The 144,179-nt window shown below is 40.5% G+C and overlaps 2 long non-coding RNA genes across 2 annotated transcripts; one reads left to right on the forward strand and one right to left on the reverse strand.

Annotated features, from left to right (window-relative positions):
• Window positions 1-366: 366 nt before the first annotated feature.
• LOC142830788 (uncharacterized) lies at window positions 367-31,732 on the reverse strand. The gene is made up of 3 exons (XR_012906275.1): window positions 31,591-31,732; window positions 4,916-5,060; window positions 367-2,652 (listed from the first exon to the last, which is right to left on the reverse strand). It is a non-coding gene; the product is annotated as an uncharacterized LOC142830788 (long non-coding RNA).
• Window positions 31,733-39,892: 8,160 nt separating this feature from the next.
• LOC142830866 (uncharacterized) lies at window positions 39,893-78,864 on the forward strand. Its single transcript, XR_012906397.1, has 3 exons — window positions 39,893-40,271; window positions 51,437-51,588; window positions 78,109-78,864. It is a non-coding gene; the product is annotated as an uncharacterized LOC142830866 (long non-coding RNA).
• Window positions 78,865-144,179: the final 65,315 nt, after the last annotated feature.

Genomic DNA, 144,179 nt, shown 5'->3' on the forward strand with positions numbered 1-144,179 from the left:
GAAATACATTGTGTGTGTGTGTGTGTGTGTGTGTGTGTGTGTGTGTGTGTGTGTGTGAGAGAGAGAGTGAAAATTATGACTAATATGCTAGTTAGTGCTTTACACAATACTAAGCTTAAAAAAGAAAACCTGAGTTTTTGGAGCCAATTATCTTGTATGGCAGTAGTAATCGCTTTTTTATGGCAAAGAAATGCCTTGGAGGAATAGTGCTTAAAGAAAGGAATTGTAAAAGACATCAATGTATTGTCTGTGACTACCTAAGATATAACTTAACTGCAAGGTAATTAAGAATGTCCAAAAACTAAGTATTTTCAGAATAGATTTTTATCTTTGTCTTTTTTTAAATTGTAGTACAGAGGGAGGAAATATAGTATTACTGATTTTGGGACTCTTCATATTGTAAATGAACTAATTGTTGACCAAAATGCCAACATTTTAGGCATTTAATGTAAGCCAACCTAATTTAGCAATACTAATATTATCTTCTTTTATTTAATATATATTTGAACAGATTTCAACAGTTAACTTTAAAAGTAGTTTAATGAGTTACTATTGGCAAATTGAATTATACATTATAGAAAATACTTGCTTACAGAGAGCACTTAGATCATTCTCCTAGCCTTTCTAGCGTACACAAAATTATTATTGATTGGCACTTTTTTTCTCTGCAAAGCTCTCTTCATGTTTTCTCCATTCAGGCAGAACTTTCAACATACTTCCAAAAGAATGGGTAAGGAAAACAGAACCAGACCTGTTATTACTTGACTATGGAGATGCAAACTGTAGGGGAAGGTTAAAGATTAAGAAGAAAATGATAGGATTAGCAAAAGAAATAGTAAAGAAAATTGATTCACAGACAAAATATTCTGAACATAGATAGTCTGGGCTTCAGGGATAGTATATGTTGGTAACTTAGGATTCATATAATATGAGCTACAATTTATATAACATGCAAACCAAGCTGACACTGTTTTTGTCAGCATTACAAGAGTCTGCTATACCATTGTTTATGAATGTCTACACTGTATGAAGCAAATGCTTTATTTGCAACAAAAATAGGGTGTGAGACATTGAAAAAAATAATTATTATTGGGAGCAAAAAATCCTTCTAATTTACACTGAATTCTCCCCAGTCTCTCTTGAGGTTTTTCAGGGTACTGTATAAATACTAAATATTATTCCAAGCTCACATTTGGGTTATGTTGCTAGCAAGAGTAAGTCTCAGGTCCGACACTGGGTTCTCAAAGTACAAAAACATGCTGCACGGGTATCTGTCAAACACAAGCAGTTTATTTTCTGACAGCTATAAGCTGCACCCCTTAACTAAAGAACAACATGATAGGAAAAGCAACGTTTTACATCCCTTCTGCAAGCTGGGAACCCCCTTTCGGCTGCAGATGAAGCGAGAGAACATCTAGGCACTGGTACCAAAGCCCATTGGTGAGGTCCAAATTGCTGTGCTCTGGTGCAGCTTTAAATACAGTGTCTCTACCTTGTTTGGCAGTTTGGAAGTTTCCAGGGGTTACTCATCACTTGTCACATTATGGTTCAGCTGTACTGCTTGTCCTTTGACTTTGTTTACGTGATCAGTACATTTGGGTAAGCAGGATTGTTATGTTCCCGCCCTTATCTATAATTCATTCTTGCTACAATGGCGTAAGTTCCTAGAGGCTTGCTTCTGGCTCATCAGATATAAGGGAAGAGGGGTGGGAGAATGCAGGCCTCACTACCCCTATACTTCAAACGTACAGAGCTCTTCTGCGATTAACCGCTACATTCCACCCCGGGTGGTGGGGCACTGTACCTCACCCCAGTAGACCCCTTAATTAGGGTGTGAGACATTTGAGGATGACCTGGTGTTTTATTTGTTGAGCCAATAGTGTTGTGCGGTGGGCCAGATGACATACATAACATGTTAGCATACTAATTTTAATAAAAACTATTATAAAACCTAATAATACAATAACCATAGGATGGAGGATCGGGTTAAAAACACCAGTCCAGAAAGGGTTATCTCCCCCAGAAAAATATCATACCAGTGATGCCCCTACACTGATTCTAGCTCTGCTGTTAGTTTAAGTAGTTTCCCCTTCTGATGTATTATGTGGAGACTAGATGCTCTCTCATTAGCAAGGGCTCCCTCATAATGCCGTATCATTTTGTTAAGGGTATGGAACTGATGCCACACTGTTTGCCATTTTGGCCTGAGGGAAAGAGCAATTTAGGGGAAACATTTTAGCCAAAACCTCAGACTGCTGATACACTGGCTTGACATAAATGTGGCTGCCAGCTTCTAGGGCAGAGGCATCGTACCTGCATTCATGGATGGAGGGGTAAACTAGGAGGCTAGTCACTCCAGGTAACATGTAGTAGATACCACACATGAGCACCACAGTGGTCTGATTGAATGTAACACACTCCCTCACTGTATCAATTTCTATTCTATAAGCATTCAGAATATGGTGTTTAAAGGGACACGTCCATTCATTCTGGGGTGTTTACACAAGCGTGCCTCTCTTTGGATGTCAGTCTCCAGCTTCTGATTAGCTCACAAGCTTGGATCCCGGACGAACCCCCATATTCTGATTGGGTGCGTAGGAGTGGTAACGGTGTCTTCCCAATAGGTGATAGGTGTGGTCCATAGGTGCTTGTCTGGTGGTATAAAGCAAAAACAAAACAAAGATATGCAGCAGTGTTTATAATATGTCTTTGGTAAATTAGCAAATTGGGCTTGAGAAGGGGGGGCCCTATTTCTAGTTCCTTAGCAACAATTCGTGATTGGCCTTAAGAGGTCAACTGGGTGTCTCTTTCCCATGCAAACTGTGGGGCACCTCGCAGGGCCATAAACTTGAGTGTGCATGTGAAATTCATGATAGTGGTATCCAATTATGGCTGTCTGTTTGGTGTTGTGCTGCTTAGTTGATAAACAGACAGGGCTGATTTTCTGTGTCCGTCCTGTTTTCTCCAAGCTTCCTGTTATCTGTTTTGACTTCAGCTAGGCCTGCTAGGCCTTGTCTCTTTGCTCCAACTGAACATCAGGCTTCTGGGGGGACAGCTTAGCCACAGATCATAGTTTAAGGTTTTACCTATATATCAAAGGGCTATTGGCTACAGTGGGTTAAAAACCTGTTCCTAGAGTCCCTCCTCTTACCCTAAGGTTCTTTAACCCACCAGGTTAAATACAGCAATGTTTTTAGCTTACTTTGGAACCATTGGTATAGCACTAGTACCAGTAGGAATGTTATAATTGATGCACCCTACATAATTTGGCAAACTAACACCCAAATTCGGCCCCAGCGTATTCCGCCCCCCAAGATGGCACTATCCATGATCATAGCTTTAACCTCCACTTCCTGGTTTAGAGCCTTGGAATACTTGGTATTAGCTTGGTCCATGGTTTCCCCATCTGAGTGTACCTCAGTCAGCCTTCCTGAATGCGTCTCTGGGCCTCGGCCACCAACTCCTCAATCTTCGCCTGCAGGGCCTCCTCTAGGTACTTACTGCCATAGTGCAATTCCGGATCCCATGTTAGGTTACCTGTCATTGGTGGAATACGGTAGAGCCGCATCCTGTTAACGGTCAGGGTTGCTTATCGAGGGACCATCATGCACATGGATAAGTGTGTTGTGGGCAGGGCTTTCCATTTAACTTGATGGAGTGGTTCTGGGTAGTCACACACCAGTAGGTACCATTCATTTGGACCAACTCTGCATGCGTTAGTTTCTTGGTAACAGCCACATTGAACTTAGACAGATTCATTAAAGCATTATATGGACATGTACATCGATTTCTTTGTCAGAGTGGGTACAACATTCACTGGGGTACAGTGCCTTCCCAGGAACTTTGTAGTATGCCACACCTTTTATTCTGGTAAAGTGACCTCGCCTTAACATTATTAGGGAGGTCACCATTCTCACTAGTTGAGTGTGAGGGATGCCCATGGATGCTTGCCCACATTGTGCACCAGGTGCAAGAAGGGTAAAGATCATGCGATGGCCGGTCCATATCATCCTTTGTATTCTCATGGATTCTCTGTTTCCCCATTCCCACAGAGGGATATTGGGGAGATGGGGGTCTCACCACTTCCATAAGAGTTGGGTGGACTCAGTCATCTATATGGTCTGTTACAATTCCTTGTGTGCTGATAGCTAGAGTTTGCCCCATTCTTATCTTGCTTCTGAGAACTCGGTTAATTGTTCTCAGCAGCGGGCGCTTCAACATGGGCCATTGCTTCACAAAGATTTGCCATGCTTCCAGGGTGACATCTGTCTATGCTTTAAGTGGGAGGCCCCATCAGGAGTGGGCAGGCCTGATTTCCAAGCACACTATGCCAGTGTAATTAACGCATGACTTGATTTCAGTGTTTGGTTTGTTACCTATGAGATCTCACTCAAGTTCTAATACAGAGGATTGTGTTGTTCTTTCAATGCCAGTGTTGTTACAGTATGCAAAGTAGTTGTGTTTAAATGAAGGATAGCTCAGCACCTTGCATTTTCCTTGGCTATCAATACGCAGCTGTCCTCCTTTAAAGGTGATTTAGACGCTGGTTGTATTAATTGCAAATACTGTCCCCCAAGAGGACCACAGCATGGTTTAAGAATGTCTTTCATTATTAATGGGGAACCCATGCAATTCTATGATTCTCTCCAGGGAGTCTCGAGGTCTTTTAAGGCGCCAGGTACCTGACACCAGCAGGTAACTGGGCAATCGGCTGTTATTACAATGCTGAGGTTACTAGTTTCCCTACTGTTGTGAGCATTGGTCTATGATTTTATCCAAATTTTCTGATGTTCCACTTGCCCATGTCCTAGTTGCAGATTTATTGTTACCTCTGGCTAAGCCCCTTTCCTGGTTAGTGTGTGAGTTTTGCAAAAGCTAAATATTTCATTAGAGTGGCAATTCAAACAAAGCATACCTGATGGAGGGGGGTTGGTACCCCACTCCCAGTCCTCCTTTTTACATGGCACACTCCTTGCTTCCTCTTTCAGGCTCCATAGGGGTAGCAGGAGCTGTGGCAAGAACGGCCTCATGGTTACCTGTTAGTTCCTTTTCTTGTTCACCTGTGGAGACATTGTTAGCATTCAACTAACTTAAACAATTACCAAACTCTTATCCTTCCACTAAGTTTTTTAAAGTCGCCGTTTGATTGGGCCCAATCTTTTCTTTCCTTTTCTCTTGCTGAATAGTTTTTTCCCTAGCTCACACTTTTACTTTACTTAGAATGTCCTTTCATTTAAAAAACAATACACAACATTTCCAATTCATGTGCCAGAAGACAAAACAAAACAAGACAAACGTAGACAGAGCACAAAACACAACTTGTTATGTCATGACAGTAGAACCATGGGTTTTTTCCCCCTTCATCTGCTCTTCAGCTGGTACCAGCTCTTTCTGATGTTCTGAAAGACAAAAGAACATTTTCCTACCCTCATGGGGGTGGCACATTATATTTTGTAATACTCCTTTACTTTACAAGTATTCTTGCTGACTTCTTGATCAGCCTGCTGTTACCCAATAATTACTTATGCTCTTATTTTGTAAACCAGCTTTTGAGGGTTTGAGTAAAGTACTTCACTGCTCAATTATTAAGTTAAAGATGGTATGCCTCAATTTCCCTTTTATATCGCAGACCAGGTTTTTAATCTGTCTGTTATGAAGCTCCAAATTTATTCACAGGTAGTAACTGAAAAGCTTTACTGCTATAGCAATTTTCCTTAGCACAAGGTATTTGCTAGTTACCATTCCAGCAAGCCTAAAAGGCTTTCTCTTTGAAGTATATGAGGTGTTTTACAGGTTGTATGTTGCTTATTAGCATAACAGGTTTTTTTCTTAGAAAAATTGTTCTCTTTAGCTTATGAGTTTAGGACAAGAAGCAATGGGCTTAAAATGCAGCAAGGGAGGTTTAGGTTGGACATTAGGAAAAAACTTCCTAACTGTCAGGGTGGTTAAACACTGGAATAAGTTGCCTAGAGAGGTTATGGAATCTCCATCTCTGGAGATATTTAAGAGCAGGTTAGATAGATGTCTATCAGGGACAGTCTTTAGACAGTACTGAGTCTTGCCATTAGGGCAAGGGACTAGATATGATGACCTCTTGAGGCCCATTCCAGCTCAAGTGTTCTATGATTCTATGAACTTGCTATAGATGATCCTATACTTGAATCAAGTAGTTAGTAGATGTTTCATATCCCCCTTATAACACCCTTTTAGATATCTGAAAACCACTATCATGTCTCCTCTCAGTCTTCTTTCCAAACTAATTAAGCCCAATTCTTTCAGTCTTCCTTCATAGGTCATATTCTCTAGATCTATTCTAAACTCTATTGTACTAAACTCTGTTGAAGGTTCTGCTTCAATAGTTCTGCTTCAATAATTAATAAAAGGCCCACATATAGAAATACCATTTTAATTGGGATTTTGGTTGAGTGCTGAAGTATAATTGTCTATTTACTGCTAGATTAATCAATTTCTTCCTCTAATGTACTGCCTATAGGTGTTTATCAAGCACATTATTTTACTTATATCACTCCTGGTTTGGACAAATGTTCTGTACAGGAACAATGGTGAGGCTGTTATGGGAAATGCCATGGGTCAGTGCAACCTCAAGTCACCTTAGCTACCTGCTTCATTGGACTGGAACTGCCCACTTTGGAAGTCTCACTGACTTTACACCCTTGAAGTTATAGGCACATTCGGATGCCTCATTTTCTATACAGGCAGTCCCCGACTTACGCGGATCCGACTTATGTCGGATCCGTAGTTACGAACGGGGCTCGCCTCGGAGGACACGGACTGCGGGACCTCGCGGTCCTGCCGCCCGTGTACTCCGGGGCTTTCTCCGCGTCTCCCTGGTCTGCAGACCAGGAAGACGCGGAGCAAAGCCACGGAGGGGCTCGGGCAGCAGGGCAGCCCAGGCGCTCCTGGGCTGCCCCGCTGCCCGAGCCCCGCCGTGGCTTTGCAAAGCCTCGGGGAAGCCGGCAGCGGGACAGCCCAGACGCCCCACGGCTGTCCCGCTGCTGGCATCCTCAGAGACTTTGCTCCCCGTCTCCCTGGTCTGCTGGTCTCCAGCAGACCAGGGAGACGGGGAGCAAAGCCACGGAGGACCCAGGCGGCGGGACCGCGGTGCGTCTCGGTCTGCCGCCCGCGTCTTCCTGGTCTGCTGGGGTGGGGGGGCGCAGCTAGTACGCCCTCCCCCAGCAGACTAGGCTTTTCTCCGGATGCCTGTGGCAGAGCAGCTGGGGTGCTGACGGTTGGTCCCGTAGCGCCGCTCTGGGCTCTACGGGACCAACCCGGCAGCACCCCAGCTGCTCTGCCCCAGGCGTCCTGATTCAGCCACTGCTGGTCAGTTTCAGCAGTGGCTGAATCAAGACGCCTGGGGCAGAGCAGATGGGGTGCTGCTAGGTTGGTCCAGTAGCGCCGAGGAGCGGCGCTACTGGAGCAACCCAGCAGCACCCCAGCTGCTCTGCCCCAGGCGTCCCCAAGTCAGCTGCTGCTGAAACAGACCAGCGCTGACTACAGGAAGCCTGAGGCAGAGTTGCTCTGCCCCGGGCTTCCTGGAATCAGCTGCTGATCAGTTTCAGCAGCAGCTGACTTGGGAACGCTTGGGGTTCTTAAGTTGATTCTGTATGTAAGTCGGAACTGGCGGTCAGTTTCAGCAGCGGCTGAATCTGGACACCAGTTCCCACTTACATACAGATTCAACTTAAGAACAAACCTACAGTCCCTATCTTGTACGTAACCCGGGGACTGCCTGTATCTTTGCAGACATTTCATATCCATCCATGTCAATTCTATTATCTACTGGAGATATCCTTACATTATTTTGATGCCAGAACCTGTAGTACTTAAAAAGAAAATGATATTACATGGTATTTTCATGATAAAGTATGAAAGTAGATTTATGTTCCAGTAAATCTACGTTCAACTTCATGGACTACATAGCTACCGAAAAAAACAAAGATGTATATCAAGAAAGACTTACCTGTTATCTTATATGAGGCCACTCTATCATATATATCATCACACTTTTCTTTATATATTATTAAGCAAAACAATCTCCTAATTTAGTCATCTAAATCACCAATATTGCATGAAGGAGATTGCAATTTAAAAAAAGTTATGAAACAATTAAATGGCTTTTGAAATTGTAACTTGTTGGTATGAATTTTATTAAAAATATTAAACTGTGGAGAGCCTTGCTAAGGTTGATATATTAGAGGGAAAAGCAAGTCCACAATAACTGACATTTTAGGGAACATGCTAATTCTGGAAGTGGCTGATTATTGTTTGAAACATCGTAATATTTCTAGAAATGAATATTCCAGCAAATGATTTGTACCCAATACACCAATTGGAGTCAATCAACACTTATTGATATAGCTAATCAGCATATTCTATGCAGTTTTTTCTTTAATCATAACCAACTTTTCTACTAGAAAACAGGAATTCTTGTGAAAAATTAGAAGTGTGAGAAATCAGAAAAAAATCTCCTCTCTCCCACTGTCTGATGGTTTTCAATTATCAAAGGTAGAGAAGTAGAATTCATTATGCATGATGGAGACTGCATATACTTGCATGTGAAGGACTGAAACAATGACATTTTTCATCAGTAATTATATAGTTAAAATTTGTCTTTTTGTAACTACATACTGTCATCTTTCAAAAGAGGGGAGGGATAGCTCAGTGGTGTGAGCATTAGCCTACTAAACCTTGGGTTGTGAGTTTAATCCTTGAGGGGGCCACGTCAGGATCTGAGGCAAATCTATCAGGGATGGTATTTGGCCTTGCTGTGAGGGCAGGGGACTGGACTCAAGGTTCCTTCCAGTTCTATATCTCCTTATATTACTAATAGAACTGCAGACTTCCACAACCCCCCCCCCCCACCAAAAAAAAAACCCTGAATATCTGCAAGATGCATTTGAACAATTATTATTGTTCAATTGGTGCTGTTATCTCTTAGACTACCAGTTTAAGACTCAAGACACCATTATGCTAAGCAGCGAACAAATAACAAAAATATGAGCCCCTGACCTGAATATCTTATATGATTTTCTCAAAACATTATTCAGGGCATAATTTTCACATCATTAGATACTAAAGCTGCCAATTTTAAAAAAAATAGCACATACATAGGGGATTGCAAGTAGCTAGTTTTTGTTGTTGTTGTTGTTTCTGTAGAATTTGCTTACATATGGATTGATAAATGCCTAGATTGTGCTCAGAACTAAATACCATATTTCCAGCTGGTATAAACCAACTTAGCTGAATTGACTCATTGAGTGAAATCCTGAGCCCATGTCAATCCTGTGTTCATGTCAAAACTCTCATTGGCTTCAATGATCAGGATTCACCCACAGATTACAATGGACCTTTCTGAATAAAAACATAACTCATATACAATTATCTATTCTATATTGCTACATGCAACATTTAGGAACTTTTACATGTTTTTAAATTGAGCCTTAATGTTAAATATCAAACAAGCCATATCCGGACATTTTTGTGAAATCACATTTTCAAAGAGGAGTTACCTGCATTTTCATGCATGTCCGATTCAAGTATGCAAACCCTGATATCTGTACATATATGTCATGGCTGGCATGCAAGACAGACATGTGGGAAAGGGGGTCATGCACATCCTTGAAAATGTAGTTCTGATCAAACACTAAAATTAAATGAAATACCTGAATTTTACTGAACTTCAAACCTAAGTTTGAAGCTATTGACAAAAAATTATCATAGCTCTTTTTAAGACTGGTATTCATATTAATAGAGATGGTTTATTTCAAAATAATTGACTAATCCTGGAAATAATCCATTTAATGTTGATTGTTGCACTGATCTGAAAGCAAACTTAGAGTCACACAAATTGTAGGGACAAACAATTAAAAAGAAATAGATGAGTAATGTGTTTACTTATACAACAAAGACTTCCAGGATAAGAATATGTTAAGTAAGAATGCTATGTGAGAGATGCTGTGAATGAAGATTTCATTATCTCAGAACAAATATTTTGTTTCTGAATATTACTATTAAGGGACAATTTCCAAAGTTCTTTCAATACCAATAAGTCTGGGCCCCAAATTTTCACAGTGTTATGTTTTTTTTCAATGTACTATATAAATCCCAGTTTAGTATTCATGGTACAACATCAACAACATTTAAAGCAATTTGTTTAATTTTATGTAATACATAAGCAGCTATGTAATTGCATAAAATGGAAATGATTATTTGGTGACTCAAAATAGGTACAAAGTTCTGCAAAGGATGCAAATTAGTCATTTACATATAAGTCACTAGTTCTATTAATACCGTTACATGGCCAACAGGCCCCCAAAGTAGTTTTCTAGTCAGCTTGGACTTGTGCTGTAATGAAGCATTCTTAAACTTAAATTCTTTCCCTGTGGTAGCATGCTCCCGGAGAGAGAAGGCTAGCCAAGTGGTATTAATCTGTGGGCTAATAGAAACATTTCCCAGGAGAGACATGAAAGGTGGGTTATAGATTTGCAGAGGTGAGACTACAGTAGCTACCGAGTCAATTCAAGCAGCTTTAATATAACCTTCTCGTTGATTAGTTGAAATAAGCCCTAATTTAGGGAGAATGAAAAGGTGATATATTGGTGATTCATATTAAACGCTCCTAATTTCTGATTTAAGAATGATCTGGGAGACTTATTTATGGAGGTTTATTCTTACATAAAATGTCATGAAGTTTAGGTTGATAATGAAAAAGTGTTCAAACGCATGAAGATGGGTGAACACAGTCTGAAGCAAATAGTTTGTGGAAGGTGGGATCATTTTTCTATGTTCCAATCTACAGTCCACCATTTCTTCTGGTTGAGAAGGAACCAACTGACCTTTTCTAAATTATATTTTTCAATATTTCTTACAGAGATTACTCTATACCTTGGCCTCATCCTATTTCATTTGTGAGATAAAACAGTTTCACAGCATGTAGAGATATGGTTGAAAGGCTAGTTCGGACAGTTACAGTTATGTTCTGAAAAGGGGGGGGGGAATTAGGGGGAAAATAATCCACTGGTCTACATACATTGCTTCTCTGCATTCTTCAGCTACCTGCCCAATGACACTCAGTACTACCGTCATGCACTATGAAGTTGGCAAATGGGAACTTGAATATCAAGAATTCTGGGACGAAATTCTTCCCCCGTTTTATTTGACTTCAGTGTAGCTAGGATTTTATCTTTGGAACTTAATGTCTTTTTACCACTCAAATCCTTGCTGTTTGTAAGTGATTTAAAAACAAATACACCGTACAATGAGGTCAGCTCACAAAGGTAACCTAGTCCCATGATATGGCATATGTTACCAGTTTCTCTGAACGCCTGTGTCTAATGCAGCCGTAGCTAGGGCAGCAGAAGCCACATTCTTTGTGAACCAGGGATTACCACTCTCTGATGTGAGATTGATGCAATTGTAGAACTTGCTTCCAAAAGAGATTGGAATGATGATGAAGCTTGGCAACTTCAATGCCAAGTTTAACATTTATTTCGTCAACCTAGTCTTTCCCAAACAATCCCATAAAACATATTTTTAAAACAGTCTCTACAGAATTGAGGCATAAGAGGAATAGGGAAAAATATATGCATCGGAGACTATAGTGGTGGGCACAAGCTAAGAATATATACTTTCACCCTCGCACAATACCTGCAAGAGATTAGCAATTGGATTAAAAAAAAATGCTGTCTGAAAATATACCTAAGCAAAACTGAAGTGATTCTTTGAGGAAGAGAGGGGGAAAAGTGAACCAAGACACATACCTCGCCATTCACTGAAAGTCTCTGTCCTCCAACCATCAACACTGTACAAGTCCTTGGAGTCTTACAGGACTCAATTTGTTAGTGGCAGGAAATAATATGTCCAACTTGACAGGAAGCTTTGTGCCTTCTAGTGCTCATTGAAATATTTTCATCTAATTTTTTTCAACAAAAATAGTTCTGTTTTTCATCATTGAGTCTATTCACATTGAAACAAAAATGGGTTTGGTTTTTCAATGCTTTCATGTTTTTTTTCTTTTCTATTTCCAACCCTCTTTCCCCATATTTTTCCGCAGCAGAGGAAAGGCAAAGGAAAGGGAGAAAAGGCTGGGGGAGGGACACAATTTAAAAAATTCGAATGGAATTGAAACAAAGCCCTTTTAAAATTAGGAATCAAAGGTAAGTTATTTTTCACTTCAGAAGTAACATGAAAATCAAAGAGCAGTGGAATAAAACTATTTGCAAAAAATAAATCAAAACATTCTGAGAAAAAATGAGTTATTTTAAATGGGAAGCACATTTGTTTCTATCAGCTCTAGAACCTTCATCCTGAATAAGGGATCATTTGTCATCTCCAGGATTGACTATTGTTACTGCTTGGAGCAGTAGGTAAAGGGAACATGGAAATTTTAGTTTAATACCTTTTGCATACCATTAAATATTGAGAACAGTGTTTTCCCTGACTGTCAACATCTACTCTTTCCAGCGGATGATAAACAACTTCAGAAGACAAATTCTCTATTGTAGCTTTCCCATATAATTCACCATATTTTTGCTACAAAGTGTCTTTCTTACTGACAGCTGATCCTGTGCTTCTGCTGTTGTCCAAAGAATTATTCACCAGAGACAGCATTATTTGCTTGACTAGGTAGGTCAGTCTCACCTACATCAGTTTACCTTTTGAATCAATTTGAGAGCTCCATTAACACAATGTAAAGTTCATTATCTGGCACAAAAGCAGGCTGCACATTTGACTTCTCTGCAAGGGAAAGTAAACAATACATCCTTTCAAATATTAAGCATGCTCAAAATAAGGCAACTTGCCAATTTTCATCTTTATTAAGAAGCAGGATAAAATTATTTTAATTTACGATGTGGTCAAGCATCAACAAATCTTGCATGCAGCACAAATTGTACGTCCTGACCACACACTTATAACCATCCATAATCAGTGGTAGAAAACTTAACCTCATGGTAAAATGAATACAAATATCTGATGAATCAAACTGGTAATAAGTAAATATAGTCTTTGTTTTATTAATAGTGGTAGCATTTAAATTAATTATACCTCTGTTCTTAAACTTGAAATACTGTTTTCAGTCATAACTATATCTCTGTAGGAAAACTGCCAAATGTTTACACTTGTTGAATAGTGGCAGAACTATATTTACAACATACCAAAATGAAATATTTTGCTTCTGTTTTTCATTTTAATAAATTGGAAAGTTCAGAAAAGCTATAATGGGACCTCAGACAAAGGAATGAAGACTTTGAAGCTATATTGGATCCTAAGAACCCAAAACTCCTATGATAGAGACCGTTGTAGATACTAGCTATAACCATGTGATAAAATGAACCTTTGTCTTACCAGCACTCTGCCCCCTTAACCCAGCTGAACTAAGTATGTCTGACATATACATGCTTAGATCTACCCTACCAATTCACTGGTTAGATAGGAGAAGGAATTGTGTTATAGTTAGTAAACACCTGTAAAAAACTGCTCGCCTCAGGTGCAAAGAGGGAGCTCTCATACACTGAGGAAAGGTTCCATCTATGCTGGTAGATGGAATGAGGAAATGAATACTATTTACAAATGAAAAGTCGATATAAGAAAATGAAGGAATGGATCTTATAATGTGTAAATTCCTCCCATGACTTTTCTTATAACCAAGGATAGAGAAAATATACCACACAAATGCCCAATTTTACTTGGTCTTAAAATAACAAAACCTTAGTTTTGTTTACTTATGGGAAAGATACAATTATAAGGCTCAAAAGATGCAAGTGAGGTAGGAATATATTGTTCAGAAGAGGACAGGGAGCTGTTCAGTGTGCTCGACCATTCAATAAAATGGATGGAATTAATTGTATTTTTTAATTTAATAATTATTCTGAAGTTCTTTTTGAATTAGTTTCATTGTTTAAATCCCATCCTCCCTCTACACTGCCTTGCTGCTATAGTGAGCTACATTCCTCCCTGAGTTGTCACTGCCATCACTAATTATGTTTTCCATTATTTAGAAAGTTGGAAGTTGAATTGCATCTTTTAGAGAAATGTAAGCCATGCTAGTTGCCAAAAGGGATTTTCTCTGAAAAATGAGATTTGCAAAAACATTAAACCAGACAACATTCCTCTCATAGCTGCCATTTACCTTGCTTTTAATTATTTACAAAAATAATTTATGTGATTTTTTTTATGGAACTGCATGTCTCAAAAGGCTACCGTGCTAAATGGATGAGATACCATTGCTGGTATGTGTAGTCCTAGCCTGTTGACTGGTTTCCTTGGTTGAAAGAGAACCAGTCTAGAGGTTTGTCTCGCCACCTGCATCTATCATTGGGGTTTATCATGATCCAAAACAAAACTGACAAAGGTGTGTGGATATCAACAAACAAGGGTCTTTATTTAAGCAAACAACAGTTAAAGAAGGAAGGATAAACAAGTGAATTGATAAACCTATAAGTACTCCCCGCACAGATGGTACAAAGGTAATTAAAGGTTATAACCAGTGATATGTTGTGACCAATGATGTATTCGTCCCAGGACTGGATCCAGGTATAAGAAATGGAGGAGTAGAGGATCTCTAACATATCTTGCAGCTTTAGAAGGACTTCACGACCAGGATCAGCTCTGGATTTCCTCCAGATGGAGCTGACAGGCAAGGAGTGGATCTCAAGAACATGTATGTGTTGACTCGGCTACAGTGATGATTCTTCAGTTCTTCCTGTCTGCATCATTATGGGTGCAAATAAGTCTTCAAACAAAGATGGCAGTTGGCAGATGCAAGTAAGATACCCTCCCACAACTAGTAGGTGCAATGTTCTGCCACACCTAAGGTAAGTCTAGACTACAGAGCTTTTCTGGGATACTGGAGGTATCCCGAAAAAGCTCTGCCACATCCAAGGAATGTGTCTGCTTTTCCCCAAAAAATTTTGGAAAAACAGACGTGTTTTTTTGGTATCTCTGTAAACCTCATTTTACGAGGAAGAAGGGATGTTCCAAAAAAGGTTTTTTTCCCCCCAACATTTGGCCCCATGTAGACTGGCCAAATTTCAGAAAAGCCTCTTTCAGAAGAGAAGTGGAAAAAGACACACAAATTACCATTCGCAACTTGCATATCTTTTTCTGACTTTTCTTGGTAGTGTAGATATAACCCTGCTTTAGGCAGCCTAGAGACCCCTGGCAGCTACGATGTTCTACTTCACATTAAAGCAGAACAGCAGCACCAAGACTCTACCACCAATATGGACAGCCCTGCCGCTCTGGTGATCTGGCCTTTATATACCCAGAAGTTACTGGGCAAATTTGGGTTCAGTCTATTTTCCTGCCTTTTAGGAAAAAGTGTGCTACAGGGTACTAAAGAAGGGAAGGAGAAGGGCAACCAAAATGGAGTCTAGGTTGTTGTTTGTTGGATTTAAAGGTGGTGTGCATGCAATATTAAACACCACGTTTTTCCCTTACACGCCCACATGCATAACTAAAATGTTCAGAAAGAACACGGCCAAGAACGTATATGTGCAAAGTTGCATAGAGATAACAGTAAAGCCAGAAATGGTCTGATGCTTGGGTTTACCATTGACTAGTTCTGATGCCTCAGCCATTGTCACTGACATTGGTATCCCAGCTGACATCACTATTCTCACTTTGAGTAGCACAGTAATAACTCCATACCTACTTTTCTTTGTTAATTGTGAGAGGTGGACTATGACATTGTGCCAGGTAAAAGTCTGTTAGACTGTGTGCACTTCCTTTTTCCCAGCCCCTTTAGTTTTGTTTTTGTTTTGTTCAACAAGTGGCCATATATCTCTGAAAGTCGCTCTTAACCTTTAGTGCCTTTTTACTTGCCATAGGTATCATTTTTGGACAGCTGAGTCTTTGTTGCACCATTAATTCATTTACTCTAGAAAAAGATGTTTTAATTTTTATTTAGTGTTATGAGAACCATGAAATAATATATAAATATTATAGACTTATAGCTACAACTCTAAATGCCATCCTGTCATATTTGCTGTCTAGATTTAGCGTAGCAATATCTGTTTTCAGAATTACAGTCAGTGAACAAGTTACCAATCTTAAAAATACCAGTCAACTACATTAACAATAAAAAGTGAAACATCGGCGGCTAAACTAGCAAAATCTATTTGCACTGTAAACGTTCTGGATTACACCTGTAATCAAATCTAGTCCAGTGTTTTGTCTCAGAGTGCTGACAAATTAGATGCTTTGGAAGAAAGCGCAAGCAATCTTGCAATAGGGTAGATTTAGAATAAACTGCCATCCAGAAAATACTAGGAAGCTATGCCCCCGTTCACTATGCTCACTAGCCTTCCTCTCTCTGGGGATAGGCAGCTCCAGCTTCCTCCCTCCCCTTCCCCCCAGCTACCAGGCTGAAGATGCACCAACCCTGACTCTTCCCCCTCCCCCTGGAGCACTGGGGATGAGGGAGGGTATGTCTACACTACAAAGTTAGTTCGAACTAACGGACGTTAGTTCGAACTAACTTTAATAGGTGCTACACTAGCGCTCCGCTAGTTCGAATTTGAATCGAACTAGCGGAGCGCTTAGTTCGAACTAGGTAAACCTCATTTTACGAGGACTAACGCCTAGTTCGAACTAGCTAGTTCGAACTAAGGGCTGTGTAGCCCTTTAGTTCGAACTAGTGGGAGGCTAGCCCTCCCCAGGTTTCCCTGGTGGCCACTCTGGCCAACACCAGGGAAACTCTATGCCCCCCTCCCGGCCCCGGACCCCTTAAAGGGGCACGGGCTGGCTACGGTGCCCGTGCCAGGTGCAAGCCTGCCAGCACCCAGCCAGCAGACCCTGCACCTGGCACGGCACAGAGCCACCCACCCGATGCCCCCCAGCCCACCCCCTCTTGCCGGGACCAGGCTGGCGGCTCCCGGGAGCTTGCCCTGGACCGCAAGAGGCGGGCACCTTCCTGGGCTAGTGCGGACATCGTGGACCTCGTCCACGATCTCCGCACTAGGCACAGGAAAGTGACCGTCTAGGGCAGGAGAGCTGCCAGCCTGGCCACCCAGGACCAGGTGTGCATGAAAATCAAGGGGGTCCACTGAGACCCTCGACCCTGAGCCCTGAGCTTACAATGGCCGTCCTGGGTCAGACCAAAGGTCCATCTAGCCCAGTAGCCTGTCTGCCGACAGCGGCCAACCCTAGGGACCCTGGAGGGGATGGACCGAAGACAGTGACCAAGCCATTTGTCTCGTGCCATCCCTCTCCAGCCTTCCACAAACTTTGGGCAGGGACACCACTCCTACCCCCTGGCTAATACCACTCCATGGACCCAACCTCCATGACTTGATCTCACTTCCCTTTCAACTCTGTTCTAGTTGTAGCCTTCACAGCCTCCTGCAGCAAGGAGTTCCGCAGGTTAACTATTTGCTTTGTCAAGAACAACAACAACTTTCTCTTACTAGTTTCAAGCCTGCTACCCATTCCTTTCCTTTGGTGTCCTCTAGTCCTTCTTTATGGGAACTCAGGAAGAACTTTTCTGAATGCACCCTCTCCACCCAACCCCTGCTTTTAGAGACCTCTATCCTGTCCCCGCTCCGTCTCCTCTTTTCTAAGCTGGACAGTCCCAGTCTCTGTAACCTCTCTTCATCTGGGACCTGTTCCCAACCCCTGATCATGTTAGTTGCCCTCCCCTCTCCCAGTCTTTCTCTTCCCCTCTCCCACCTCCTTTTCCCAGTCTCCCCCAGTTTTGTTCAATAAAGACAGAGTCAATGTTGGAAGAAACGTTATCTTTATTTTGTACATCAATAAGAAGGGGGGCTAGGGAAGGGTAAGTGGAAGGAGGTGAGGGAGGAATGGGGTACGAGCCCCCGATGGGGAGGACTGGGCTGTCTCTGCGGGCTTCTGGGGGTGGAAGCTCTCCTGCAGCCCCCCGATTGCCCCCTCTCCCCAGATGGCAGCCTGCGGCAAGTGCAGCCGGGCTGATGGCCGAGTGCTGTGATGTGCTGAGTGTGGGCACTCCGGGCAATCCAAGCCAGAACTTCTTTGCAAGCGGGGCACCCCTTAGAACTGTCTGTCCGGGGTGGGGGTCGGGACCCTTTAAGCGCAGCCCTCGGCTAGCCTGAGACAGCATCTCCATGCTCTAAGTCCTCCTTTTATGCCCTGCCGGCACTGCTTCCGGCCATCCTTAAGCCCTGTTCAGAGTCCACTCAATGTGGACTTGCTAGTTCGAACTAGCAAAACGCTAGTTCGAACTAGTTTTTAGTTCTAGATGCGTTAGTTCGAACTAGCTTAGTTCGAATTAACTAATTCGAACTAAGTTAGTTCGAACTAGCGCTGTAGTGTAGACGTACCCGGAGCGAGGGAGAAAGCTGGGTGGCTGAAGGAGGAGGCAGGCAGCAGGAAAAAATGTTTTATATACATATAGAGTGAGAGCGAGAACGAGAGCGAGATGTAATCCCTAATGGCCAGAAATTGAGTTAAATTCAGAAACATGAGATTTTATGTTCTTTACTAATTTATATTCTAGTGATCCATATAAATGTATAATCATTCTTAGACTCTTACAGTGTTCTTGGTCTCAATTCTATCCTATGGTAATGGGAGCTAAAGATGTGTTATGTGAAAAAAAGTATTTAATCAATCTTCTAGCCTTCTATTATAAAGAATGCCCCAATAATCTTATATTACAGGACTAGAAAACAGAAGTTTCCTTTTCTAACACATTCGTTATTCTGTATTGTTAAATCATGTCTCCTCTTATTATTCTACCTCTCTAAAGTCATCAATGCCAATTTTTTAAATCATTCGCCATATGACTTTTCCATGTCTGTAATCTCTCCCATTTCCAGTCTCTGAATTTCTTTAATTCAGTCTGGTCAGAGATAGCATGAACAACACTAAACACAATAATCCAGATGATGAGTGTGAAACATTGGTTTATATAATGGTGTATTTTGTTCTTTTCTGTATAGTTGTCCATCCCATTATTCATGCATCCCATCAATTTATTTGTTGTTTTTTTACTGCAGTTGCACAATGAACAGTGCCTGTAGTACAGGCAGTCCCCGGGTTATGTACAAGATAGGGACTATAGGTTTGTTCTTGAGTTGAATCTGTATGTAAGTCGGAACTGGCGTCCAGATTCAGCCGCTGCTGAAACTGATCAGTTTCAACAGTGGCTGAATCTGGACGCCAGTTCTGGCTTACATACAGATTCAACTTAAGAACTCCAGGCATCCCCAAGTCAGCTGCTGCTGAAACTGATCAGCGGCTGATTCCAGGAAGCCCCGGGCAGGGGCTTCCTGTAGTCAGCCACTGGTCAGTTTCAGCAGCGGCTGACTTGGGGACGCCTGGGGCAGAGCAGCTGGGGTGCTGCTGGGTTGGTCCAGTAGCGCCGCCGCTGGACCAACCCAGAAGCACCCAAGCTGCTCTGCCCCAGGTGTCCTGATTCAGCCGCTGCTGAAACTGACCAGCAGTGGCTGAATCAGGACACCTGAGGCAGAGCAGCTGGGGTGCTGCCGGGTTGGTCCCGTAGCGCCCAGAGTGGCGCTACGGGACCAACCGGCAGCGCCCCAGCTGCTGTACCACAGGCGCCCGGAGCAAAGCCGCGGAGCACGGGGCAGCGGGACAGCCCAGACGCGCCTTGGCTGTCCTCCTGCCCTTGGGCTCCGCGGCTTTGCTCTGCTTTGCTCCCCGTCCCCCTGGTCCCAGCAGAGCAAAGCAGAGCAAAGCCGCGGAGCACGCAGGCGGCGGACAGCCCAGACGCGTCTGGGCTGCCCGCTGCCCGCGTGTTCCGCCGCTTTGCTTCCTCTCCCTGGTCTGCTGGAGACCAGGGAGAGGGCCCCGTTCGTAAGTGCGGATCCGACATAAGTCGGATCCGCGTAACTCGGGGACTGCCTGTACTCATGTCTCATGTCCAGTCTTTTACTTGGGTGATACAGTTAACTTAGAATTCAGTCTGGTAGCTCAATTTTTCCTCTCTAATATACATTACTTTGTATTTATTAACACTGAATTTAATTTACCATCATCTTGCTAATTCACATTGCTGAACTTTCATTGAGATGTAATACAGGCATTGGTAACTGAAAATGCCTTCATTATTTCATTATTATTGCATTTTTGGGTGCTTTTCTTACTTAACATTTAACTTATTTCATGTAGAAATTCCTTATGCTCATTTTGACCCAGCTAGCTTTTAGGACATTACATTTCCATTGCCATATCATATGTTTTGGGAGACAAATGATTTTCCAAATGCCAGTGGAATTCCTATGCAAGTACACATTTTACTCTCATTAATACCAAGAGAGCTCATGATCATTATTGCTAATACAATGAATACCAATGTGATGTACAATCTGCAACAAGCTCATTGAATGCTGAGGAAATAAAATGGTAATCCTAAATTTACATTCTTGATAGTCCATTACCTCCTTTTATTTGATCATTTGGAAGAGTGCCTGTGTAGCTCTTAAGTATGTAAAGAGGGTTATCAATGAATGTATTCGAAGTTTGGGGTCAGGGAAATGGATTATTTTGGCTGGCATTAGTCATGGTATGCTCAGAAGAATCAGACACAAAGGGCACATCTACACTATGGGGAAAATCAACCAAGGGCAGAATTTTGGGCAGATGGGAGGCTGGGTGACAGCAGCTATGGGCTCGGGGATGCAGCTTGCCTTTCATCTCATTCCCCAGATCCTAAGAGAGTGTGGGGAAAGTCCTTGCATTCTGTGAATGCCTCTTAGACCTGCCCCTCACCAGCCAGGTCTGAGAGGCATGCATAGAATGCAAGGACTTTCCCCTCACTCCCTTAGCATCCTGGGAATGGGATGAAAAGCAAACCATATCCTGGAGCTCATGGCTGCTGCCCCCCCTAGCCACCTGAAATTCTGCCCTTAAGAACAATGCTGCCATGGTCAATCTTCTGGGGTTTGATTTATTGAGTCTAGTAAAGATGCGCTAAATCGAACACAGAAGGCACTTCTGTTGGTGCTGGTACTCCTGCTCTTCACAAAGAGTAAAGGAAGCTGATGGGAACGTTTCGTCCCATCGACTCCCCGCAGCATGGATGGTGATTTAAGACATGTTGACTCCAGCTACACAATTAATGTACCTAAGGTTGAAATCTTAGGGTGCATCTAGACTATATGGCTCTGTCGACGGAGCCATGTAAAGTAGTTTACTCAACATAGTCAATGAAGCGGGGATTTAAATAATCCCCACTTCATTAAAATAAAAATGGCTGCCGTGCTGTGCCAACAATGAGCTTATCTGGCACAGCGTGGCAGTCTAGATGTGGCGCAGTTGACAAGGGAAGCCAAAGTTTTGGGGTTTTTTCTTGTCTTCTCCACAGTGAATTCAGGAAGGGTGTACTTAGTTGGTGGAACAAGAGTTGATTGTGAAACTATGATGTTGCAACTCATTATGTTGCCATGGGGCAGATATTTAGTGCAGGTACTTCCAAGAGGAGGGGTACAATTATCAGATAAATGGATTGGTAAGGGTCTTGAAATAGGTATTTCTTAAATGAATGGAAATGGAAGCAGAGTCCTGAGCTCCTATGACACAGAAGAAAGCTAATACCCCCTCCTATATAACCCACTTTAATTCTCATTTGATGTTGGAGATGGTGTAGTCCCAGAGACAGGGGATAGGAAAGTGAGGGAGATGGCTGACAGAAGCCCTCCAACTATATACGAAAGTGTTCATGGAATTATCTGCATTTTTATCTGCTGGGTACTCCCAGATACTTGTTAATGAAGTTGATGCCTATTTAAACCACATCCAATGTCTCCTATCCCCCTTCCAGCATAGCCTGAAAAAGGGTATATGTGAATTTGAGGGGGAATGGACTATATTTCTGAACTATTTAAGCACGACATTCAGAAACTTGGGGTATTCTACTTTGGAAAACAACAATAGAAATAAAGAATAGCTTCACTATTGTAAATACTTTACTCCCATCTCCCCACATCCACAGTTCCTCCCCACTCCCTGCCAATCTCACAAAGTTTAAAAAAATGTTTCCAGAAGAAACTTTCTCAAAGTGTGTTTTATTAAAATTGTGCTCACTACTGACACATTGATGAAGCTCTTCTTTCAAGTTGAAGCTTCGGTGCTTTTCATTTCATCAAGAAAATACATAAAATTTAGTAAGAGAAAAAAGCATTAAACTCCAATAAATCATTTAAAACAAATTAAAGTGATGACTGAGCTGACATATTCCGTTTTCAATAAGCCAGATTTCCAACAAACTACAGACATTATTACTCACAGATTTAAATCTGGAAAACACAGTTCTGCTTGTTTGTTCACACTTGAGTACACAAAATCAATCTGGTGGCTGGGTGATAAAGCAGAACACTAACAATGCTATACCACGCAAGATGGTAGCTTAGTGAGTTGGGACACTGCTAGTTCTTTTATTACTCAGAGCTACTCTTGGATCATGTCAAATGGTGGAAGTTCTAAACATGAATGATGTGAGAGATTAATAAGATCAAGTGATTATCTTTTAGGGTTAGATGTAAAGTTATATATTTTAATGAGAATTGAATAGACTGGTGGGAGAAAACTCAGAAAACTATATGCTTGGAATTTCCACTGTTCATATATCATTCTCCACTGAATTATGCTAAACACAGACAAAGAGGAGTTCTAATCATGTTTATAGGCCCCTAGAGTGGATAAATGCTTATGAGCAAACAAAACAATTTAAGACTGGAAAATGCCTGTACGAGTTGCATGACTAGGAAGCATATGCTGTAAATAAAGACAACATTGTACATTTCACAATAGGTAGGGGCCTGAAAGTGTACTACAATGATAGTGACCTTTTCCAACATACCCAACAAGTTCCATAATTCTCAGCACTGTGTGAGTATGTCATTGGCTGTATTTTGACACCAACTGAATCTTTTGTTTTCAAGCTAACGATTTTCTGCTCTTCCAATCATGGAACAAATGTTCACCCTAACATTTCTTGTGATCTTATTTAGCATTGTGGGGAACTCTTTTATTTGAAAAATATTGAAGGGCCAGATTTCAAATAAGCTAACAGTGAGATTTCCAAGTGCTCAGCAGCCACAACTGAAGCTTTTGAGAAGAGCTCAGAACATGTTTAGGCACTCAAATAAAGGCAAATTTCTTAAAGTGTTCAGTGACTAGGAGCTCCCATTGTGACAGCAGGGCAAATAATCAAAATTGCTCATCCCCCAACATGCAACTGATAGGTTCAACTTTTCTGTGAGCCTGGCCACGTATGTAGATGCTTGAATTAGAGCCAGTCTTCTCAAAATCCAGGTATTGCTGGATAAGGTTGGTTGGAAAAATTTCTGTCAAAACTGGTTTTAGATGGAAAATTGAGTCTTCAACTAAAAAACATATTGCATTAAAAGTATCTGCTTTCTGCTTAATGTTTAGTTATTTCATTGAAATATTTCAGCAGAAACCTTAAGGTTTTGGATGACAGTGGAGTTGTAATGCCTCCCCACGCCCTCATTCAATTGTATGCAAAGATCTGAAGCTAGACTATGGCTCCCAAAAAGCACCTTAGGAAGGGATTTCATGCTGAACAGCTTCCACTCACAAAAAGTGGAAACTGAGATACAGTTCAGTTTCATGTATTTTAGCAGGAAGATCCTCGCCTATCAGAGGGACTGACAGAATTGCTGGGCCTCAGGGCAAAGTTGAGATGGGGCAGTCTGTGCTTCCAGAAGAGGCAGGACCTCAGGTGGAAGGGACAGAGTTGGAAGCAGCCAGTTCTCAGCACTGTTTCGACCGCACCTTGTTCCCTTCCCCCACCAGGCCTCAGTGCCACCTAGGGTTCTGGTGGTGATTTAAAGGCTCCAGGACTCCAGCCTCCACTGCTGTCACAGTAGTGACGACTGTGGCTGGGAGCCACAGGCCATTTTGCTTCACTGGGTCCTAGGGCAGTTGCCCCCTTTGCCCTCCGGTCGGCGGGCCTGTGGCCTATAGGGGAAAATGGAGAAGTAAGGCACAAACTGCAACCGCTGTGAAGCACTACAAACCCCATACTCTACAAAAAGGTTTTGGTTTCAAATTTTCACTGTAAACTTGAAATTTCCTGTGAGGAGTTTTAATTAAAAAAAGATGTTTTCATCAAATTTCCATAGGAAAAAAAGTAGATAAGCTCCAGTGCTGAGCCTTTCAGTAATGCTGACTATATCAGGAATTTCTCCACTATCCCATAAAAAGTGTCTATGTTCAGTGTAACAATAATCTATATCAGTCCCCCATAACTTATATATGGGGAGAAACTTAACTCCAACATAATTTTCTTCTATGTCGGGGTGGAATTCATAAGTAATGGGTTTTTTTCCCTGACCCAAAACTTTTCCGTAGACACACTGCCATAAATTTAGTCATTTTTGAAAAGACAGCATCTAATAAATGTCATTCCAAAAGGAATAACATTATAGCACTAGGGGGAAATGATTTTTAGTTGGTTCCATCATATCAAACCATAGCACTTTGTGGACAACCTTTTCATATAAGGGGGGTTTGTAGAATGCCCAAAAGGACACTGAGATATTAATGGTTTCAACACCTTTCTGTCACAAATGGAAAGATAATTAAATCCCATAACAACCTAGGTCAGCCACACACAAAAAATTACAGCCAGCATACTTTGTCTGCATTACATTCCTGTCATTTGTTTGTCTCTCGCATATGTCACCGTGTCTCATACAACCAGCAATGAGGTGTGTCTGCATTTATGATGAACACCTAATGAGTGACTAAGAACAGCGTCAATCACTCTGACTTTACTGGTACTCTCGGCTTGATGTGCTTCTTATTAACCTAAGAAGCATTTTTCAATCAAGAAGCAATGTTAAAATATTCTTTAAGTGTTGTACAGTAGATGTCATAAATCAATGCATATCTTTTCCATCCACGTGCAAAATGAATTTTTATGTGCACTGAGGAATGTGCAAATGTTCACGACCAGTAGAAACAAAACCTAGCTGTGTGTGCTCTGCTAATCAACTAGGTGGCATTTAGTATCAGAGGGGTAGCCGTGTTAGTCTGAATCTGCAAAAGCAACGAGGAGTCCTGTGGCACCTTATAGACTAACTGAAGTGTAGGAGCATAAGCTTTCGTGGGCAAAGACCCACTTCGTCAGATGCATGTCATGCATCTGATGAAGTGGGTCTAGCATAAGCTTTCGTGGGCAAAGACCCACTTCGTCAGATGCATGTCATGCATCTGATGAAGTGGGTCTTTGCCCACGAAAGCTTATGCTCCTACACTTCAGTTAGTCTATAAGGTGCCACAGGACTCCTCGTCGCTTTAGGTGGCATTTGAATCTCTCCTGAACTGCCATACAAGTACACAGCTTACAGGAAACACTGGTCATTATAATTACAGTTCAATTTGTTCACGTGTGGAATCATAAGTGGACTCCCTATTTTGAACAGTTTCCAAACTTTATTGTCTTCAATGTTTGTGCCAGAATTGGTTTATTGCAATAATGAATATAGGTAACAAAAACACATGGCATGGGTGCTAACAAATGCAGTTTAGGAATTCCAATTTTAATATGGGATATTGAAGCAAAAGGCCTCCTGTATCCCCATGACTCAAATGTTCCCTTTATTCTTAATCTTGGGTGGAACAATGTGGGGTGTATTTATCAATGTATCTATTTATCAGTGTGAGAAGAGATATTATTTTAATTAAAAAAACATAGATGCTACATGAAGCTACTTTCCACTTTTTATGAGTAAAGCTCGGAGAATCTCTTGTATACTGTACATAAATCTTTAGTGGAGATAAGGTATTTGTATGTGTGTCATAAAACCGACTGTTAATCATTTCTACTAAATTGCAACATGATTCAAAGGTCACCCATTAGCTTCTGAGAGGTTAAGAAACGTATTGTTCAGTTACCATTTTTTTCTAGAATTTCTGCCTGATTTCAAATGTCTGTCAAGCATGACAACAGTGTTTTACCAGGAGTTAATCTTCTAGAATTTTTAAGACTTCTGTGACTATCTTGACCTAATCTTTAGTTCAGTCACATAGTTTCACTTTCTAAATTCAAAAGACTGATGTGTTAAACAGATGGATCGTTTCTTTTGTTTCATGTTAATAGTTCTGTTACTGCACTCTTTTGATTCTATTGGTATTGATGCATTCTGGTTCCATCCTATTAACCAAAAAGCCCTGCAATCATGTCATTAGTTTAAAGCCTACTAGGACAATAGTAATAGAGATGTCTTGAATAATTATAGGGGAATTATGTGGATTAAGCAAATGTTCAGTCATTGCTTTACCAAGACTAACACTATAGGAAAGAAAAACCTCCCAAATAATATCAATTCCACAGAAAGACTTACAGTAAGACTTTTATTTCAGAATTCAGTCATTTTTACTGAGCAATATAGTGACATTTAAGGTTATCTGAAAAGTACACCAGTTTCTTTTTTTAATGAATATGCTGATTGGTTATTACAAATCCTTTTTGCTTCAGGTGAAATTGACAGAATTTGTTATGTATCAAAAGTTACCATTTGTTACACAGGTTGTTCTTACTTAAAAGAACACAGACTTTGTCACTCTGGATATATTTTCAGGAAAGAATTTAATGGAGGAAAAGTTGTTATCGCGCCTCTTTTCTGCCTCAACAAAAAGAGTGTCAGTAACTGAGCTTTGTGAGGCATGGCACAACTTTATGCACTCAACCATGGAGCCAATTGCATTGTATCTGGTCTATAAAGCTACTTCTGCATTTCAAAACACTTTTCAGTGCTTTTCTGCACCCCTCCATTCATTATTTATTGTAAGAATCCAATTTGAGTTTGGTTATTCAGATATTTTAAATCAGAAATCAACTATCATGCAAGAACCCACCATCCCACAGAGAATCTGTGAACTTCATAGCAAATGGCTTGAAAATATCAGCACTGGAAAATTCAGATGCCTATGATATTTCTGACCTATATCCCTGCCTGCATGGTGCAATGTTCACATTTCTACTCTTGGTCATAAATGGGAAATTAAAATGTAATAAAGACGGTATATGTGAATATTTTTTATTATTGTAAGTGAGGGGTAAATTGATTTAAGAAATACTGTATCTGAACCTACTTCCAAAACTAGAAGTGAACAGAACTGAGGCTACTCTTGAAGATTGTCAGCAATACTTCTGGCTGTAAATCTGCCATATTTGTACAAATGAGTCCATGTACAAGTTTGCATAATTAGTACATTTGTATTGCTCATTTGTGCAAAATTTCCAGTCAAACCCATGAGCTTTGTCTTCTTGCTCCCCATCCATTAATTCTCTGTTTTGACTCCTCATCAAACCCATAATTCCTCTTTCGAATTTTCTCTCATTTCTCTGCTTTCCACGCTTTCCCCCTCAAGTTTCTCTTATCCCCAACAGCACTTCCCCCAGCTTCCTCTTGAATCTGTCCCTTCACTTCTCTCTCCAGCTGGTTCCTTCTGGTTCCATCCCAGACTCTACCTTTGGTAATCATTGTGAAGTCTCTATTTTACCTGTGGCCATAGACGTATGACTAGAGCAATGTCTAAATAGCAGTATTTGGAGGGGAAATGTGCTGGGTATTGTTCTAGAACAAAGGTAAGGAACTTACAGCCTACGGGCTGGCTTGCCTGGATCCAGCCCCCAGGCTCAGGGCTCATCCCCAGAACTGGGGAGCTCACACTGGCACTCCAGTCTTACCGCTGTCCCCATGCAGGACTGGATCACACAAAATCTACTAGCCTGGGCCCTCCCCTAAGCTCTGGAATGCAAGGGGAATGTGGGGAGTGTCTTTCTCCTTCTCAGTCAGGGCCATATCAGACTTTGTTTTGTTTTTTGATTTTCACTTGTGTGCCCCCCCCCCCCGACTAATTTTTCTGTGGTTTAATGGCCACCAATCCAAAAAAGATTCTCCACCCCGTCCTAGACACATCTCTGGGGACGCTCGTCAAATGGGAGACTATGCTGTGAGACGGGAGATATTTGTATCTCTGTGCTTTAAGTCTTTGAGAATTTTAGTCAAGATTTTTGTAGTATGGATTTCTATGCCTTCACACCTGGAAAATCAATCAAAAAGGCAATGTCTTGTGCCCCCTCACACAATTCCCTGTTTTTCCAATCAAAATATTATAACAACTGCCTAGGAGAGGTCACCCAAAATGGGGTAACTGAGAAAAAGTTATGACTGATTCTTCATTTCCTACTTTCCTTTTGGACTGAATGCAGAAATCCCATAAGAAAGAGATATTTACAGGATTATTCAAACCTGCTGATAAATTTGTAGACAGCCTGTGTTTTCCAGGTCTCCAGCATATTCTAACTAAAATTAGGATACACATTTACATGTTAGGTTCTTTATCTGAACTAGCCAATCAGTCCTTTAAACAGGTGATATCTCTTCTCCTGTGCCTTCCATTACTATTGTCTCAATAGAGTAGACAATGTCTAGCTCTAGAAGTCAAGCCAACTGGTTCTATGTTTGGCTGATTATTATTATGGGAGAGAAAGTCAAACTGAGGATGGAAAGTAAAGAAACCAAAACAAAACAGAAAATCACCTCAGTGCATAGACACCAGTTTGTTATTGCAGCATTGCTTAGGTTGAGGAAAGCTCATTTACAGAGGATTGAGGAAAAGGGACTGATTGCAACAGTGCTAGTAGTTTCCCCCTCCTTTGCCACTCACACAATATTTAGCCCATACGTTTATCTTTAAATGGCGCCTGAGTCTAGAAGGTGTTGAGCACGTACATTCTATCAACAATATCTATGGTACCTTCCAGGGTCAGGCCCATAACCTCTTTCACCCTAAGGATTCCCAAAGCACCTTACAAATGTTAATAAGGGATTTCTTCCTCACCTTTAGGGATTATAATCCATAAAGGTATCCAAAGCACTCTTCTCATTAATGATGTGCAACCATCTCTTGGGTGAAATATAGCAACAATTTACTGGTGCAGAGCAACAGTTCATGGAATATGAAAGCATAATGACAATAAAGGTACCCAAACTACCACTGAAAGTCCTCATCTGAACTGTTTGTTTGATTTGAAATAGAGATGATCTTCTAAGTTTAAATCACATTTTATTTTAACATTTTTTCAAGGTTTAATCAATGCAATTTGCATGATTCTACAGTTCCAGCTTATCACTCTTGTTCTTTAACATTGTTTGTTAATTACAAACCCATGTTTAATTATGGAACATTAAAAAATTGCAAGCCAAACAAAATGAGGTTTTCTAAAAGATCAGAAGCAGCAAATATCTCTGAAAGCCAACTTCACTGTTTACAAAGGATAATTAACCAATTAACAACACATATTTGTACTTTAGTCTAAATAATTGGAAAACTACAAGGAACACTTACCATCACTTACTAGAGTACAAAACATTTTGTATAACAACGAGCTACACATTTTTGATAAGTCTCTATTCTTAATGTATGGTAGATCAAAAGAACCAAGTTCAGGCTTTCTGTACGATACTTGCATGCCTGTAGAATGAAATATTCTTCTGTTATTTATTTTATCTAAAGTTTTTAGTGCATACTGAGCACCAAAGAAGAAATAAAAGTTACATTGGAACAGGAAATATTGGAAGAGAGGTATATTGGAAGAGAGGTACATAAAAAGGATGAAAATGAAAGAAGGTATATAACTATGTGAAAGTGTATCAGACAAAATCCTCTTCTTGGTTTTCTCCTTATCGATAATACTTAACTATGTGTTTAGCTTTATTATGAGTAACATAAAACTAATAATGTACACTTATTCTTTTGGAGAATTGCAAAGCATTTTCTAAAAATTGTAGTAGCCAAGTATTACTGCAATTTGGACAAAGTTTATGCACAACTTACAATATCTACATTATGGAGTATTCTTAGCATTATTTTTTGCAATTATTATTTTGTTAATTGTATTCATGTTAAACATATAGGCTGTGTCTAGATTGGCAAGCTGTCTACACTGTCCGCTTGAATTTCCGCAAAAACACTGACTTCCTACTGTCTGAAATCAGTGCTTCTTGTGGAAATACTATGCTGCTCTCATTCTGGCAAAGCTTTGCACAAAAGGGCCAGTGTTGACAGCTCAGATTTGTTCTGTGCAAAAAAGCCCCGATCGCAAAAATGGCGATCTGGGCTTTCTTACTCAAAACCACGTCTAGATTGGCAAGGATGCTTTTCCGCAAAAAGTGTTTTTGCGGAAAAGTGTCCGTGCCAATCTAGGCGCTCTTTTCCATAAATGCTTTTAACGGAAAAACTTTTCCGTTAAAAGCATTTGTGGAAAATCATGCCAGTCTAGACGTAGCCAGCATGTTTAAGAAATGTTTTCTTTAGAGTCACTCACTATGTTGATCAATATGGAATTTGCAAGTATCAATCTTTATTACAAAGTTGTCTCTACCTGAGTTTATGTATATTATAAAAAATTGAGAAAGTATAGGTAATGGCTTATCAGTTTTCAAGCTTTCAAATCTAATCATATTTTTAGACATGGCATTAAACACTGGAGGTTAGACATATCACAACTCTAGCCCATTCTATTTGCTGTAATAATCCTTCTTGATTAAGACTTATAGTTAAATTATATTCGAGATCAGCAGTAATTTCTCAGTGGAGTGACATTTATATTTCTTTCTTTAAACAAGCATTACCGACATTCAAATGAAAATGAACATTTTAGATGCTTGCATCAGACTTGTCGTTTAAACATTTTTTCCTTGTTTATTGTTTCATTATTTCAGGAAATAATAGTTTGTACCCTTACTTTAGCAGGTGTAAAATAATATTATAATTTCATCTAGCAAATGTTTAAGTCACTATTGTTATTGAAGTATAATGCCCTAAACTGCCACTACACATTTAGTAATTCTGATAAGTACAATATATTTTCACTGCAAATTCCTGAAGCTTAAAGACAGCAGATATTTTAATGAAGGTACAAGTGAGAGCTTGCTATTTATACTTTCTGATCAGTGCAGAGATCTTTAGGAAGAGCAGATGCTAGTCTGCAAGACAGCAGAATTGAGTACAGATGATGGAATTCATAGACTAACTGTTGCTTTAATGCCTTTTCCAGTTCCCAGGGAAGTCAGGGGGACTTTTACCACTTTCTTTGATGGGCGTATGATTGAATTCTTTGAAAAGATTTAACAATAAAATGAGAAATAAATACATGGAATTAAATGTAATAGTGTACACAAGCATTCAGCATGGATATTTCCTGGTGTAAAGGACCATGCTGTACCGTGAGGTTGCTTACTCCCACCACCCTATTTATTACAACACTCCTTGTGTCCCTAATCCCAGCATAGTCTTGCACATTGGACAGAAAACCCCCAACCTCTCCCTGCTTTCCAGAGAAATACGTTTTCTTTAAGTCTCGTATGCCCATTTGTGGGACTTGCTTCGCTCCAGAGGATGGAGTAGGGGGGTTTGGGCCCTCCCTCTCTCCGAACCCCGGCCCAGGACCCTAAGGCAGGGATCACCTATCCCTGCTCAACAGCTGGGGTATTGCCCCTAAACCCACCCACTCACGGGCTTCACGACCCTGCCCTGGGCCGCTTCCTACTCCGTCTCTAGGGGTAACTCCATTCCCAGCTCCCCACTCACCGTTGGCCGGTCCCTGTACCTCTTGGTCTCTTCCCTCCTCCCTTCCCCCTGGCTGGGGGGACATCTTTTTAAATCCCCCTCCACAGGGGCCCCAACGTCATGCAGGGTGACTCGGAGGCGCAGGCAGATGACGTCACCAGGGAGTGACTCCGTGTCGGAGAGGCAATGACGTCACCGCTGGCCACACTAGCTCCTCCTCCCGGAGTGTTCCCGGCTGGCTCTTCGTGCTCCCTGTGTACCTCAGGGCCGGTTCGGGGTTCCACACACCCCTCGCCCCGATCCTCCCGAGTGCAGGGCAGGAGCGCCCCGTCACACCTGGGTTTTTCAGTCCAAAGGAATAAAAATACCATGCGGCTGATAAGATTTCTAGATAGGGTGACCAGACAGAAAAGTGTGAAAAATCAGGACAAGGAGGAAGAAGGTAATAGGGACCAATATAAGACAAAGCCAAAATATTGGGACTACCCTTATAAAATTGGGATATCTTTTCACCCTTTTTCTAAAGGCTCCCTATAAAGGATAGTGTTCCATCCAACATTACTAATTTTGAATGTGTGCCTAGATTAGATTTAGAGGGAGGAACTGTATACACTGCAACCAACAAGGGCACTACTGTGGTGTACATCTGAGCAATCCAAAGTAGCACTGTGCTGGCACTCATGATGAATCAGGATGCACAGTCACCCTTTACAGGTTCCTATTAAAGGCTTATCTTCTCCTGAACACACCAGGCTGTGAATTTACAGTGCACTACCTTGCCTCAAACTAATTCACTCTACCGACCCCACAACAGTGCATTGCAGCAGAGCACCATGCAACTTTCAGTGTTCTGCAGCAGGCTCCACACGGTGAGTTAGGGTGTGACAAATTAGTATGCTGGACATTCACACCTTGGCTTGCTACACACTAGCTTGCTATGTAAGTGAACCATAAGTTCAAAACAGCTAACAGTGTCTTCACTGTGTATACTGGGCCATTTTATTGATAGTTGCAAGGAAAATATTTAGTTCTGATGATGTATTACTGGATGAAAAAGAAGTCAGAGTGAGTAGGTGCTATTACCTCTAACCCTTGGTTTCTGATCATCAAGTTTTCAACCAAGATAGTGGCTAATGATGTATTTATGATGTCAATTTTTGGCTGAGAATCTAGCAAATAATATGAAGTGTTAGCAGTGAAGTATGAAATATTTGGTGCACCCAAGTAACTATGTCTACCAGCAAAATAATCACATTTAAATCAAATAACCTGACATCCTCTACTTCAGAAAACTTTCTGTTGCATGTCTGGTACTAAAAAGAATGCCATAAAATATGACTGGTAGGCATTAGCCCAAATACTATCCTGATCATTCTGCACAATTATGCTATATTGCAAGGAAAAGAAAGAAAACCATGCAACAGGCTTTGAGAAGAGAAAAATACCTGGAAAGAAAAAGAAGAATGAAATTATGGCCTGAATTTCTTTGTTTAAGAAGTTGTCTTTTCATTACTTTGAATACATGGTTAGACCTATTGAATTTATTGAGTCACCTTTCTGGCTAGTATGGTGGATCTGAAAATAATCATTGTAAATAAAATAATGAGTCGGTAGTGCATTATGAAAAGTATTCCAAAGTAAATTCAATAAAACATGCAAGTCAAAGTAATTACGTAACACTAATACCTTCTACCTTAAGAGGGGTCATAAATATTAGAAATCAAACATTTAATTGTAGTTTCTAAAAGATTTTATGTCAGGTAAGACATAAAAAACTGCCTACTCCAAAGAGCTTACCAACTAGATATACATACGAGTAAGCATTATGTAGTATTTAAAGACATCTTAAAAGGATACGTTAGTACAACAAATATTTCAAAATTCTGTGCAAGGACACAAGGAGTGAACTGGTGTAATAAAAGCTGTCATGAATATTCTGAAATAGTATTAAACATAGTTTCTTTATGAAGTGGCTTATGTGTCAATTGAAAGCAGCTATATTATAATTCTTAAGTCTTAAGGATGATTACTTTTAAAGTTAATAATACAAACATTTTCTATGTAAATAATGGATATACTCTTATGCTTAGTGAAAGCAAGGTTTTTCAAGAGACTTGATGTTTTTTTCATAAATGATTTTTATGCATATAAATAATGGAAATGTTCTTCAACATATTACTAGTTCATTCTATTACTTCGGTAATTTGAACTGGATTGTAGTGGTATTACTACACGATATGTTTTATTGCTGTAAATATAGATAATGATAGATTAATGTCAAAAGAATGTAAGAACATAAGAACAGCCATCCTGGATCAGACCAGGACCATCTAGCCCAGTATCCTTTCTGCCGACAGTGGCCAATGCCAAATGCTCCAGAGGGAGTGAACACAACAGTTAATCATTATGTGATCCCTCTCCTGTCATCCATTTCCAGTCTCTGACAAACAGAAGCTAGGAACACCATTCTCACACATCCTGGCTAATAGCCATTGATAGAGCTAACCTCCATGAATTTATCTAGCTCTTTTATGAACCCTATTAAAATCCTAGTCTTCACAACACCCTCTGGCAAGGAGTTTCACAGGTTGACAGTGCACTGCATGAAAAAATATCTTCCTTTTGTCTGTTCCAAACCAAGGCTTGGGATTTTTAAAATAAGCATGTTTTATTATTTTTAATTGGAAAAGAAATGCATTTACCCCACTAAGAAGACTTTTTTTAATTTTTCATGTTTTATACCAGAAAAATGGGTCTCCTGTTAGATAGCTGTCTTATACTAACACTGAAAAAAGGTTAAAATTCTTTTTTACGGTTGTTCAAACCTCTCATATTTATGGTAAGTATAATTTTATATTAAATTCCTTATAATGGAAGAAGCAAAAGCCTCAGAACTCAGCTATCTTTGGTCTATGTTTGAACTAACACAAAGGGCATTGGTCCTCCCCTGAGAGATATATGTCAAGCTAACAGCCTGGGTTTACTATGTTGCAAATCTACAGCACTTTTTATTATGGCATATCTAGAGTTCTGTCTCAGTTGTTCTCCACACATTTCTTTTATAATCATGAAGGAATGTATTTCTCTGAAAATAATTAATATGTTATTTCTATTCAGTCTACTGAATAAGAGAGCATTCTTGTGTATACAAGTATATCTGTATGATAACAGCAGGTAATTGCTCCCTGATGCTTATCTTCATATTTTTTTAGCAACTCAATTCAAACATCTTTGTAATACAGTTCAAAAGTAAAAAATCTTTTTTTAAGTGAAGGGAAAATATCTATGGTGTGGCAGATACAATTTCAGTTGGCTTTCTAGAAATAGGCTTTTTTGCTAGATGTGCTTATATCTACTTAGTATCCATTTACTTCTTAAAATCAGTGCTACTCCCTGAAGCTCAGTGCAGAACATGGCATTGCCAATATGGATAAATAGTGATGTAGGATAGATTCTTGAAGTCTTTTTTAGTCCTTATTGAGGCAAAACTTCAGCTTACTTCAATGGGAGTGCTATTGGAGTACTCATTGGACTGAATAAAAACCTATCCAAAACACAAAAACAAAACAAAACAAAAATATTTTTCCCTAACAACAATTCTTCAAAAAAAGCATGCTCGTAGCGTATCACCGCCAGGTTTAGGTACCTGTGGCAACTATATTTACAATAAACTCATCTAGTAGCTTATGTTCTATGGCCAATTAAGAGCATAAAACCATATCTTCAGAAGAATAAGAATGGCCATATTAGGTCAGACCAAAGGTCCATCTAGCCCAGTGTCTTTCAACAGTGGACAATGCCAGATGACCTGGCTGGAGTGAACGCAACAGGTGATCATCATGTGATGCTTTTCTTGTCATCCATTTCCATCCTCTGACAAACAGAGGCTAGGGTCACCATTCCTACCCATCCTGTCCAATAGCTATCGATGGACCTAATCTCCATGAATTTACCTAATTCTTCTTTAAACCCTGTTAAAGTTATGGCCTTCACAACATCCTCTGGCAAAGAGTTCCACAGGTTGACTGTGAATTGAGTGAAGAAAAACTTCCTTTTATTTGTTTTAAACCTGTTAACTATAAACTTAACTTGGTGACCCTAGTTCTTATATTACGGGAAGTAAATAATTTTTTCTTATTCACTTATTCCACATCAGTCATGATTTTATAGACCTGTATCATCTCTCCTTTTTTCCAAGCTGAAAAGTCCCAGTCTTTTTAATCTCTCTTCATATGGGACCCATTCAAAACCCCTAATCATTTTTGTTGACCTTTTCTGAACTTTTTCTAATGCTAACATATCTGTTTCGAGATGAGGCGACCACATCTGGACACAGTATTCAAGATGTGGGCGTACCATGGTTTCATATAGAAGCAATGAGATGTTCTCCATCTTATTATCTATCCTTTTTAAATGATTCCTAATATTGTTTGCTTTTTTGACTGCTGCTGCACATTGGGTGGAGGTTTTCAGAGGACTATCCACAATTACTCCAATATCTCTTTCTTGACTGGTTATAGCTAAATTAGTCCCCATCATATTGTATGTATAGTTGGAATTATTTTCTCCAATCTGTGTTACTTTACATTTATCAACATTACATTTCATTTGCCATTTTGTTCCTCAATCCATTGAACAACATAGTTGGGTGAGATCTTTTTGAAGATATTTTGGTCTTAACCATCTTGAGCAGTTTAGTATCATCTGCAAATTTTGCCACCTCTTTCTCCAGATCATTTATAAATAGGTTGAATAGGATTGGTCCCAGTACAGACCCTTGGGGGACATCACTACTTACCTCTATCCATTCTTAAAACTTACAGTTTATTCCTACCCTTTATTTCTTGTCTTTTAACCAGCTATCAATCCATCGGAGGACCTTCCTTATTACCCATAGCAACTAACTTTACTTAGGAGCCTTTGGTAAGGGACCTTGTCAAAGGCTTTCTGGAAATCTATGTACACAGTTTCCACAGGATCCCCTTGTCCACATGTTTATTGACCCCCTCAAAGAACTGTAGGGCTATGTCTATATTGGCAAGATTTTGCGCAAATACTCTTTAACGCAAGAGTTTTTGCATTTGAGTATTTGCTCAAGAGAGCATCTACACTGGCATGTGCCTTTGAGCAAAAGATGTGCTTCTACGCAAGAGCATCCGTGCCAGTGTAGACTCTCTCTTGCGCAAGAAAGCTCCGATGGCCCGTTTTAACCATCGGCTTTCTTGCGCAAGAAATTCATGTTGCCTGTCTACACTGGCCTCCTGCGCAAGAACAGTTGTGCAAGAGGTCTTATTCCTAAGTGGGAGCATCATAGTTCTTTTGCAAGAAGCCCTGATTTCACACATTAGAACGTCAGTGTTCTTGCGCAAGAACTCCCTGCCAGTGTAAACAGGCAGCAAGTTTTTGCGCAAAAGCAGCTGCTTTTGCGCAAAATTATGCCAATGTAGACATAGCATAGTAGATTAGTAAGTGATGATTTCCCTTTACAGAAACTATGTTGACTTTTCTGCAACTAATTATGTATATCTAAGTGTCTGACCATTTTATTCTTTACTATAGTTTCAAATAATTTGCCCAGTATTACTGGTCTGTAATTACCAGGATTACTTCTAGCACCCTTTTAAAATATTGGCATCACATTATTTATCTTCCAGTCATTAGGTACAGAAGTTGATTTAAATCATAGGTTACAAACCACCATTAATAGTTCCGCAATTTCAGAACAATGACATTTTCGAAGAACTGCAAAAAAAGGTTGGGTTTTTTTTTTCAGATTTCATATCAAGGCACCAATATTTTTGGAACTGCAACCTGTATACTAGTTCAGAACAAGAACGTGGCAAAGTACTCAAGTGTAGTTATACATTAATTTCATTGGTTGCGTGCACACAGAGGACAAGAGTTGCCTAGACACAGCAGTATACTAAAGTCTCTGAATTTTAACACATCTGCAGCAACAATTGTAAGTGTGTGGATGTGAGCTGAAGCATATGAAGGTGCACACAGTTCTTAGAAGCAATATGCATCTTTGGAAGGCTCTTGTGGCTAGAAACCTCAAAGCAGTTATAACCTTATTTACCAATGGTATGATGTGATTATACTGAGTAGACTTTCCAATCCCCCTGTTATCTCCTTACAATTACAGATTAAAAACTATTAAGCCAAATACTACATCTGGAACAGTTGATGGACTATCAGCTGTCCAAAAGAACCGTTTGATGCACCCAACTTTAGGCACATCTCATACATTCTTGTTATTTTGTCTGATGTTTTTCCTATCTTTATTCTTTGTAATGAGAATGAGACACTAAATTGAATTTCCTGAATATATATGGGAATTTAAATTGTGCACTTTAGGTATTGACAACTCATCTCTGTGTTCTGTGATTAACAATGCTGTTTACTAAATACTGCGTGCATAAACATCTTCAGGGGCCAGACTACACAATAACTACAGCAACTTTATTTTTATCTGTCGGTAGATATTATACCTAGGAGTTGGTTACTTAACTGCTGTCCTGCTCTGATGTGAGCATAGGTACTTCAGTGGACAAACCATACATAGTCAAATATGCTTTTATGTGGTGTAGCAAGGCTTTTACCCTTGCCAGAGTCAGCTATTCTCCCTTTGGTGAGAAGGGCCTCAGGCAATGCACCTCAGCTGCATCTAGACTGGCAAGATTTTGCTCAAAATCTTGCCACCTGTCTACCCTGGCCACAAGTATTTGCGCAAGAACACTGACTTTGTACTGTACAAAATCAGTGGTTCTTGGCAAATACTCTGATGCTCCCGCTCAGGGATAAGCCCTCTTGCGCAAGTATTTCTTGTGCAAGAGGGCCAGTGTAGACAGCCAAGTTAATGTCTTGCACAAGAAAGCCAGATGGCTAAAATGGCCTTTGGAGCTTTCTTATGCAAGAGAGCATCTACACTGGTACAGATGCTTTTGCACAAAAGATGTCTTTCACGCAAAAGCATCTGTGCCAGTATAGACACTCTCTTGTACACATGCTTAACAGAAAAGTTTTTCTGTTAAAAGTATTTGCACAAAATCATGCCAGTCTAGATGCAGCCCTCCTGCCTCTCATGACAGAGCAGTTAGCTTTCTCCTCAGAAGTAGATTATTTTAGTAGTCTATCCCCGGGGGCAGGAGGAGAAGGAAGCCCAGCCTCTTCTCCTAGAGCTCCTCACTCCCCTCCTGTTTCTCAGGTTAACTACAAGCCTGTCTCTATGCTTCCCTCACTTCTTTCTTTTTTCCCCCTCCTCCTCCTCCCTAACAGGGGAGGCTTTTAAAAGGTCTCTAGCAGGCCTGAAGTGAAGTCAGCTGGCCCTAACTGAGTCAAAGGTAGCCCTGTCTCAGCTGATTCCTAATCTGCCTGAGCCAGTTCCTTCTCAGCTGCTTCTAATTGGCCTACTCATTAGCAAAGGAGTTGGCTTTTTTTTTTCTCCTAGGGCTGACTTTCTCCAGCCCTCTGCCCTAACTGTGTCACAATAGATCTACCTATCAAGGGAGCTTAGTAAGTTTTCTGGCACTTATGTAAAATGATGTTAAAATATCATTAATTTAAAAATTTAGAGATCTCAAAATATGACCACATTTTAGGCCACTGTCATCAAAGTCAATTTATCTGACTGATGCAATGACAAGCCTTATTTCTAAAACCTGCTTTCCCCCACCCAAGTATCATTTGTTGACTGTGAGTGTTACTCATGTCAGCATAATATCTGTCAATAACTTGCCATTGTGATGGTTCAAACAACTTCTTTCCTGTCTAGAATCGCAAATGTTATGAAAAATTGATTCAAAACTTTAGGGAAAGTAAATTTGTATGGCAGAAGATTAATATTTTATTAGGAATGATAAAATGTGTATAGAAGGCAATGTACAGAACAATAAAATCAGATTATAAAACAGAGGGGTTCAAGACATCCAAGGTAGCTTCAGACAGTCAGGTACAATAGGATGAGGAATACATACTAAAATGAAAGGTCACATAGTAAATTATACAGTAGTGAACCTGTGGCAACAATGTGATGAAAGAGTGAAAAATAACTTAGGACAGAAAATTAAAGAACAATACAACAAAAAAGCAGAGCTATTGGATAAGATAACTGGGGGTTAGCAAACCAAGCATGTGGAAAAACTAATGAAAGGGGAGGCAAGCCGAAAATTAATTGCATGATAGACAGCACCAGCTACAGTGCATTGAAATGCTGAATGCTTCTTATGGAATGATGGCCTTAATTGCTGGAGAGTTTTAGCAGAGTCAGGCCTGGTAAGACAGAATCAATTTTGTAGGCAGAGGGTAGCTCTCAATGGCCAAAGAAGGCATTCTTTTATTGGATATATGGCTTTGCTACTACTTAAATTGGAGACCTTGCTATCCACTGGAAGATTTATTTATTTTTTAATACTTAGACTCTGTGTTATTCAGAATAGGGACTGTCTTTTTGTTCTTGACTCACACATACCCTAGTATAATAGGCTCCTAGGCCAAGGCTGGGACTTTTGAATACTACTGGGTAAGACCCAAATTGCCCCCTGCATAATCAGGATCTGATCCTGCTTCCAGTGAAATCACTGAGAATTTTGTCTTTAATTTCTTTGGAAGCAAGACTGGGCTGCTAGTTGTAACTCATTCGTAACTCCACTGTCAGGCAATCAGTGGAAGGGTAGCAGTCATTCAGATTTAAAAGCAGAAAGGTGAGTCAGTACAAATTAACATGCTTTAAGAATGTTTAAATTGCGCAGATCGCCTGTCTGTAATAAGAAAAATTACTACTGTGGGTCATGATGCATTGCAGTGGGTTTTCATTGTATAACCTCTTGGCAACCCCGTGGCATTTTCCTGCATTCATACAAGAAAAAAGATGATATTTACAAATGTAGCATCTAATCTACAATGCAAAAATCTAACAAACCTTTAATTTGAAATACTTGCTGTGTAGTACAGTATTTGTCAATATTTTCCTGCACTCAATTAGCAATTCCTATGTATCTCACTATGATATTTTGAATTGTGTAAGGTTCATTCATGTTTTTATTTTAAGCTTTAAGTAGAGTTTACTAAATAACTAATATTTGCATATAAGTTCATTACAGAGCACTCTAAATTCATAATTAATAGCTTTATTGCCATATCACTTTTTACTGGCATTTTATTTTTCACTGTATTACAACCCATCTTATGCTAATGTTTGAAATTACCATGATCGGGAAAATTCAGTAAGAATCAGTTTGGCTATAAATAAACCAGCCTAAATATATAAATAAACTGGCAACTAGAAAAGTGCTATGTGATAATGGGAAAATACACGTTTTTATTAGGTAACTGTGCTTGTTAAATTAATGACTTTTCATTATGACCTATCTGTTTCAAGTCCTTGAGAGTTGCAGAAATTATTTCTGGATTTAAAAAATGATTTTTCCCCACTTGCTCTTTGTCTATTAATGATTTTCTGACAAATTCTTTTTCTAATTTCCCACATGGTACATTTGGCTGTTAGGGTCTATTAGCCCCATGTCATTGTCATTTTCCTTTTAAAGTTATATGGACTGATTCTCAGTTGGGGTAAATTGACACAGCCCCATTAACATCAATGGAGCTTCATGAATTTATACTATCTGAGAATTTGAATGATTAAAGGTACTTAAGTGCTTAAAAATGAAAATAAGCACCTAGTGGACTTTTCAAAAACTTCTAGGTGCCTAACTCCAACTGATTTAATTGTAAGTTAGGCATTATGGCGCTATTATAAATCCCACTAAGTGCTCCTCTACACCCTTAGGCACTGAAATATATTTATAAAGTCTGACAACTTATTGAATATACAAAAAGGACCTGAGTTACTCATTCTGTGGATGAAAATCCCTGAAAAGGACTCCTGAGAGAGGAGAGGGATATTTTCCCTGGATTTTTTTTTTAAAGGACTGATCATAAATAGGAGATTTGGAACCCAGAATCCAAGTTCTTACAGAGCCTCAGAAGCCAAGTCTATCAGCATGGAGGTCTCAAAACTTCTGTACTGGCTCTGGATAACCACTTCCCTGTTTCCTGCTTCCCTTGATAGCCTCCTCAGTAGTAGATTTCACAGCCTGAAAGGTGAGCATTAACTCAGAAGATCTATCTCACCATTGCTTGTGAGAGATTGTGTGTTATTACTACCAAGAGTGAACAAAATAAACATGATTTATTTAAGTGCCATAGGCACTAAGAATTCAGAGTAGTCTTTGAGTGCATATCAATATCTTTGATAACAATATATGCAACACGTTTACAATTCTAGTGCCAAATTCTGCATGTTCATATCAGAAATCAGAGTTATTAACAAACAGGAAATTCTTCCAGCTCTCTCTCTCTCTCTCTCTTTAAATAAACTGACAGAAACAGAACATCAGCAGTAGGTGTACTACTGGAAACAGTTTGCTAATGAGTCAATATTTCAAATCCCAAACTTATTTAGTCTAAGACTCATGGCAAGATTATCGGAACTGAATGCTCTTTAACCAACGGTTGTATGTCTCCTCCTTCTGTTGAGGAACTGACAACAAAGTGCAATAAGATGCTCATGTAATGAAACACTACAAAACAAGTATCAGAATACTGTGATGTGATGATCTTGACAAAAGGAGTTACTTTGGCTTTATGGTGATACACAAGACGGGAAGCTGGCCATATACATGAGTCAAGTTTTTTTCAAGGCCAGATCTGGTTTTATGCCTGAAATATTTGCTCAGACCCACAGAAGCTACAAAAATTTTGGGGAAGCCATTAATGTTATAATCCAGATTTCATACATAAATCTACCAAACAATATAGATGTGTAAAACACTTGATTTGTGAAGATTTTAGTCTTCACCGAACACATTTTTTTTCTTTCAACCATCAATTCTTCTTTGTCTAGGGAAAAGAACAGTAATTATAATCACAGAAAATCTGTTTAGTGCTTCCTTTAAACTGCAAACTATTATCTATTCAGTACCCAAAATGTACTTGAAGCCTAATTATATTTCCATTGGGTTCTCAGTAAAAGTTCTGATCCAAAATGAATCACAATATAAATGTGTAAGTTTGGTTCACTATAACATCTCCAATAGAAAGACTCTATTTTGAATGAATAACTTCTCTTCTTAACCACAGATTCTAAAATACAAAGGAATAGATAGTGATACTAGGGGCATTTGATTTACTTTGGATGTACATTTGATACAAACAAAAGGAGCCGAATAGTTGATGCGAAGTCAAAGAACATCTATCTTCAAAATATGAAGATCTGCTGGTATATCTCACTTCCTGGGATTCACAATATACTATTGTTATAGTCTACATTGCATGCATGTTAGACGTTTGTGTGTTTCCTTTAATGTGGTCTTTTCTTTGGGTTAAATACATTGCATTTTCCTATGTGTATCAGTAATGGCTTTTTATTTATTTTTACAATTGTATGCTACAACTGGGATTTTCTTTGGAATAAATATTAATGTAACATCCACGATTCTTCCAGGTCCCTTCCATTACCTATCTTTTATTTCAGCATTCTCAAATATAAAACATTTTAGACCATGAAGAAAATGTTAGATTTATGGAGAAGTGCACTAAACTTTTAGACATTTTTCAGCTTTATTTCCTGTTACAATTTTGAATGTGCATTCTGCAATAATGACAGGAGTTGGAGGGTCAGAAATTTGAGCTTTGCAAACTAGAGAACACCGTAGCAAGGAATCTCTAATAAAAAGGATCTTCAAGTCTTCAAGGTTTATGAGCCTCAGCAAAAACTCAGCATCAGTATATTATTGAAAAACAAGCCACAACATATTAGATACATAACAATGCTGTTTGAGGATGAAAAAGTAATTGAAAAGATTGCTATTATGATTTTGCTTGGGAAATGTATTGCCTGATATTGGAGTCCTCAACACACACTTCTCAGTAGTGTTTCTTTTTCTCCATTTGGTTTAAAAATCACTTTCCTCCTCCTCCTCTTAGTCTTTTCGATGCTATACTTGGAGATAAGGGAAGTACTGATCTGTGATGCTCAATTTTCCTTCTCATTCTGTTACCCTTTTTATGCACCAATCCTGTACAGACTTATCTCAAAAAATATAAAGCCCCCAAACAAACCCATCTTAAATGTCACCTTCACTGTAATATTTTCTTTGATTATGGCAGCTCTCTTGGACTCTCTGCATTCCATGGTTATTCTGGCAAGCATCTGGACTTCACTATTGTTTATCAGGCATTTAATGGTGATGTCCAATCGCATGAAGAAGACTGAAGCTTACTGCTTTTTGCTCGGAAAAGCCTATATGACTGTGTCAGTGGCACCCCTTTGAATGTGCTGCTGCAGCAGCTGTCACTTAGGAACCTAATTGAAATCCCATTGAAGTCAATGAAAAGAGTCGCTGTGATTTCTGTGGGCTTTGGCTCAAATCCACAACGCAGTTGTAAAAAATGTTATGGAATATATGTTCTCAGAATCCAAAGTGCTCCTCCTTGCTTTTTTCCATGATAAATAATGAATACGTGGGAGCCATGGATTGACATTGTTATTTTGGAAAGCATTGTACAGGGTGTTTCATGCAAGTTCAGTTGGTTTAATGAATTTCACATGGTGATGATACACTTCAGTCCTTGGCAACTCCCATTATAACCCACATGCCTTAGGCCATTATTCTTGAGAGACCCCATTAAACAAACTAGTTCTGAAGCCAAAACTTGCTCACCAGATATGGACAATCCCCATGAGAGATTGACATTGACTTGCTGGTACATGGATAGATTGTCCTTTCGGGAATCAGGGTGTTGGGTTTTTTGTTTTTTGTTTTTAAATAAAACACCTCAGGATAGTCCTGGCTCGGATGAGGCACTTGTCAGGGATGTCTGTGAACAGAAAAGGAAGCTGGCATCCTACTTCCCTACTCAGTTGATTCTGTGGCACAATGAATCTTTTTGCTCTGTGTTTCTGCTCCATCTAGCACAATGGCATCCTGGTCCATAACAAGGGGTCCTCCATGCTAACACAATAAAAATAAATCACATTAAACAGCATAATAGGAGACTTTTTGCTTATTTTAAATAATGTACATTTGCAAAAAAGTGCACAGAAATAATTGATTCTCTGGTAAGGAGAGTGGAAAGCTTCTGTTAAGTCTGCATCTGCTAATAATTTGTAACATTTCAATTTAGGTTGCATTTAGTGTTGCGGTACTTGTGTTGTCTCATACAATTTCTTTGAAGGAACAAGTTGTTATTGCGGCTGTTAAATGCTTAACTCCAAAAGCTTTTTGGAAACAATGAAGATAAGCTAATGTTTCATCCTTCTGTAACCTGCATTTACAATTGTATACATTCATATTTATATTCCATATTTTATTTGTGTACTATGTGAAGAACTGATTTTACATCAGGTTTGTTGGTATAGCAGAAAGGAAAGTTATTTTAATAGCAGATGATAGTGTTGGGTGTTATTTTTTTATTTTTTATTTTTTTTGGAGGAAGAAAGGTGCTTGTTATGTTAGTTTCAATTTAAAAAATGCAAGTGCAATGGTAAGTTCACTAGTGGGAATGAAAGCTGCTTTGTCTGAATTTGAACTGTAGACTGCAAAACCACGAACAATAATAGTTTGTGAGTTCTGTGCTGAGGCTTTGCATATGGCACAGTACAGAGTCAGAGCACTGAACGATTGGTTCTAAAGACAGTCTATGTTAGTGCTGCTGCTCTTCACATATATCGAAATATTGTGGAGTGCTCTAGTTTTGCTCTCTGGATTGGTGTGGCCTGTTTCCATTTCTGGTAAGAAGAGTGGCAAGAAAGGTCCAGAGAGGGATTGCTTCATGGATGCTACTGAGCCCCCATAACTTTACCACACAGGCTGGTTCACATTTACCCCTTCCCTGATCTGTCTGTATTTCACCTCCAAGTTCCCACTGCATGAAACTAAGCATTGAGCTGCACCAGAGCTGAACACTGTTTAGCTTCAGAGGTACTTGTCTCCAAAATCTGATCCAAAATGTTGCACAACAAAAGGTGTGCTGCAAGGTGCCATCCACGTCAGTGAGGTGGGGACACAATTGGTGTCATTGTTCCTTTTAATCCTAAATATTCAACGGTATAAAGGGAATTTCTGCACTCAGTTCTCATTCAAAACCCAAGGTAGTGGGGTGCCTAAATCCCATACATGTATTTAAAAATCTTCCTTTTTATAAATGTCATGGAAAATTTTAAACCATAAGGAGTCATTTAAATTAATACTGAAATGCACCAATTCTAGGTGATGTAAGGTACCTCTGATGCAGCAAAGAAAGAATTGTTACTTGAGATGTGTTTTGTACTTTAACCTGAAGACTTTCGTAACTTTTCTTTTGTCTTGGTGGTCTTACCAGAAGCTCCAAATATTTATTCATTATATTTGTTTTTTTCACATCATAAAATCTGCTCCTTGTGGCAATGAGACATTCTAAACTTAATGTGTTGATACTCAGACAGCTGTGTAGTGATGAAAATGGTGCAGATAAGTGTCTTGGTTATGTGCGTGCAGTATAACTCATTTTTATTAGATCAGTCAGGATCTAAATAGATGTAATTGCTAAATGTTTATTGATTTGAATACATGGAAAAATACTACTTTGTGCTTTTTTCCCCATTACAATATGGCTACGTCTAGACTGGCATGATTTTCCGCAAAAGTTTTTCCGTTAAAAGCATTTACGGAAAAGAGCGTCTAGATGGCACGGATGCTTTTCCGCAAAAGCACTCTTCACGGAAAAGCGTCCGTGCCAATCTAGACGTGGTTTTGCACAAGAAATCCCCAATCGCCATTTTCGCGATCGGGGCTTTTTTTGCGCAAAACAATACCGCGTTGTCTACACAAAAGCATTTGCGCAAGAGGGCTTTTGCCCAAATGGAAGCAGCATAGTATTTCCACAACAATACTGACAATCTTACATGAGATCGTCAGTGTTCTTGCGATAATTCAAGCGGCCAGTGTATACAGCTGGCAAGTTTTTCCACAAAAACAGCTGCTTTTGCAGAAAAACTTGCCAGTCTAGACACAGCCTATATGTACAGTAAAACTTCAATTGTCCTGCATCCAGTGGTCCGGGACCCCCAATAGTCTAGCACCAACTGGAACCCAGAAGTGCTCTGGCAGCCGGACAATTGGAGTTGCTCTATGCCACTTCTCCAAGTCCACTGCTGCCGCTGCTGAAACTGACCAGCTGCAGACTTGGGGAAGCAGTGTGGAGCAGAGCAGCTGGGGTGCTGCCCGGTTGGTCCCACAGCGCTGTCCCTCACTCCCCTGCTCGGCGCCCGGCAGCACCCTAGCTGCTCTACCCCACGGCTTCCCCAAGTCCACTGCTACTGAAACTGACCAGCTGCAGACTTGGGGAAGCAGTGTGGAGTAGAGCAGCTGGGGTGCTGCCCGGTTGGTCCCACAGCGCCGTCCCTCACTCCCCTGCTCGGCGCCCGGCAGCACCCTAGCTGCTCTACCCCACGGCTTCCCCAAGTCCACTGCTACTGAAACTGACCAGCAGTAGACTTGAGGAAGCCATGGGGCAGAGCAGCTGGGGTGCTGCTGGGTTGGTCCCGCATCACCGTGCCATTCCCCCCCAACCACGCCCCCCCAGACCCGTCAGAGCCCCCCTGCTGGAGTACCTCCTGATACTCCGGCATATCTGATAATCCGGAAGCCCCTAGGTCCAAAGGTGCCGATTATTGGAAGTCTGCTGTATTGGCTTTCAGTTTATAGAGAGTACTAACTTAGAATAAGTTGATCTGGAACATAGGAAGGTTTTTTTTCCCCCAGAAATTGCTTGGGGAGTGATCATCCAATAGAACCTTTTAACCCTGAAATGATAGTTATTTTTATTTTATTTTGTTCTAATAGTTTACTTTTTTTTGCAAGAGAACCAGAGAAAGTACTCAGAAACAAAACTCTGTCTTCAAGGGGAAATTGCAAAGGACAATCTTTTTTTGTAGCATTAGAAATAAAGTTCAATTAAAGCATTTGGATATTACAAAAGTACTTCTACTTCAGAAGATCCAGTATTATTCAAAATAAACTTGTTAGCATTAGAGAAACAAATAATTTTACCCTGTTGAAGCTAATGAAATGGCATACTACATTAATGGCATATAAAAGTCTAAAGAAAAAAATTGATCCCCATGGTCAATAGCTAAGTAGTTTGGGTAAAACCCTGACCCTTTTGAAGGCAATGGGAAATTTTGTTGATTTCAATGCCAGGATTTCGACCTTTGTGTTTAGAGAGGTACTTTACAAATAATGTAATTGAAATTTGGTAAAGCAGATAGGGTGTTTTTTTTAAACAGGTTAGCATATGAACCATCAGTTGGGAAATCAATGGGTATCAGGCTTTGAAGTGTTTTTGAAAACTTCACTAGATGTCTAAATTACTTTAAAATCTGTCCTTAGTAGGTCTTTTGGTTGGTTGGTTACTCTACTTCAGGTGTGGGCAATAATTTTTGAATGGGGCCTCTTCACAAATTTCAGAAGTGGCCATGGGACAACCTGGATGGGGCGGAGTTGAGAGCTATCCTACTGGAAGCTTTGCTTGGCCTGGGGTCCTTCCCCCTTGACTTCTGGCCAATGGAAGGGACCTAGAGAAGCTGGGGGCTAGCCTCCTCCCAGAGCTTTCTGAGGTGGAGGCTTAGAATTCACATAACACCGCTCGCAGCTCCTGGCCCCTTTGTGAATTCTAAGTCTTCACCTCTAAGTAGTCCCCAGTCCCTCCCCCATCTCTCTCAGGCAATTCAGTTGATCAGCAAGTGAGAGCCCTTTAATTAGAAGCAGTTGAAAGGGCCCACATGTCTCCAGCTCCCTAGCAATGTGCTAGGGACTCTCATGTTCCCCACAGATGCCCAACAGGCATGGGGAAGGCACCTTTTCTGGTTTCTTCTGATTTAGTGCCAACAGCTGTTTTAGCATTGTGCTGGTTGACTTCTTCTCATGACTTAATCATCTTGCCAGGTCACTAATAGTGTCCCACCTTCCTCCGAAAAGGTCAATAACCTGAACAGTGTCCCACATGACAAAAGTCATCAATGTGAAGTCCTCTGCCCCTCAAGGGCTTCTTTTATCTCTTCTGTCTGAGTAGTGGACCTAGGTCTGCTCCTGAGAGTGTCTCAACCAAATAAAAAGTTAAACAAAAGTAACTTCTGCCACTTCCTTAGGCTAAAAGTTTGAGCCCATCCTCCACTGCTGTCCATTTTCTGCAAAACACTGGGTTTCAGGGATTTCCCCTCTGGACCCTTGCCCCTAGTTTGGATCCTCTCTTCCCACCTGCTCCCAAAAGTATCTGCCCTCAGATTGACCTTTTCTCAGGCCCACTTCAAGAGTCTCCTTCACCTCCTTCAGGGTGTGTGAAGGGAGGGAGGGAGGGAGGAAGGGAGGAAAGAAGGAGCCTGCTACATCCACACTGGAGTGTAGCTCCCCATGTCGGTGAAAAGATTCTGGCAGGGAACAAACAGTAAGGAAAAAGTTCAACAGCTCCTCTCTGCCACAGTCTCTTCTTCTTGTTAATGTCTTTCCATGAGGCAAGCAAAGGATAGGCTCTAGCAGGAGGAAGATGGGGGGAGGGGGCGAGGGAAAACTTCATCTCTTTCCTGCTACTGGAACCTTTCACTGCAGCAAGGAAAGGTTCTGGTAGGGGGAGTCATCAGGGAACTGGTAAGCTTTTCCCATTGCTGGAGTCCTCACTGCTATGGGGAAGGGCTCCAGGAAGGGGAACTGGCAGAAACTTTGTCCATTACCAGCATCTTTTCCTCTGTCAAGGAAGGGGAGGCAGTTGGAATCTGTACTGCTAAAAGCAGATGGGGAGGTACACTTGGGAAAGTAGTCACATACATATTCACATTCTTCAGATGTGTATTCTGCATGCCCCTGAAAGGAGCATGCAATGTAGAAATAACTTCATCTGAATACTTCCCTGAGTTTCTTTTCTCGAGGTCCAAGCCCTGCCTTTTTTATCAGGAGCTTCAGAAGGGTAGCCGAGTTAGTCTGGTTCATCATGAGTGCTTGGCTCTGCCCTAGTTGCCAAGAAGGGAACTACAACATTAGCGATTTTATTTTTCTTTCTTCGTTTTCGATGCAAGACCTCCTCCTTTTATAGTAACCAACCAGTTCCTTCCCCAGCTGTGACTCATCTTTAAATGGAACAAGCCTGCACACCAGCTGATCTGTCATCTCTTTGCAGAAAACCTCTGCTGGGTTCAATCATTATCCAAAACCACCTTATCCCAGCTGATACTCATCAGAGACCTGGCTGAATCTGATTCTCCTTAAAACACTATCCTGCCTATAGCAACCTCTTGCACTTGTTTTGGCTCTGAATTGAAGGTCAAAATATAGACAAAATGCTTTCTTGCCATAGGTCACTTGCTCTATGATATTCTAAAGCTCCTCTGTCATATACTCAGCAGGATTTTGACATTAGGATGGAGGAGTTTCATTTTATGTGCATGTATGTTATCCTGCCCAATGGGGCTCTGATCTTAGTTGGGACTTCTGGGTACTATTGTAATAGAAACCTATTGGACCTTTTCCTGCTCTTGTGAACATTAGTATGTTGGTTGACACACTAGGCAATGCTATCTGAGTCTTCTACCGGATGATCTAAAGGGCTAGGCTTTGTCATGGTGAGGGGAGAAGCTAGGCAGACATCCTCTGTAGATGGCAGAGACAGAGAGATTAGTAGGTTACACAAGTGCTTGGAGTCCAGAATCAGGCTCAGCCTGTGATCGGGCCATGGTGCAGTTGCTGCTGCTGGATTAGACTTTTAACGTGTAATTTTGTTCAGCAAGAATAGTTGTTTGGTAAGAACTGTTATTGCTTGGAATAGTGCAGAGTACATCAGACCCCAGCGATAATTAAAAATACATAATGAACATGCACATACAGAGGTTTGTAAGTAAATGCCATGGCAAGAATGAGTTTATAATTCATGAGAAAAATATTGATTAGTTCATCAAATATAAAAGAAGAGGTAATGGTGGTATTTATTAAAATCTTTACTATAATGCAGAATTAACACAAACACTGCTTTCATTTCAGATACTTCCACAGCAAAGCATGGCTGCTGGGCTAACTAATAATAATAAAAAGAATTAATTATCAACCAAAGAAGTGGGTTGTACCCACGAAAGCTCATGATAACATCTACACTTTTTTTAGTCCTGAGAGGCAGACAAATTTAGCTCCCTCCCCCCCTCCGAAACTTGTGCAAGGGATTAGAGGTTTGGTAGTCTGGTTCCTTAATATATTAAATTGATGTCCTTTCCCTAGGTTGGTAGGTCTCATCTTGTGTTCTCATCAGATAATTGTAAATCAACTTTTGCTGAGCTCAAGAATACATTGTATTAAGCACTCGAAGCCAATAACATCCCAACACAGTTTAGTTATTACAAACACCTTTCTATCTTTACCTAGTTGTTCTCTTCTGATTCCCAACTAAGATCATCCATTCCATCTTGACATCTATCCCATCTTTCTAACAGGGAACCTCCTCTGACTTCAGTTAGCAGAGCAAGGTCAAATGACTCTCAGATATTTGGTTGCTGCAATCCCAGACAGAGAATTGCTTTTGCAATGACTATATCATAAAAATATCATTATTCACTAAGTGCTATCACATGCACATAGTGCTCTACAAATTACTGCATGCCAAACTGGTGTACTGAAGGTTAACTTCCTGATTTGCCATGTGGTAATGTAGAAGCCTCAGTGCCTAAGATGCTTTAGAAAACAGGACTTAAGCTCATAATGCACATGGATGCTTTTGGCAATTTTATCCTTGAATTGTAAATAATTGTATTATTTGAACATTATTTCTTAAAAATGGTTTTTCAATACAGGACAAGGATCCTGCCCTGCAGAGCTTCTACCCTATCATACAACATTGATACACTGGGACAGCAGTGAAGATATGGAGACATTGTAAGTGTTTGTGAAATAAATGGGTTTCCAAGAGAGGCACTGGAAGTGGAAGGCTGGTCCAAGTGTAGAGGTAAGCACTGAAGACAAGTCACTGAGTATGAGCAGGAGATGAAATATGTGCCTTAGCGAACTGGTGTGGATGTGGTTCGGTGGGAAGCATCAAAACAATGTGACATAGATGATCTGGAGAAAAATTGTAACCAGGAAGCGGCAAATCCTAAACCTAACTCTATCCACAGAAGATTCCTTGGTTATAGATGAGTCAACGTTGAAGAAATGAGCAGGTTCATGGATGGAAAATGGGAGGGGATTGAGGAGACAGGAATCCTCATTAGACAGATCCTTGCATCCTTCTCCTGGGAGGTGCTATGCAAGGAACAGTATAGCATCCTCCATTTCCATACCTGATAGAATTCATACTGGGCATCATATCAGACCTGAGATCAAAGGATCATAAAGGTAACAAAGTTATTAAGTGCAACTTGGTTTGACCACAGGATTCAGCACACAGAAACCTTTGTTCCAAATATTCATGGTAAGATCATTTCTTTCAATTCCAATGGATTTTGAAACCAGAAACTGTTTCAAGGCAAGTTGAAAGGCTTATTGTATTTATTTAGTAAATGACTACCTAGTACTCTGGGAGTTGCATGGAATTTTACAATCAATGCATTTCAATAGACCCTACATCCTTTTGGAGATGTGCACTTTGGGCAGCTTTTACAATAGATAAGCCATTAATAGCTTCATACCTAAGACTTTCCATTGTCACTAACAGAGTCAAAAAGGTCCAGCGAGAACCTCTGAAAAAACTTAAGGCTTTATAATGGTAACAGCGATTGACCCTAAACTGAAAGGTCAGAAATGCAGTTGTTGTAATTAAAATGTTCTTTTGTACTGTTGACAGCATATTTTTCTCCCTATTGATACAGGCAGCAGACCTAAATCCCAAAAGATTATAGCTCACTCTTGTCAATCACTGTATATATTCTTCTGAATGGAAAAAAAAAAGGGCCTTGTATTAAAATTACAAGAATAAATTCAGACACCTGAATATCATATTTACAGTGGAAATGAGAGAACATAGCTGAGCAGATCCTGCAGCTTTTATTCATAAAAGCAATTCAATTGAACAGAATTATGGCCTCATTTGTGCTTGTTTTACACAGTTAATTCATATGAGTTGAGTGGAATTAATCCTGATTTACTCCAGTGTATACATTTGCTTTGCATTTGATTACAGTCACAGAAGATAGAGTATAAATGTGGGTCATGTAGTTCAGTGCCTCCCAGGGCCCAACACTGAACAGCCAACCACTTTATAGAGTGTTTATTGAAATACAATGTATGAATATGCTCTGGCACCAAACCTGCATTATGATTCTCTATGAGAGACTCCTCCTGCAGTGCAAAGCTGATGAAAGTTGTAGAATTCTACATAGGTTCCAAGGACCATGATAATGTTTCCTGGTGCAGGATTATGATGTATTTCTGGAGTTGTCTGTCACAAAATAATCCCAGTCAAAACTACAGGATGAAATCTAGGATTTGTCTACATGATAAATTACTGCAATTAAAGCCAGCATGTGACCTTATTGCACAAGACAGAGTTTGAATCTAGCGCATGCCATCTTGCCATGCAGTAATGTCCCAGTGCACTGAGGATACATCTATAGAGCAACATTATTTCGGAATAACTAACGTTATTCCAAAATAACAAAGAGAGCGTCCCCACTGCAAGCCATTATTTCAAAATAATGGCAAGCTGGAGGACTTCTTACTCTGACTCCTGTAACCCTCCTTTCAAAATGAGTAAGGGAAGTTGAAGGAAAAGTGTTCTTCCTTCGACTTCCTGCTGTGTAGACAGCACCAAATGCCAAATTAAGCTATTTTGATTTCAGCTACGCAGTTGACATAGCTGAAATTGCATAGCTTAATTCGACTTTTCCCTGCCGTGTAGACATACCCTGAATGTCATAAATTGAGGTGTATAGTGCATTCTATAAGTGTCCATACTGCAAATTACTTCATGCAAGCTGATAGGTTCACATCCTGACGTGCCACGCAGTAATGTAGAGTCCTCAGTGCCTAAGACACTTTTGAAAAAAAGGATTTATGTTCATAAGTCCTGTGGGTGCTTTTGTCAATTTTATCCTTGGATTATAAATAATTATATTATCTGAACATTATTTCTTAAAAACAGTTTTTCATTCTTTGTTATTTTCAAGGCTGTTCCCCACTCTGACTCTTTGAGTGCGGAAGGTGGGGGCCTGCAAGACACCTAAAAATACTCTGCCACTAAAGGCTTCTGCTAAAAAGCTCTCCAAGGTCATAGACTCCCTGACCTTTGGTGGTACACTACCACCACCCAAATGGGAAAAAAAAATCAATAATCTTGAAAGCCAGGAAGAAACACTTGGGAACTTCTTCCTGTGGGGTAAATCCAAGCTGTTTAACTCTTCCTTAGGAGAGAGCTTGAAAGCAAACTGTAACTTCTTAATTACAGCTGCCCTTTCAGTCTGAGGCACATGCTCACTGAACCTGCTGCTTTTTTAGAATACAAGGAATCAGCTCATAGTCTTAAGAAAGGTAATTTTATTAACAAAACAAAGACATTCTTTGTAAAGCATACTTGGTTGCTAGGTGTTAACAGAGCAACAACAAAAAGATTAAAGCATAGACAATTGCTTCCCTGGGATTTAGTTTGTTACAATCTACAGGGGTGAAGGAGGGTTAGTACAGAGGAGTTTAACCTCCCTCTCCCCCCCCCAAAAAAAAAAACAACAAAAAACAAACCCCAAGGAAAATAACCTGATCGTGTCTGTCTAAACATTTCCTGTTCTACTTTTGTCCGTTGCTCCAAAGTTTAGGTTTCTTCCTTAGACATGGATTTTTCTGGGAAACCCATGCCTTATTCCTGCTTTGTCCACTTTGTTCCCAGCTCCACTCTGAACTCACACACAGGAAGGAGACCGAAACAAGCAAAACTTTTTCATTTAAAAAATCTTTCCTTTCTTCCTATTGGCTCTCTTGCTTCCCTTCCAACACTTCCTGGATACCCTTTATTTACTGAAAACTGGGGTGTTTAGAAAAGGATAATAACCCTCACATCCATCAGTCATGTAAATAAAAGCTGAATATTAGATGATGTTGCGTAAAGTCATATGTGATACGTTATTTGATGAGAAAAGAAAAACTACGTAGAAAATGTTTCTCAATGGTAAATGTATAGGCTTTATTCTTCACTTCATTACTGCACTCTTGTAACAGTGTGACCTATGGATGTTAATGGAATTACACTATTTCACTGACATTATAAAGTAGTAAATTCAATCTGTAATGTTTGCTCTCATTATCAAAATGCTTTAAAACAACATTGATATTAAAGCAAAACCATCAGATGTGAGTAGATATTGCAAATTAGAGTGTTTGGCTAGTGTGTTTTTAACATATTATTTTATTCATCTTGACTTGTGGTACATGATATCAGGAAAACAACCAAAGCCTATTGCTTCCTGTGTTGTAGTAATGTGTGCTGTAGTACTATTGGAGACAAGATAGGCAGGTAATAACTTTTAATGGACCAACTTCCATTGGCGAAAGAGATAAGATTTTGTGCTATGCTTTTCACTTTATCAGACATTCAGAGACCCAACCTGGTTCCCCAACTTCTTTCGGAGATGCCTTCCTCTTACGCCCCTCCCAGATATGCTTTACAAAGAACCAGACTCCTTATTGAACAAGTTCATACACCTGAATTTGACCGACTTGAATTTTACCTCTTACCTTACCAACCAAGAGGCTGCACAATTGTGTGAAGGCAAAGAGAGGGAAAAATTCCATCCCAGACTCAATTCCTACAGCAGACCCCAAAGCTCAGTCCTATACCTAACCCTGAGGTATGAGCTGCTGTTTTGGCAATGAAATGGTGTCTTTGTTGATGGGAAAAGACTTATGTGACTGTCCCCTACAGTGCAAGGGAGCAATGGCCTTTTGCTACATCCCTAACAAATCAGCTAGACTATTTCTCTTCCCAGACCCACGTGATACCTTATAATCCAAGAGGAGGCAGGATAGGTGATAGGCCTTTAAAAGAAGCCACAGAAACCCCTGCTAGGCCAGACACAGTGTCATCCACCTCTGGAAGTGGTTAGCAGCTGGTCTGGCTCCTAGGCAGAGGGATGAGGGGGAGGGGCTCCACACTCCCACTGGCCAATTCCCAGCCAATGAGAGCTGGGGGATTTTCAGGCAAGAGTAGTATGCAGAGCTGTTTGTGTGCCTCCACCTAGGTACCAGACCTGCTGCTGGCTTCTTCTGGGGCACAACATGATCCATGGTATCAGGAGAGGCAGGAAACCTGCCTAAGCACTCCTGCTGTGCTGCTGATCAGGAGTCCCTGGCAGTAAGCCTATGCCCAACCACAAGCACCAACCTCCCTGCCCTAGCACTGAGCCCCACACGCAACTTGAAACCTTCTCCTTTACTCCAGATCCCTCATTCCCCCACACGCACAGAGCCCGCACTCTAGTCAAAAGATATAATTATGTCAGGTCACAGACATCAACAAGTGAGTTGCAAGAAAAAATATTTGAAACACTGGTCTAGTCTAGAGTTCTTGTTTAGTTGGTTGCTTTTTATTTTATAGGAAGGGAATCATTCAGTTTTTAAACCTTCTGGCTGTGTCTACATTGGCCCCTATTCCGTAATAGGGATGCAAATGTAGCACTTTGGAATAGGCAAATCCACGGGGGATTTAAATATCCCCCGCGGCATTTGCATTAACATGGCTGCCGCTTTTTTCCGGCTTGTAGATAAGCCGGAGAAAAGCGCCAGTCTGGTCGCAATCCTCCGGAAAATAAGCTCTTTTCCGGAGGATCTCTTATTTCAAGTAGGAATAAGAGATCCTCCGGAAAAGAGCTTATTTTCCGGAGGATTGCGACCAGACTGGCGCTTTTCTCCGGCTTATCTACAAGCCGGAAAAAAGCGGCAGCCATGTTAATGCAAATGCCGCGGGGGATATTTAAATCCCCCGTGGATTTGCCTATTCCAAAGTGCTACATTTGCATCCCTATTACGGAATAGGGGCCAATGTAGGCACAGCCCCTGTGTACCAAATAATAGTTCTGCATAGAATTCACTATATCCTTAACTAGAGATTTTTCTTTGAAAGGAATCCTCTAAAACCCTTCCTGGTTACAAACTGTTTAAGCATTATTCCTTCAATTATTATAACAGCATTCAGACATTCATGCTTGCCAGGGTTGCTATCAGCATGTGAAGCATTCAGCATAAGCAGAGAAGTTTCTTTCAGTGGTAGTAAATCCTTAAATAGTTTGGAAGTGTTAGATAATCTTCTAATGCACAAAACATAAAATTCTTGTTCAAGGAGGAGATGAAACCATACATTTAGATAAGATCTGGATAAGCTTTTTCTGTAAATATGAAAGACATTATGACAGAGTATGAAAGATTTAATAAACTGATGCCATTTTACCTTTTTAGGCATAATAGCATTAATATTCCTGCAAATCCCCAGACATCTATGTCTGCAACATCATAGACTGCATAATGTGCAAACTTGTTGGTGCTAAATTATACAGCAGGTCACCCGAACTATAGAGTTAAAGAAGTTTGAAAACAGTTGAGCAAAGTTACGTAGAGAAAGAGCAAAATAAATCACTCTTTGTTCTGTTATACTACATAATTGCTTGGATTTTTATTTTTCATTGCATTATCCTTCCCAAATAACTTTTAATTTGTGAAGTAAATAAAAGAAAACGGCAGTTTCAGATTCTGAAATTAAACAAGTTAAATATTCAACTTTTTCCAGAATCATGAAAAGTACATTCTTCAGAAAATGTAAGTACTTTTGAAGATTCTCCTGTTTCAGTATTTTTGACAGAAACTTTATGTAGAAACATATACTCTGGGATTTTTGTTCTCTTTTTTTATTGCTACCATGTAAATTTTGATTGGTCATTTTCAGACTTTTCAATAAAAGTCTGGAAAGAGTTACATTTTGGCAGAAAAAGTAGTCCAGCTTTGCTAAGAAGTAAAAAGAAGAATAAATAACTATTAGCCTGGCTGCAGATGGCCACTGAGGAGTTCCAGGGCAATGTAATCAGTTAGCTGTGCCATGAGCTTTTTTCTGAACAAAGAATAAGAAAGCTTCGTAAGTGTGATGTTCGTAAGAGCTTCGTAAGTGTGATGTTCTACATTGGTTTCCCTTCCCAAGGGACTAAAGGAGAGAAATCAAATGGCACAACACATGAAGGACAGAACTCCCACAGAGACATTGAAGGATTAGACAGTACAGGGACTAGTGATGAATGTGGAAGGGAAAATAGAATCAAAGGATACATAGAAATAGTATGTAAGACTAATGGACAAACATCCATGGGAACTTTCAGTCTGTCTTCCTCAATGAAGTTCTCCGGCCCTTCATGAGGGTTATGAAATGGAGACTGAAACTCTGGTTCATTATATCTCTGTAATTCTCTTCTGTCTCAACTTTGCAACTCGGTACAGTAATTGTCTACTGCTGGTTGACATAACTATTGATGTGTAACAAATTAGTTTTAAAGGACTAGCTCATTCCCCTTTCTGGTTCCAGAAAAACACTGCAAACCTGTGCAAATTAGCATTCTTCCATCAAACCTGAATTCTCTCGAGTTGCTAACAATGGGATTGTTCATGCAAACCTGATCTTGGGGGAAAAAAACCTGTGCAAACCTATTCTGAGCTAATTTTGGATTGGCTCACATAGCTTTCATTCAAATGTAACCTAATACTAGTCAATTTCTTAGAAAAATGATGATGCAAATTAAAACTGAAAGATGACCTATATCAAGCAGTTGCAGTCTATAGTGTGAAAATTGTTATTAGTGTGCAATTCTGTTTATAAAATTCTTGCTGTGAATTTTAATATATGTGCCCAAGGCTGTGTGTGCCGAATTCCTCACTCAGTCATTTCCATTATATGGAATGTAACATTGTGTTAATCCAGATTTTAAATTACTCAGAAACTATGAAGTGGAAGCCTTTATATTTCCGGTCTGTGGGGAATTATATATGCACACTATTTGTATTTAGCTATCAAACTATTTTCAAGTATTTCTTGCCATCTTTGCTCTTGTTTAAGATTAAAAATACAGCACAAGAGCAAAGACAGGCATCATGCTGTCTGATGCATGACTGCCCACCTCAGGTCAGACTGTAAAAAACAGGGCAGACACCCCAAACTGGTGGTATGTTCTGTAATTAGATTTCACAAACCAATAACAAATACAAACAAACTCCTGGATCATTATCTCAGTCTTAACTTCTAGTTACAGACAGCCCCTTTAACCTCTCTAGTCTATCTTGCCACCGAGGAAGGCTGTACTTAGTGATAAATGCTCAGTTACAACAAAAAATCACAAAACATTTAGCATGTTTCTACTTCTAAGAAACTAATTGTTTACCTCAGATCAACTGGTAGCCATGATCCTACATGAAAGCCACCACTGATAGCTAATCCTATAATAAACTATTTAAAGATTTATTAAAGAGGAAAAATGAGGATTATTTACAGGTTAAAGCAAGCAAACATACACACATAAATGGGTTGCCTTCTATGGGTGTATCTACACTGCACCCATAGCTTGAATAAGCTGTGCAATTTGAGCTATGCAAATTGCGTAGGTTACTTCAAGTTAATTTTTAAAAATATGCCACTGTCTACACAGCACTTATTTCAAAATAAATTGCTATTCCAAAATGTTCCTTACTCCTAGTGGAATGAGGTTTACAGGGATATCGGAATAGCAAGCCTGCTATATTTTGAAATAATGGGTGTGCTCAAAAGACCCAGAATAGCTATTTCGGGAGACCTCTGGTATCCTGAAATAGTGCTGCAGAGTAGATGTAGTGTATGATTCCTAATGATTGCCACATTTCTGTCATCTGTCCTTTCACCATGTTTTTCAGTGTGGGCTCAGACTGTCTCTGAGGATCTCTGCTTTAGCATAGAGTCTCTGGCTCTCTGAGAGTTCAAACATCAAAGATATGATTATTCCTGCTGAAGAATTTTTTCAGTCTTCTCTCCTCAGAAATCAAGTTGATAGCAACAAACAGGCCCCTTCTTTATGGAGTTGATGAAGAAAGGAACGCACTTAACAAAAGTATTTGATCCATAATCTTTCACCATGGCTCATTTGTGTTTAATGAACAGGATTTAGCATCTTCTAGTTAGAGAACATAATTTCCATTATATAAGATTTTTTCGCTTATTTGATGAGTTACATAGTACTCTCAGCCATTTACAGTAAAAAAAAAAAATCTTGTTGTCAGTTTATAACATGGGGTATATCGGAGTGAGAGCAAAACATGCAGCATTCTAAAAGCATTTTCTAAAATACAAAACAGTCTTATCAACCTCCCATCTAATATTTACTTTGATAATGCTAGCTCTGCAGTTGTAAGTGTTCAGTGAAACCTGGGACTGTGGTATGAGCTGGGGTCTGATTTCCCACTCTCACAATAGGAAAAGCTTTAAAAGAGAGAGAAAAATTAATTATATTTTGAAAATCAAATAAAAAATTATAGCGAAGCTAGAAGTTCCTCTGAATTCACGTGAATCAGAATTTGAAAAAAATCAGACACCTATATTGTAAGATGTCCATTTAGAGATTTGTCTTCTTCCATCTCTAGAAAGGCTTCTGCCAATAACAGTTGACCTTTTTTCAGGATGTCAAATTTGCATATGAATTCCAGCTCAGCTGTTTCTTTCTGCAATCTGTTTTTGAAAGTTTTTTTTTGCCTGAGAATGGCAAAGTGCAAGTCAGAAACTATGTCCAGGGAGGTAAAAGTGCTCCTCCACTGGTTTTTGTACTTTGACATTCATGTCTGATATGCGTCCATTTATTCTTTTGCATAGAGACAGTGCAGTTTGTCCGATTTACATGGCAGAGGGGTATTACTGGCACATGATGGCATATATTACATTAGTAGATGTGTCAATTAGTGAATGAGCCTTTGATGGTCTAGTTGATGTGGTTAGGTTCTATGATGGGGTCACTAAGGGTGTGTCTAGACTACAGAGTTTTATCGACAAAAGTTGGCTTTTGTCGACAAAACTATACTTGTGTCTACTCTACCGCTGCATTTTGTCGACATTTTACGAGGAATAACGCCTTTTTTTGAAAGTACTCTTTCAAAAAAAGGCGCTATTGCATGCAAACTGTGCTTTTTTGAAAGAGAGCGTCTAGACTCTCTTTCGAAAAAGCAGCTTGCTTTGTCAACAATACTGATTGTAGTCTAGATGTCTTTTTTGACAGAGGCATTGTCAACAGTATGTGTCAACAAAGCCTCTGTCGACAGAGGGATGCAGTCTAGACGTAGCCTGAGGTAGATGTGTGGACTGTGTCGGCAATAGGGTTTGTTTCAGAGATAGTTCCTGGATTATCTGTTGTGGTGTGTAAAATTGTCTTAAAACTGAAGGTGTCTCCCTTCTTTGAGCCAGGTTAAGTATAGTCTTTCTTTTCTGTATTACCATAACAGTTACAGACATTGCAATTAGTATTAACAAAATTTGTGACCTAACAGCAGCCAAGGTGATAACAATGAGAAAAATGCCACTCCATCATCTGAATATCTAACAGCTCTAAGCAAGGCAAGAGAAATTGGTATTACATAAATGCACCCAGGGTCGATTCCCCTCTTCCCAGCTACCTGTCCGCAAACCATTCATTCAGATCCTGCTTATACTTGTTTAGACTGGAACAGTCAAGAAAGCCAATGCACTTTAATGTCACTTTTAGTTCATTCATCTTAGCTTTCCTTAGTGCCCATACATAGACAATCCAATTTGCCTAAGAGTCTTGTACCAGTTTGGCATCATGGAACAGCTCTAACTCCCATATAAGTCAATATATGTCCTCTTTCAATTGATTTCATTGGACGTTATGTGGATGATAATAAAATCATGTGGATGATAATAAAAGAGCATCATGTGGATGATAATAAAAGAGCAAAAGAAATATGGAGCAAGGCTACTTTAATACATAACTACTGTATTTCTGGGTGTTCTCCAGGTCTCCTGAATCAGTCACACAAGACACTCTGAAATGATCCTATCCCAAGGAAGCCTAACTTCCCTTGCTGGCAGCCTACCAGATTGCTATGGGAAAGCCAGCCTCTGGGTTCCTGATTGTTTTAAGCTTCTCTGGATCTCGCTAGGCTGCAGTATTGTTTCTTCCCTTGGCTTGTCTTGTACAATTCCTTGGTACCATCTTTTAGCCTGTTACTCCTTCACAGAAATGGGGGCCTGCAGCCCTCCTGCCTTAGGTTCCCAGACCAGTGTCGACCCCCCAAAATATCTCAGTCTCTCAAACACACCTTCTCCCTGAATTCTACCATAGGTATAAGCCTGCTGGGTTATAGTTTAACTCTTTCAGGTGGCACAAAGTGGGCGTGGCATATAATACTTTGCATGGATGTCTAAGATATCATTTCTTTATACTTAATTTTATCCATACAAAAATAATAAAGCATTACATGTATTTTCCTTCATTCGAGTGCACTATCCCCTTGAGAGTTCTTGGGGGATCATCTAGGTTTAAATACGGACAGCTCCCCTACTCCAACAGTGAAGTATAGTTATTGGCTTTTCTATGATTACACTGTAGTGTAAATACCAAGGTTCTTAGTAACAAAAGAGTCTTATTCACATAGGCTATGTTTAGACTGCAGAATTTTATCGGAAAAAATATGCTAATTGTGAACCGCAATTTGCATGTCTTTTTCCACTTTTTTTTTTTCAGAAGAGACTATTCCAAAATTTGGCTTGTCTACATGGGGCCAAATTTTGGAAAAAAACTCCTCTTTCAGCACATCCCTTATTCGTCTCATTGAGAGGAATACAAGGATGCTGAAATAATGCGCCCACTTTTTTGGAAACTGTTCCGAGAAAGCGGATGCATTTTCTGGTATCCCGGAAAAACTCTGCAGTCTAGACATAGCCATAGTAAATTCATACCCTATAAAAGTTTTATTAATGACTGAAGCCACATAGGTGCTAAATTTGCAATACATCAGCATGGTGGATTTCAACAATTATTAATTTTCATGGCTAGAGTGCAAATCAACAATTTCTCCCCATACTCCAACAGAGGTGATCTGTAATGGGAATACAGAAAGATTGTATTCCCGTTGTAACTAGTGAGCACAGGTATAGCTGTATACTTGAAAACTCTATTGTGTCAACTTCTTTAGAGCAATCTTAAAGTGATTGCTTTGTCAGCTGCATCAATAATACAGAGCAAAGATCAATCTGTAATGAGAGAAGATGAGATAATTTTCATAAGTGTAGTACTGTGATTCCTCCCTGGTAACTGAAAGCTGCAATTACAGTAGTTATGCTGCATATTACTCTTCAAATGTACTGTAGGTCTGACATTTGGGATATCCAATGATAGTTAAAATGAAACTATGTTAGTGACATATATCTAACTAGCAACAACTTTCAAAAATAGTTCTTATTGTGTATCTGGAATATAATTTAAATCTATAAAGTCTATAACTACATCCTCTGTTTCTGTTTCATTGCTACAATGTAACACCAATGTCTATGGTCTTACTGTTGTATTTTCCTGTAAAAAAATTATACGTATGAATGTTCAGCACAAGTAACCTCCAGTACTGTAATCCAAGTTACATATGTAAATATCTCATTGTTAGCCACAACACAGTTTCTTGCTCATGTGTGAGGTTATTAGTGACAATGTATACTTTTCTTTTTCTGTTTTATATTGTAACTGGAAATATATTTATTGTCAATAAAGACTAAAAGAATAATGACTCTTCTTGTTCCTATGCAATCTATTAATTAAGTAATTCTCAATTCTTCAGGCAAGGAACTTTTGCAGTCTCCCACATCTTCTAACTTGTGAATTCCCATCCTATGCAGAAAGAATTTTCGTAAACATGATCTTTAATGAAAATATCATCTGCCTGCCAAAACTTTTATTTTTGTTTTCTTTGCCCTTCTTTCACCCTTCTATTTTGTAGGTGTTGCTATGGGAGCTCAGTATGTAACTTGTCAGGCCTTCTCCTTCCATCCCCATCATCCCTAATTCTATCACTGCTACTTATTATTGCTTTTCTTCTCTCCCCTTCCCACCATTACTCCTTATCATTATCTTGATTAGAGCTGCTATTGAAAATGGTGTTTATTAAGACTATCACTTTTCTTGCAGCAAATGTGTTGGGGCTTCTAACAGGAATGATGAGTTTCTGATCACTACATTAGTGCATACTCTTCATCTAGGAACTATGGATAGAGCCATATCATCTGTGCTCAGTGTCAGACCTCATTACTGCAGAGAAAATAATAAACATGGCTTGTTGCTATAGAGAACAAACCAAAATTAAAGTTGGGAAGAATGCTGGAATAGAGTAAGAATTCCCTGACCTCCACCTCTTCCTCATCTTTGGCAGAAAGGAGTAAAAAATCTGTGTCCTCTCCGTGATCACAGGAAAAAGAGAGCAAATCCAGACACATCCTTTCTGGACAAAGATATAGGCCAATAGCCATATTTTAACATTTCTAGGACTGAACTGATCTTAGATGTCAGAGAATAGAGTTGCTCCTTTGGAATTCCAAGAAAGTCTCTCACCGCAGCTCCTGCTTTCTATTTCAGTTCTTACACCACCCTCATCACTAGATTATCTGAACTCCCTCCAGCAATGCATTAAATGTTTTCACAATCTTAAAAAAGTAATCATGAGGAGTAGGTGAAGCATAATCCTTAACAGGGTGCAAGTCTTGAAATACACTGTATTAGTATATAGTGTAGGCAATATCTAGAGGGACAAGGAAACAACATGATTTGAAGGCTACATTGTCACTCCTTTACACTATACTGTTTGCTACCTTTTCCTACAAGAAGTCTTGCAGAATTCAATGGAATTACCACTTTAAGATGCCATTCAAAATCTGAGAAAAGATATTACAAACCGTTCCTGAGAGAGCCAGACAACTATCACTAGTACATTTTTTTCTTGCCGTATCTAGCTCAAGTTTTCACTTTCCCAGTGAAGGATGGAGAGAAAAGGGAAGAGTGTCATGATGAAAAGTAAGTTGTGCCATCCAGCTTGTTCTGACAATACAACAAAAAATATATGGTGGCAAGGTGTCTAGTTTGGTAAATCTTCTTCCAAAAGAGTGGTAACAAGAAGTGGTGATTTGGAAAGCAAAGTAAAGGAATTTGCTTGCAGTTTCTTCTAGTAGCTGTACTGTAGAGAGAGAAGATCAAATTTAAAAATCCAACGACATATCACATACACAGATTATCAAGACAGCTCAACTATGTTTTGTTGAAACTGGATTGATACATTGGATTTTGCGTGAATTAAGTGATAATTCTTTGTGTGTTTCTAGGATCATTTCTGTAATTTAAACAGTTGCATTGTAGTTTATTTGCTGTTGACGTACAACTCTGCAGCAGATGCACCACAGCATTTCATACACCCACCTGAAAGTTGATAACAAACAAAGTGTATAGTTTCATTCATGATTGCATAAAAATGACTCACTTCTGTTCAATAAATAATTGCAGATTGGCATGATGCAAAACCTGGAATATATGATTTGTTTTTCTTTTTGAACCAACTGTGGTTATGTCTATATTCCCTTAGGGTATGTCTACACTACCCCCTAGTTTGAACTAGGGGGGTAATGTAGTCATTCAGAGTTGCAAATGAAGCCCGGGATTTGAATTTCCCGGGCTTCATTTGCATGATGCCCGCTGGCGCCATTTTTAAATGCCGGCTAGTTCAGACCCCGTGCTGCGCGGCTACACGCGGCACGGACTAGCTGGTTCGGATTAGGCTTCCTATTCCGAACTAGCTGTACGCCTCGTGGAACGAGATGTACAGCTAGTTCGGAATAGGAAGCCTAATCCGAACTAACTAGTCCGTGCCGCGTGTAGTCGCGCGGCACGGGGTCCGAACTAGCCGGCATTTAAAAATGGTGCCGGCCGGCATCATGCAAATGAAGCCCGGGAAATTCAAATCCCGGGCTTCATTTGCAACTCCAAATGACTACATTACCCCCCTAGTTCGAAGTAGGGGGGTAGTGTAGACATACCCTTAGTGTTCTAGTTTTACAGTGTATGTCTATTGAAAACATATTTAACAATCCTAATGAACAATGTTGTATATCATGATCTGTTGCAATATTTTCACTACCATTATTGGATCAATTTTCCCATTTTATTTCAATCTTTACAATAAGGCCTTCATCTACACTAGACCAGGTAGGTCGGCTTACGGTATACCACCCAGCTATACATTTTGCATAACTGAATTTGGCTTACCTTAAGCTGAGGCACAGCTGAATCTGCACTACAGGAGACAGATGGAGCACACGCTCCCGTCAGCTTCCCTTACTCCTCACAGAATGAGGAATACACAGTGCCAGCAGGGTCTGCCCTCAGCATTTGATTTGGGGGTCTATACTAGACTCACTAAATCAAACACTCGAAGATCAGCCTCCGGAGGGTCGATCTTCTCTGTAGTGTAGACAAGCTTTGACTGATTTACAATTTTAAACTTTTATTCTAGTATTTCTGTCCAGTGTAGTTTATATCTAAAATGATATCCATTCTTGATGATCTAAGACTGGAATTTTGCCTTCCATGTTAGACATCCAGTGCTTGACAGTCTTTCTTCTTAAAGAGACTTTAGAGGTCCACCAGTTGTATTGTAGATAGAATATCTATTCATCTGCTGGCTCCTGAAGGAAGCATGCATCGAGAAAGATCTTGCCAGAACAGAGTGCCCAACATGGGAAAAAAAATGTGATTATGGGGGAAGGACTCAAGAAGAAATGTAATGAGTTTACAGGCTTCTTCTAATTCTGTTGTTTCATGGTAAAGCCGGGAGACAGCCACCGTAAAACTCTGACCTACTTCAGATGTATACGAAATATAATACATTCTTGCTGCCATGAAGTGGCACAAAAGAAGAGAACTGAAGAGATAAATAAAGAGAATAATGAGCTGAAGCCAGAGATTCAATATCCAAGCGCCTTTTAAATTTTCTGGTTTGTAGCCTCTCAATTAGCAAATCCCCCTCTGTTTACAATGTTTTCAAACATTCTGGGTTTGAAGAAGCCCCAATAGCACGGGTAGTGGAATGTAAACCTATTTAAGATCATTAATGATGCTGCTCACACCAGAAAGATCACATCCCTGAAATGTCTAGTCCAACAGCAACTGTTTTGTATAAGTTAGAATTAAAAAAAATTGCGCTGAAAGTGCAAGGCCAGGGTTCTTAACAAAATTCCGTATAAAACTCTGGGTGTCTTTTGACCTACACATAGTTCTTGCCACTGATAGTATTTTAGAGGGCCCAACTGAGTCCCACTCACAATATCTCATGTTCATGGTGTATTAAATACATTAAGTTTCCACCATCAGAGGAGAGCCATATTAGCCTGTATCTGCAAAAAAAAGAGGAATCCTGTGGCATCTTAGGGTGTGTCTAGTCTACAGAGTTTTGTCGACAAAAGTGGACTTTTGTTGACAAAACTATACCTGTATCCACACTGCCTTTGAGTTATGTCGACATAACGTCGACAAAACTCGGCAGTTTTGTCGACGTATGTAAACCTCATTCTACGAGGAATAACGCCTTTTGTCAACAGAGTTCTGTTGATAGAAGGCATTATTGCATCTACACTGTCCTTTGCGTCCACACTGTTATGTCGACAAAGTGGCTTGCTTTGTCGACAGACCTGGATGTAGTCTAGACACTCTTTGTTGACAAAGCTTTTGTCAGTATCTGACGACAAAACTTCTGTCAACAAAACTCTGTAGTCTAGACATACCCTTAGGGTGTGACTAAATTACAGGGTTTTGTCGACAAAAGTCCACTTTTGTCGACAAAACTACTCCTGCATCTACACTACCGCTGAGTTCTGTCGACATGATGTCGACAGAACTCGGCAGTTTTGTCGACGGTGGTAAACCTCATTCTGAGAGGAATAACGCCTTCTGTCGACAGAAGGTGTTATTGTATCTACACTGTCCTTTGCATCTACACTGTCATGTCAACAAAGTGGCTTGTTTTGTCGACAGAACTGGAAGTAGTCTAGATGCTCTTTGCCGACAGCTTTGTCGACAAAGCATCTGTTGACAAATCCTGTAGTCTAGATGCACCCTTACAGACAAACCAAATTATTAAGTGGGCTTTTGCCCTCAAAAACTAATGCCCAAATAAATCTGTTAATCTTTAAGGTGCCACAGGACACCTCGTTATTAAGTTTCTAGTTTCCAGTTATGGCTCAACAGACAGAGCAATCTAAGAGTTTTTCCTCTGGAGAGTTCCACAATATAACTGAATCATTAACTGAACTCATTTATCTCTTCCCACAGTAAAGAAATCTATAAAAATAAGTTTGAAAAAAATGTGAAGAATGATGAGAAGGGTTTGATTTAAAGGGACTTAAGGAAGGAAATCTAGAGATTTAGGGCTATCACTTTGACCATAACTCTTTCTATTGTGCTGAGTGTCTCAGAACAATGGGCAATCTGACATATCATATGGTTGGGAACTCCAATAAATTGACACAATGGCGTAATTATGGATGCAAAAGCATCCATTATAGGAAGCAAGCTGTGCATAATGTATGTATTGATATATTTACTGGAACCCATGTGTAGTATTTCTGCAGCATTTATATTTTATTCTGGGTACATGAATAAAACTTGTCAAATTTATCCTTATGGGTGCAACTAATCCATGCCTAGGACTTTCTAAATGAACAGGATTGAAACTTAGCTAGTGGGGGGGGGGGGGGTTGTGACAGTGTAGGGAGTGAACATATCTGGTTTGAAAAACTGTTTATGACAGAAGAATTGTATTAACTCTGTTGGCAGCCAGTCCATATATGGTGATCGGGGTGAGGAGGGGAGAGTGACACAGTTACCCTTAGTCAGTAACTCAATGGAGGGTAGAGAAGAGGAGGAGAGGAACACAGTCGAAAGGAGGAAAAGAAACAGCCTACTCACAAAACCATCTTCCAAGGGCATGAATGAGGGGAGAAGAGGATTTCCTGCTCATAAATTTCATAAATCAATATTTGTTCCCTCTTCCTATCTGGGTGAGGGAACAAATATTGAAGTCATTGTGAGTAGAATATCTGAGGCACAGCTCAGAGTAAGGCACAATAATGTTAAAGAATGTTAGAAAAAAAGAAAAAAATATATTTAGTTTTCTAGCTAATTTGGAGTGGAGGGAAGGAAAAATGGTTTGATAATTGATGTAACTGAATCAAATATTATTAATATAATAAAATAATTATAATAGAGTTTCTGAATATTGGATCCAAAGAGAAAATAAATCAGTTACACGATGAAATACTTTAAATTTTACACTTCTATACTATTAAAAATTCTGAGTGAAATCCTGGTCACAATGAAGTCAATGAAAGTGGACCCAGGATTTTGATATGCATACTAAGATCTAGATTATCAAACCCTGGAGATCCTGTGTTAGGCATAAATAATTTCAGTAACAAGTTAAGCTTTCATATGTCTAAATATATGAGCAATAGGCACTTCAAATACAATGCTTTTTTAAGTTACAAGAATTGTACTTTTGCACAAAATTCTGGATCCCAGATTGTTAATGGCAGTGGTTCCCAACTGCCAGAATGCAGCCCGCTGCCAGGCCATGGATGCTGCCAGGCCAGACTGCCGGTCTGTGGTGGCCCCGGGGGCCTGAGCTGGAGGTACGCTGCTCTCACTGCAACTGTTCGGAGAGGTGTGTCCTGCCCCTCCTCTCAGCCAGCCACTGATAGGCAGAGACACCCTCCTAACATACAGGGAAGCACTCTTCTGTGGACAGGAGGACATCCTGTACCACGGGGCCCTTCCGACATGCAAGGAAGCACTTTTCTGTGGCTGGAGGAGACTCCACCTTTGCCCAGCACTGGTTGGCTGATAGGTGGGGCAGGACGCGCTTCTTCCAACAGCTGTGGTGGGAGGGGAAGCACTGGGCAGTGGTACCCCAGCCCCAGCCCCCAGAGTTGCTGTGATGCAGGTAATAGCTCAGGGCTAGGTTAGGAACTGGGGCAGGCACTGGGGGATCCAAGATCAGGGCTAGTGCTGGGGCGCTCTGGAAGCTGAGCTAGTGGCAGGGCTATGGAGGCAGGGCTGGCACTGGGGGCTCTGAGGCCAGGGCTAATATTGGGGGCTGGCACTGCATAGGTTCTGAAGAGGGTAGTTGCATTGGGGCTCTGGAAACAGGAGTCTCAAACTGAGGGGGGTTGGTGGTTGGGGGCTCTAAGGGTGGGGGCTGGCACTGAGGCATTTGGGATGGGGGTTGACATAGGGAGGTGGGTGGAGGGGACTCTGGGGTAAGTGGCTGGTGCTGGGGGGTAGTGGAGGGCACTAGCAATTAGGGCGGGCACTGGGGACTGGTCTTTTGGCAGACCAATCATGTTTTATTTGCATATTTCATATTCATCATTTGAATAGTGAATGTGCAAATATGGAAATAAAATATTGCTGGTCCACCAAAGGTTTGTGAATGGGTCTGCTGCTCCCTGGTATCTAAAAGTTTAAGAACCATTGGTTTATGGCACTGTTTGTCTCCACAGAAATTGAAGGCACTGAAAAAGACAACCAGTAAAGACTGATCTGAAAATTTGGCATTAAACCATTAATCATAAAGATGATTATATGACAAAACTATTGTGTTAGGTCCTCTTAAATCTTGTCATACATACTTGGGGTTTGGAGATATTAATGGATTTTATTGTCAATGGGAAGGTCTATAGGTTTTTTTCAAACCTTGCTGTGCTGAACTATTCAGAAGAGAGAGTATTTGGATACTTGTCTAGCAGTACTATCCTTACATTGAGCTCATTTTGTTTATATGGTATTTGCAAATGTGGCAAAAGATATGGTCCTTGCTCTAGGAATTTATACTCTAATATAGACGAAGGCAACATAGTTCAAACCAGGGGCGGATGAGAGTGCCGCGGGGCCCCGGGCAGCGCCGCGGGGCCCCGGGCAGCAAAATTTCGCGGGGTCCCCCCCCTTTGACACAGCGCATGCGCCGTGGTGCCAAGGCACATGCACGGGACCTCGGGAAGCGCGGGGCCCGGGGCAGCCGCCCCACTCGCCCTGCCCTAAATCTGCCGCTGTTTCAAACATATGACCAGGCCCAGGCCTGAGGAGACAAAGGGGCCTCAATTTTTTTACATTTTCCTACCAAGTCATTTTCATTTATTATACACCTTGCAGTTATAACAGAGACAACAAAAGAAGCTGTATATATCTGCAAAAATTGATTTAAATCACTGTGGGAGCTCAGGCCTTTGCCAATTTTTCAGTCACATCTGAGTTTTCATCTGTGTGAATGGAGACTGGAGTAGCTTCTAGGACTAGTGATTATACATTATGAAATGCTACAGTCTTTGCATAGTTCAGAGGTTTTGAAAGTCATAATTAATTATGTTTCTGTAAAGTGATTTGCTTCATCTGAGGGTGAGTTTAACCTTTACATTGGATGTTTGTCTCTGCATAGGAGACTTTCGTATTCCTGGTTTTTTTTCTTTTGTGTCTTCATATAAAATAACCAAATCAGGCTCAGCTGTAAGCTACCTCTTCGTCCAGATTTAGATTCACCTATAAAGGCTTTTTGTGATAATAAACTTTTAGTTCTAGTTTAATAAACTTTATATCTAATTTGGTAATCGCCCATTGTTCATATTCATAATAATGCACCAGTTATAAGAAGAATTTGATAATAGGAACATGTTAGCAGATGATATTTCAAGACTTTGAAATAAGGCTATAAGGGCTGTAGTAAATAACTCCAAACCATATAATATTTATTGTAAAGTACATACACAATTAAATTGTATAACAATTAGCCTTTAGTGAATTAATTTATTGTGAGTTACTGTGTTTTAAAAGAACCCCTTTATAAAATTGAAGCAAAGATCACTGGAAATATTTAAGAACAGGTTAGACAGACATCTATCAGGGATGATATATCCTGTGCTTGGTCCTGCAATGAGGGCAGGGGACTAGACTTGATCTCTTGAGGTCCTTTCCAGTTCTAGTATTCTATGATTTGAAAATGGTGAAAGTAAGAGACGGTGAAAGCAACACAGTGAAACAGCAGTTAAGAGTTTAAAGCCAAAAACATCATTTCTCATAGAAAAGACATGTCAGCCATTAGACAGTGACCATACTGACAGTGATACTTCCAGTTCTGATGATGATAACTTTGTACCCACAAACAACATTTCAATGCCATTGACTCAAAATTAGATGGTCATTAAGCAAAGCACAGAAATGCCAACAGGAGCAATAGATGCAGAATCTATGCTCGATTTAGAGATTGTGAGGGCAGAAAATGAGGACCTCGGAGATGTTGCGCAGCAAGAGCAAGAACTTATGACTAGCACAGGGCACAGTGTAATTACTGTGGCATTAGAACCTGATATTGGACTTCTTGATAAGAACAATGTTGCTCAAATGCAGTCGTTTCTCAAAGTTAGTTGTTTTCCGTTTCCAAGTAATATACCAAAAGATGCTGAAAATCATGCTTTTCCCACTTGTCTATTGATAAAAACTCTTCTGAACGGAGCAATCTACACAAGAGACTGGCTCTGATGGCACATGGAAAAGCAGGCTCTGTACTGTATACAATGTTTCATTTTAAACAGTAATACTTTCAATGCATCAGTACTGTCTGATCCATCCAGCTGGAGCATCAGTAGAGGTTGGAAGAAGTTGAAAGGCTGAATACCTGCACATGAAACTTCAGTATCACATAAAGATAACCCTGTTACTTGGAAATCAGCTAGTTGAGCAGCAAAAGCAGATAGTTCAAGCAAACTTACTCCTGAATGAAATAAACACAGAAACTGATAACTAGTAAAAACTCCTGGGCGCATAATGAATGTCACTCTTTTTTCTATCTGAATGAGGATTTTGGCTTTGTTTAGTTCCAGTCAATGTATTGATAACCCTACAAATGAAAACTTTCTTGGTATGCTTGAGCTTCTTCGCAAGTCTACCCACTTTTATCATGCCATATTAAGCATGTTCATTAATTACAAGAGAGTGGAAAATGCATGCAAGTCCATTATCTGTCTACCAGAATACAAAATTAGTTTATTGAGCTGTGTGTGGGACATTTGTGCAAACAACAATTCTTGGAGAGATAGCACATAAGAAGTACAGTAAACTTCCGATAATCCGGCACCTTTAGGACCCAGGGGGTGCCAGATTATCAGATATGCCGGACTATCAGAAGGGGGGGCTATGAGGGGTCTGGAGTGGGGTGGGAGGGGATGCCACCCCAGACCCCTCATAGCCCCCCCTTACGATAGTCCAGCTCTGCCCCAGGCATCCCTGATTCAGCTGCTGCTGGTCAGTTTCAGCAGCAGCTGAATGGGGGAAGTCTGTCCGGCTGCCCCAGCACTTCCGGGTTCCTGATGTTGCCGGACCATCAGGAGTCCCAGAGCATTGGATGCCGGACTAATGGAGTTTTACTGTACTTTTCAATTATTTTTTATGCAACTCCAGATTGTTCTCATAAAGAGCAGATAACCTTGGTTGTTCAATATGTTAAAATTGCAAGAAGTTCAAAGGTTTCAATTGGAGAACGATTCATTTTGTTCAATAATTTCATGAAAAAAATGGAAAACGCCACTTATCTATTAGAAATTCTGGAAGGCTTCAAATTAAATTTTCAAGTCTGCATTGGCCAAGCCTATGACAATGGATGCAATATGGCTCAGAAGTACAATGGAGTACAAGCAGTCCTTCTTGAGCAAAATCCAAACTGTATTTTCTCCAGTTATGGCAACTACACATCAAATGTTGTTGGCATTGATTGTGGTGAATCATGCAAGAAAGTAATCACATACTTTGGAACAATCCAGCAATTGCACAACATCTTCAGTAGCAGTCCTCAGAAGTGAGAAGCTCTGAGGCAGCATCTGCCTCTTTCCTTCCTGGCATCTTGACAACGAGATGGTCTGCATGAATTGATGGCGTTAAACCGTTGCACAACATTTGGAGTCTGTGAGAAAGGCTTTCAGTGAGATTGAATCTCTTACTCTCACAGCACAAACTCACACTGAGTTTAAGTCAAGCCAGAAGTATACATCCAAATCTGAATGTATTTTAATGTCATCCATGTGGATGAAGCTGCTAAAAATGATCCATGAAACTAATCTTATAATTGAAGCATGCAGTACTATATTGTATGTTGAGAGGGATAGCATCGAATAACTTCATAAAGATATTCAAAAGATTCATGATCAGTGGGACACAATTCTTTCTGAGTCCAAATCAGTAGCACAAGGTATTGATATTGCATCTGAGTTTTCCACCAATCACAGCATAACATCACAATCTAATGCAGAAAGGCACTATCAAGTCAATGTTGGTTGTTTTTTGTTTGTTTGTTTGTTTGTTTGTTTTGTTATTACTGTCTCCTTCAAATCTTGTCTTACAAATCGATTTGAGTTACTGAGACAAACTTGAACTCTTTTTGGATTCCTTTGGGAATTCAGAGAACTAAGAGATGACAATCTATATTCAGTGGCTGAACAGTTTTAGCAAAGGTACAACAATGAAATTTCAAGAAATCTCTGTGATGAGATCATTTTCCTGAAATGTGTACATTCCACCAATTTTAAATTGGACTGCAAGCCAAAAGAACAGCTTCAAGAAATATTCGATCTCAGCCTATTGACTGTATTTCCTAACATCATAATTGCATTACATATTTTTGTCAGTCTCTCTGCATGAGTGGCTTCAGGTGAATGCACATTCAACATGTTAAAACAAGTAAAGAACTATCATTGTTCAATAAAGGGACAAGAGCATTAACAGTGATGTTGCACATGAATTACATTTTTTTTTACTTATAAATGAGTTTGTCCCCAACAAAGCCAGAAAAGCATTCCTAAAATGAAGAGTTTTGCTTGAAGTGGAAACTCACAATTAAAGTTACATTTTTAATATACATGCTATTGGTATAATGACATAATTGTTAATAAATAAATACTTCAAATGTTCATTTTCATATATTCTTTTGGGTTTAGTATGACCCTGTGGATGAGAAGTGATGCTGGGCTGAGACCTCTAAACTCTAAGTGGCCGAGGCTCTGTCATTCTCTGACACATTAGGTGACTACTCAAGCTTGAAGTGGAACAAATCTCTTGAGCAATAATTGTTTACAGTCCAGAGAGAAGAGTTTACCTTTTCAGGAGCAATTGGAAAGAAAATTACTTTAAAGCATGTGGTGACCCACACCACTTGTGGATAGATTCTCAAATTGACACTTTAGACACCTAAATCTGAGATTTAGGCATCATTAATTTACAAAAACCCTGATCAGTTGTTGTCTAACACTGTAGATGCCTATGTTTTTGCAGTATATTTCCTATATACTATAGTACCTATATTTCTGCCTCTGGACAATAAATACTTCAGCCTCCAAGCTATCAGATACCTAAGCTCCAGAGCAATTCACAATCTGGGGAAAGATAAGTGCTATTTTGACTAGCCTGAAGGGCCTAATCTGCCCTTCATGTATGTCCAATTCCAGAAAAAAACCCAACAACCCATAAATGGGGAAGGAAAAAGAATCTCCCTAATAACTTTTAGCTCAGTGAGGTTAGGATATTCCCTGAGTTATGGGAGACCTTCTATTCAAGTCCCCCTGTGGCCGATGAGGAGAAAGGACTTGAACAGGCACCTGTCAGAGGTATGTCGAAAACCACTGGGGTACAGGATATTGTTATGCGGTGGAGGGCTTTCTTTCACTCTTACTGAAGTTTTTCACATGGATAAATAATGAAGACAATTATTTAATGCCATGGCATTGAGAGAGAGACAAAGTCAGATTTGACGAGTTGACTGACTAACTCTATCACCCAAGTACTCACCCAATGGGTGTGTCTAGACTACAGGATTTTGTCGACAAAAGTGTCCTTTTGTCAACAAAACTATACCTGTGTCTACACTACCGCCGAGTTCTGTCAACATAATGTCGACAGAACTTGACAGTTTTGTTGATGGCAGTAAACCTCATTCTATGAAGAATAACGTCTTTTGTTGACAGAGTTCTGTAGACAGAAGGCGTTATTGCATCTACACTCTTAAAAGTCCTTAAAAGTTTGTCCAAAGTAGGACATTGTAATTCCAGAGAAGAGAAAGACTTAGGATGCACTCCTTTCCTTGTCATCTTCTATTGGCTAGCTTAAGCCATTGTATGCCTAGTGTCCTGCTTTCGTGATCCCACTTTGGGCACCAGTCTCTCTGCATCATTGTATAGGAAGCTGAACACCTAACTTGGGGTTTGTGAATCTAATTACCTAAAAGAAAGGTATTGCAACACCTAAGTCCCTTGTGAATCTAGCCCTTAGTAGCCAAAAAATTAATAAAATAACTGTGTTCTGCCTTTAAAATACATATATACACTCCCATTGAAATGCAAAAGCTGTGTTAATCTATTAGATGGCAGTATATTTCACAAACGAGACAATATAGTTGATGTGGAGTTGCAAATCATTCTGGTATAAATCATGATCAGTCACTGAATGTGCAGGTGTGGCTTATTACAATTCAAAAATCTGGTATGTGTGGCAATAGTTGTAACCTTGAGAAGGGAGTGAGTCTTTTTATCTTCCTGCTTGGGAAGAGGAGAATCAGACATCAATAAGGACAGGCTTTAGGAACAAATAAATGTATGTTGGATGAGTTCCAACACTAGTTTAAAACAGATTTTTATACATGTCCAATTTTATAATTCTGTGCAGTCGGATGCCCTTCTAAGCCATCCAAAGTGGATGCCCTTCTAAGGTTACTAGATGGAAAAAGTAACCTTAAGGCATCTGTTGAGTTGTATGACAGTGAATGCAGGAGGAGAAAACCACTAAAGTTATAAATGATGCACACAAATCAGTTCCCCACTTCACTGTGTGCAAGTCATTGTGACAAATAGCCACAAAAAGCAGATTTTGTGAATTCATCTCTTTAGAATATTTCAAAATTAACATATCAGTCCAAACTAAATGAATTATTAGCCCACAACACTTGCTCAAGATATATAGATTAATCAACCAGTTCCATTCTTTATCTTTTGTTGGAACTCAGTAAAAATGGCATTTAGAGTAAGGCATTTGTCCTAAGAAAAATCCAAGGATGCAACTGACTTACACTAGACTTAAAAATCATTTATACTCTTTGCTTCATTTATTCAGGAAAGAGACTGTGATTTTAAGCAATGTTGTTTTTGGTCTTGTCTGAAGTTTATGTAATTTTCTTGGGTATGTCTGCACTAGCTCGTTAATTCGAGCTAGGTAGGCAAATCAGGCAACCGGAGTTGCAAATGAAGCTCGGGATTTAAATATCCTGGGCTTTATTTGTATGTTCCTGCCTGGCCGCCATTTTTAAATCCTCCTTAGTTCGAAGGGACTGCCCGCAGCTACACACAGCAGTTTACAGTTAATCCGAACTAAGTCCTTAGTTCGGATTAACTGTTACTCCTTGTGGAAAGAGGTGTAACAGTTAATCCAAACTAAGGACTTAGTTCGGATTAACTGTAAACTGCCATGTGTACCTGCGGGCAGTTCCTTCGATCTAAGGGGGATTTAAAAATGGCGGCCAGACAGAAACATACAAAAAAAGCCCAGGATATTTAAATCCCGGGCTTCATTTGCAACTCCAGTTGCCTGATTTGCCTACTTAGCTCAAATTAACGAGCTAGTGTAGACATACCCTTTGAAGTCATTCTCTGTTTTACCAGTATAAATTCTCTGAACCCTTCAAAATCTCATTTGTTTTGGTCTGTATCCAGTGTTCCCTCTAAGATTTTCCATACATCAACAGAGTAAGTTTTGTCTTGTGTGCCAACAATGAGTTCATGTGCAGTCGTTCAGATGTGTGCCACTATGTCACCCTCCCATCGGAGAATTCCCCTGCCAAAGCAGCAGCTCTGTGCTTTCCCTTTCCTGCAGCTCCAGGAAAGAGGGCATGAGGGCATGAAGCTTAGGGCAGGGATGACGTGGATATACATTTGGTGCTTCTGCAATGGGGAGGAAGCCCATAGCTTGACCGACTAAGGTGAGATTAGGCACTCAGTATAGCAGATAACTGCTTCCCCTTTGCTCTGGCAGACTCATGCAACTTTGCCCACATTAATTCAACATGGAATCCCAAACCTTCTGTGATGCTTTTGAAGTACAATGTCCCTATGTTATAGAAATACAGAATAGTCCAAAAATTGCCTGAAGTCACACAGGAAGTCATCAGCAGAGCTGAGCACAGATAAAAGCAAACTGCAATAGCTCTAACTTCTCTCCTCCACTTCACTACACACAATGCCTCCTACACTTCAAGGCTGCAATAAAATACACAGTACAGCTCTTAGCTCCAGATTACCTATGGCGTATATTCTTGGGCAGGGATCCATTCATCCAGTATATACAGCAAGAGGGCTTAACATCCAGGAACTGAGAACATTTAATTTTTTTGGTACCTTTCCTTTCTCTGTTTTTAATTTTAGGAATGAAGAAGCCCTTCAACCCTAACCCCTGATGGCAGCAACCCTCTTCCCTGCATCTCCAACCCTCAGAGGCAGCAGCCCACAGCCTCAAACTGGCAGCAACGTGCTCTCCTGCCCGTGGCCCCACTCCCAGCGGCAGCACCGCACCTGCCTGCCCACCTGTGGCCCCAAACCTTGGCAACAGCAGCCACCCCCCTGCCCACCAGCTACCTGAGTCCTCTGGCCTCAGCCACTGGAACAGCTGCCTGCCTCCTGCCACTCTACTGCACGGCTCTGCTTAAGCAGTGGACGCAACAGAAATTTATTTGTGTGCATGTGCAAGTGCGCAACTTAGAGGGAACTATGCCTATGTCATGAATTCTGTCCATCTATTTATCTATCTGGATGAGTTTTGAATCCTATCAGACACTCATTGTAAGTAAAAGTGACACTTTATATAGCTGAACATGAATATTATGGGAACATTGATTAGATGGCACATAAAGAAAAAGAAATGAACCCCCCTGAGTACAAAGCAAATTAAATAAAAAGAAGGAAAGTGAACTTGCCTTTGATGCCCTGTACAGTTTCAAACTATCTACCACCAGTTAGTACAAAAATCTTCAGCATTGCAAAAATGAAATGCAAAGGTAAGGAGAATGGTGCTACAAAATCATTTTAAATGATGACCAAGAGAAGCTGCTAGTGACACTAGAACAAGGAGAGGTGAAAACAATACTTTCAGAGTCTTAAATAAAGCAAAGCCCTTAAGGAAGACTTGCAACATGTAATCCTAATGTGGTAGCTGAGGCTGATATAATGGATAAAAAGTGCAAGTAATGAAGAATGATAAGGCATAGGACACAATAAGGTGAGAGCAGACCTATTGAAAGAAAAAGTGAAAAAGGCGTAAAATGGACGAGCTGAGTAGTTAAAGACATACATCAAGAAAGGCAAATTCTCAGAGACCAGTGGCAATCAATCAATATTGATTAGCTAAGACATCAGGAATTAGGATGGCAAAAGGTGAAAAGTTGCTACATGTCATAGCAATAGGATCATGCTCAAAAGAAGTCTCAGAGGAAAGAGTGAATAGTAATATCACCAACTAAGCTGATATGGGATGAAAATGAACATGACCAAGAATGAGTTCATGTGAGTCAGTAGAGGTGCCATAGGGAAACTGGATATATAGATAATTGTAGAACTACTAAATCAGACAGACTAATTCAAGTACCTAAGCATCTGGGTCACAGAAGATGACAAATTTGAATGTGAGATATAGTGGGGAGTGCTGGAAACAGAACCAACTCTAGGCACCAGCAAATCAAGCACGTACTTGGGGCAGCACATTTCCAGGGGCAGCATTTCCAGGTAAGCAGCCGTCCCCTGCAATGCCTGGCCCCATCCCACTGATTTTAAAGTGCCATGGGAGCTCAGCTCTGGCTGTGTGTCCCCGGGAGCTGGCTGTGGAGCACGGTGCGGCCCACCCCACTGGTTCCAGTCCTGCTGTAGCCCCAACCCCTTCACCAGCGAGAGATTGCTCCCTACCAGCCGCCCAGCTCACTGTGCCTACCCCGCCCTGCCCTATGCCCCTCTGGCTCCATGCCAGCCATTCCCCGTGCTTCTCCTGTGCCCCGCACACTGCTCCCCTGCACCCCAGTCCGCCTGCTCTCCCTGTTCCCTGCCACTCTCTGGCTCTGTGCTGCCCTTGCACCCCACACCATGCTCCCCCCGATCCCTGCGCCCCTCTGGCTCTGCGCCACCCATTCCCTGAGCTGCCCTTGCATCCCAGTCCCCGTGCCCCTCTGGCTCTGCACCTCCAATTCCCCATGGTGAACCCTGCTCTCCCTGTTCCCCATGCCCCTCTGGCTCTGGACTGTCCCTGCACCCTGCTCCCCCTGTGGGTTGGGATTGAAGGGTGCTTGTCCATAGGGTGGGGCTGGACAGGGCAGGGAAAAGGCTGTTGTGACCCAGCAGTGAGTGAAAGGGGAGGGGGAGTTTACTTGAAGTGCCTTTGTCTTTATGGAAAAAAAATAGTTAAAATTATATTTGTAGGGCTAAAATGCCGACAAAAACGAAAACAAAAACAAAAAACCATTGCGAAGTGCAAACATGTAAAAGCCAAAAAAAGGGGGTGGGTGGCCAACATTTTTTGTTGCTTGGGGCAGCAAAAACCTAGACCTGGTCCTGGCTGGAACAGTGTGGTCTAACACCTCAGATGTTCTGTATTACAAGCATTAGCCACTGAGACTATAAGCCCTCTATAGACCACTGGCACTCCCTGCTATGCTTATGGCACAGAAACATGGGTGGTAAAGCACTGGCAGTTTCAACACCTGTACATGTTCAAGATACACTGTCTTTATACACTTAAAAAGTTTCACAAAGGGGCAAATTTTAAAATGAACTCATTATAATAGAATCAAACTCCGAGAGGAGGCTGACAAAATCCCCAAAATGCAAATTCACTGGTTCAGACACGTACAAAAGATGAATGGAGGGGACATAGTGAAGATAGCATGGCAGGAGAAGTACTTCGCGAAAACAGTAGATGGATTGCATCAAAGAAGCAGGTGGAGCCTTAGTGCTGGATGATGGATGTTTGCACAACAACCCAACCCCACATGATGAGATAGGGGTAAAAAGACTACTGAGTTCGTTTGTTTCCTTATTTCTTCCTGTTATCTTATAAGCCCGTGCAGTGGTAGTTTTTGGCTATGACCAAAATTAAAAGTGGTCAAACAGTAAGGCTGTGTCTACACTGGGCCACTTATTCCGGAAAATCAGCCGCTTTTCCGGAATAAGCTGCAAGCTGTCTACACTGGCCCTTGAATTTCCGGAAAAGCAACGATGCTCTACTGTACAAAATCAGCCGCTATTCTGGAAAAACTATTCTGCTCCTGCTCGGGCATAAGTCCTTATTCCGGAACACTGTTCCGGAAAAGGGCCAGTGTAGACAGCCCAGTAGTCTTTTCCGGAAAAGTGCGTCTACATTGGCCACAGACACTTTTCCGGGAAAAGGGCTTTTCGGGAAAAGCAGCCTGCCAATGTAGACGCTCCTTTTCCGGAAAAACTGAAAACGGAATAGTATTCCGTTTTAAGCAGTTCCGGAAATTCATGCCAGTGTAGACGTAGCCCATGTGAATGTTCTAATACTTCCAGCATGTGGTGTTTGATGGGGTGAGGATATGGAGGGGGAAGATTTATGTGCTCCTGAGTCTACATCTTCACAACATTTGCTATTTGGAACAGGGATCTGAATTTATAAATCATCTATCCTGATAGGGTCCTGGACCTTCCTGGATCGCCTAGATATTACCACTATACCAGTTGAACTAAATACTTTGTGTTTGTTTAATAGACAAAGAAGGGGAGGCAGCATGATATTTGCCCTGGTAGTATTGCCTGTCTCCTGTCATTTATCTGCTTGTTTGAAGCTCACCAGCACATCTCTCATTTTCCTTCTCTTCTTTCTTTTCCATTCTCATGACACAATGATAAGAACACTGGCAAATTACGACCAGTAGCCTGAAGGTAGGCATTAATCTAAAGCAGCACAGCACTGAACATTTCTCAAGTTTTCAGTGTTTGTTTGTTGTGTGGTGGAGGACAATTCTTTGCATCCTAGGGAGGAGTAAACTGCTCTTGAACATATGTACTGCCTGGTCATATTGATCACTTATCTATATCTTGGGCCCTATGAACTCCACAGCACAATAGGACCTGGTGTTACAAGCCCCCCTATCACCTTCTATGAAGGAACCCTTAAATTCTGCAGTGTAATTTTTTTTGCCTTCATAAACTATTTTTTCTCGTCCCTTCCACATAAAAAACAGCCCAACTACAGCTTATAGGTGAAAATATTCATTGATGTAAATTGCATCAGTAATATTGCAAGGGTTTTTTTTTTTTTTTTTTTGACTAGGTTTTTCCAGAGACCCAATTCCACACCTCTAGCCAAGGATCCCACAATTTAGTTCAGGTAGTGGGGTTTAGACTCATCCCCTCTCTGCGTCTTAGCTTCAGCAATTCATCTTCCCAGAATCCCTAGCCTGTGGTTGACATACTGTTCTCAGGCAAGCTACCTAGACAGTTTACACATGATATTACAGGATTCCTGTTCTGGTTCCAGGGCCTCCTGCCTGGTTCTGTTGAACAATGCTGAGAATGTAGCAGAGTATGGTACTACTTAGCATGACTAAGGCAATCAGAATCTGAGCCTATGAAAATCGTCCTGAAGTGCCACTTTTCTTAAGTTTGATGTCCGAATTCTGTATACTTACTACCAATATTTTGTTTAATCACTTCTTGCTCAGTTTCATTTATATCACTCCTATGAGCTCCTTTAAGGCAAATCAGATCCAATATAACTTACAGATAAAGCATGTTTTACAGTAGGGTTGTATGGATACTATTTACTATAAAATGATTTTTCTATGCTTTTCCTGCACAGTGTTACCCATAGCTGTGAAAAAGTAATATTATATCTGAAAAAAAATGTAATTGTCCAGAAATGGGAAATACATAAAAGAAGGAAAATAATAATTAAATAAAAAGACAAAAGTATTTAAAATTTGTGAAACAAATCCATTTTCCTTTTCCTCTTCTTTATTTTAATTGATATTTGGTCTCTATAGAACTTTCTTCTAGATCCAAGGTGAATATTGTGAATCTGGGTTGAAAGGACACAACAAATACCACAGTATGTTGATCTTATTGCAGTGGCTGTCCCTGTTGAACAAACAGGGATTTTTCCTTTCATATATCACTCACAACTAGCCAGATTGATTTCACAATACCAACTCAAAATATAGTCTTAGCATAAAGAAAAGAAGAAAGGAAAAATCTATCTTTTGTTGTTTTGATTATTAGCCACACTGACTCTAGACTTCATTTCCTCTGCCTTACATCACAGGCTTCATTGATAGCAAAGGTTATATATATATAGGAGAGAAAAATAAATACAGCATTTTCTGCTGTTTTCTGGAAATTACTTCTATTGTGTATTGACACAGTACACATATATCACTTTGCTGATGTATCCAGAAATGCATTGATTACTGTGTTTCCTTGCCTGCATTTTCATCCCAATTAAGATGATTCCATAGGCAGAAGGGCATTTAGGTGACCAGCTCTTGTTGAAAGTCAATGGGAGTAGGTAGCTTAATATTTTTATTTGTGCTTTTGGAAATCTCAGTCTGTAGGATTTCTGTTTCTCTAGTGATGCAGCACAGCACAAATCAGAACATGCCAAAAACCAAAAAGACTCAGAAATAAGAATCTAAATCTGGACTCCTAAATCCATATTTTCTCCCCTGCCCAATGGGGCCTTGCAAGTGGGACATGCCCCCTTTAATATGGTCTTCATTTGCCCGTTATCACCACTCCTGGGATGAAGCACAGTCCCTGATGGTACCACTCCATGGTTGCCCAAAGCTTTCCATTTGTGAGGAGCAATGCCACCCCATTCCTCCCCAACTATACTCATGTTATAAAGCGGGAGGGAGCGTGACTTTCTGACTCTCAGTTCTGGTGCTGGTGGACCCCCACTTCTACAGATCTCCTATCACCTTTGCAATCTTCGAAAATGTAGCTCATCCAATAGCTCCTACTGACCAGCACGTTTACAATTTGGACAGATGCCTCAGCATGAATTTAGGATCCCGTCTTTGGGCTTCTATTTTTGAAACTCTTGCAGGAGTCATTGTCAATGTCAGTGATGTTTACTCACCTTATATAGTATTGACACAGCTCACACTAAGCACGAGGCAGTGGGGTGACAAAAGGAGGAAATACCCAGGAGCCCTGCCCCCTCTGTGGTCCCATCCTTGCTTCTCCTATTTTTCCCATACTCCTTCAACCTCCCCATCCCCAAGCCATGCCTGAAGTTAGAACCAGGCCATGGTAAGAACTTCCCAAAGAGTCCAGATCATAGTAGAGAACAAGAACACCCACCACATGTCCCTGCTCCCCAAATATGTTGATCATCATTGTAATTATATTATAGATGCTGTGGGGCAAAGACCACCTCTGAGTATTTGGCATTGCTTGATATGAGGAGTCCTGATCCTGACTGAGGGCTTTCGGTGCTAAAAGAATATAAATAATATTACTAATAATGATTAAAATAAGCAGTTGGAAGTATTCAGTAGGTAGGACTAGGTGAATTCAGAGACTTTGTTTTGGAGTCATATCGGCTTTTGTTGTTGATTTTTAAGTTTTGGATGTTGATCCAATGTTATGAATAGTATTAATTTGTATTTGCATATTAGGTTTGTGCATGTAGAACTCAGAATGTGCATATTTTAAATAAGTAGGAATGAAGAGTAAATTTCTCTGATAGGAGTCTGCACTTATAAAGAGATTGTTCTAAATAATGGCAATTTTTATTATGGTGAAGTTTGCTCAGACCATGGCCTAAGTTCGACAAGGTACTCATAAGAAGTCAGTGCTTAAAGTTACAGGTATTTCAGCATTTTGCTGAACTGAATTTTTTTTTAAATCCCAATTTCATTCTTAAAAATTGAATATTGTAAAAATACTCAATTATTTAGTATAAATGAACTGTTTACCCCCTGGCACCATGACAGTATCTTTGACAGAATAGCCAGAAGGAATGGCAGAGTTTGCCTTGAAGCCATTGATGATTCCGTTAGATGGAGAGCACTGTTTGGATCTCTACATGCCTCTTCCACATATCCTCTTCCAGTCTGTTTTAACACAGCCTGGGCAGCGGCAGGACAGTTAGGATGAAAAGCTAGTTGATCCTCCTGAGGGAAGAAAGGGAATGGAGCCAAGCACACCTTCTTCATCTCCCATCTCTAGCTTGATGAAGAATAAATGCAGAGTGGAGACAGCTCCCACACCAGAGAAATTCAAGCTGGCAGGAGCAGACACAGTAGAAGCTTCATCAAACTCTGGAGTAGGGACCACAGGCTGCTTTCTACAAACTTCATTGGCTCTTTTCTCCCCTATACTGTTTGCACCAATTCCCTCCATCAGTTTCTCTTCCCCTTAACCTCAATCCACTTCCATTTGCTTCCCCTTCCTCTGTGCCTTATTCTCTTCCCTTCCAAGGAGCATCTCCTTTCCTTTTCTTTCCATTTAGCAAATCAACTTTTAATTCCTCTCCTCCTCACAAAATTAACATGACATTTCCAAAATGTCACTCTGTATGTTACTTCCCTTCCCCCCACCCTTTATTTGTGTTGTTTATATGGACTGTCAGATGTTTGGGTCAGGTACTGCCTACTATTCTGTTTTTATAGTGTTTAGTTGTAATGGGGATAGACCCAAAGGCCAAAAGAGCCATAGAGAAGTCCTCCAGGTGGCTAGAATGGCTAAGAAGAAACCAGCCAATCAGAGGCCAGGAGGAACTATATAAGAAGCTGCAGGCCAAGTAGCAGCTCAGTTGCAGACCAAACCTGGAAGGAAGAAAGTCAGGGGGGCTGGCTGGCAGAACCAAGTACAACTCAGAGTGGAAGGTGCTTGGGACATTGTCTGTAGGCTGAGAAGCCCTGGAGGCACCAATCTCATACTGAGTGGGGAAATAGACTAAGGGTATGTCTACACTACAAAGTTAATTCGAACTAATGGACGTTAGTTCGAATTAACTTTGATAGGTGCTACACAGGCAAACCGCTAGTTCAAACTTAATTCGAACAAGCGGAGCACTTAGTTCGAACTAGGTAAACCTCATTCTACGAGGACTAAGCCTAGTTCGAACTTACTAGTTTGAATTAAGGGGTGTGTAGCCCCGTAATTTGAACTAGTAGGAGGCTAGCCCTCCCCAGCTTTCTCTGGTGGCCACTCTGACCAACACCAGGGAAACTCTATTGCCCCCCTCCCAGCCCTGGACCCCTTAAAGGGGCACGGGCTGGCTACGATGCCCATGCCAGGTGCAAGCCTGCCAGCACCCAGCCAGCAGACCCTGCACCTGGCACGGCTCGAGCCAGCCACCCGATGCCCCCCAGCCCTCCCCCTCTTCCCGGGTCCAGGTTGGCGGCTCCCGGGAGCTTGCCCGGGACCGCAAGAGGCGGGCACCCGCCTGGTCTAGTGCGGACATCGTGAACCTCATCCACGACCTCTGCACTAGGTACAGGAAAGCAGCCGTCTAGGGCAGGAGAGCTGCAAGCCTGGCTACCCAGGAGCAGGTATGCATGAAAATCAAGGTGGTCCACTGAGAACCCCGACCCTGAGCCCTGAGCTTACAATGGTCGTACTGGGTCAGACCAAAGGTCCATCTAGCCCAGTTGCCTGTCTGCCGACAGTGGCCAACCCTAGGGACCCTGGAGGGGATGGACCGAAGACAGTGACCAAGCCATTTGTCTCGTGCCATCCCTCTCCAGCCTTCCACAAACTTCGGGCAGGGACACCACGCCTACCCCCTGGCTAATACCACTCCATGGACCCAACCTCCATCACTTTATCTCACTTCTCTTTAAACTCTGTTCTAGTTCTAGCCTTCACAGCCTCCTGCAGCGAGGAGTTCCACAGGTTGACTCTTTGCTTTGTGAAGAACAACTTTCTGTTACTAGTTTGAAGCCAGCTACCCTTTCCTTTCCTTTGGTGTCCTCTAGTCCTTCTATTATGGGAACTAATGAAGAACTTTTCTTGATGCACCCTCTCCACCCCACTCATACTTTTATAGACCTCTATCCTATCCCTCCTCAGTCTCCTCTTTTCTAAACTGAAAAGTCCCAGTCTCTTTAGCCTCTGTTCATATGGGACCTGTTCCAAACCTCTGATCATTTTAGTTGCCCTCCCCTCTCCCACCTCTCTCTTCCCCTCTCCCACCTCCTTTTCCCAGTCTCCCCGAGTTTTGTTCAATAAAGAGAGATTCTATTTTTGAGCACACGTTTTCTTTATTTTGTACATCAGGAAGGGGGGCTAGGGAAGGGTAAGTGGAAGGAGGTGAGGGAGGAATGGGGTACGAGCCCCCAATGGGGAGGACTGGGCTGGCTCTGCGGGCTTCTGGGGGTTCTTGCAGCCCCCCAATTGCCCCCTCTCCCCAGATGGTAGCCTGCGGCAAGTGCAGCCGGTCTGATGGCCAAGTGCTGTGATTTGCCGAGTGTGGGCACTCAGTGCACTCCAAGCCAGGACTGCTTTGCAAGTGGGGAACCCCTGAGAACTGTCTGTCTGGGGTGGGGGTCGGGACCCTTTAAGCACAGCCCTCGGCTAGCCTGAGGCAGCAGCTCCACGCTCTAAGTCCTCATCTGATGCCCTGCTGGCACTGCTTCTGGCCATCCTTAACCCCGGTTCAGGGTCCACTTAATGTGGACATTCGAACTAGTTTTTTAGTCTGGATCCGTTAGTTCGAATTAGCTTAGTTCGAATGAACTAATTCGAACTAAGTTAGTTCGAATTAGCGCTGTAGTGTAGATATACCCCAAGGCTACCTCTAGACTGGCCCCTCCTCCGGAAGAGGCATGCAAAGCAGGCAAGTCAGAATAGGGAAATCCGCGGGGGATTTAAATATCCCCTGCGGGATTTAAATAAACATGGCCGCCGCTTTTTTTCCGGCTTGGGGAAAAGCTGGAAAAGAGCGTCTAGAGTGGCGCGATCTTCCGGAATAAAGCCCTTTTCCGGAGGATCTCTTATTCCTACTTGCAAGGAGGATTTAGAGATCCTCCGGAAAAGGGCTTTATTCCAGAGGATCGCGCCAGTCTGGACGCTCTTTTCCGGCTTTTCCCCAAGCCGGAAAAAAAGCGGCGGCCATGTTTATTTAAATCCCGTGGGGGATATTTAAATCCCCCGCGGATTTCCCTATTCTGACGTGCCTGCTTTGCATGCCTCTTCCGGAGAAGGGGTCAGTCTAGACGTAGCCTAAGAGAATAGACTACAGGTGGCACTGGGATGGGTCCCCGATAAAGTATATACCCTGGAAGGGGTCATGATTTCACACAAGGCTGTGTCTTGGGCTGAGTAGCCAAAAAGGCTGAAGACTGAGAGCAGTGCTGGCACGTACACTCGGAGAAACGGTGACACTCGCAGGAGGTGAGTGCTACTCCATTACACTAGTACACAAGGGTTCTGTTCTTGTAATACATACACTCGGACAAACGGTGACACTCGCAGGAGGTGAGTGCTACTCCATTACACTAGTACACAAGGGTTCTGTTCTTGTAATACAATTCATTACTAAGAACTAAAACAAACAAACAAACAAACCAGGACATCTCTGCATGTTGCATAGTTGTGGATAAAGTGGATTGGAATTGGGGTATGAATTAGAAGAGAGATGACGAGTTGTTTTTTCTTTTTAAAATAGCTGACTTCCCTGATGATACACAAATCCCAATAAGGTGAAGTGCTTTTCTGCAAGAAAAGATGTGGAAGAATATTTCAGAAGAAAAGGGTGTTAATATTTTTCTTAGAACAGAAAAGCTTAAAATGAACTCATTATAAGCCTCTGTATTTCACGTACTGCTCAAAGTTCTGTCACAGTTTTGTAAAAGTCCAGATTTCCAATGCACTTAGACAGCTGCTACAGAGCAAAGCTCGACAGAGATGTCATATTCCTAATCCCTCTGAAAACCTTTCAGAGCAATTTATCATTCCACTATGTAGTGCTGAGCATCAGTTTTCCTAGCCCCTTACTAAAGCTAAACCTTAACAGTTCACTTATAAATGAGGGAAACATAATAATTTATTGGGTAGTTGTTGAAAAGTAATATAAAAAAATCAATTTAGAAAATGATCTTCTCTGTATCTAACCTGCAAAATTTCCAAGACTGTAATTTCCCCGGTGTGAAATCTATTTCATTGAGAAGTATTACTATATATGTTGGCTACTTCTCCATGAATTATAGCCAAACTGTTGCATAACCTTCTGACATTTTACACAACCACCTACAACAATGGATCAAATATATGAAATTAAAAAACAAAGGAAAACATAAAACAACCTCTGCAACATTACTCCCTCATGCTTTTAAGTTTACTCTTCCTTGTTGAAAAAATGGATGCACTACAGAATACAGTTAGTCCTGCACAGGGTACTTTTTCAATTAAATACAATTTCTTTTATTTTACAAATTTCAGTGATAACCATAAATGATGTCTTCTCATCTCCATATAAACTTTTAAAGCCATTTGTTCTTTTGCTACACATTTCTCCTTATATCAGAAATTGCTTTCCTGTGTAAAAGAGGAATGTGGAGTTCCCTTGGAGAAAATATATGTCTTCGGGGCATTTTATAATGAATTACTTGCCTTTCTATCTGGAAGTACTTGTACTATTTTGAGAAATGGATATACATAGGGTGGTTACCAGCAGTTCACTTTGTCTAAAATAGAGCTTCCCGCGTTTCAGATAACAATTGATTTTTTTTTTAAATAGAATTCCCTTGTCTATATGACTTGTATAGCTCTCCTCCTCCTTCCCCCAAAGGCTTAATTACCTTTTTGCAATAGTACACAGAATTAAATCATACAGTTGCTAGATAGGTGGTTTCCAGTATTCCTTAATGTCTGCAGGGAAAAAGATACTGAACTTAGATTCTTTCTTTTTTATTGCAGACATAGTAACAAGGAGATAATAATTCCCAGTGATAAAATTAAGGTCTTACTTTCAATAAATGAATATTCATACACAGGAAACAATGTTAAAACCTTGTTGAAGGTTTGGCTTTATCCATTGAAGTCAGGAAACTGAGACTTGTGACTTAAAATGTATCTGTATGAATATCCTCTTGTGCCTAAATATTGCATATCATGCAATATTATACTGTATGGAACAAATACAATTGTCTTCTGAAACCCCATGATAGAGGATTAAGACCCTCAATAATTAAAGGGGTAGGCCTGACCTAGGTGAGTAGCTTTAAAAGCCAGAGGCAGAGTGACCAGGGGACTGCAGACAAGGGAGTTTAAGAAGGAGTTTTACAGAGGGAGGCCTAATATGATTAGGAAGACTCACAACACCTGTGCCAGCACTGCTTCTGTCTCCTCCACCTGCGCCTGTAGCCAGACAGAATGCCTCAGCATGGATGCCTCTGTCCAGATACTGGTATGGTTTTGCAGGGACTGTGGCTTACAATTCCCACTTACTGATATCCAGGATGGGGGGACCATCCAATGTGAAAGGTACCTGCTGGTGGAATCTCTCAGGCAGCAGGTGAGAGAGCTAGAGGAGGAGGTGGCTAGGTTGAGGAACGTCTGTATCCATGAGCAATTCCTGGACACTGTTCATGTGGAGGCAGCTGAGGTAGCTGTCCCAGTACACAGGACTGCTGACACACCACAGATGGCTGACACACCACTGAAGGAAGAGATGGCTCAGGGTGGACACTGGCAGCTGGTTACTTCTGGCAACAGGCAGTGCTCCACCCCTGCGCCGAACCCTCCCACTGTGGTACTAGGAAACCATTATGCTCTTCTTGATACAGGAGATAAGGAATCACCCCCTACAGTAGAGGAGAAGCCTCATACCCCCAAGGCTGGGAGGTCTGCTGCCACCACTGCAAATAGGAAACGTAGGGTAGTGGTGGTTGGAGACTCTCTTCTGAGGGGGACAGAGGCGCCCATCTGTCACCGTGACATGTCATCTTGGGAGGTATGCTGCCTGCCAGGGGCCTGTATCCAAGATGTTATGGAGGCATTGTTGAGGATTATCCGGCCCTCTGATTACTACCCCATGCTACTCATTCATGTGGGCACTAATGATACTGTGAGGTGTGACACTGAATGGATCAAGAGTGACTACAGGGCTCTGGTGAAGGAGTTTGGAGCGCAGGTGGTATTTTCTTCGATCCTTCCTGTCAATGGTAGGGGCCCAGGCAGAGACAGGTGCATCCTGGAGGTGAATGCCTGACTGTGAAGATGGTGTCGCCAGGAGGGCTTGGGCTTCCTTGACCACGGGGTGCTATTCCAGGAAGGACTGCTAGGCGGGGATGGCATTCACCTTTCGAGGAAGGGGAAGACCATACTTGGATACAGACTGGCTAACCTAGTGAGGAGGGTTTTAAACTAGGTTCCATGGGGACAGGTGACCAAAGCCCATGGGTAAGTTGAGAACATGGAGACTTGGTAATGGGTTGGAAGTGGGAGGGAGTGTGGGCTATAATAGCAGAGAGAAAGGAGGGACAAGGCAGAACTGGGAGGCAAGATCAAATTAGAATCTTAGATGCCTATATACAAATGCAAGAAGTATGGGTAATAAGCAGGAAGAACTGGAAGTGCTAATAAATAAATACAACTATGACATCGTTGGCATCACAGAGACTTAGTGGGAAAATACATGAATGGAAAATTGGTATAGAAAGGTACAGCTTACTCAGGAAGGACAGGTGGGGGATAAAAGGGAGGAGGTGTTGCCTTATATATTAAAAATGTACACACTTGGACTGAGGTGGAGATGGATGTAGAAGACGGACATGTTGAGAGTCTCTGGGTTAGGCTGAAAGGGGTAAAAAACAAGGGTGATGTTATGCTAGGGGTCTACTACAGGTCACTTACCCAGGTGGAAGAGGTGGATGAGGCTTTTTTTTAAACTAACAAAATCATCCGAAGCGCAGGATTTGGTGGTGATATATATGTTGGGAAACTAACACAGTGGGGCACAGACTATCCAATAAGTTCTTGGATTGCATTGAAGACAACTTTTTATTTCAGAAGGTTGAAAAAGTTACTGAGGGGGAAGCTGTTCTAAATTTGATTTTAACAAATAGGGAGGAACTGGTTGAGAATTTGAAAGTGGAAGGCAGCTTGGGTGAAAGTGATCATGAAATATCATAGAGTTCATGATTCTACGGTATGGTAGAAGGGAGAAAAGCAAATTAGAGACAATGGATTTCAGGATGGCAGATTCTGATAAGCTCGGAGGGCTTGTAGGTAAGGTCCCATGGGAGGCAAGACAGAGGGGAAAAACAACTGAAGAGAGTTGGCAGTTTTTCAAAGGGACATTATCAAAGGGCCCAAAAGCAAGCTATTCTCCTGCATAGGAAAGATAGAAAATATAGCAAAAGACCCTTGGCTTAACCAGGAGATCTCTTGCATGATCTAAAAATAAAAAAAAAAGAGTCATATAAAAAAATGGAAACTTATGACAAATTACAAAGGGATGAATATAGGCAAACAATACAGGAATGCAGGGGCAAGATTAGAAAGGCAAAGGCACAAAACAAGCCCAAACTAGCTACGGGCATAAAGGGAAACAGAAAGATATTCTATAAATATATTAGAAGCAAGAAGAAGATCAAGGACAAGCTAGGCCCATTGCTCAGTGAGAAGGGAGAAACAGTAACAGGAAAATTGGAAATGGCAGAGATGCTTAATGACTTCTTTGTTTCGGTCTTCACCGAGAAGTCTGATAAAGGAATGCCTAACATAGTGAATGATGTTGGGAAGGGGGTAGGTTTAGAAGATTAAATAAAAAAAGAACAAATTAAAAATCACTTAGAAATGTTAGATGTCTGCAAATCACCAGGGCCTGATGAAATGCATTCTGGAATACTCAAGGAGATGATAGAGGAGGTATCTGAGCCTTTAGCTATCATCGTTGGAAAAGCATGGAAGACAAGAGAGATTCCAGAAGACTGGAAAAGGGCAAATATAGTGCCCATTTATAAAAAGGGAAATAAGAACAACCCAGGAAACTATAGACCAGTCAGTTTAACTTCTGTGCCAGGAAAGATAATGGAGCAAGTAATTAAGGAAATCATCTGCAAATACCTGTAATAAGGTGACAGGAAACAGCCAGCATGGATTTGTAAAGAACAAATCATGTCAAACCAATCTGATAGCTTTCTTTGATAGGATAACGATTCTTGTGGATAAGGGAGAAGTGGTAGACATGGTATACCTAGACTTTAGTAAGGCATTTGATATGATTTCCCATGATATTCTTATCAATAAACTATGTAAATACAACTTAGATGGAGCTACTATAAGGTGGGTGAATAACTGGCTGGATAACCATTCTCAGAGAGTAGTTATTAATGGTTTACAATCCTGCTGGAAAGGTATAACAAGTAGCGTTCTGCAGGGGCATGTTTTGGGACTGGTTCTGTTCAATATCTTCATCAATGATTTAGATATTGGCATAGAGAGTACGCTTATTAAATTTGCAGTTGATACGAAGCTGGGAGGGGCTGCAACTTCTTTGGAGGATAGGGTCATAATTCAAAATTATCTGGACAATTTGGAGAAATGGTCTGAGGTAAACAGGATGAAGTTTAATAAGGATAAATGCAAATACCAGATAGCTGGATCATTTTCTGCCATCCTAGCAAGGTTTTACACATACAGAATGGGAACGAAGCGACTTTCTAGGAAGGAGTACATCAGAAAGGGATCTAGGGGTTATAGTGGACCACAAGCTAAATATGAGTCAACAGTGTGACACTGTTGCAAAAAAAGCAAACATGATTCTAGGATGCATTAACAGGTGTGTTGTGAGCAAGACACGAGAAGTCATTCTTCCGCTCTCTCTGCACTGATTAAGGCCTCAGTTGCAGTATTGCGTCCAGTTCTGGGCACCAAATTTCAAGAAAGATGTGGAGAAATTGGAGGTCCAGAGAAGATCAACAAGAATGATTAAAGGTCTAGAGAACATGACCTATGAAAAAAGACTGAAAGAATTGGGCTTGTTTAGTTTGGAAAAGAGAAGATTGAGGGGGGACATGATAGCTGTTTTCAGGTATCTAAAAGGGTGTCACAAGGAAGAAGGAGAAACCTTGTTCTTCCTGGCCTCTGAGGATAGAACAAGAAGCAATGGGCTTAAACTACAGCCAGGAAGGTTTAGGTTGGACATTAGGAAAAAGTTCCTAACTGTCAGGGTGGTTAAACACTGGAATAAATTGCTTAGGGTGGTTGTGGAATCTCCATCTCCGGAGATATTTAAGATTAGGTTAGATAAATGTCTATCGGGGATGGTCTAGACAGTACTGGGTCCTGCCATGAGGGCAGTGGACTGGACTTGATAACCTTTCAAGGTCCCTTCCAGCCCTAGTAGTCTATGATTCTATGTAATCACCAAAATTCTAGCCCAAATTTTAAACCTTTGCTCTGATACTTCTAGCATGTGTAGAAACTCATTAATATAATGGTCCTGCCTCTGAGGGTCCCTATGTATGGTAGTTCTCCTGTGGATTTGAATTGGAATTATTCATACAAAATTATCATATGACCGGTCAGTTACAGTTCGATTACCTTGATGCTATATATTCACTACTCCCACTAACATCAGCTGGAATTAACTTTGCATATGGAGGTAAAAATGAACAATAGTTTGTGGCCAATTTTGTCACCAGGTAGGGGAGACAAATCTGTGTAATAGATTAAGAATCCATTTAATTCTTGCAAGCTTTCTCAGGATGGGTAATTTTCTTAGTGGAAGATAGGACTATGAACTGATTATAATAAAGAAAATTGGTCTGATCAAGGGTTTAATTTTGTTTTGTGATCTAAAGATAGGGTTTGGAAGGAAAGAAGAAGGAATAAGGAGTATATCCTTATTCATTATACCCTGGTAGCCAGTGGTACAATGTTCCCTACCTTCTGTCATGCATAGAAATGTATTTGGAAATTAATTCTCGATACTCTCAAACACTAGGTCCACAGAGAGGAACAGTCCTATGAAGTATATCTTTTTACATTATACCACATAGCTGGATCATTTGCTGCCATCCTAGCAAGGTATATTTAGGGTCAGGAAGGAATTTCTCCCCAGAGGATTTTTTGCCTCTCTCTTCAGCATGGGTCACTTGTAGGTTTAAATTAGTGTAAGTGCATGATTCTCCATAACTTAAGTTTTAAATCATGACTACAGGACTTCAGAAGCTTACGGAGATTGTGGTCAATTACAGGAGTGTGTGGGTTAGGTTCTGCAGCCTGAAATGTTCAGAAAGTCAAACTAGATAATCATGATATTTCCTTCCAGCTTTAAAAGCTGAGTCTAAGAGCTCTAGTGAGTAGGTGGGAAGTGGGCATTTGGTTGTAGGTCAGGATGCAAAATGTTCCCCTTAAACTGGACCCCTGGAACACATTATGAAGCTTTCCTTGACCCGCAGGAGTTCACTGGTAAAACTACATTTCTGCTTTCCAGGGCAGTATTTATCCTTATATTATCCAATTGCTCTTGTGTTACTGTCTGATTTGTAACTTGAATACAATATTTCATTTTGGATATACATATTAACAGCTTTAGTAAGATTTTTATTGCACTGTATCTATTGGCTTAAAAATTTCCTCTGGTTAAAACTAAATTAGTCCAGAAAGGGTAATGGAATCATTTCAAAGTAAAACAAGTAAAGAATATACATATGTCATTAGAGAAATTCTCAGGCCCAAATAGCAGTAAAGCCTCCTGAATTTCTTCTCTCTAGTAAGCAGCTTTTGAGGCAGAAGGAGAAATTTTTTAACTGAAATTGCAGCAGCTCATTGTATCTGCCTCTCTTCTAGCTGGTTAATGTTAATGCCTGATATTGTTTTTCTTTTGTTGAGAGAGATAGCACATTCTATAAGCTACTGCTGTGAAACTGCACTGTGGGAAACCAGGCACTAGAGAGAATACATAAGGGACCTCATAACTCCTAAACAAATTTGAGCTTTGTTACAGCATACTCTGTAGGAAAAAGGGTGGGAGCAGTTTGGGTCTTTCCTGAGCAGAAAGTTCTTGATCTTCATAGACCCACTCACTGTCTATATACCCTACTTGGACTGCACAGGCATGTGCATGCTGTGGTCTCATTCTGAGTAGACTCCACTTCTCCAAGGACATATATTCTGACTTTGTTTTACACCTATTTATCTAGGAATGGCTTGTAATCATTGCTAAAGCTTGCTTTCCTTAGCCAGGAGTGCACAATATGAAGACAGATGTCCATCCTAATTAAGTTCCAAATTAATATTTTACACTATTAGCAACAGGAAGTGATCCTATGAATTTACATATTCTTACCTCCTTACAATATATTGGCAATTATATAGTAATTCACCAATGAGTATTGGTTTGATCCAGCTCTGCTCAGGCTTTGCTCATTGCACGAAAAACAATAAATATAATGATACAAGTGTTGAGACTGTATGTGGTAGTTTGTAAAGCATGCTGACATTTTCAAAAGAACAATGCTCAGTAAGTGTTAACTGTTTATATGGGGACAAATAATGCATCTCTTTGCATGCAAAAGCTCAGTCATAGAGGGATTTGTGAGTAAGGACTTTAAATATTTTTTCCTCTCTAGCGTAATTGTGGATATTTTTATTATCCATATAATGCTTGAATCTTTTTTGAATCATATCAAGTAATTAGCATTTTTGTTCTCTTGTGATAGAGTTCCACAGATTATAGATCTCTTGAACTCTACACTATTTCAACTTTTCACTAAGACTTTATTGCCATGAGTTTAAGATCCTTTCCATACTGTGAGTCACGGAGGCAAAAAGCAGTACATGATCCCGCTTATTTCTGCTGCTCATTGTTCCTTTTAGGCATATAGGGTGAGATCAGTATGTTTTGGGAAGTCACTCCCTAAAGATAAGGCTCATGGGCACAGTCAATGCACTTAGCGTAAGTGTAGCAATCTTGTTCTCCAAATTGGAACAGCTACACCATGTTCAGGTTGAATCAGGTCTGGTAACATCCATGGTCAGGCATAATTTTAGTTAGCTGGATGTTCACTTATCATGAATGTGGCCAAGTTTCCCTCCATCCCATTTAGTTTGTTTACAGCTCTTAGTGTGGTTATTTAGCTCTTATTTACCTCTAAATGTCTTTTTAGAGCTCAGTAAGCAGTGGAAGTGTTGGTAATGTTGCTAGACATTGTTGCCCTCCTGTGGTTTGGCACCAGTCAGGTCCCAAGGATGCTGGACTGGAGAGGTTCACTAGAGAGTATCAACCTATACAATATGCATAAACTGCAGATACAGAAAAAAAAATCAGCGATGCTGATGGGGGAGTGGGGGGAGCAAAAGGAGCAGATGCCCCAGGGCCTGGCAATTTCCATTGCCACAATACTGGCAGATGGAGTCCAGGGTAGTATAGGCCAGGAAGCACTAAAGAGCCCCATTCCTTCCACCTGAACCCCTACCCCATATGGCGGGCCCTGAGCAGACCACACACTCCTTGCCTCAGAACCTGGCAATTCTGTTGCTAGCTTTGTGCATAATAAATACATTAGCACTACTGTGAAATAAATACATACTGCTAAAGGTTGAATATATGTAAGTAGTGTGCACATTAATATACACATTAGTGAAAGCCATTTGTAAATCTCTACAGTGGTACTGCTTCCTTAGCATGACACACCAAAGCAGAGCTATCCCTTCTAAACCATATCTCAAATACAAGGATACAGATTTACATTCAGTCATGCTGAAAACCCTTCAAATGAAAACAAAGTTGATGACTTAAATCCCCCCGGACTACTAGAGGCAGCTTTTTGGTAATATTTCTGACACCAGTTCTATTGTGGATTTTTTTTCCTTATAATGCACTGACCTAGATCTGTTGGTATAATTTTTCAGCTTCTAATACTGATAATATTGCTTTTAGACAGTGGTTTCAGGGCCCTTTTGAGATGAGTTCTTCAAAGCTGTGGCTTAATCCATTCTTTATTAGCTTCTGTAAAGTGATTATTTCTTCAGGGCTGGATGGAAGTACTTAAAGGAAATGAGCATTCTGTTAGAAAACATTGCTGCTCCACTTCCAAAGTATTTGCTGGAATTTTAGCATATTAGGGTTGAGTGATGAGGATATAAAACAAAAGAGGAAACCAATAGAAAAGTTTCTTATGCTAACCATGTTGACTCTGATTTTTTTTGTATCAAATCCCCAATGTGACAGGTGTTCAGAGACTGATGGTCTGTGACGGGTGTTCTTGAGGTCACTGGAGCTGATATTGCTGTTGAGGTGTCAGGGTTTTTTTTGTTCAAAATGAAAAATAGCCATGTGGGTAGGACTTTATTTCACTCCCGTTGCAGACAGAGTGGTGCTATGGGAGAGGAAGTCACATCACATTGTAGTTTATCTTTGCAATACCTGAAGCATTGCTTACAAACAGTGATATAAATCCAGTTTATAAGCATATAAATCAGATTGTAATTAGATGCAATATAAGACTATATCCTCAGCTGGTATACATCGGTGTAGCTCCATTAACTCCACTGTAGCTATGCTGATTTACTTCAGTCAAAGATCTAGTCTCAGTGATGGTTATTTAAAGCATAGTTACAGAAAATGAGTAACACCTGCTAGCTTTGGGCTGGTCAGTAACTTCTAGGTGCCTTTATGACCATTTTCACGCACTCATCCCTGTAAAGTAATATGAAGCTAAATTATGAATCAGGAGGCATTTCCTTTCAAGGCTTGCAGAATTTACTCCCCTTTGTAGCAAAAAAGTCCATGGCCCATCTTCTCTCTGTTTGGATGATTGCAATCACTAATGGCGATAGACTGTGCAGTCTTTATGACAGTGAGCATAGGGACTGTGATTGTGACTGAGCTCTGGATTTAGGGGAAGTGCAAGATAGCTTCTTCAATCACTCCCTCCTCCCCCGCCCCATTGTACACCAATGTAGTGGTAAGGCACAATCTGGCCAATAGTATGTGAAAAACTTGCACACCAAAGCCCACAAATCAGGGTCAGATTCTACCACTGCCTAATGTGAGTGTGGATGGCAAAAGAGTGGTGTCTAAATTACATATATTTTTAAAAGGATGCTCATGTAGTTAAGGCATTACACTGGGGGGTGGGGAGGAAAGCTCCACTCAACACCCATGATGGCAGGGAAATGATTAAAACTGTGTCTACACTGCCACATTTAGCATTGAAAGTGGCAGTGTAGACACAGCTTTAATTAGCCATTCAACGGGTTGGAAACACATACCTGAAGCACCAAAAATTTTAGTGCTGAAAGCATCAGTATTGATAGCACTTTACTGCAAATAGCTGCTACCAACCTCCATTGAGGGTGTTTATTTTTTATCACAAGTGATAAAGTGTGGCTACGCTGCCCATGTCACTGCTGCAGACATGCTATAACATGGGTACTGTGTATATATCCTAAGTGAGAGAGACCTGATAATCCTGACCTAATCCCACACACTGCAGAGGAAAAAATAAATCCCAAACCACTGACAATCTAACCTGGGGAGAGGAAGGGAGTTCCTTCTCAACCCCACATATGGGGTACATCTAGACTACATGGCTCCATCGATGGAGCCATGTAAAATAGTTTACTCGGCATAGTCAATGAAGCGGGGATTTAAATAATCCCCGCTTCATTAAAATAAAAATGGCTGCCGCGCTGTGCTGATGATCAGCTGATCCGGCACAGCGCGGCAGTCTAGATGCAGCGTAGTCGACAAGGGAAGTCTTTGTCGACCACTCCGGTATGCCTCGTGTACTTTCCCTATCTTAACATCAGTTTGCAGGCCAGCCACAATCTGGCTGTTATTTGCAGGGTGCTTTGAGATCTACAAATAAAATAGCTATAGTTATATATGTGAATGTTATTTAGTAACATCTCAAAATTATTTTATAAATAATATCACTTTTTTGAAGAGCAGGGAAAGAAAGGGAAAAATCTTATGTCTTCTTCTTGTATTATTTTATGAACTGGCTGTTTAAGACTACTAAAATCAGCTGTGATTACTCCAAGTTGAAAATAGGCAGTGTTATGCCACCTTTGTGTGAAAGCAACCTAATTTTGCCTCAGACAGTTGGTTTTTGTAAAGCTAAAGCAAAGGGCAGAATGAATTGCGAAACATCAGTGAGAGAGAATATACCCCTCTTTTCCCACCTGTTGCACTATTGTAATAATGATTGTACAAGTTACTCCTTGTGAGGTATCATTGAGAAACTCCTAATTTGCCGATCAATAACATGGCTAAATGTGCGTTGTACCATTATGTGTGAAGAGAATCTGAAATCATGACTGAAATCATGTTTTCCAAATAAGTCTGGTGAGTGCCCTGCTTCTAGGAAGCCATGTGGAGCTGGGTAGAAAGCCTGCCAGCCCTGCCAACTGAAATTATACCAATTCTGTCAATAGTGCTGACCAGAGTGCTTTTTCAACTGGGTATTCCATTCAAAAACCAGACCTCTGGCTACCCTATTCTCTGCATTTGAAGAGATAAAGGAAGTAGCAGTGGACTCTGGGACCTAAAGCATTTAGCGAATAAGACTGCATGTGGTGAGAATTTTATGTTGGATCTAATACAGTACATTAAGTAAGGCACCAATAAGCATCTTATCTTTATTTTTCTTTAAAAAACTACTGGCTTGTGGCACACATTATTTATTCTCATGTAAAATCTCTTCATAGTGAATAAACTTGTTTTATTGTTTTATCTATTCTTGATTATTCAAATGGAAGTATCTGAATAACTCTCTTTGTGGAAACAGGTTTTGTGCATGGTATTTTATTAGGGTATGTCTAGACTACATTTTTTTTTGAAAAAACGTCACCTGCATCTACACTGCATTTGCGTTCTTTCGAAATTAAATCAAAAGAATGCAGGTTTTTTTCCAACATTGGTATACCTCAAATTACGAGGATCACCTTTTTTGAAAGAGCTCGTTCGAAAAAAGGCATGTGTGGACACACAACAGGGATATTTTTAGAAAGAATTGCAAGGCAATTGAAAAAAGCACAAGTTCACTGGTGGCCATTCTGTGAATAGCTATCAGGGGTTTCTTTAGAGAGACTGGACACTCTCTTTCAAAAAAGTAGGTCACTTTCGATCCGGTTTTGAGGTGTGGATGCTCTCTTTCTTTTGAAAAAGCTTCTTTTGAAAGAAGCTTGCAGTCTAGACATACCCTTAGAGGAATAACAGGTTAGATATATTCTGTTCTGGATTGAGTTGGGTGGTACGAGACATGTCTTGGGGAGAAAACATGGGACTGGGACTCTTTTTGGGTCAGTAATCTTTAAGACTGATGAGAGCCATGGGAATTACTTACTTGCTGGAGAGCCTTTGTGGGTAGTCAAGTATAGATGCTTGTAAAGGGTACCCCAGGTTACAGGGCATGGTCTGGATTGTACCCTGGTATATCACAATTGGATAAGAGAAGAACAGGCTATTTGAGACAAGTACTTTAACAAAACCAGCTGAAAGTGCATTTCCACTCCCCATTCTAGAGTGTATAGATTATGAACGGAAATTTCTTGTAACAAGAGGGGATTGGATTTTTAGCTATTCATGCACTTTGAGATATTTGGGGAATTCTTATATTGACAAAGCTTGGCCTTTGGAGAAAGTATTCTGTAGCTGCTACTTTCACTTTCACCAAGATTTGTTTTCCCGCTTTAGTTGTTCTGCCCAATCAAATTCATTTTGATTGGTGCTATACCTATTCTCTAAACCAGGAGTGGGCAAATACTATTCTGTGAACTCCTGGCAGGCTCCCACCATTATACTTACTTGCACAGCTGCAGGTACCAGGTACCATTCCCAACTGATGGGAGTTGTGGGAAAGTGTGTCTCAGTCTGTGCCACTTCCTGATGCTCCCATTGTCTGGGAACGGTGATTTGCAGCCAATAGGAACTGCAGTCACTGGTACCTATGGCCATTCAAGTAAATATAGCAGCAGCAACCAGCGAGATGCTACCCATGGTGAACCACCACCATGTTATTGCCCATCCCGCTCTAAACTTTACTGTGAAAGTTTACTGAAAATATAGCATCTTGATGTTGGAAGCACTGCTCTATCAGAGAAATCTTTCTTTGAGTTTGAAGTAAATTTGGTATTGCAAGCCAGAATATAAAGTTTTGCAAAGCTATTAGCCTTCCTTTTTACACATGAAATTTTAGAAGCTCATCTTTGAAACAAACAGTTCACTGCCACTAAGGCAGAAGAATGTTGCAACAATATAAACCAAGGAATTGATTAACAAAGATAAATGTAAGTAAATATAGGGAGGATTCTAAAAGACTATGACGATGAATATTAAAAAAACAGAAAAACTTATTTGAATTCAAAATAAAGCATGAAACACAGCAGTCTCATTTTCAAAATTGAATCCCAATTTTTTCTGTTATTATATATACTTCTGGTGAGCTCTTTGAACCTAATACAAGAATTAATGATGAAATACATGTTCAGTTTCCAGGCAGCAACAGTAAAATGTATGGTGAATTACATGGTACCAAATGTTTGCATAACTCAGCACAGGCAAATAACTCAAGCATCTCAAATGTCCATCTATTTTGTTCTTCTTCTGTCTTTTCTTTCATTGCATTACAAATAAATGGAGAAATCTTGTGGTTACTGATGAAGATGCCCTAAATGTTTCGTATGCCTTCCAAAAAAACAGGATTAAGCTCTGCTTTGAACAAGGAAGTAAATTGGCTGGTTAGGCTATTTTATCAGTGGCATTAATAATATTCCACCTCTTCATTTAAACTGGGGATAAACCAAATAGAGGGAAAAACCCATTTGATTCCAATTTGTTTTCCAAAGCAAATACAACTTGGGAGACAATGTAGATCATAGTATATAGCATAGTGCTGGGATTTTCTCTGAGAACTTTTCCACTCAGTTTCTCCAGAATACCTTGTCCAGTTCTGGGAGAACACTTCATTCAGTTCTCTGGGATCCAATAATAATTAATAATTAATCATTTGAATTGTATCATCTTCTTCAATTAACTCTGAGAACTGGTTTGATAGTGATTGGTTAGCTATGTAAAATTTTCCTCAGGATTTACTCACTCTTGAACTCAGCTTTGCTAGATATTTGTCTGTGTGGTGCACTTCAGACATCAGTGTGCCTTTTCATCATCCCATGATATCACAGGGAATCATGGGTAATAGTTTATTTTGGGGCATTTTCATTCTTATGGAAAAATCCAAGATCAAATACACTTTCCCTTTGCACTACTTCTGCTACATAAAAAAACCCATACAAGTAGTGTAATCAGGCAAATGTTAGGTTTGTAGCTGCTTTGCATTATTGGAATAGTGCAAAACAGCTTAATGTCTTAATTTCTTCAGAGCTCAAGAGATTGAAAAAACAATTAATATTGTTAACATGATGTGTTTAATATTGGCTTTCATGAATGTTCTTCCATCCAGCTGTCAAATTCAACAAAATGTCCAATACATTATTTATAGAAAAATGGGAGCATTGTACAGTTGATCAAATACAGGTCAAACCTCTGTTTAAAAATGTTTCTTTGATGTTGTAATATATAGCTATGACTATAAGATGCAAATGAATACACACATAAATATGATTGAGATTGTCTATAACCTTCACAAAGCCACATTTACCTTCCCTAATTTCAGTGCTCACAGTACCATTGTCAGCATGTGCCAATTCTATGAGAACTGTTCACATATACTTTCTAAAAAGCAACCTGGTAAAGGCAAGATCTACCTGTATGTTTCGCAGTGGCTTGCTGTATTGAACTTCCCGTAATTGTTCCGATGATTTCACTGACCCATTTTTAATGTAACTGAGCCCTTTCAGTTTGTGGATACCCTACAGATAGAATTATTTTCAGATCCCATTCAGTAGCTCTGTCTGTTCAATGACAAAATGAGTTCCTCTGAGCTGAGTAGCCTAAAAGCTGTAAACACAGGTATATAAAAGAGCTTCTGAAAAGAAGCTTAAAGGTACATCTGGTTTACAAAGGAGTGGTGGGTTTATAAAGGAGCTAACAATTTAAACATGACCAGTTTTATATGCCAGATAAAAATACTGCTTCTACTAATCAGCTTCTTTCCCGTGACATTTAAAATAATGGAAACCACAGGGATGGGCAAGTTAGAAAGCAATTAGAATCATGGACAAGAGCTAATGGCAGTTCATATGTTGTCATTTATTTGAACTGCCAGAAAATCCCTAATAAAATTCCCTATGACAGGATTCTAAATAATTCACTGGTTAAATCTCAGTGACTCATCACAGGGATGGATGGACACCTGGTTATGAAGAACAAAAATTGGAACAATACTTGCAACAAAATGCTACAGGAATGGTGTCTATGATTGATTAGGTAGCACCCTCTCATCTGAGTAAACCGAATCACTAACGGTAAATAGTGTTACAGAGGGTACTTTGCTGCTACTTCTTCTAGAGGAGGTGTGAAAATCTAACCCAATGGTGATCACTAAATATCCAATGGCACCTATCAAAATAATGGTGTTATCTTTGCTGCTGAATAGAATTTCAATTTGGGTACCTTACTCTGTGTACCTAAAATCCCCTTCCCGTCCAGTTGTAATTAAACTGTTCCTGACTCTACTCTTAGCTTGTAAATAACTACAACCAGGGATGGCAAGTCTGTATATATTTTGATATATATACAACCCTATCCACCCTAAACTCCCTCTCCCTCTAGGCCCTTTCCTAGAGCCTGCAAACCTATCTACCTAAACTCCCTCTCCCTCCCCAGCCTAAGGTTGGGGAGAGGTTCTTTGGTTGGGGAGAGGACCTGGGTTGCAGACTCTGGGATAGAGTTTGAATGCTGGGTTCAGGCCCGGCCTGAGGGCAGGAGACTGGTGTGTGGAAGGTGGTACAGGATATGGGAGGGAGTTTGGAGGTGGGAGTGTATGTGTGTGTTTTGGAGGGAGTGTTGAGGGAGTGGATGAGGTGCAGGCTCTGGGAGTGAGTTTGGAGGTGCGAGGGGGTGGAGACACAGGCTTTGAAAAGGGGAAAGGTGCCTGGGAAGGGGGTGAGGGGTGCCATGCATATCTGGGGTATCCCCCTCTGGCAGCAGCTCCCAGGCAGGGAGTGCCAGGGAGTCTCTGTGTGCTGTCCCAAGCTCCCATTGGCTGCAGGGGTGTTTGGGGCAATGACAGCATGTGGAGACACATACATATGCCCAGAAGCTGCATGGATGTGCCAGCAGCCAAGCAGAGCGAGCAAGCAAGAAGCCACTCTATCTCTGCTGCACTGCCAGGGCTGGTGGCTGGGGACCCTGGGATGTTTTAAATCTCCAAAGCATGATAGACAGGTTAGAGTATGCACCAGGGGAAGCAGATGGGGGCAGCAGGCAAGGCCGCGGAACACCAAGCCCAGAACTTTTCTGGAGCCAGGAATATAATTTGATACCATTGACTACCAACTTTCATCCCAGACGTGACTTATGACATATGAAGGTGCTTTTGAATAATTATTAATCTTCTCTCTGGGTGGGCCACTGGCATAGTTTCTGTAAAAGTTATTCTGCCTTAGGAGGCAGTCTGGGTAGCAGAGCCTACTATCTTAGGGCAGGAAGGAGGAGGCTCTTATAAAGTCACCTAACAACTTCTATTTAAGGGTTATTAAAGTACAATGTCAAAGCCATTAAGGCTAATGACTCTAGTTTCTTATCCTGAGCAGCACACAAACCAATTTGACCAGGCGGGTTGGGGGCTAGTTGTATTAATTTAGATGGACTATATAGGCTAATGGTATTAACTAACCTACCTCAGTCATTGCCTACCATTAAACAATGTTCAACAAGGTTCAGAACTTAGTGTACAGAGATCTCAAGCTGTTTAGTAACCACACCATTAAAAAATCCTTTTAACCTTTTAATAAAAATACAGAAAAGAAGGATAAACATTTGAAATCCTTTAGTTAAAGCATTTGATATATAAAGTACTAGCAGATTTGCCCAGCACTGCTTGTGTCCATAATTCAGAAATTTCATCTAGTGTATTTGGTTTCTTCATCCCTATTAACTATGTTTTAACAACAACAACAAAAAAGCTATAGTCAATTTGGTTTCCAATAACAATTTCTTCAATTTCCAAACCTTAAAAATCGATTTAGCTGTGCCAAAACAAAGCACTACTCCAAAATTCTCCATTTTGCCTCTATTCTGCAAGGTTTATGGAGAAGCAATCCTATTTCATGTTCATCCTATTTTTCTGACTCATTTTGATTCATTCTCTTTCATTATTTTCTGTTTTATTCCGATTTTGAGGACTATACTTGCTTTGAGGTCAAACCTGGAGTAAATAACTGAGATCAGGAACAATGTAAGATGATGTAATAGAAGAAAGAAATGGGAAGGAGTCAGGAACTTAATCATAGTGTCTGGCCAGCAGCTGGTCTATCAGTCAAGGGGTGTGACAGAAACAGGGAGAGTATGAAAGGTAGTAATCAATCAGCAGTTAGCTGTGAGCCCACTGATCTTACTGAATCGGTAGGGATTGACTGTTCGTGGAATGGGTGTGGATAAGAGCATGGGTATGGGTAAGAGCATCAGCTGGGTGCTCTCAGAGGGTATGTCTACACTACCCTCCTAGTTGAAACTAGGAGGGTAATGTAGGCATACCGCACTTGCAAATGAAGCCCGGGATTTGAATTTCCCGGGCTTCATTTGTATAAGCCGGGCGCCGCCATTTTTAAATCCCAGCTCGTTCGAACCCCATGCCGCGCGGCTACACGCGGCATGGACTAGGTAGTTTGGACTAGGCTTCCTAGTCCGAATTACCGTTACTCCTCATTCCACGAGGTGTACCGATAGTTCGGAGTAGGAAGCCTAGTCCGAACTACCTAGTTCGAGCCCCATGTAGCCGCGCTGCACGGGGTTCGAACCAGCGGGGTTTTAAAAATGGCGGCTCCCCGCTTATGCAAATGAAGCCCGGGAAATTCAAATCCCGGGCTTCATTTGCAAGTGTGGTATGCTTACATTACCCCGCTAGTTCGAACTAGCGGGGTAGTGTAGACATACCCTCAGGGGTGTGAAAAATTACACCACTGACTAGCATAATTTTTTCCAGCATAAGTGATAATGCATTATGTCCTTGGGGACTTGGGGAGCTTCTTCTGCTGACATCTCTACAACCACTCATGAAAGTGGTTTTATTATATCAACAAGAGAACTCTCTCTTAAGCAATCTTACAGCTGTGCCATTGTAAGCTCAACTACTGTAGACATGGTCCAACATAACTATCCCCATACAGTGGTCCTCTGTGCACTGAAAACAGTGACAAATTCCAACGATGTAACTTATTCATAGTTACCTATTTTCTTGTTAAAATGTACAATACAATCACCACTGCATAACAGATGCTATAAACATACAGATTACATTTTCCTTATTGAGGTACCATCTGGACCCATATATTCTTCTTCTTGACATTCAGTGCTGCAATTGTGTCTTCATATATCCTTTAAAAACACGGTTAACTTTTATATATATAAAAGAAGACAGAGTCATAAAACATGTATGAAGGGGATGCTACAGAAAGGGGGGTTAGCATTGATCTTTATTTCCAGTTATTTGCATCAAGAACACAAACTACCAGAAACACTTATGCCTCATTTCATGAACACATGACATTCCCTATTTTTGCTTGGGTAATGCACAGGAGCCCTCTAGATGCATTGTTAATCGGGAGCTCTGCCTACATAGAATTTACACCTAGTTTAGAAATGTAAATGTAAAATCTAATTCTCAGGGACAAAATGTAGGTTTATTAATCCCTCTGGAGGACTGTGTATCTTTAAAACCATGAATGACCTATGTTCACTTATTTAGACTTATTCACGGAAAAAGTTGATAAGATTCTAATATGTGACAACAGCTAGTCAAAAAAATGGAAAGAATTGTCATGATTTGTTTTGTATAAAATATGTCCCATTTTATTGGAAGGATTTGCAATTCAAAAATTTTATCCCCTCTAGCAGCTTTTTTAATTTTACAGTTTGCATTTGCCTAGCAGCTTTGGTCAAAGTGCTTTACAAACATGGATATAATTAATTTCACCAGATTCATGTAAGATAGGTAGATATCCTCACTATTTAATGATAAAGAAGTTATTTGTCTAAGGAAATAGGTGAAATCTGCAGCCAAACCAGGGATAGAAACTGACTATAATGTGTGGTGAGTGGTCGCATTTAAGCAAACCGTCCCCTTCCCTTGGGTTCGCTAGAACTGTGCAGAACTCTGGTCTGCCCCCTTGCTTATCTGGGAAGTCGTCAATAAATTTAGACCAAGTACCAATTTGTGTTTTAATTAATGAGCATAACTTTATTGATGTTGCCACTTAATGAATAACAAAGTTAAAAGATAACAGCTAAGAATTAAAAGAAAATGAATAAAAAAAGAAAAATATAAAAAGCAAATTGTTTCTGCTAGCGTGATTACAAGGATAATTAGTGACGTCAGCTAACTCGTTATCTAGTTTTTAAATTTCTTCTAGATTCTTTTTTTTTAAAGAACTGCAACTATGAGCATCCTTGATCTTATAGCTTATCAAGATTATTTTGTTTTCTTGATTTGATTTTTTGACACTCTGTCAGATTTTTTGACTCTTTTTGTTGGGTCTTTTGTTAAGTTTTTTGACTCACCCGATCAGGTGTAGCAGCATCTCTCTACTGGCCAGGTAGAGGACAACGAATGCTGTTACGATGCCTGCCTCGGTATGGACCTCCTGCCTCCTGTCGTCAGAGAGAAGCACGTGAGTTCAGTTTCCAGAATGAGTTGTAGATGATGAGGTACCCGCAGTCGTTACTGCAGGGTATATATGGCCTGATCTCTCATTGTCTATTCAGTTCTGTGGTTAATTTGAGATGCAGATAATTTTTTTCTCTTAAAGGCTAGCGAATTAGCTGAGGATCTTGTAAGTAGATGCAAAGAATTTTTTCTATTTACACCAAATTTGGTATGTTACTCAAGAGCTAGCGACTCAGATGAGGATTTTTACTCTTACAAATTTTACGGCTTATCCTCAATTATCATATTTCCTAACACATTTCCTAATATATTCCATCTTAACAGCAAAAAGACAATTCATGTAGTCTGTGGTTAGGCTACTTCCTCTTAAACATCGCTGTCTGTGCTTTTGCTATAGAATTAATTTTAAAGAGCTGCTAAGCATACATGACATAATGTTATGATTTTACCAGGCTTTGCAAATCTCAGACTTTAGCAGGTTTTATATTACATTCAAGAAAACTATGGGTTTTAGTATCCATCCTGGAATGGTCCCATATTTGGAAATAAGGAATGACCAAATCACTGACCCAAAAGTGGCACAAGAACAAATAAAGAAACTCAGTGAGATTTGCACATATATGCATCTTCCAGAACAAACTGATTAGTAGAGTGTGGATAATACATTGTTTTGCTTTGATAATGTGTAGATATGCCATTTGTTCTAGCTATTTCAATTTTGTTACTGTTGTTCAAGATGTTGAACCTTTGGCTGGCTATCTGAAGAACAAGAATGTCCCCCACCCATAGCCTCAAAGATGGGAAGGCCTAGTCTAGGCCAGCAGAAGAAAGTAACCTCTGTCCCCTTTCAGGATTGTAACCCTCTTGTCTCTTCCTTTCTGGTGTTGAAGAAGGGAGAAGGTGGATGGATTGGTTGGACAGAAGGGCACAGCACAAGGTCCCTTCCACCTGCCCGGTGGCATCAGTTTGCACGATGAAGTAAAACTGAGCAGAGGCAGGAGCATCAGGGTGAACAGCAGGGGGGTCCAACAATAATGAGCTAGAAATCACCTTCAGAGAGTCTATCGGGGTAGCTGGAGACCATGTGCACAGATGAGGTTCCCATAGGGTCTCCCCTTGGGTAGGAGTTTAGAGGTTCCTCTATATAAATATTGGATAGTCACCTTTTCTTGAGATTTTTCAGGAGGTAGTTGCAGCCTATATTGTAGACTCCAGATTCTGCAGCTGGACTGCCAGACTAGGGTGGAAATATGGATTCCTGGGTGCTAGTTGTTGTTGTTCTTAGAAGGCACCATAAAGTTACATCACAATGAGCATAAGCACACCACTCAAAAATAATTAGCCAATAATTTTCCTCTGTGTTTCACTGTCCTTCACTCCCACTTGAGAAGCACAGCATGCCGCATCCCAGCCTGTCAGCTGCATCATTGAATTACACTCGCCATGGGCTTCCTCGCCTCTTTAAGGGATTGTTAATGCAAATGCCCCTTTGGTGAAATCTGGACATAGCAGGGGGCAGTATTAGGGTAGAAGCAGAAGTCAACAAAGTAGAGTTCTTCCTAGAGGATAGAATATTACAGATCAAATACCTATAAATCTAGCTAAGAGTGATAATATAGGTATGTGGGCCAAAGCCATAGAGAAGGCTGTACTTGTGTGAGGGGGCATGGAGAGTCGTGGATGTCACTGCAGCTTCCAGTCCCAATCTTCCAGTGAAGGAGGCTTAAACAAGAGTTTAAGACTGCTCCAGTCATAATTTTCCTTCTAAAAACTTAAAGGGTAATAAATATGGAAATAAATACCTTATGGCATAAGGAAGTCATGAGAGCAGGTTGGGCCGCCTGACGTAAGAAGGGCATGGAGACTGACTAACTTGTGTGTGGAAAAGGGGACCACCCTCTTTCTATGTACAGATATGTTGCCAGGGAGGTTTGGCCTTGTCAAAATACTGCTAGGCCCATAATATCTTTAAGATCATACCATGGGCTCTTTCGTAGGAATTGATGTTGATGACTGCAATCTAAACAGGAAAGAAGTGGAACCAGACTCATATAGACCTTTGGTTAGACTGGCTGTCGTTGGCTATTCTGATGGTATCCAGTGCACAGAGAGTAGTTTATATGTTCCATAACAGGCAAACCAGAGACCTGATCTTAGCAAACAGTTATTCTGATTCTTCACTAACAGCAAATGTTGGAACATATGCAGCCCAGCCATACTATGTAAAATGTTGGCACCTGCACAGCATGTTTGCTCTGGCCCTCGGGGAGGTGACACACTATTAGAACAGCATCAGGCATGTCAGTTAGAGGCTTGCCATCTAGGTGCAGGACCAGTAGAGGGAGTCTGTAGATGGCCTCATTTGCAGCTGAGCTATAGGTGCTTTGGTTACTCCTGTGGGATTATCATGGCAAAGGAGGACATAGCTTTAGTGCTACTGATCATTGTTCTGATGCTATCATATAAAGAGGCAGGCTCGATGGAAGAATAAGAGGAATAATTAAGAGGAAAAGTAATGTATTTTATTTTGTTTCCTTTTGGGATAGTGGATTGCTACCTGGGGAACACCATTTGGATCATGACCCCCCCTCCATGTGAGGAAGTTAGTGAATAATGGGAAGGACCTTGAATACTATCACTCTTTGCATACTTTCTTCTATAGACATGGTGAAACTTTGTAGCTTAAGTGACATTCATATAAAGCATCTTCCTGATTATTCCCAGTCCTCCTTGGATGCTAATCTGCTGGTTTTTATTATGCAGGTCAAGTTATTTGCAAAGGCCAAGGGCATGAAGGCTCTTGGTCATGCTCAGCTTCTCAGGTTCAGTATGGTATCAGTGTAGCCATTGGTATGCAGATTAGGTTTGTGCCTTACAGGTTATGGGCCCCATGGATAATTTTGCATTTACAGAAAAGGTGGATTTTAGGAGATATAGCCATTGGCCTCATTTCAAGTTGTCTGATAGATTGGGAGTTTAAAAAAATACAGAAAGAAAAAGAAATACAGAAAGGCCCCCGCCTCCCCACACACATGCACACACACTCTAAGTCAGCTTGGACATTGAGTTAGATACAGAGGCATGTAACTCTACTCCAAACTAATAAATTGACAGGATTTGAGGAGCAAGGCAAAACAAATTGCTGGCACCGGTGGTGACAGGTTCTCCGTGCACATAATTGTTCCAGGTGGGGGGGTGTCTGGTTTCCTGATAAAACGCAATTGGAAGCAGATTAGAAAAAGGCATCTCCTACGGCCGGTAGGGAATGGGGATGAAGCTCCTAATGTCTAGTGCAGTGAAAAAACATCTCTGTCTTCCCCATTCTTTTAACAGTGTCCTCCTTTCAGACAATAAGAGTTCCAGCAATGGTATAATTAGGTTATGGTATGAAGAGGGAGCTGAGGGGAGCACTCTGCTAGGTAGAATGGATGATATCCATGGGACATGTTATTGAGGACAATTCCCAGATGTGTTGTTTAATACATTTGTGGTCCTAACATAACATAATAATGGATATACTAGGTCAGATCAAAGGTCCATCTAGCTCAGTATTCTGTCTTCTGACAGTGACCAGCACCAGGTGCCCCCGAGAGAATCAACAGACAGATAATCATCAAGTGATCCATCCCCTGTCACTCATTTCCAGTTTCTGACAAACAAAGGCTATAGAATCCATGAGTCCTGGTTCACCACCCTCCAGTCCAAGCATTAGATCCCACTGCCACTGTCCTGTTAAAACGCATAATCTGTATAATTTCTTTTATATGTAAAAAGAAAACCTGCAAACTGTTGAAGCTGGCTAGCTTCTCCAATCTTCAAGTAGATATGAGTTTACAGATTCTGCCAGTTACATGTGCCAGGTAATACCTTACCCTGGGGGGGTAGCTCCACTGAAATCATTCAGGCTACTCATGGAGTGAGGAGTTCCCCAGGATGAAGAGGGTGTTAGAATTTGGTTCTTTGTTATTATGAGGCAGTAAGAGGGAAGAGCTGTATTTTGTTTTTTTTCACTTCCTGGTTTTTCACTTCCTGGTTTTATTTTCAGGAAGTGAAAAATCTGCTACTTCCTTTAAATAAAAAAATGCTGAATTTTTATTTCCTTCCTTCTAGTAACCAATTTACTACATACATAATTAGATCAATATGCCCATGAAAGTAATAATCTCAGAAACTGAGCATTTGTTCTCAATAGATATACAGATAATAAGATATTAATGGCATGGCCCCTCTAGAGACTAATGACACCTAGATTATTAGTAGAACTTGTTGAACCTTTCTGGTCAGGGACTCTCCAGTCTGGCAACATGGTACTGAAGAACAATGGATGTTACAGCACCAGAAAGCCCCAGCAGCAGGGACTAGGGCCCATCTGGGAGCCCAGAGGCTGGGGGCGATGGCAGCTGGGAGCCTGGCAGCTACAGCCGGGAACAAAGATGGACCAGCATGCAGAGGGCTTGGAGTGAAGCTGGGCCAGCAGCTCAGGGGCAGGTAGTACAGTGGCTAGTGCTGGCAGGAGTGGAGCCCAAACTCCGTTGTGCGAGACCAGTCATGTCCTGAGGGTGCCGGACCAGGATAGTAAAAATGCAATATACTTACAATAGCTCAGCAAAAGCTCTGTTTTCTGTTATTTTCTTCAAATACCAGAACTTTCCCTTAGCATGGCAACATTTTAAAATATATACACATACATTTGGTTGATTTGGGGTTTCTATATTTAGCAATGACAGCTGGTCTCAGTTTGATGTCTGTGTGTCTATATGTTTCCCCTGCCTCCTCCAAGCTGTTAGATGATAGCGAACATAGTAAAAATATAATAAATTTAACATTGGATACAATCCAAAATGTTCACAGTACTGCTGTGTCAGAATGCATTTTAATGCAGATTATATTGATCAGAGGTCTACTGCTAAGTAACCAGAGCTGCTGACCTTTGATATGTGCTTTCTGTGGCTTTGTAGGTGACAACAACTTGGAAGAGAAAGAAAGGGCATTTACAAAAAGTTTAAAAGCTCAGCTACTGAGAACCTCATTTAATTGAGACTTCCTGAAACTATGAAAGGGAGGAAAGGAGAAGGGATCAACAACACCAGAGGAAAATTTTAAAACACCCTCCTCTCCTCTTTATAGGGGGCTGATAAACTGTCTCAGGATGAAAATAAGTAGTTCAAGGTGTACTCATAGAAACTCCCATAGGGTATTCATTATAGCTAAGGCCAGCTTTGATGGTATCAGGAAAAATGTTGGATGTGATCCATTTTGAATATGTTTATAAATAACCCTGCAGCTGGCCTTGAGTTGAAATGTAAGACTGGTGCCAGGGAAGTAACTTTTTCTCCTCCAAATCAGTTGAAGTGGGAACATCATATGTAAGAACAAACAGCTACAGCTTCTGTGGCAAGATGGCTACTTTAGTACAGAAGTGAGTTCACATTTAGTGGCTGCATCAGCAGTAGCAATTTGAATGAAAATATATTCTATATATGGCTCTTAAACTGCAATGCCATAGTGAGTCAGCACATACCGAGATTAAAGTAACTATCTTTAATGCTCAGCCACAATGCTAGAAAGAATATAAAGGGTAGGAGGCTGGCAAATAAAGGTTATGTAAATTATTTCAGGGATCTCAAAATCTAAGCTGCTTTTAATAAGATTCCAAAAGGGACTGGGTATGTGTAAATGGATGTCACAAATATCCAGAGATAAGACAAATTTTAGAAGTAATTTTAAATCTTGTGCATTGGAGTTTAAGACAATCTCTAACTATAAGATCTCATTCTAACCTCTGTGTGGGGCAATTACTCCACATCTGTTAACTTCAGGGTTCTGACACTGTCCTCTAGATCATTGTTTCTCAACCAGTGGTATGAGTACCCTTAGGGGGACTCGAGAAGTCTGGGTGGGGGTACATCAACAGCTGAAATTTGGAGAAAACTGATTTTTTTAAAGTTTTATAGTGTTTTATTATTTTTGTACTTTACACCCCAAAATTTCATCACCAGCCCAGCTATGATTAAGTTGTTTAAACAAATATGTTGCAATGGTAGAAAATTTTTGTGTGTGACTGAAAACTATAGGTACTGGGGGTACTCATAATTTTTTTAAAGGGGCACTTTATAAAACAAGGTTGAGAAACACTGCCCACTGTTGGAGGTAGGCTGCTGAAAGAGGAGTACCTCAACTTAGTCTGATGTGGGAACTCCTATGCAGTGTTCCTTCTAAACTGTAGGGCAGCACAGCTTCACAGGGGATTAATCAGTCAGTGGCTCAGGGCATGGAGTAGACTGACTGGGCGGGGCTGATTAATCACCTGTAAAGCTGTGCTGCCCCACAGCTTAGAGGAAACACTGTTCCTGTGAAACTGCAGGGCAAACTGAACCACTACAAAAAACAAAGTGTGTAAGGTACTATCTTTTATTGGGCCAGCTTATGTTGGTGAAAAAGACAAGCATTTGAGCTACATGGAGCTCTTCAGTAGATCTGGGGAGGTGACACTGAGTTTTGAGAGATCAGATGTGGGGTGACTATTTTGTGAACCTACAGGTGTTTTTGTCTTTTATTATTTTGTCTGTAAATTTATTCAAGAGCATAGTGATTTTTCAGGTTTCACTCACGTAGTCACTGTTGGGGCATTTAATTCACTGGATGAGATGTACCAAATGCGATATTAGGAACCAAAGAGCTTGAGAACTACTGAGAACTACTATCTCTCATTGTGCCAATGGAGATAATGTCTGCGGGTTTTGTATCTATTGTTACAGCAGGACCTAGTGCTTCTTTGAGATAGTGGGACGTGTTCTGTGGGGAGTTTGCTTATGGTCCAAGAAAGTCAGAATGCCTGAGATCATCCAAAACTTTCTCCCTTCCTTCCCTTTAAGGAGATATACACTAATTAGGGTACGTCTAGACTACATGCCTCTGGTGACAGAGGCATGAAGATTAGACTACCCGGCATAGGAAATGAAGCGGCGATTTAAATAATCGCCGCTTCATTTAAATTTACATGGCTGCCGATCAGCTGTTTGTTGGCTCAGCGCAGTAGTCTGGACGTTCCGCAGTCGACATCAAAGGCACTTGTCGACCTCCCAGGTATGCCTCATCCCAGGAGGCATACCTGGGAGGTCGACAAGTGCCTTTGATGTTGAACGTGGAACTACCGTGCTGACAAACAGCTGATCGGCTCAGCGTGGCAGCCATGCAAATTTTTAAATGAAGTGGCGATTATTTAAATTGCCGCTTCATTTTCCTATGCCGGGTAGTCTAATCGTACCCTATGTCAGCAGGATAGCTCTAGATGATGCCTAAGTTTTGTTGTTTTTATATATATATATATTTGGGGTTCAGATTTGTCTTTGAAGTCTGACAGCAGCTTATATACCAGTTCAGATCTGACAGCTCAAGCAAAAGATTTGGATTATGTTCTCACTCCTCTTGCCCACCACAGATATCAAGCAGTAGGGGGAAAAGCACCCCATTGCAACTTCAGATTCAAGCTCTTTCCTGTTTCATATATTTGATGACTTGGTGTGGACTCTCATTTGATTAAGAGGGTAGTGACTTGATGTTGTCACCCCTACTGCACAAGGTGCAGTGTATGAAATAATCAGCAGGTGGGCCCATACTGAAAATATAGAGGGTTGGACTGGATGGAAGGCTGTAAACCCCTATAGGATAACAAACAGAACCCCGTTTTCTGCTTCTGAATCCCAGAAGCACTAATTAGCCTTTTCCAGTTTCTGTTTCAGTTTGGCTATATAATGTAGAAGATAGTGACCATCCAGAGGAATGGAGGTGTTGTGATTGAAACATACACTTATGGGTATATTTTTACAGATCCTGCTCTTTGCACATCCACACAGGATATGAGTTGTGTGATAGACCCATGGTAGCTTGGTGGAGGGCAAATATACATGAAACTGAATGAATAGTTTTCTGTTCCCTTAGGAAACTGGCTAGGCACTGCTGTGACATAATCAAGGCAGGCAGGCACCTGGTGCCACTTAAGAGCTTGCCTGAAGCAATAAGCTAATTGGAGGCACTTGCAACCAATTAAGGCCTACCAGGTACAGTTTAAAAGGCTTCCTCTCAGGAGGTGCAGGGGAAAAGGTCAAGGAGAGAGTGCTCGTGCTATGGAGGAGCATGAAGGCTTGCTTGGATACTAGGGAAGAGGTACTAGGAGGGATGGTTGCAAGACTGGGAGTTGAGGAAATGCTGCCAATTGCCACTGCCTTAGGGTTCCCAGGCTGGAACCTGGAGCAGTGGGTGGGCCTGGGTTCCCACAACCCTTCCTATACCGCTACAGAGTCTGCCCCTGGGGGGGAGGGGATAAGGACTACTGAGTGGCTTCACCCCAAATTATGGACTAGCCTATTATGGAAATGGTTCAGTAGGCTGTGACCTTTGCCTTTAAAGGGTCAGAGGCAATGCGGAGGGTCACAGTGAGCCTCTGAGGCAAACAACTGCCAGTGCAGGATTCTTAGGGCATGGCCAGAGCTTTGTCACAGCTGTTGTAGAGCCTTACATCTTTGGCTTGAACCATAGCAGCTCATACTTTCAGGTATAAAGGTTTATACACCATGAATTGACCTCAAAACCAAAATCTCACTACCATAGAATGTTTACTGGACAATGGTGTTGGTGTGTTCAAATAAAACAAATTTAGTGAAGCGGGCATTTAAAACCCATCTATCTTAGGAAACTTAAGGGGATTATGTCAGAGTTCTTGGTGGTTCTTCTCTCAAGGATGTGGGAATCTGACTGCACAACTATCTACACTGGGGCTAGAGTCTCAACACAGACCTCACTTCCTACTATTTGCAAAGGGGGATCAGCTCTTTGTGAGCCTTCTTGAGTCTGTCTGGTGAATCAAAGTGAAAGTCATGCTTCCACACACTCAGGGATAGTCCCTCCCTATGGTCATAGAAAATGGGAGGGATGGTAAGTTTACAATGTTGCCAATGATCTAGCCCCAATGTAATGGGTTTGTGGGATTGCTCTGGCTGTCTCTGAAGCAGGCTCAACCTGTCTATCTTACTTTGGAGTCCATTCTATTCAGGGTGAGGGTGAAGGTCTCCTGCCACAGCTTCAGCTGTCCCCCCTGCAGACTGCTGCTTGGAGCAATCCTACTCACTACAGTTCCTGCCTTTTAAGCTGCCTCCTTGTCCTGCATGATTGACAGATTGAGTGGGGTTAGCCCTGTACTTGGGCCTATCTCCCTTCTTCCTTATCTGTGTGGGGCCAAAAGAAGTTTGGGAAATGCACTTGGTGTGGCTCTCTTTTCTTTATGCATGTCATATGTGTGGCATGGACAAAACTATATACATAAGAGGCAGGCTCAACCTGAAAGATGATTTTAGGGTCCCGTCCACTGCAAAACTGTTCCTGTGTTTTAATAAAGTGCTGATGAAAGGAGATGGAGTGATCAATAAACTATGTGTATTCAATTTAAAATAGATCATAGAGCAGTTTGGGTATAAATGCCACACTTTGAGCAAAGGTTGTATTTCAACTCTGAATAAAGCATATTAACTTTCATGTTTTCATTTTTTTGTTTCCTGTGAGGGCTTAATCTCATCTTCCAATATTTGCACTGTTGTTAGAGTTTCTCATTGAAATAAATGGAAGGGCATAAACAAACTGCTGTTCCTCTTAATTCTCCTTCACATACCTTCCCTCTATCCTCTCCTCCTGCTAATCTTCAAGAGTGCTGTTCCAACCAGAGACAAAGTAGAGACATTCATGCAAGAAAATAGAGGGCACAGTCTAAAAGCATCCTCCGCAAAGACTGGATGCACTTTGTACAAACCTTCATATTGTGGCTCTCATGAACAAAACCAAACTACCAATGCTATTGCTATTCAGTTCTCACTAGCGAATGACCCTTTGTAGCAGATTTGTCAGGGGAAGGCCATGAGAAAAAGTCTAGGCTTGTGGTTTATGGTGCTGAGCTGGCATTCAGGGAATCTGGCTATTCCCCTGTTATGCTACAGGCTTCCCATGTAGACTAAATTGCTTATATCCAGACCCTCAAAGCTATTTAAGCATCTATCTAGTATTTTTGGGGGCTCACCATTTAGGCTCCACTTACTGCCTAACCTTGTACACTAAATTTCCATCAGTCGTGCATTTGCAAAGCCAGATATTTAAGCTCTGAAGCCACCCCGTCTCTTTCTCCTCCCCCCCCCCGCTGCAGCAAATGAGCAGCCCAGAAGGACCCTTTCTCAAGCCAAAGCCCCATGTGCTCCAAAGTGGGATTCTTAAGCAGTGCACAGGAAAGACTATTTTGCCATTATTCTCCTGTTATGTTGGTATAAGCTGACAAAATACCTAAATTAAAATAAATGGAGATTGCCTATCTCCTAGAACTGGAAGGGACCTTGAAAGGTCATTGAGTCTAGTCCCCTGCCTTCACAGCAGCACCAAGTACCATCCGTGACAAATTTTTGCCCCAAATCCCTAAATAGCCTCCACAAGCATTGAACTCACAACCCTGGGTTTAGCCAGCCAATGCTCAAACCACTGAGCTATACCTCCCTCCTGTTACATGTTACTGATTTATCTAAGGGTAGCCCATCTCTAGATTCATGCAGTTAGGCCTGAATTTAGAGATGGGCCACCCTTAGATAAAGCAGTAGCAGAATAGCCATGCAAAGACAGTCAGAATTACAGAGAAATGTAGGACAAGTGTGTGAGCAAGATTGACTATGAGACAAATATATGTAGTGAAAAATAGCTTGGGTTGCTAAGAAAATGAGCTTCCTGTGTGGCTTACCTGGTTTAGATGTCTAACTCTAGGAAAGGTTTCTTGGTTGTCATCCCCCCCCCCCCCCCCCGCTGCCACACACACTTTTCTGTGACTACATGATTCTTGGTTCCGGAGCTCTCTGGTGCAGTAAGTCAATGGTTGTCAAGCTACAGGTCACAACCCAGCACTGGACCATGGAATGTCAGGCACTGGGTCTCATTGCTGCAGGATGATCAGGTGACTGGTGGGTGTGCTAAGGCAGGCTTCTTGCCTGTCCTGGCACTACAGACTAAGCTATGCCCCAGCAACAGGCCCAGATCTAGGGGTGCGTCTAGACTGGCAAGATTTTGCACAAAAGTGGATGCTTTTGCTCAAAAACTTGACAGCTGTCTACACTGGCTGCTTGAATTTGCGCAAGAGCACTGACTTTATAATGTACAAAATCAGTGCTTTTTGCACAAATACTTTCACACTCCCGCTCGGGAAAAAGCCCTCTTGCACAAGAATACTTGCACAAGAGGGTCAGTGTAGACAGGGAGAAATGTTTTGCACAAAAAAGCCCCAATGGCTAAAATGACGATCGGGGCTTTCTTGCACAAAATCGTGTCTAGACTGGCCACAGATGCTTTTACGCAAAAGCATCCATGCCAATCTAGACACGCTTTTGCGGAAATACTTTTAACGGAAAAACTTTTCCGTTAAAAGTATTTCCGCAAAATCATGCCAGACTAGACTCAGTCTAGGTGTGTGTGTAGGGTGAGGGGGAGCACACAGGGCTCCAAGCACTCCCCCTGCCCTAAGCGCCAGCCCCGCACTCCTGTTGGCTGGGAACATGCTGGTGGCTCTTTCTGGGGATCAGCATGGTCTGTGGTGCCAGGTGTGATGGGGTGGGGTCACAGAAGACCCTTTGAGGGTGTTTCCCAGGGTGTCCCAGCAGTTGAAGACTCAGGTGTAACACACACACACACTGCCCTGACCATCGGCTGACAGTGGGAATGACCAGCTGGTGGCCGGAGGAGCAGCGGCAGGCAGTCAATGGTGCGGCTGGTGGGAACAACCGGCGGGCAGCTGGTAGGAGTGGTGGCGGCAGCCGGTAGGAGCGGCTGGCGGGAATGACCAGCAGGCGGCCGGTAGGAGCAGCACAAAGATGGCATAGCCTCAGGCTCAAGGAGTAGAGTCATCAGGATGATATGTCAGAGTCTGCACTGACTGGACAGTGCTGTAAGAGGGGCTTTTGACGTGGGGTACGGAGAAAGTTTGGGTAAATGAATGGAACCCTTACCTTGTTGGACTGGTGAGCCTAAGAGGCAAAAGACATTGCTCAATCCTTTTTGAGCTGGGATAGTTACTCGTGGGGGAGGAGGCTATGAACTCTGTTTGTGATATTTTCCCAAGATAATGCCATGTGACCTCTCCCTCTCTCTCTCTCTTTCATTAAAAGTTTCTTTTCAACTCAGACTCTGTGCTTGTGAGTAGCGAGGCATTGCTTCTCAGAGGTGCCCAGGGGTGTGCAAATTTTCCAGGCTATTGGGTGGGGGCTTAAACCAGTTCTGTGAGAGATAAATCCCTAGATATTGAACCCGGCCTTGGTTGCTGCCAGGCCTATCCGGTGGAAGGGTTTCACAAATATGAGATGATACTACTTTTCTCCTACCTTTGGTCTGTCTTGTCTATTCTGTTTGTAAGCTCTTTGAGGAATGGTCAGTTTCTTAGTATTCATTCAGCTTCTATCACAACGTGGCTCCAAACTCTGTTGGGGCCTCAGGCCCTATTGTGATTATGATAATAATTATTATTAATGCATGGTTCCATCATAACAGTGGTTGAGACATCAGGGATTACAAGTATCTCACTTTGTCCCATTGTTACTGTTGACAAGTACTTCTGAAGCAAGTGACAGGAATTTAAATGCTTGTATATATTTGATCTTGTATATATTTGAAGCTGTAAGTGGATCTCGCTTAAAACACAGTGTAGCAGCTGTGTTCTCCATCATCCAAATTGAAGTTATTCATTCCAAACCAACTCTGCAAGTTCCCTTATAAATCATGGAGTGGCATATTGATTTTTCCATTCATACTTTATTACACCAACTTTCCCTTGAAACTAAACCATTGTGTTTTCTCCTTAAATTATTACCTTTTCATTGTACCTGAAAACCTTCATTCAGAGTTTTCCTTCACATTGTTTGTGTGGATGAGTGTGCACATACATATGCACACACACATTCTCCTCCCCCCAAATATAATTCAAACAGAGCATGGATGTCCATTTTTCGTAGCTTTCAGATGATGGTTGAAGTGATATGACCTTAGACTACAGATCTTGTCAATCCTGTCAATCAAAGGAAGAGATATCATCTTCATCATTTCACCTACATGTTTACTCTATTGACTCAGCATTACATCAGTTTGATCTGGTTTGAGACTCAGCCAAGGATCCTGGGGAAAGCCAAGGGACTGCAGTGACTTGGTCTGTTAAGACACAGTGAAGAGAGACTAATGTGTTCTGATGTCACTGCAATTGGAAACATCTGACTTTCTTTCCTAAGATCTTCATGCAGACCTTAAATATAACAGAGGTTTCACTGTAGATGTTTTATGTTCTAAATTTTAGGTATAAATAGCTATTTTAATCCAGGATTTTTAAAACAATACATATAAACAACATAGATGTAACCTGAACTAATGCTCAGCCCCATCCACTGCACCTTTTGTGCTGTTCTCATTGAGTATTTACATCGACTAGAAGACTTAGCCAGCATTGCTTGGGTCCTTCAGGGCGTGAGGCTGGCAGTGTGCAGAGTGCAGGAGTCAAGCAAGGGTCTTGGTGTTGTGTGAGGCTCAGGATAGGAGATGGGGTGTATAGGGGTTGAGGAGGGGCTCAGGGCATGGGTCTGAGGATATGAGAGACTGTGGGAGTCAGGGTTGGGGTGTGAGGAGAAGCTCATGGCAGTAGGTGGAGGATGCAGAAGTCAGAGCAGGAGCTGAGGAGAGTTTCAGGCCAGGAAATGGGGGTGTAGGAATCAGAATAGGGGTTGGCACGCGAGCTCAGGGAACAGGGTAGAGGGGCTCAGACCAAGGTGTGAGAGAGGCCACCAGCACTCCACCTGCTGGCCCCTCCATGGGAGGAGGTGACTGCACACCCTACCCTCTGGCATCTCCCTGGGGCTGGCCCTGGGGTAGGGTGGGGCTGCATACATTGGATGTTGGCTTCACTTTGGGGCTGGCCTGGGGGAGGAGGGCACAGGCTGCTCTCTGGTGCTCCATGGACCTGGCTCAGGTCTGGCTGTGTAGGCCTCCTGCTGGTGCTCCCTGGGCCTGGCTGGAGTGACAAGTGCTGCTGAGGAGCGACTGCTTGCTGGAGTGCTTGCTGGCCCCCCTGTGATCATTCCACATCCTGTGCTTACTACCCTCCCAGTGGTGATAGGTGAGTATAACTGTCCTTGCTCACACCCTTCCCTTTTCATCTGAAGGAAACCCATTCCATGCTCATTCCATCAGCCTAGTATAACCAAACCCTGACCTTGCTTTACATAATGTTAAGAGGAAGCTGCATACTAAATTTGGTGTCCCTAGCTCTTACCATTTAGGTTTCAAAGACTGACTGACAGACAAACACACATTTCTAAAATATATAAATAGATTTTTAAAACAATAATTATTTGCAAACTGCTTTGAGAAGGGAACAGTTTGGGTTCAGTATGTGGCCAAAGAGCTACACTCTTGTTTTTGTAGTGATATTGGACCCTCAAGAAGTATGTATTTGTTTGTTTGCAAGCCAGTTGGCAGCATTAGTGATTTTGGACAGGTTAAACACCTGTCAGGTATGGTCTAGATCAGTGTTTTCCCATTTTATTTGGGCACGGACCCCTTTTAAACTAAAAAAAAAAATGGTGGAACCCCTAAGTCTTGTATATGGAGCTAAAAAAGTAGACCACAAGTAAGAAAGGATAATAATAAACAAAAGCTAAACAAGATCATGAGATCAGCACAACTGAAAATTGTTTTCTATAAAATTCATAAATGCTTGCATATTAATTATTATTATTTTTAAATCATAAAATGTTGTTGTAATGGAATTTTCTTGCGGAACCCTTATTTTAACTTCATGGAACCCCAGGGTTCCATGGAACACCATTTGGGAAACACTGGTCTAGATGGTTCTTGGTCCTGCCCTGAAGGCAGGGGACTGGACTTGATGACCTTTCGAGGTCCCTTCTAGTTCTAGTGTTCTGTGACTCTATGATTCTAAATATCTGACTGCCAATATGGAAGTTCAAAAAAAAAAGACTACAGTGAAGGTTACAATTAAAATGGCATTCACTAATGAAAATGGAATTCACAATTTGACAAAGATATGTTCCCGATGTGTATCTCATGCTATCCTTTTTTTTAATGAAAACCTTTTCTGCGTTGTAACTGGTATGTGTTTGGGGGGATCAAGACACGATAAAATTTACTTCCTGCATAAGAAGTACTCTGAGCTTCACAGAACTAGACATTTGTTTCCATTGACTTTACAAAATATGTTTTTACTTGGAAATTTCTGGAAGCTGAATTTGCTCTTGGGAACTGAAAGCAAACTTGCAATAACTTTTGTGATATGGAGATTCCCTAATGAAAGATTTCAGATTTCCTAACTCTGAATCCTTGAATCATATTCCTTTCAGATAGCATCAGAGCCTTCACTGGGTGACTCGCCTAGATTTTTGTTTTACAGGAGGTGTACTAAATTTGTAAATGAGAATTATATAAGCATTATCTTTGGTGTTGCGGAGAGCTATTTATTCAGACTCTGGAAAACAAGCACCTGTATGTTTGCCCACACAAAATTTGGTCCTAGGATTTAATTTCACCTAAAGCTCATATGAGCTAGACTTTTACATTTCTGAATTTCTTCCTGTTTTGTAAATATCAGTTTATCATCTTTACTGTTTCCGTTTTTCATATGATTTTTTTTCTATGTAGATAAAAATGTAAGCCTGCCCTTACATCATCTAATAGTTAGCTTTGAATTACAATTTCTGTTGGTATAACAATAGGTATTATGTCTGAATATTGGCTGGATTTAGGATCATGCTTTTAGGTAACATGGCACTTATGTCTGTCCATCAGTTTCTACAGTTTTATGTAGCATCCCAGTTTTAAGAAGGATAACGGATTCTGTGTTCACTACATTATTCATTCTTATGTAGGGAAAAGAGTCAGGCCTCAAATTTCTAAAACCTCATTACTTTTGAAAAATATTATACATAGTATAAACATAGTAATATTCTCTGAAACTTCACAAATTAAAACTAAACAGCAATTCTTAAGATTAACAAAGTATACTTTGAAGTATTAATCTACTTTTTAATTATATTGTTAAATGTAAAGAATGTATTATGTAGTTTGCAATTGGTCTCCTGTTTAATAACAGCAAATCAACAAGCTTCTACAAAATTTCTTTTAATGTCAAAGTTGAAGGTAACTGGAAAAGTTTAAAAAGAAGGTTAAATAGTAAAACTTAAACTAAGCATGCCATAAAATCGATCTTGACATTTATTTTGCTTATAGTAATATAAAATAGGATTAGTAATACAGTAAAACTCCAATAGTCCAGCACTCCTGATAGTCTGGCATCAAAATGGCAAGAGCCTAGTGAGTGAGCTTCGGCAAAAAAGGAGTCACGAGGTATCAGCGGCAGTAGCTGAACTGAGCAAAAAGGGTAAAAAAGGCTTAAAAAAACTAAAACATTACAGTATACTGCATACAGTATGTACAATAAAAAGGGTTAAGAACACTTTATATATAGTATAACCAGCTTATAGTACCTCCTGATAGTCCGACATATCTGATAATCCGGCACCATCTAGGTCCCATGTATATGGTACTGTATATGGTAGGAAAAGATATATTTTTAAATGTTTTTTTTCCTCACAGTACTTCATTTTATCAGACTCCCTTATTTGTACAGTAACACAGTAATGCAAATGACAACTGCTTTGGTCAAGACATCCTTTATAGAGTGGGGGAGGGGATTGTACGTTAAGGTCTATAGAACTGGAGACTGCAAAGAAAAATGTCTCCCATAACAGATTTGTTTCAGCTATTCTTCATTTTCTGTGTCCAGAGTCAGTTCCCAACCACTTTTCTCCTTATATGTTATACTAATCAAAGTCAAAATAATAGTACCTTCTCAGAAAGTCCTAAGATGTTTGAAATTACTAAGTTTCTGTATTCAGAACATCTGTGTGAAACTACGACTGTTTGAATTTCATTTTTGTAACAAATGCCAAGAGACCAAAAAAAGAATAAACAGGAACTCAGAAAAAAATACATTATTTTTTTAACTAGACTCAAGAATTTTAGACAAATAATCTTTTCCTCTAGTGGTATTATGTACTTAATTACATTATTAACAATTAGCGATCAGGTAAGAATTCATGAGGTTGTGTACATATTCCTTAAATTTATATTTGGAATACCATGTACTTCAAGGGAATGATGTGAGACCTTCCAAAATAAAAACAAACGAGTGAGGATTGTTAATAGTCAAGGCTAGAAGTGACTAAGGGGTAAAGTTTTAGATGCAAAGACCGAGAAGAAAAAAGATATAACCTAGTGATTCAAGAAGAGAAGAATGAGTAATTTGATCAAATTGAGTCTTCATGGTTGATTGCATTGTTTCCTCACATGTAAAAGATGGATGGTATTTTTGGTCATATTTGTAATGTGAAGTATTCTGAAATATACAATGAACAGTTGCCTGGATGCTAGTGCATGATGCTAATTTAGATTCGAGCTGATATATACTGAATGATAAAAAAATGTATCTGTCTTGCCAGGTAGAAGATCTATTGAGAAAACAGTTTACTTCCTCTGAATACATGAACCAGAATATCATCATTAGGATACCCACAGATCTTATTACTGTTAAGTAATAGTCATGCTTTGCATGTGGGGAGGTGAATAGCTAGAGGGGGTGGAGCTAACTCAGCTAAGTCATGATGAGTAGACTGGAGGAGGTAACTTGAAACCCAGAGTACATAGACAGGGACAATGGAAAGAGCATGCTACAGGGGCAGTGTAGACTCCCGCAAGGAAACCTCTGAGATTGGGTTCATAAGTAAAGAAGAAAAGACTTCAGTAGTCCAAGAGGTAGGAGAACTGTTCAGTGTCATTTGAACTTGTTTGATACCCCAGAAGAGGTCAGAAATTAGGTCTGAACCACAAAAAATCTGGGATCAGGGAGCTAACTGGAGGCACTAGAGCCAAAGATAGCATCGACATCCTGCACCAATGCAAGGGGGCATTCTTGAGTGAACCCTGCCAACCTTCCAGATGCTTTCTGTTACCTACCTATATTTGTTCCTTGACAGTAACAGAGACATTGTCTTAAAGAATTACCCCTTTGAAGAAGCCTCTATTGAATTCAGATAAAATTCCTCATTCTAGGTATTTTCTATTTCTGTCTACACAGTTCTTTCTCAAACTCCAAAATGCGATAAAGAACAGGTTAACAGTAGAAAGGAATTAAATTTCTGGGAAATATGTTAATACTTGAGAATCTCCTTATTAGTTTCTTGCTGCGGTATTTTTTTAAACACAAAGTTGTGCAATCATCCATCATCTCATATTAAGGTAATATGATTTTCCCATAGCATAACTCGATCAGTGTTATAATGAAGACTGATATGAAATGTAATTCTCTGGTCATCTAAGCACCATTTTTAAAACAATTTCACCATATTGTATTTAATTTAAAGGTGTTTTAAAGATCAAATCTGAAACATTCATTGATGTTTCCCCTGCTAATCCTATGAATGAGTGTTGGTATTTTTCTTGAAGTAGCTAATTAAAATGTCATCATTTAAAAATTTTGAGCAGCTATAATTTTAGACTTGTTGTCTAAAATGAAAATATTACTGGTTAAAGATTTCTAGAAGCATAGGAAAACCAATATAAGAACAGAAAAAGGAACAGTTGTTTCTGGCCTAATAGCATTTTCTATACTAGAAGCTTATGAGGAAGGTCAATACCTCCACAAAAGCATTAGAATAGAAAATATTTGTACAAGTCTGTACAAAGCTCATCAAAATTCATTTTGCAGAAAAGACTGACCTTTAGAAATTTGGATATGTTTCAAACTATATTTAAAACAAATATTTTTAAAAATCCTATAAAACCAAAATTCTGAAAAATCTGTTCTGAAAATTTCACTTAGGAAAAAATATGTAATTTATTTTCAAGCAAAATTTAAAGAGAGAATGAGGTAAGATAAGATTAGCACCACACTAATGGAGTGACTGTCTTCAATGTTGCTGTGCTATCTTGGAATCAGTATCTAATATATTGAGAACACCTGCTGTTCTAATTGGTACAAAGTAGTTAGCTTATTTTCTTCTTCAACAGAATGCTGGATCAGGGCCACATATTGCTCTGAAATCAAAATAAAACTATGGGACTTTGTATACACTGTAGGGCTTTTGCGTAAGAAGCGTTTTGTGGAAGAGATCTTTCACAAAACTTCTTGCACAAAAGTGCATCCACACCTCAAAACTCATCGCTTTTGTGCAAGAAAGTGTCCACACTGCAAGGACACTCTTGCACAAGAATGTTCTGACTTCCAACCACAGAATGGCCATCAGAGCACCTGTGCTTTTTTTGATAGGCTCTTTTTCCACAAGAAACCCCTGTTGAGTGTCTACACACACCTTTTTGCACCAGAACTCTTGCGCAAAAATGAGTTATTCCTCGTAGAAAAAAGCCCTCTGTTCTGCCATTTTCCTGTAAATTTTCTTGCGCAAAAACGCACTTAAGATATGGATGCTCTGTGGGTTTTAGTTCAAAAACCCTGTCGTGCAGACATAGCCTGGGAGTCCTCCTCACCCACCATAACTATCACAGATCAGAGCAACTGGAGGGCCACCATACAAAGAGAATGAGTGCTGGCATACACACTCAGCAGGGGCTGCTCATCAGAGATGAGTGCACCCTGTTACACTGTCACATTACATTTCATCCACAAGTGTTCTTTAGTGTGAAAAAAATGGTGCCTGGGATTCAAGTTAATGCCAACTAGTCCAAAATATGTAGACATTTTATCTAAATACATTTTATTGTCTAAATACCTGTGTTTAGCTCTATGCATAATGGGTGTTTACATACATCCAAATAGACACATACATCATATATATATGTATTTCAATGGTCTGTTCAATGAAGAGCACCCACACTCAGACTTCCAGCTTCTTTACCATTGTTTTTCTTGGATGGACACCTCATTCCATTCTGACCAATGTATTCTCAGACTACACCATTCCCTGCCTCCACCATGTTATTCCCAGAAGACACAGGCTGTCCTACTTGATTTCATTCTGATAACAGAGTGATTGATAACATTTACAGTTCGTTCTTTTTTCAAGCCTATTTTATTTCAAGGTAAAAAGCACTACAGAGAAAATGTATGTTTAAACAATAAAAAAATGGAAATGCATGTTAAAAGGGTCACCAAACAGCCAAGGCTTGGCTCTCCATGGACTAGGGATCCTGACCATTTTCTGGAACAGTAAGATGGCACTAGGTCAGCCTCAATTCAGGTTTTTTATCCAGAAATCTTTTATTTGTCTATGGGTATCTAGAGAATTGAGAGTATCTAGTATATGTACAAGTCTCCAAGTAGTGACTTCAAAGGCCTGATAACAGAGGAAAGACATTTTATCCTCTTGCTATTAAAGAAGGTATGTATAATTCCATAATAAAACATAGCGTTTTATTTCTAATACAGTGTACTCCCCAAAAGTAGTGACCATAATTTAATAAAGTGAAACTTAATTCAGTACAGTTTTTTTTCCATACTGTTTGTGCAGAATATTATAGGATGGTGTCAGTCTGTCTGTGATGGGGTGCACTAGGCCCTGAAGCCCTCTGCCGGAGGCCTCGTGGCTGCCCCAAAAAGGGCAGAGAGATCCTCCAAATTGCCTAGAGAGGCTGTGTGGGAAGGAACCATTCAGGAAGCTGCAGTGCATATAAGAAGAGCGGCAAGGTGGTTCTTTGCTAGAGCTGGAAGAGATCAGATGAGCTCTGGGCTGGCTGCTGTGACTCCACTGGGACAAGTTCCTGAGGTAAGGGCAATGTGCTAAAGCCATGGGAAGGCAGTCCCAGGGAATTATAGCAGCAACTCAGTTATTTAAAGAGACCTTGCAGACAGCTACTATATACAGGAGCTATGGGCTGGTAACCCCCCTTATTAGCCATTGGGAGAAGTGGCCTGGACAGCAAGGCACCCCGGAGGGGGGGAGTGGGAGGAAAGGGGGAACTGAATTATAGGGGATTTACTTTATTTTATTTCACATTCTGACTATATGTGGCTTGGCTGGAGGGCCACCATACATAGAGAATGCATGCTGGCATACACACTCAGCAGGGGCTGCTCATCAGAGATGAGTGCACACTGTTATACTGTCACATTACATTTCATTCACAAGTGTTCTGTAGTGGGAAAAAGATGGTGCCTGGGATTCAAGATAATGCCAACTGGTCCAAAATATGTAGACATTTTATCTAAATACATTTTATTGTCTAAATACCTGTGTTTAGCTCTATGCATGATGGGTGTTTACATACATACAAATAAACACATCATATATAAAAACCAACATATGTCTTCTATGTTATCTTTATAAGAAGGTAGAATTTTCCAGTCTTCTTTCTCAGCTTTTAAGGAGTCAATAACTAGGAAAATGTACAGTTTTACAATGCCAAGGCACATTTAATGCATGTCTTATTCATCTTCTGCATATATTAGAATCCACAGTGGTGGCACTTTACACAATTCCAACCATGTTCTCTATATCTAAAATTTCAAAGTCTCTTTCCATATCTCTGAAGCAACCATTACAGACACAGTAAATTAGCTATTATAGAATAGGGAGTCCCAAATATTAAAGCAATTCTTATTTTGTTGATGCTGCAGCAGATTATAATGTAGGCACCTACCCTAGCCCTGATATAGAACTGCCATGTATCATAGCTTGACCCCATTGAAGTCAATGGAAAAGTCTTATTGATCTACTCGTAAGAGCTCATTCCATGGGTGTTCCAGCTCTGGAGCACCCATGGAGAAAAAGTAGTGGATGTTGAGTACCTGCTGGTAGCCAACCTCCCCTTCTGCCTGCCTCCCACCATGCCTCTCACTTGCTGGTGGCTTCACTGACCAACTTCTCCTCTTTCCTTCCAGTACTCCTGGAGTGTCACAAACAGTTGATTTGCAGCCTTCAGGAAGCTCTGGGAGAGCAGGGGAGGTGTGGGACAGGGTGCACTCAGAGGGAGATGAGTCCTAGGGTGGCAGAATGGAGTCTAGCAGCACCCTCTAGCGAGGGGGAAAGTGAGACCCATGATTTAACTGGAGGCAGAATGGGTCTCAGTTTAATTTCCCTTTGCTTGTTCACTTTCATAAAATTATTTGCTTTGTGAGGTGTATGTGATTGCCTTGTTGCAAACAATAATAATTCATATTCATTGGATTTAAAGCCGGAAAGGACCATTAGATATGAAAAATCCAACATATCTACTGGTATCTTGTTCTAATGGTTAATAAAACCCAATGTTAAAAACTTATGCCTTATTTCTGATTTGAATTTGTTTGGCTTTAGCTTCCAGCAATTGATTCTTATAATGTCTTTCTGTGCTAGAAAGCCCTTGAGTACATGGCATTTTCTCCCTAGGAAGATACTTCTACATGGTAATTAAGTCACTTTTTTGATTAACTAAGCAGATTGAGCTCCTGTAAAGCATTTTTTCCAGCCTTCATAACATTTTTGTGGATCTTTTCTGTGCTTGCTCCAACTCTTAAATAGTCTTTTTAAAATGCAGACACCTGAACTGTACTCCAGTATTGATTTAACCAAGGATTAAAAAGTTAACATCATCACCCTACTTCTACTCATTACTCCCACTTACATACCCATTATCACTTTTACCACACTGGAGGCTCAAATGGTACATTGTCCTCTATGTCTCCTGGATCCTTTTCAGAGACACTGCTTTCCAGGACACTGTCCTCCATTCTGCAGGTGTGATCTATATTCCTCATTCATAGACCTATAATTTTGTATTTGGGTCTAATAAAACACATTTTATTTGAAGAGTTCAAGTGATCCACATTTCCCTGTGGTAATGTCCTGTCACTATTATTGATAGAATTGCATCAATAATGTATAATTTGCAAATGTATCACCAGTGATTACATATTTACTTCCAGATCATTAAAGAAAATGTGGAATGGCACTGGGCATAGTATATAACCCTACTAGAAATGCTTCCATTCAATGATGATTCTCTCTCCACATTGTTTTCTGAGATCTATCAACTAGCTAATTGTTACTCAGTTTAACATAGGCTATCTTTATATGGTATAATTCTAATTTAAAAATAAATAAAATGTCATCAGGCACTAAGTCAACTGTCTTACAATAGTTTAAGAATGTGAAAGATATCTGCATAGATGTATCGACTCAACCTGTAATCTCTTCAATCAATGATAGCAAGCTTGTTTGGCAAGACATGTTTTCCATAAAATTCTGGTGACTGGCATTATATTCCTATGTTTTAATTCATGTAAATATTCTATGAATCCATATTCCATGCCTTTTACCAATTCTCTTGAAAACATTTGTTTCTTAAAGGCTTTTTATAAACAACTACTTTTTGTTCAAAATGCAATCTGATTAAACATACTGGATGGAATTTTGTATTGCTTTGGAAAGCTACGTGAAATTTTATAGCACTTTGTCATCAAAGTGTCATCTATGAGGACATTCTCTTGAAAGGGGCAGAGAGCAAGGTTTGGTCTACAATGTAGACCTATATCAGTATAACTATGTTCAGGGGTGAGAAAATTCCACACTCCTGAACCATGTAGTTATGCCAGTTTACCCTCCCTGCATTTAGACAGCTCTGTATCAGTGGGAGAGCTGCTCCTATCAACACCGCTACTGGCTTTCAAGAAGGTGGCTAAACTGCACCAAAGGGAATGTTTTCTCCCATCGGTGCAGAGTGCATTCATTGAAGGGCAGCTGCACCAATGAAGCATTTTAAGTGTAGACATGTCCCCAGTGAAAAGGTTAATTTCCTGGCAGAACTTGATAGTAAGTTGAACGTTCTAGTCAGGATCAGGAATCAATTTTATCAGAGAAAGTAAAGCTGTCTCTTTCTTGTCACTCATCTGAGGAAGTGGGTTTTGCCCACAAAAGCTCATGATTCTATATATATAATTTTGTTAGTCTCTGTGGTATGTCTACACTACATGCTTATTTCAAAATAAGCCTATTTCAGAATAAAAACTCCGAAATAGCTTATTTTGAAATAGTGTTTCCACACTGATTGGAGCCTGAATTGCATTTAAGGCCACCCAGAAGCACTTTGGGCAGGGCGTCAGGATTCCAGTCACCTCCTGTACCTGCTGCCTGAAGCTCCCGCTTAAAAGACTCCGCCTCTCCCCTCCCCCCTCCCGTCCCCATACAGTCTTGTCTCAAGTTATGTCTAGACTGCAGAGTTATATCAGAAAAAGATATAACTGTCCACATTCCTGTGCCTGGTGCAGAGATCCTGGAGACTTGCCTTCTCTTCCCAGATCTCAATGAGATTCAGGACCTCTGAAGCAGACTAAGAGGGGCCCTCCTCTTTCACCCCATGGGTAGAGGCTTGGGAGCTGTCTGCTGGCTCATTTGCAGCTTTGGAGAGCTCAGTGGGAGCACGGGATTCTTTCCTGGTGGCAGTGAAAGCTGTGAAGGATGCTGGTGTGTGTCACAGAGCTAGCAGGGTTTTCCTTGTGCCACAAGCCCTTTCCCCTGTGGCTGCAGCTTTAAAGGCTGTGATGGAAAAGGAACTATAGAGTTCTGATGTGTGTGGACAGTGGCCACCAGGATAGCTGTGAGAATCCCTGGAGGCCACTTATTTCAAAATAACAATAGCTGCGCTGTCTACACACAACCTAATTTGAAATAGCTATTTCAAAATAGGTGTTATTCCTTGTGAAATGGTTACAGAATTCAGAATAAGCCTGTTATTTTGAAATTATTTTGAAATAACGAGCTTGCTGTGTAGATGCTCACCTTGTTATTTTGAAATAACATTGGTTATTTCTAAATAAAGCTGCAGTGTCGATGTGCTCTCAGGTGCTACAGGACTACTTGTTTTTTAAAGTTACAGACTAACAAGGCTATCCCCCCAGACTTTTGAAGGAAAGATTAGCTAGTAATTGTGAAGTGCTAGGTATCTTTAAAGAGCCACGTAAGCATTAAACATTTAATCCCAACATCATATCTATGAAGGTATTTTTCAGAAGTATCATGGGGGTTTGGCACACAACTCCCACTAAAAGTCATTTTAGGCTCAGAGACAGTTGTCCTTTTTTTGCCTTTGGAAATGTTCCCTCAATTCCTGCTTTGCAAATTATGAAACTGAGAGATAAGGTGACTCAACTGGAGGCTGGCTATCTCCACCAGCTGCATGTCCCTGGGGCAAGGGGTGGAATGAAAGTTGGAAAGGAAGAATGAGTAGGTATATTTATGTCCCAGTCTCTGTGCTCCACAGTCCTAGGAATAGAGAAAGTGTATGGTCTCTCTTCTCTATGCCTTCACATTAGCTTCCAGTTAGGGGACAAAACCAAGATTAGAGCTGAAGAGCTTTTGGTTTCCAATCTTTAGTTTAATTCACTAGGCCATACTGCCTGTCATTGATAAATTCTCCCAAGTGAAGTGATCTAGCTATCTGGGTGCTGTCAACCTTACAATTAGAATGAGAGTTTTGTGATGATTAGACACTCTAGTTTCTCAAATGAAGTAACTTCAAGGTTTTTTACTTGTATCCCAATTAAAATATCTGATTTAGGTCTGAAGGGGAGTTAATATCTTTCACCACCATTTTTGTCCTGCCTTTTCTTTTTGAGAACAAAGGGTTTGCATTAGCTCCGCAGTGTTCTCTCATCAACAGACATTAACTCTTGCAAGATTATCACCCTCGGAGCTTTATTTTTGCCCTTGTCTAGTTCAAGTTTTGAAGCTGACTGAGATAAGATTTAATCATTCCTCATTCTGTGGGTTGGTTAGTATCCTTGTTTGGAGAGAGTGATAGGTATATGCATATAGGTGCAGCAAGTATAACACATATATTTTTGAAAAGTCTCATTAAATATGCAACAGTACATTTAACATGATGCAGACTGAATTCAAATGTCTGGGCCAATCTTCAATGCAAGTATGTATCACTTTGATCCCCAGACCTCTTGGGGCCAAAAGTAAAGTCACAACAAGAGTAAATGGGGGTTTTATAGATGCCTCTATCATCAGATATATGCAGAATAGTTTATATCTTTTATACCACCAAATGGTGATATGTAAGGCATCTATGTAGCCCCAGTAGTTCACTGGTCATTGTAATCATTGTCACAATTGTGAATATTTAAGACTTTCTGCAATCACACTGAAATTTATTTTATTAAGGTCTTGGAGTGAAGACAGACCATCAGAAGGTAATATTCCTCAGACACGTTCCTTTCAAGCAGGAGGTTACAGATGCTTAGCTCCCTGTCTGTTCATATGTGTACAGCCTCACAATGTAGTCCTATTTTCATACTGAGCACTGGCAAAAGAAAATATTGTGAAACATACTAGAGAGGAAATCAACAGGCTAAAACAAACAGCAGAGGTGTCCTATTATGACTAAGAACAAAGGATTTTTAGTATGTATATATAACAGGCAAGGAAACATACAGGATCTTCACCTACAAGACAAGCTGACCATGTGCCTGTCCCACAAAAAGTGTCACAACTAAGATTGCCTCTAAAATGCTACAAGGGTTTTGGGTGAGCAATATTCTACAATACATGAGAATACCTAGTTAATAATGTCTATGTTCTGGAATGTGCCTTAGGGTTTTATTTTATACGTATCAATTTGTTTTCATTACTTTATTTGCTATTACTTGAATCTCCATTCTTTGTTAAATAAACATATATTTGATTTTACTGTAAATGTATCTAAGTACTGCATGTTAAATGGACTCAGTAAGCTGAGGTGTACCATTTCTCTGGAAGCAGTACATCTGTGAATACTCTGTGTCTAGTGAAACGGGCTGAACTCTATAGGGAAATATTCAAAGCATTTGTGGATTTGAGGGTCCCTGTCAGTTACCTGCAGAGAGATTGCAGTGTCTGCCTAAGTCTAGAGGAAATGGTTGTGCTGCCTGTGGGTTGTGGAGTTGGGGAGCTAGCACTTAGCAGGCACAAACAAGATTTCTTCACACTAGGCACAGGTGGTAATGAGGTACAACACAACCCTGGGTTCCCACAGGAAACATCATAATCTCTCCCCAAATTTTCTCTGAGGCTTCAGGTTTTTGCCCTCATTTTCTGTCCATGGCTGTAATTTAGCAAATCAATGATCTCACTTTAAGTATATGAGTAGTTCCACTGATTTAAAAAGAAATGCCCCGTAGTTAAGGTTAGGCAAATGCTTGAGGACCATGCTAAATCAGGTTGCTAGCTTTCAGCGGGATTTCTGTACATGTTTCAACAATTCAGCAGTCTATTGCTTCATATTGTTTCAAGTAGCTCAGTGTGATGATACTCTGCCTGAATTCTCATCAAAAGAAAACAATTCAGCACTTTCAACAAAGTGTCTATAGAAAAAGGAGCTAAACCAAGAACAGGAATAAAAGTTTGAATCCTTCCACAGCATTTCAGACAGAAATGTGAATCAAATGTAAAATAATACAGAAATAGGAAACTACCATAACTAAAATATGTGTATAGTTTTTTAAAATTACTTTTACCCATAACAGCTATATAAATCATCAACTGCAAATTAAATGAGGTAAAAACAAACCTGAACAAAACTGTTCAGTTCATTTTTTTTATACACCTCATTAGTGTTTGTCTATAAGGAATGTGTTGCTTAGCCAGCAGCCTTGAATTAAAAATGCAAATGCCATTAGTAACAACAGGCCAACTCCTACTTGCTTTAAGACTACAAAGAACCATGCTGACTGCATTGGGATTACCAGGAACAAAGCAGGTAGAATTTTGACTTCAAGCAGCCACTGCAGTCATGGACCACTTTACTGTTGCTGCTGCCCTTTTGGGGTATCTACTCTTAGAGTTCTAGTACAGGACCTAATTTCTCACTAGCTCACTATCCTCTGTCCCAAACTAAACATTTTCATACAATGTGTTTAGAAGAGACATATTAACTTAAAATCCATGTGCCTCTCAACTTTCTTGCTTTGATTCACACTGGAGTCTGAAAGTCTGCCGTTACAGGAGCTCTATCCCCATTCCCAAACTCAAGAGGATTCCAAAACGGGTAGGTTTTTTTTAATAACTTTTGCATGTTTGTGTGAAGGATTTTGCTGTTAACTTAAGTGAAAGCAGGACAGTACACTCCGCCTCTCACTATTATATACATCATTAGAGTTTAGTCTATTTTTGATGTTGCCAAATTTGTTTTTAATCTGAATGATTTTTAAAGAGTTTCATTAGCTACTTTTTAAAAACCGTGTCCCTATAACTCTTGTTTTAAAAAGCTAATTAGAATATGTGACTGTTAGATTCCTCTTTTGATAAATGCTTTAAAGATGCACATTAACGGTGTCTTAGCAATGAAAGGTATATGAATAATACATACTTTGACAATAGAACATGATTTCTGAATACTAGGCATATTTTGAACTACTATCACTCCACTTAATCCAGACATACTTAATAAATCATAATTCAGACCTCCATAATAGATTTGTTGTTTAATTGTAAAATCTCTGCTGTGTGGAAATGTATAAGGCCAGGTCCAAGTTGTTAACTTGTGTTTAACCAGATATTCAAAACACAACTCTAAATTTTGATTTATTAATACAATAGTTACCAATTACAGATTACAAGAAATGCAAGTATGGAATATAGTGGTAAATTTTATTTCTCCATAGAATATAGTGGTAATTTTATTTTTTGTTTTATTTGGTAAGATATTTTATGCCAGGTTCTTTCTTTAACATGTCTTCTCTAATCTTAATAAAAGCTGTTTGATAGGATGGAATTATAGTTCCTGTATTCAAGATTTGTGCTCCTAAGTTTAAAAATTGAATCATATAGAACATCCTTTCAGGGCATGCATATATATACTGACATTTTAAAAGTTTCTCAGTTATCAAACATGTAGGAAAGCCCATGGTTTTATATAGTTGACCCTGATTCTCTGACAAGGCTAATGGAACATTCTTGTCTCCTAGTTGTCTTCAGTACACAGTGGATCAATGCTGCAGTGATCGATCCACTGGCAGTTGATTTATCATGTCTGCTTAGATGTGATAAATTGATCTCCAAGTGCTCAGCTGTTGACTCCAGTACTCCTCCAGAATGAGAAGATCTCCACCAACCTGACAGCATGGTAAGCCAGTTGACTTCAGCTACAGTATTCACTATTTGCATCAATGAAGTTATTTGCATAACTTAGATCAATAGGTGAGGGTGAACAGTGTAGACTAGGCAGAAGGTATGTCCACGCAGTCTCTGATGAGCTTCCCAGCCTGGGCTAAAAGAGCTTGCACTACTGTGCTTGCAAATGGCTGTGAACCCAGAGCTTTGATGTTATGAACTGTACTGGAGCTCAGGCTCTGAAGCCCACCCTGCTCTATAGGCTTCATAGTGAATGCTCCAACCCACGTCAACTCTCATATTTACCAGATCCACAAAGGTATTTAAGCTCAACTTCCACTGCTTTAGTTAGGAGCCGAAATACTGTGGTGTACTTAGTGTGTTTCTTAAATCCATTGCTCCTGGATTCTTGTTGTTATGAGCATTTTTCAGCTTTCACTTAAGGAAAAAAGGGGTTTCTAACACTCTGATTTCTACAGAGTAGCTTGAAAACATGAATCCAACAGGCTTAAAATCCAGAAGATAAATGAGAGAATCCATATTTATTCATTTTTTCCTTCAAATTTCATTATTTAAAACAATGCTATTATTCTGGAGAGAGAGAGGGCTAAGTCATTAATTTTGAATTCTTGGAATTGACAAAATTGTGTGTAAAATGCATCATGGGTGGAGCTGGTTGTGAATTTTTTTGAAGGAGCATTTTTACTCTGATCATACAAATTCTTTTAAAGGGAAATTTATTACAGAAATATATCCATTTTCACTAAATTTTTGTCAAGAAGTTTTCTCAGATTTGGAGAGGAGAGAGACTTGAATCTGGAGCTTGCACATCCTGGCAAGTGCCCAATCCATAACTTACACCTACAGTATGATAGAGTATAAATTAACAGTTACCACTCAAGAAAGAGAACTTGGAGTCACTGTGGCTCCTCATCTACAAATATCTGTTCATTGTGTAGCAGCAGTAAACAAACAAACAAAATGAACCCTAAAAGAATGTTAAGAATCATTAGGAAAGGGACAGGAAATAAGACAGGTAAAATGATCATGCCACTACATGAATCCATTGTATGCTCATAACTTGAATACCATATGAAATTTTGTTTGTCTCACTTCAAAAAATGATATATTAGGACTGGAAAAAGTCAGAAAAGAGCAACAAAAATGATTAGGGATATGAAACACCTTCCAGATGAAGAGAGATTGAAAGTCTGGGACTGTTCTGCTTAGAAAAGAAATGGTCAAGAGGCAATATGATAGAGACTTATAAATCATGACTGGTGTAGAGAAAGTGAATACGGGACCCATATTTACCTCTACACATACGCCAAGAACTGAGGATCATCCAATGAAATTGATGTGTAGCAGGTTTAAAACAAACCTAAGCAAGTTCTTCACATGATGCACATGCCTTGCCAGTGGCAGATGGTGCAGCTGGCCCCAGGGCTGCCTGAGCAGTGGATAGTGTAGTTGACCATGAGGCTGGCTGTTGGAGGAGCGTTGGATCACCTGCACCAGCTGCAGAAGTCCTGGAAAATCAAAGAATCTATGATTCCATGACCTCTGACAGATTCAAATCCTTATTCATAATGGTAGCATCCCTTTAACTTCCACCTTTCCAAAGTCTTGCTTCATAGGAATGTATAAATTTTAGACCAAAGTACATAGATTTCATTGGCTGTACTGTTTATTATTGGGCTTTATTTGTCTCTCTATATACCCGGGCTTGTGAAAGTAAAGTTACCTTTGCCATTTTTCATTTTGTTTCTATTGTTTCCCCGATCATCTTTCATTATGGCATCTATATAATACTGTAATATGTTGTTCCTTTTAGCTATATTTTTAGAATGAAAATAGGTAAGTAAACAAGTGGCAGTAAGGCTGAGATTTGATAGGAGTCTTATATGAAGCTGCGTCTGTATTGCTATTGATTCCAATAATTGCAGTGGAAAGTTATTTTTTTCCTCCATTTCTTAAGGGGAAATACATACAGCAGATAACCTGCTGCCTTGGCTATATATATATATATACATATATATATATATATATATATAATGCAGTACACATATTAAAGCTGTGATAGATGGTGACCAAGATGATTTTTTAAACATAATGGACACGCACAACCTATATCAATCAACAATAATTATACTGACTATATATAGATCCCCATAATTCTATTCTGAAGATGATGCAATAGCTTCATTCTGTGTATTGCTTTTATAGTCTAAACAGTTCCAAAGGTTCCTCTGATCTGAGCCATTTGTATCTTTCTAGAAGCTTTGAGTAGGATTCACAAAAGGGATATTTAGAGGCCTTGGTGTATAATGGAATTCTTAACCCTGATTTAGCTAGCTAGTCTCCTCTCCAAGGAGACAATGTGGTGAATCCCATTCCTAAAGCCCTAAGTCAGCAAGCTGCGAGAGAAACCACATAAGCAAGCCAATATGAAATGCCCACAGTAGGGATGTAGCCTGAACCCTGCTGCTCAAGGCTAGAGGGATTCATAGCCATGAACTTTCTCCAGGAGTTAGTTGCCTAAACCAGATTAGTCTTTTTTTTCCCCCAAGAAAAAATGAGGAGGATGTGATGCTCCTAATAGCCTGAAGCCCAGTGGTTAGAGCACTTCCCTGGGAAAGGAGGATGAAGGGAGGGAAATTTCTCAGGGACACCGGTGATTTTAAAAGGGCCCCGGGGGCTCGGCTGTCCACTCTGAAGCAGCTCCTGTAAGCAGCCATCAGTATGGCACATCCCTGCATCGCTGCGGGTGGGATCTCCACCGGCTGCCCTTTCACTGAGCACTGAATGCTCAGTTTCCAGTGGGAGATGCAGGAGCAGTTACTACAGGCAACAGTGCACAGAAACTCCCTAGCTGCACTGTCTAGGAGCTGCTGCTAGAATGGTATGTCTGTCACTTTTGGAAGCCAACTGAGGGAAGCACTGACTTGCTGACCCTCTCCAGTATGCCAGCCCGGAGCCTGTACCCCATATTACCTTCTGTGCTCCCTCCAAAATGCCAATTCTGTGCCTCAACCAAGAGCCCCCACTCTCACCTGCACCCAAGCCTCCTTTCTTGAGCCCATACCCTGCATCCCTTCCTGTATCCCAGCACCCTGCCCCACCGTGGTAACAGTGAATGAGAGTGGAGGAGAATGAGTGATGGAGGGAGGGGGAATGCAGTTAGTGGGAAGTAAGGCCATGGAGAAAGGAACACGATGGGCATGGCAAGAGGGAAGGAGTTGGGGTAAGTGTCTTTTGGTTTGTGCTATTTGACACTAGGTAAGCCTAGTGTGTGGGCATATGAAAGCCCTGGCTGTGCTGGAATGCCATGACCAGCAGCACAGTCAGCAGTGTATTGGCACCAGCTAGTGCAGGCACAGAACCACCTCAGGACAGATGGCTGTGGGGGCCCATTGACTGTTCTGTCCCAGGGCCCAGAATTGCTGTCAGTAGGCCTGCTCCTGGGCAGTGTTATAATTTAAACATCTGTTTGCATGGCCAGCCACTGAATTAGTTTTAGGAATGGAAACTAGGAAATTAGGGAATTTAGGTTCATATAGGGTTAGGCAGCCCCTGAGCACAGTTTGGGAAAAGTCAGTATTATCTAAAAATTGGATTAAGGTGTATAAATTTCTCTTCTGAATCCCAGCCTTAGTAGCCCACTTGGTCCTGGTCTACACTAGGGAGTTATTTCATAGAATCATAGAATACTAGAACTGGAAGGAACCTTTAGAGGTCATCGAGTTTAGTCACCTGCCCTCATGGCAGGACCAAGCCTGATAGATGTCTATCTAAGCTGCTCTTAAACATCTCCAGAGATGGAGAGTCCACAACCTCCCTAGGCAACTTATTCCAGTGTTTACAACCCTGATGGTTAGGAAGTTTTTCCTAATGTCCAACTTAAACCTCCCTTGCTACAGTTCAAACCCATTGCTTCTTGTCCTATCCTCAGAGGCCAAGGAGAACAATTTTTCTCCGTCCTCCTTGTGACACCCTTTTAGATACTTGAAAACTGCTATCATGTCCCCTCTCAGACTTCTCCTTTCCAAACTAAACAAGCCCAATTCTTTCAGTCTTCTCTCATAGCACATGTTCTCTAGACATTTAATCATTCTTGTTCCTCTTCTCTGGACTCTCTCCAATTTCTCCACATCTTTCTTGAAATGTGGTGCCCAGATCTGGACACAATCTCCAACTGAGGCCTAATCAGTGCAGAGTAGAGCCGGAAGAATGACTTCTTGTGTCTTGCTCACAACACTCCTGTTAATTCATCCCAGAATCATGTTTGCTTTTTTTGCAACAGTTTTACACTGTGCACTCATATTTATCTTGTGGTCCACTATGTCCCCTAGATTCCTTTCTGCAGTACTCCTTCCTAGACAGTCACATCTCATTCTGTATGGCTGTGTCTACACTGGGCCACTTATTCCGGAAAATCAGCCACTTTTCCGGAATAAGCTGCGAGCTGTATACACTGGCCCTTGAATTTCCGGAAAAGCAACAATGCTCTACTGTACAAAATCAGCCACTATTCCGGAAAAGCTACGCTGTACCCGCTCAGGCATAAGTCCTTATTCTGGAACACTGTTCCAGAAAAGGGCCAGTGTAGACAGCCCAGTAGTCTTTTCCAGAAAAAAGCCCTGATCGCGAAAATGATGATCGGGGCTCTTTTCCGGAAAAGCACGTCTACATTGGCCACAGATGCTTTTCCAGAAAAAGGGCTTTTCCGGAAAAGCAGCCTGCCAATGTAGACGCTCCTTTTCCAGAAAAACTGAAAATGGAATAGTATTCCGTTTTAAGCATTTCCGGAAATTCATGCCAGTGTAGACAAAGCCTGTGTGTGAAATGGATTGTTCCTTCCTAAGTGGAAGACTTTTCTTTTGTCCTTATTAAACTTCATCCTATTTCCCTCAGATCATTTCTCCATTGTGTCCAGATTATTTTGAATTATGATCGTATCCTCCAAAGCAATTGCAATCCCTCCCAGCATGGTATCATCTGCAGACTTTATAAGCATAATCTCTGCCAATATCTAAATCACTGATGAAGCTATTGAACAGAACCGGTCTGAAAACAGACCCCTGAGGAACCCCACTTCTTATGCCCTTCCAACATGATTGTGAACCATTAATAACTACTTCCTGATAATGGTTATCCATCCATTTATGCGCTCACCTTATTGTAGCCCCATCTAGGTTGTATTTCCCTAGTTTATTGATAAAAAAGATTATGTGAGACCGTATCAATGCCTTACTAAAGTCTAGGTATACCATGTCCACCATTTCTCCCTTATCCATGAGTCTTGTCATCCTATCAAAGAAAGCTATCTGATTGGCATGACATGATTTGTTCTTTATGAATCCAAGCTGGCTGTTACTTATCACCTTATTTTCTTCCAGATATTTGCAGATGAATTCCTTAATTAGTTGCTCCATTATCTTTCCTGGCCCAGAAGTTAAACTGACTGGTCTGTAGTTTCCTGGGATGTTCTTATTTCCCTTTTTATAGGTGGACACTATATTTGCCCTTTTCCACTCTTCTGGAATCTTTCCTGACTTCCATGATTTTGAAATAACTCCCCTTATTTTTAAATAGCAAGTGAAGGGTCCACACTACCAAGCCCATTATTTTGAAATAAGCAGCTGGGTATTTTGAAATAATAACTCCTGTCTTCCATATGGAATAATGCTTATTTCAAAATAGTTATTTCAAAATAGTGGTAGTGTGGATGCTCCACTGCTGCTATTTTGAAATAACTACTCCCCAGAGTTACTCAAAGTAATTACTCCCCAGTGCTTCCTGGGGCTCTAAGTCAAAGTATCATGTCCACGTTAAGGGAGCCTGCTTTGGACTGATTTTGAGGCTTCCCTGTAGTGTGGACACACTATTTCGAAATAGTTATTTTGGGAGTTATTTTGAAATAAGTTGTTTCCAAATAATTTCATAATTTAGGAATGCCCTTGTGCACTTGTTGATTTAATCAACCTTGTCAATTACATAAACTTTAGTGATGAAACTTTTGAGTGGGAAAATCTTTTGCAAAACTCGATTGCCAAATTTGGAAATGATCTTAAAATAGATTCAAATTGAAAACCTAGATCTGAATGGTCTTGAAATATGGGGAAGGCCAGTACTGGATCTGTGCTTCATAGCTTATCTGTACAAAGGATCCAATCAGCACCTCACATTTAATAATTCACCAGCAAGTGTTAATGTCCAATAGTATTAGAAAATGTGTTAATAAAAGAAGGGCCAAAAATCTACTAATATCTAACATTTTAGGTTCACTGAAAATGGTTTGTGTGGGATTGGCTTACCTCACCTCAGTGGATGATTGCTGCTGAGTGTCAGGAAATGTGAGAACCTCCAGATGCTTGCCAAATGCCATAAGAAAAAATGCCTTCCACAATGAATTGTTTTACATCTGCTAATATTAAAATCCCTAAGCCATCTCAATGTTTTTAGTATTCTAATATTATCTATAACTTACGGTACAGATAATACTTATTGTATTAACAAATAGGTAAATAATTTAAAAATCATTAAATGTAGATAGCTGGATAAGGCCATATTCTTCTTATACATGTGA

Source organism: Pelodiscus sinensis, chromosome 10 (assembly GCF_049634645.1).
Source record: "Pelodiscus sinensis isolate JC-2024 chromosome 10, ASM4963464v1, whole genome shotgun sequence".
Lineage (NCBI taxonomy): Eukaryota > Metazoa > Chordata > Testudines > Trionychidae > Pelodiscus > Pelodiscus sinensis.